This window comes from Aulonocara stuartgranti, assembly GCF_965226115.1.
Source record: "Aulonocara stuartgranti genome assembly, chromosome: 15".
NCBI lineage: Eukaryota > Metazoa > Chordata > Actinopteri > Cichliformes > Cichlidae > Aulonocara > Aulonocara stuartgranti.
In genome coordinates this window covers 40,871,040-40,989,715 of record NC_138951.1, presented here as the reverse complement: position 1 = coordinate 40,989,715, position 118,676 = coordinate 40,871,040, and the positions used below count along the sequence as shown (strand labels likewise).

At 42.2% G+C, this 118,676-nt stretch overlaps 10 protein-coding genes across 17 annotated transcripts; 4 read left to right on the top strand and 6 right to left on the bottom strand.

Annotated features, from left to right (window-relative positions):
• The first annotated feature begins 4,558 nt into the window (after window positions 1-4,558).
• On the top strand, window positions 4,559-14,182 carry LOC309689305 (zinc transporter ZIP3-like). 5 transcript variants are annotated; one of them, XM_082505606.1, is made up of 3 exons: window positions 4,559-4,650; window positions 10,671-10,977; window positions 11,272-14,182. In XM_082505606.1, exons 2-3 carry the CDS (start codon window positions 10,771-10,773, stop codon window positions 12,016-12,018), a joined length of 954 nt encoding a protein of 317 aa, XP_082361732.1. In that variant the 5' UTR covers window positions 4,559-4,650; window positions 10,671-10,770; the 3' UTR covers window positions 12,019-14,182. The 5 variants fall into 5 exon arrangements, with proteins under 5 accessions (XP_082361732.1, XP_082361729.1, XP_082361728.1 ...); XM_082505603.1 differs by having other exon boundaries at window positions 4,561-4,650; window positions 10,632-10,977; XM_082505602.1 differs by lacking the exon at window positions 4,559-4,650 and adding an exon at window positions 7,582-7,681 and having other exon boundaries at window positions 10,632-10,977.
• A 5,297-nt stretch (window positions 14,183-19,479) lies between these two features.
• On the top strand, window positions 19,480-45,645 carry slc1a8a (solute carrier family 1 member 8a). The gene is made up of 11 exons (XM_082504509.1): window positions 19,480-19,759; window positions 31,779-31,858; window positions 33,371-33,586; window positions 35,546-35,588; window positions 35,667-35,874; window positions 39,352-39,451; window positions 40,443-40,676; window positions 40,826-41,020; window positions 41,225-41,359; window positions 41,456-41,558; window positions 42,761-45,645. Exons 1-11 carry the CDS (start codon window positions 19,511-19,513, stop codon window positions 42,923-42,925), a joined length of 1,728 nt encoding a protein of 575 aa, XP_082360635.1. The 5' UTR covers window positions 19,480-19,510; the 3' UTR covers window positions 42,926-45,645.
• Window positions 45,646-51,381: 5,736 nt separating this feature from the next.
• On the bottom strand, window positions 51,382-58,272 carry LOC309689770 (tetraspanin-33). Its single transcript, XM_082506416.1, has 8 exons — window positions 58,128-58,272; window positions 56,138-56,195; window positions 54,993-55,117; window positions 54,843-54,917; window positions 54,673-54,768; window positions 54,454-54,582; window positions 52,646-52,807; window positions 51,382-52,560 (listed from the first exon to the last, which is right to left on the bottom strand). Exons 1-8 carry the CDS (start codon window positions 58,182-58,184, stop codon window positions 52,420-52,422), a joined length of 843 nt encoding a protein of 280 aa, XP_082362542.1. The 5' UTR covers window positions 58,185-58,272; the 3' UTR covers window positions 51,382-52,419.
• Window positions 58,273-60,591: 2,319 nt separating this feature from the next.
• On the top strand, window positions 60,592-64,932 carry plcxd1.2 (phospholipase C, X domain containing 1, tandem duplicate 2). 2 transcript variants are annotated; one of them, XM_082506204.1, is made up of 6 exons: window positions 60,592-61,037; window positions 62,159-62,295; window positions 63,516-63,644; window positions 63,972-64,127; window positions 64,216-64,399; window positions 64,470-64,932. In XM_082506204.1, exons 1-6 carry the CDS (start codon window positions 60,956-60,958, stop codon window positions 64,733-64,735), a joined length of 954 nt encoding a protein of 317 aa, XP_082362330.1. In that variant the 5' UTR covers window positions 60,592-60,955; the 3' UTR covers window positions 64,736-64,932. The 2 variants fall into 2 exon arrangements, with proteins under 2 accessions (XP_082362330.1, XP_082362331.1); XM_082506205.1 differs by lacking the exon at window positions 63,516-63,644.
• Window positions 64,933-65,049: 117 nt separating this feature from the next.
• gtpbp6 (GTP binding protein 6 (putative)) lies at window positions 65,050-69,712 on the bottom strand. The gene is made up of 10 exons (XM_082506202.1): window positions 68,865-69,712; window positions 68,445-68,582; window positions 68,297-68,367; window positions 68,067-68,197; window positions 67,894-67,964; window positions 67,018-67,176; window positions 66,695-66,903; window positions 65,750-65,898; window positions 65,449-65,601; window positions 65,050-65,374 (listed from the first exon to the last, which is right to left on the bottom strand). The coding sequence occupies exons 1-10, from the start codon at window positions 69,262-69,264 to the stop codon at window positions 65,248-65,250; spliced, it is 1,608 nt and encodes a 535-aa protein (XP_082362328.1). The 5' UTR covers window positions 69,265-69,712; the 3' UTR covers window positions 65,050-65,247.
• A 2,672-nt stretch (window positions 69,713-72,384) lies between these two features.
• On the bottom strand, window positions 72,385-75,520 carry LOC309688537 (uncharacterized protein). Its single transcript, XM_082504321.1, has 6 exons — window positions 75,109-75,520; window positions 74,065-74,303; window positions 73,856-73,967; window positions 73,452-73,540; window positions 73,166-73,338; window positions 72,385-73,002 (listed from the first exon to the last, which is right to left on the bottom strand). Exons 3-6 carry the CDS (start codon window positions 73,909-73,911, stop codon window positions 72,973-72,975), a joined length of 348 nt encoding a protein of 115 aa, XP_082360447.1. The 5' UTR covers window positions 73,912-73,967; window positions 74,065-74,303; window positions 75,109-75,520; the 3' UTR covers window positions 72,385-72,972.
• Window positions 75,521-76,173: 653 nt separating this feature from the next.
• Window positions 76,174-80,199, top strand: LOC309688986 (T-lymphocyte activation antigen CD80-like). 2 transcript variants are annotated; one of them, XM_082505097.1, is made up of 5 exons: window positions 76,174-76,714; window positions 76,790-77,113; window positions 77,858-78,136; window positions 78,625-78,795; window positions 79,979-80,199. In XM_082505097.1, the coding sequence occupies exons 1-5, from the start codon at window positions 76,561-76,563 to the stop codon at window positions 80,050-80,052; spliced, it is 1,002 nt and encodes a 333-aa protein (XP_082361223.1). In that variant the 5' UTR covers window positions 76,174-76,560; the 3' UTR covers window positions 80,053-80,199. The 2 variants fall into 2 exon arrangements, with proteins under 2 accessions (XP_082361223.1, XP_082361224.1); XM_082505098.1 differs by having other exon boundaries at window positions 76,176-76,448.
• Window positions 80,200-80,305: 106 nt separating this feature from the next.
• On the bottom strand, window positions 80,306-84,896 carry nit2 (nitrilase family, member 2). The gene is made up of 10 exons (XM_082505099.1): window positions 84,786-84,896; window positions 84,558-84,676; window positions 84,163-84,283; window positions 83,025-83,113; window positions 82,854-82,947; window positions 82,699-82,773; window positions 82,541-82,619; window positions 82,187-82,285; window positions 81,081-81,136; window positions 80,306-80,784 (listed from the first exon to the last, which is right to left on the bottom strand). The coding sequence occupies exons 1-10, from the start codon at window positions 84,811-84,813 to the stop codon at window positions 80,684-80,686; spliced, it is 861 nt and encodes a 286-aa protein (XP_082361225.1). The 5' UTR covers window positions 84,814-84,896; the 3' UTR covers window positions 80,306-80,683.
• A 1,188-nt stretch (window positions 84,897-86,084) lies between these two features.
• Window positions 86,085-102,108, bottom strand: tbc1d23 (TBC1 domain family, member 23). 2 transcript variants are annotated; one of them, XM_082504807.1, is made up of 19 exons: window positions 102,011-102,108; window positions 100,322-100,433; window positions 98,084-98,189; window positions 96,649-96,853; window positions 96,442-96,565; window positions 96,041-96,165; window positions 95,917-95,963; window positions 95,726-95,829; window positions 95,502-95,624; window positions 95,298-95,390; window positions 95,044-95,214; window positions 94,714-94,756; window positions 94,217-94,323; window positions 93,940-94,082; window positions 93,525-93,569; window positions 92,725-92,813; window positions 92,466-92,601; window positions 89,066-89,260; window positions 86,085-88,955 (listed from the first exon to the last, which is right to left on the bottom strand). In XM_082504807.1, the coding sequence occupies exons 1-19, from the start codon at window positions 102,046-102,048 to the stop codon at window positions 88,871-88,873; spliced, it is 2,091 nt and encodes a 696-aa protein (XP_082360933.1). In that variant the 5' UTR covers window positions 102,049-102,108; the 3' UTR covers window positions 86,085-88,870. The 2 variants fall into 2 exon arrangements, with proteins under 2 accessions (XP_082360933.1, XP_082360934.1); XM_082504808.1 differs by lacking the exon at window positions 93,525-93,569.
• A 1,685-nt stretch (window positions 102,109-103,793) lies between these two features.
• On the bottom strand, window positions 103,794-113,973 carry tomm70a (translocase of outer mitochondrial membrane 70 homolog A). Its single transcript, XM_082506904.1, has 12 exons — window positions 113,617-113,973; window positions 111,954-112,127; window positions 111,373-111,499; window positions 111,168-111,277; window positions 109,530-109,678; window positions 109,047-109,254; window positions 108,650-108,784; window positions 108,458-108,565; window positions 107,290-107,406; window positions 106,830-106,927; window positions 106,612-106,734; window positions 103,794-105,455 (listed from the first exon to the last, which is right to left on the bottom strand). Exons 1-12 carry the CDS (start codon window positions 113,848-113,850, stop codon window positions 105,302-105,304), a joined length of 1,737 nt encoding a protein of 578 aa, XP_082363030.1. The 5' UTR covers window positions 113,851-113,973; the 3' UTR covers window positions 103,794-105,301.
• Window positions 113,974-118,676: the final 4,703 nt, after the last annotated feature.

The window sequence follows — 118,676 nt, the reverse complement described above, 5'->3', positions numbered from 1 at the left end:
TGGACGGTGTAGGGCTGTCCTGGTTGACACGCCTCTGCAATGTTGCGTGGAGATCAGGGGCAGTACCTGTGGACTGGCAGACCGGGGTGGTGGTCCCCATCTTTAAGAAAGGGGACCGGAGGGTGTGTTCCAACTACAGGGGGATCACACTCCTCAGCCTCCCTGGGAAAGTCTATGCCAGGGTGCTGGAAAGGAGAGTTCGTCCGCTAGTCGAACCTCGGATACAGGGGGAACAATGTGGTTTTTGTCCTGGTCGCGGAACACTGGACCAGCTCTTTATCCTCTCCAGGATGTGTTGTTTTTGTATGTATACCGAGCTTCTTATTAACTGCACGCACACACTGATCTCTGCTCCGCTTCCACTTTATTTCTTATTCTTTTCCCTTGCCCTGAAGCTTCTTGCTCGCCAGTGAATTACACACATTGCAGCGACACAGTGCCATCTAGTGGCTGATACAAACATAGGTCAACATGCTACATCTCCCTTCTTAAAAAAAAAAAAACACAACTCAGGCTTGTAAAATTTCTAAGGCAACTGAAATTACAGGAATAACATCCTGAGCACATCCATTGATAACATAGCATTCGACTCAATACTGGCTATATCACAAACATAATAAAGAGATGCATTTAGTGACATCATTGGAACAACAAACATATAAACAGCCTTTTTTTTTTTTTTCTAGGGCAGCGATCCGCCTGCACCCTTTACAATATTACAGGTCCAAGACCTGTCTTGGTTTGGTAACACGCCCATAACGAGTCGTGTATCCAGGTGTTGTAATGTCTTTATCAAGGGGCTCCACAGGCGGGGGCTGAGATACCACAGAGCTGTTATCGCTGATGCCTGTAGGTTGAACGAACTCCTCACCTCCTACGCTGTTCCTGCTTTCGCGGGGGTGTCGGCGGTTACGCCGGTAAACTTGTCCTGTATCTGTGGTTATGTTGTAGCTTCTGGACGTGTCGGCACAACTTGTGACCACAGCTGGTTTCCAGGAACCGTCTTTTTGCCGGAACCGGACCGGTGTGCCAGGATATAGTTGAGGCAGAGGTCGGGCGGCTCTGTTGAAATAAGTCTGCTGGCGCTGCTGGCAGACCTCTCTCCTCTCACGCACTGTTTGCTGGCAAACTACTTGGGGTTCCAGCTGTTTTGGTGTTGCAGGGAGGATGGAGCGAAGTCTCCGGCTCATGAGTAGTTGTGCAGGCGACTTTAAGTTGTCCACGGGGGCGTTCCGGTATTCTAATAGGCTCAAGTAGGGATCCTTATGTTCCGCTTTGGCCTTGTCCAGAAGTTTCTTTGCTGTCTGGACTGTTTTCTCGGCTAGACCATTGCTCTGTGGGTAATGGGGACTAGTAGTGGTGTGGGTGAAACTCCATGACTTTGCGAACTGTTGAAACTTACTCGAAGCATAGCACGGACCGTTATCACTAATCACCGACTCTGGAATACCATGCCTAGCCATGGCTGACTTTAGTTTGTGGATCACTGCTTCTGCAGTGCAGCTGTGCAGTCTTTCCAACTCGAAGAATCTACTGTAGTAATCTACCATGATGATGTAGTCTTCCGAGTTCCAAGTGAACAGATCGGTGGCTATGACCTGCCACGGTCATTCTGGTATTGCATGTGACAACAGGGGTTCCTTGGGGTTAGCAGCTTGTCTCTCCTGGCATGTGCTGCAGGCTCCGACGGCTTCCTCAATCTGCTTTCCCATGCCTGGCCAAAACAGAAGGTCTCTGGCTCTGTTTTTGCTCTTTTCTATGCCCATATGGCTGGAATGAATCCGATCTATCATGTCCTTTCTGAGCCTTTTTGGGATGATCATTTTCTCTCCTTTAAACATGATCCCGTCTATCAGTGAGATCTCATCCCTGTGGTTCCAAAACTCCTGAATGTCAGGCGGACATTGAGACCTTTTATCTGGCCATCCACTGAATGTGGTCCGTCTCAGGCTGTTGAGCTGAGGATCTTGGGCTGTTTCGTTTCTTATCTCTGAGAGTCTCTGATCACTGACAGGCATGTTGCTGAGGACTGAGTGGATCTGCGCATCCATCCCGTCACATAGTGATTTGTCGTGAAACTCTATGGATTTCCGGGAGAGCGTGTCGGCTACCGGGATGTCTTTTCCTGGCTTGTGGATGATGCTGATGTCGTACTTTTGCAGCTGTATTATCATCCTCTGTAGCCGTGGTGGTGCTGATGCTAGTGGTTTTTTGAGTATGGACTCGAGTGGCTTGTGGTCCGACTCAATGGTCACATGTCGCCCGTACATGTACTCGTGGAACCGCTTGCAACCAAAGAGAACAGCATACAGCTCTTTTTCTATTTGGGCATAGTTCTGCTCAGTGCTGTTAAGTGACTTGGATGCGTAGGCGACTGGCTTGCCGTCCTGTAGCATCACAGCACCGAGGCCACTTTTGGATGCATCGACCTGGAGTCGTAGCGCTTTCTTGGGGTTGAAGAAGGAGAGAACTGGGCCTGGTTCTTTAGTGATCAGCTCCTTCATTCGTTGAAAGGCTCTGTCATGGTTCTTGTCCCATACAAACTCACTGTCCTGCTTTAACAGCTGGCGGAGCGGAGCATTTATCTCTGACAGGTGTGGGGCAAATCTTGCTAAATAATTAACCATCCCCAGCACTGTTTCCAATTCTGCCCTGTTCTGTGGGGGCGCCATGTCTTGGACTGCTTTTACTTTTTGTGGATCTGGTTTCAGCCCTTCGTGTGACAATGTGTGACCGAAGTAACTGACCTCTTTGACGCAGATGGTGCACTTGTCAGGGTTCAGTTTTACACCTCTCTCTCTGCTGCGCTGCAGCATGGCCCTCAGGTTGTCGTCATGCGTCGCTGGAACTCATCCTGGGCTGAGATTATGCCGAATGGCAGCCTGAGGAAGCGGTACCTGCCAAACACAGTATTAAATGTGGTTAACAGAGATGATTCGTGGCTTAGCTTAATGGCCCAGTAGGCTGATCTGGCGTCCAAAACACTGAAATACTTGGCCCCAGCAAGTTTTGTGGTGGGTAGAGGGTAATGGGGTCTTTGTATAGCCTTGTTGAGGGGTCTGGGGTCCAGACATACTCTGAGTCTGCCCGTCTTGGGTTTTTCCACGACAACAAGTGCATTCACCCAGTCCGTAGGATCTGTGACCTTGCATATGATTTGATTCCTTTCCATGTTGTCGAGCTCGTCTTTGAGTCGGGCTCGCAGAGCAATGGGAATCCGACGAGGTGGGCTGACTGTGGGTGCAACGTCTGGATTTACATGGAAACTGCATTCACCAGGAAATTCTCCTATCCCTTTGAATACGTCTGCATATTCGTCTAGTATTGCCTGTGAACTGTTGGTTGTCTTGCCTCTTTCCTCCGTCACTGCCATCACGATCCTTACCAGGTTAAGGTCACGGCAAGCTTTCATTGCTAATACAGGTAGGGCGCTTGTGTTAACAACATGGAATTCCAACGTGCAGGTCTTGTCTTTGTGTTTGCATTTTAACTGGCATTTTCCTTCCACGCTGAGTGAGTGTCCCCCATAATCTGTGAGCTTGTGTGTGACAGGCTTCAGTGTCACGTGTGGGAAGAGTGTCTGGAACATGTTAGCTGGAATTGTGTTTGCTTGCGCCCCAGTGTCAACTTTAAACCTCACTGTCTGTGGGGGGGGACCAAGCTGCATGTCTGCATGTGCTTGCTCATCATTTCTTCCTTCATTTTCTATGGTGATGCTATCAATGTAGAAACAGTCTTGGTCCTCATCTGTGTCCATAGTTGACATTTCTATGTTCTCTCTCACAGTGTGTACTGATTTGAGGTGGGCTTTTGTCTGCGAAGGGAGTCTTGACCTGCATGCTCTCGCAAAATGGTTCATTTTCTTGCATTTTGCACATTGCTTCCCTTTTGCTGGGCAGGTGTCTTTATTACTGTGTTGTCCGGCACAATAGCTGCACGTTTTTAGTGTTGCATTAGCGTGTTCTTTTGGTCTCACGCTTCTTGTTTGATATTCTTGTCTGTGTGATTTCCTGCCGATGGCGTGCACAGTTTCTTGGCCCCTGGAGTGACCCATAGTTTTTAGCTGCTGCTTTGCTAGCTCGTGTGATCGTGCTATATCTATAGCTTTCTCTAGCGTGAGCTCTGCGCCTTGGCTGAGTAGCTTTTCTCGGACGTGTGGCGAGTTAGTGGCAAATACAATGCGATCCCTGACCATTTCATCTGTATTTGGGTACCCACAGTCTTTAGCAAGTAGTTTCAGTTCCGTAATAAACTGTTCAAATGTCTCATTTTCACCCTGCATCTTTTCATGAAACTTATATCGGGCGTAGATTGGGTTAGCTTTCGGTATGATATAATCAGTGTACTTATCGTAGTACGTCTGAAGCTTTCGGGAGTCGTCTGCCGTGAGCGTCCACGTGTTGTAGACGTCCCGTCCTTTCTCACCGACCCATAGAAGAAGGTAGCTGCATTTGTCTGCCTCCTCCTTCCCCCGAAGAGGACCAGCGAACATTAGCTCGGCGTGCTGCTTGAAACGCCGCCATGCCTCGGGCAGGTTGCTGGAGTCCCAATCCATACGCGGTGTGGGAACGCCGTAAGCCTCCATGTCTGCGCTGTCCGACGGCGAGGGATTGCGTAGAATCCGCTACTCTGACACCATGTGTTGTTTTTGTATGTATACCGAGCTTCTTATTAACTGCACGCACACACTGATCTCTGCTCCGCTTCCACTTTATTTCTTATTCTTTTCCCTTGCCCTGAAGCTTCTTGCTCGCCAGTGAATTACACACATTGCAGCGACACAGTGCCATCTAGTGGCTGATACAAACATAGGTCAACATGCTACACAGGATACTTGAGGGTGCATGGGAGTTTGCCCAACCAGTCTACATGTGTTTTGTGGACTTGGAGAAGGCATTCGACCGTGTCCCTCGGGGTGTCCTGTGGGAGGTGTTGCGGGAATATGGGGTGTCTGGCCCATTGCTACGGGCCATTCGACCATACAACCGTTGCAAGAGCTTGGTTCGCATTGCCGGCAATAAGTCGGACTCGTTCCCGGTGGGTGATGGGCTCCGCCAGGGCTGCCCTTTGTCTCCGGTTCTGTTCATAATTTTTATGGACAGGATTTCTAGGCGCAGCCAAGTGGCGGAGGGCTTTCGCTTTGGTGGCCTCAGAATCTCATCTCTGATTTTTGCAGATGATGTGGCTCTGTTGGCTTCATCGGGTGAGGGCCTCCAGCTCGCACTGGAACGGTTCGCAGCCGAGTGTGAAGCAGCGGGAATGAGGATCAGCACCTCCAAATCTGAGGCCATGGTTCTCAGCCGGAAAAGGGTGGAGTGCCCACTCTGGGTCGGGGATGAGTTTAGGGCTGCCACGATTAGTCGACTAGTCACGATTACGTCGACTATCAAAATCGTCGACGACTGATTTAATAGTCGACGCGTCGTTTGAAGCTTTGTAAGATCCCAAAAGACGCAGGAATAATAGCAGGATTTAAGAGTGTAATAACGGACTGAAACAGAAGATGGCAGCACTGCATGTACAAGGATGCCAGCTGCCGTTAAACCCCGAAGAAGAAGAAGAAGCAGCAGCTGTGTCCCAGAATTCATAGCGCAGCCCAGCTTAGTTTCCAACAATGGCGGCAGCTAGTTAGTTTTAATATTACTCTTATTATTCTTTCTGGGTCACAAAATAAACGTTTAACATATTTTCAGGCGAGAATGTAGCTGTGCAAACCTCAAATATCTGCTCAGTTTATCAAGACACCACATATTTTCAAAAGCGCTCTGACGTTTTCGGAGACGTCTGTTACCCACTAGCTCGATAGCTAGCCGGGGGCTAGGCTAACTAGAGCCGTGAGAACACCGGACTCCCAGCAAATCGTTTTCAAACCCACCGCAGTCTTTCGCTACTCAGGTTAAACATGATATATAAGTCACTTAGATAACTTAAAAATGTTATTGTTTGGCTTTTTTCAGTATTTTATTTGTTCCTGTTTGGCTGAGATTAAAGTTATAATTTTTACACAGCTGAATAAACGTCAAGCAGACAGCTGATCATCAGAAGTGTGAGATGCTGGAGAATTTACTCCGGTGTCCTGTTATATTTTAGAAAGCAAGGAGTTTATTAAACTTCACCGAAACAATCTGCAAATTTCATTAAAATGTAATAAACTATTATCTTGTCTTTATTTTTAGTTAGCACAGACCTTAAACACTTAAAGCTGTAAGCTAATGATAGTTATATAAGAGCAGATGCTGCTGGTGCAATAAGCTGTACGTTTTACATCCAATGGATGATGATCTGATTAGTCGACTAATCGCAGAAATAATCGGTGATTAGTCGACTATCAAAATAATCGTTTGTGGCAGCCCTAGATGAGTTACTGCCCCAAGTGGAGGAGTTCAAGTATCTCGGGGTCTTGTTCGTGAGTGATGGGAGAAGGGAGCCGGAGATCGACAGACGGATTGGGGCTGCAGCTGCAGTAATGCAGACGCTACACCGGTCCGTCGTGGTGAAGAGGGAGCTGAGTGTAAAAGCGAAGCTCTCAATTTACCGGTCGATCTACGTCCCTACCCTCACCTATGGCCACGAGCTGTGGGTAGTGACCGAAAGAACGAGATCGCGGATACAAGCGGCAGAAATGAGCTTCCTCCGAAGGGTGGCTGGCCTCTCCCTTACAGATAGGGTGAGAAGTTCGGCCATCCGGGAGGGGCTCAGAGTAGAGCAGCTGCTGCTCCACATCGAAAGGAGCCAGCTGAGGTGGTTCGGGCATCTGACAAGGATGCCCCCTGGGCGCCTCCTGGGTGAGGTGTTCCAGGCATGTCCCACCGGGAGGAGGCGCCGGGGCAGACCCAGGACACGCTGGAGAGATTACATCTCTCGGCTGGCCTGGGAACGCCTTGGTATTCCCCCGGATAAGCTGGAGGAGGTGGCTGGGGAGAGGGAGGTCTGGGACTCTTTGCTTAGGCTGCTGCCCCCGCGACCCGGCCCCGGACAAAGCGGATGAAGATGGATGGATTGATGAATAAAAAAAGTCACAAGAAGACAAATCAAGAGCCAGAAAAAACAGAAAATGCTGGTTCCAAAAGTAGAAGTCTACTGAGTCCATTAAAACACTGGACTAGATGATTTAATTAATTAAGTGTCAAATGTAAGATGGGTTGACTTAAAAAAAATATTGAAAGAAATATATATTTACAGGAAAACATACACATTTATGAGGGGAGAAATTATAGTGAGAAGGAAACCCGAAGTAGGAATGGCAGAGTTTGGCCATTTCTCATGACTCAAAGGAATAAAAAGAAAAAAGAGGAAGTCCAGTTTATTCAATAACTACTCTTAACCTAATTTCACACCAATCGAAAACAATAACAACATGGTCGACACAATATTTAGCACTTTTGAAAACCTTAAAGAAATTACACGTATATCAAATTTGAATATTTTTCATATAACGGAATATGTTAAAAAAAAATGTATGGACAGGAAAAAAAAAATCATACTTAAAAATCCGTTAAAACAATTTTCCTTCGGCTGGTCCTTTCAGGGGTCGTGCGTCTCCATCCTTTGTCACGCCAGGACGCTGCACGTCACCCTGTTTGTGGACTACGTCATCACGCCCGGGGGGGTTGCGTTGCGTGATGTAAACGCGGAAGTATTATTGTGCACCTGCAGTAGATGAGAGCGGATGTTCTAACAGGTAAACACGGTGTTTGAGTGATATTTGCGGTTTATCTTGTTGTTTCGGAGCTAAAGCCGCTGTTAAGCGTGAACAGCAAAGGAAAACAACTGCTTTCCCTACCTGAGCGCCACACCGGTTTGTTAGCCTCTTTAGCCCCCCATGAACAAATGACAGAAAGCTAATGCTAGCGTCAAGTTAGCCGCTGTTAGACAGTTTTCGCACGGAAACAGTGCGGTTATTTGCCTTGTGTAAACTTTCATCTTTGTATTACACACTTGATGAAATGGGACCAAAGACGTGATTACAAGTTGTGACGCTGAATTACAATAATAAATACAAATTGATTAGACTGTCAGACGTAAAGGAGGACCCAGTTGTCTTATTATGAAATTACCCACCGGAAGTAGCATTTATTTCCGCTTGGTGGTTTGACATGTTTTTCTCCCGCATCATATTATATATTAATATAACAAATAAAAAACGGATAAAACCAGTGGGACAGAAAACCGGTGAATGGGGTAATCTCCACAATGGGAGAGCTCGCGGTGTTTGTGTTCTGACTAAAGGTAGTAACTGTGTCAAAGGCGACAACAACGCGTTTTAATGGCTGCCACAAACTAATGAAAACCCACCTTCTGATTACATATGACAATACAAATGACCTAACATTCAGATCATTTTTCCCTCAGTAACAGTTTTTCCGAAACGCTATATTTAAGTTTGTAAATTCGATATTTGATAATAGTTAATGTATTAATAGCACGAGTGGTGTCTAAACTCAGGTGTTGCTTTAGGTCATAGGTGTCAAACTCTGGCCCGCGGGCCAAATTTGGCCCACAGCCTAATTACATTTGGCCCGCGAAGCCATACCAAATTACTATCAGAGCTGGCCTACTGGTATTATACAGCTAATATATATTTTGTTTAGTATTAAGCTTTGCTTTGCTTGTTCCATATTCAGTTTTTTAGCAAAATGTGTTTGAGTCCATAAGAAAAGATTCATTCCTATATCTGGAGGAATAAATATATTTCAATAAATATTAACGTTAGCCCGCGACTTTGTTCCAGTTTTGAATTTTGGCCCACTGTGTATTTGAGTTTGACACCCCTGCTTTAGGTGACCTGCAAAGCCACTGTTTCATATTTGCTATTTGGTGTTAAGGCGACAACTCAGGTGATAATTCTCATTGAGATTGAGATTAAAAAGTAAAACATGTGGCCAAGAGTGCAGCAGGAATGGCGACAAATGTAACAAAGCAGTTCTATGGAAGGATTTTAGGAACCCAAATAGGGCTGAATTAAAATTAATGTAGAATACAAAGTAGGTACAATATTACAGTCTTTCAAAACAGGTTATTTCTTTGTTATACATATAACCCCTTTGTAAATCCTGTTGATGTCAGCCTGTTTACCAAAATAAGTAATAATACAGCATTAAACATAGAAAACGTATAGAAATGTCAGCAATACTTTTGTGACAGACAGTCACGTTTTTGGCACAGCGCCGGTGATCCAGATTAACTGGTGAGGATAAAACGGGTGTATCGTACACCTGATGTTTTAGGAGGAAATAATGACAAACCAGGAAATAAACTCCAAAGGCACCAAAAAGGCATTTAACTGTTGGCATTGTCTCACAAAAGAACAATGCAGACTCTAACAAACCAACCAGATTAAGTTGTGATACATCTGCACCTGGATTCATCCAACCAGATTTTAGCCAGAGACTTCCTGTTCCCTGTTCAGTACATAAGAGATGACCTCTGCAGCTGTTTTTTGTGTTGCTCCATTACAAAGAAACTCTCAAGTAAATTAAATTTCAGTTTTATTTTCACTGTACTATACTTCTGATTAGTTTAATGGTAGTGTAAGTTGGGGTGTACATAAAGTGTTCGAAAGTTAATATAAGATTTGATATAAGAGTTAAAATTATATTAATATGCAAAAATATCGACTTCCAGGTGGTGGTAATGCATAAACTCTATATTTTTATATGTTCCCCATATGGTATAATTACATACATTCTTCACTCATTTAGAAGTACAGATACTTGTATTTTTTTTTAAACTGGTAGAAGATGAAATACAGATTCAACTTATTTACTCAAATAAAAGTGAAAAATACGGCTGAATGTATTTAAGCTGTGAAATTAAAAAGCAGGTCTTTGAAGGACTTTTCTGTTTTTGTGCAAATCTAACTGAACCTCATGTCATAACAATATAATAGTAAAGTAGTATTAATACACGTGAACAGGAGCATTTATTTAAATTCTAATCATTCTAATGAATGTACTCCGCTAGAACACGTGGCTGACTTTGTCTGAACACCTAAACAGAAAAATTAGCATTGTTCTATAAATGATGCATAACTTATTTAAAATGATTTGAAATGGTGGATTTAATGTTGTACTAATAATGACAAGATTGGACCTGCTGACATTTTGTTTATTTCATGGTTTCTTTGTAAGGGAGCGGTACAAAGAACAACTGCAGAGCTCATCTCTGATGATTGAAACAGGAAGTCTCTGGCTAAAAGCTGGTCAGAATGAAACCAGGTGCCATGGAAAATAATGATGGAAATGAGAACATTTACTGAATTCAACACCGGTTAACCTGTAACTTCATCTTGCTCAGGGGCTCTGGCTTTGACCTCTGACCTTCCTCTATAAAATGTCAAACTTCTGTATTGCTTTTTAATTGAAAGAAAATCCAAACCTAAAGATGAGAAGTTATTTTATAATAGTTTGCTGTTAGTAACATGTTTAATTCGTCTCTGTTTAGCTGACTTAATGTTACATGAATGTCCTGATACTAAACTGACTCATTGAACTAAAGAAAGAAAGATGAACACCCCAATTAAGGTATAAGAAAGATGTGAAATATATATGGGGGATATTTGTCGGTCATAATCTTTAGATGCATTCTTCCAGCACAGACCAGTGCAACATGTGTTTATTTCTTGTGTTTAGACCAACATCTGCCTGTGTCTCCTCCACTAAAACCAGCAGAGATGTCCCAGCAGCTCCAGTAAAGCCCATCAGAAGCAGCAGACAGGAGATGACTTTGTGTTCACCGCTCCGTTCGCTCTAGTGTCTCTGAAGCATCAGGATGCAGATCCTGGTGGCCAAGCTGCTTGGCCTGCTGGGCTTGTTCGGCCTTATGCTGGCTGGTGTGCTGGTCCCAGTACGTCTCCTGCTCGTTGACTGTGATAGAGCACAGAGATACAGGAGGCCATTGTCTCTGTGCAATTCATTTGGAGGGGGCGTGTTCCTCGCAACATGCTTCAATGCTCTGCTTCCTACTGTCAGAGATAAGGTAAACACACATCCTCTCACCTTGCACATACTTTGCATTCTTAAAAGTGAAGCCAAACTTTCCAGATGAGTTCATGGGCTCAGTCTCTACTTTCAAGTCTTAGTCTGATTAAACAAAACACAAAGTTCATTTTGTAACTTATGTTCTCATCAGAGCAAAGACTTTGCTCTGATGGTTTGTGTTGTCGTTGGTATTTCATAGCAACTGCTCCCTCAGGATGTCCTGTTTCAGAATACTAAGATAACGATGAAGTTTTATCTGCTTATTGTTGTGGTTTTCGTTTTGCGCCTTCAGGTGGTCGATGTGTTCCAGCAGCTGAAGATCAGCAGCGATTATCCTCTGGCTGAAACAATGATGATGCTCGGCTTCTTCCTCACCGTCTTTATAGAGCAGGCTGTCCTCACCTTCAGGAAGGAGAAGCCATCCTTCATCGACCTCGAGACTTTCAACGCCGGCGGCTCCGAGGCCGGCAGCGACTCTGAGTATGATACCCCTTTTATCTCCTCAGCACGGGGCTCACCGAGCAACGGCGGTCACCGCTCCCACGGCCACCACCACGGACACTTCAACCCGGCCGAGCTGGCGGGGGCGGGTCCTCTGCGGCTGGTCAGCTTGGTCCTCGCTCTGTCCGCACACTCCGCATTCGAGGGCCTGGCGCTCGGCCTGCAGGAGGACGGGGCCAAGCTGGGCAGCCTCTTTCTGGGCGTGGCTGTGCATGAGACACTGGCAGCCATTGCCCTTGGGGTGAGCGTAGCTAAGGCATCTCTCGGCATGAAGGACGCCACCAAGCTGGGTGTGACAGTCAGCATGATGATTCCGCTGGGCATGGTGGTGGGAATGGGCATAGAGTCGGCCCAGACGCTGGCGGGCAGCATAGTGTCCGTGGTGCTGCAGGGACTCGCTGCCGGAACCTTCCTGTTTGTTACCTTCTTTGAGATCCTCACCCGGGAGCTGGAGGAGAAACAGGACCGGCTGCTCAAAGTGCTTTTCCTCATCATCGGCTACGCCGCACTCGCTGCTCTCGTCTTCATCAAGTGGTGACAGACACCCAGCGATGCCAAACTACACTAAGAGTTCACTTTAATGAAGCAATCAGTTGTGAGAGGCGGGAACATGTGGCGTTTCTATTTGCAGTTTTAAACAGGAAATTACTCTAAAATCAGACTTTTGCCCCTGAAGGACGGATGAGTTCATTTATGTGTTTAATAACTAATATCTGTAAGTGGCTGCAGTGAGACTGCTGCTGCTGCACATCTGGAGCTGTAATATAAGGACACTTCAAATTTCCTTACAGCTACTTTATAGTCTATAACAAACCATTTATGATATTTGTAGGCTGCTTGGAGATGCTAAACAAAGGGGCTTAAAATGTTTTTAACTTATTTTTATAAACCTTTCCGTTACAGTGATTGAATCTCGCATTAGAAACTGCAGGTTGAAGGGGGCGACTGCTACATAGGGCTAGCGCTGCATTCACATATATGTGGGGTAACCAAAAAGTTCCAGGAATGAGCCCCTAAAAATAAAAAGCCGTCACTGATTTACATGTAAGGTCATCTTCTTGGGCACTTCTAGACCGTTTTCAAGGCAGCAGCTATTTTTAGATTGCTTCATGAAAGCCCTGCTAGGTCCTGTTGTACTAAGCTTCCTCTGTCTCCTTCACTGTGTCGACATAAGCCAGAACTGTTTTTAATTTGTGGGAAGCTGAAAAGTGCAAATCTGGTGGTCTGTTAATGTGGAAAAAGGGGTCAGAACAGGGCTTCCAGCAAGACATCTAAAAATAGCTGCTCTGCTAAACACTACCTGGATGTGTCTGAGATGATGACATTGACCAAGAGATTGTTTCATATTAAATATGGTCGGGTTGTTTTTATTTTATAGACTCGTTCTCAGGCCTTTTTGGTCATACCTCATAAGGTAGTATGTAATACCTGACTTCTCAGGATTCCATCTCGCTGATATTGTTCCTAACATCTAGCATCCTCCCAGTTTTAGGTCATTTGTTTCTACATAGTTTCAGGCCTAAACGTCAGTTTTTATTTATTAGAGACAGGAGTGGTTCTTACGTTTATGAAACGCTACATCCTGGACGTTTCTTCTCCAAACTCCGAGTGAAGTCGATTCTTGCCGCTCCACCTATCTGTAAATTGCGAATACAAATGCTTGTCCTCCATTTCTTATTGTCTGTGACATCAGGAAAGTGATGTCACTGATGATGATCAGCTGATTAGCTTTTTCAACATAGTGTGAAGTGAATTTTTCACAGAAGTTTTGTGGATACACATTCACATTTTCGCTTTGTCCAATCTTACTTCTGCCAATCTGCATCTTTACACAGACTTTGCATGTAACAAACAAAGTCTATGCAGAGAGAGACTTTAAAGTTGTGATTCTCAAACGATGAATGACCATGAAAAACAACTTTATTTTAGGAAAAAAGTGTTTTCTGATGCTGCTCGCTGACCTTTTTTAATTCATCTCCTATCCTTTTTAACCCTCACCCATAAAAGGCTGGTGAGCTGTTGTTTGCAAATACAATAACTCGAGAACAAGGCTTGGTCGGCTTTTCTGAAAATCACCTGTGATTTAAAACTTTATACCATAGGAGGCTATGAGGAGGAGGCTGAGGTGGTGGCCCCCACATTATTTTTTATTGGTGATCTTTGTTGTTGTTGCGCTATGAGAAGCACTGCTGTAGAGAGATTCAGGTTTTCATACAAACTGGGAGACCAACTCAAACATTTGGATGTCAAGAAGACGACAGAGGTGCAGTATCAGCGCGCGGGGATGTTACTGATGATGCAAGCCGAACACGTCCATGTTTATAGTTTTATTTACTATTCGTCTACTCAGTAACAAGCCTTTAGCTTAGAGGACTCAGAAATGGAATCAGAGTTGTCCTGCTCTCCTAGCCTAGAGCTGTGAGCCAAAGGTGAATCCCAGATATTTTCTGTTAGTTTGTCAAAGCTCTTCAGTTTCTCTTCTGTTTTTACATTCCTGCTGTATTCTCAGAAATGCCCACACAAACACACTGGAGCCTTTTAGCTGCTTTTTCTTTCTTCGCGTGTTCATATTGAGATCTGGATCAGGTTTGTATTTATGATTGTTTTTGCCATCTTGTCTTGATGTCATTAATATGTTTTGCAAGGTGATTTTTTGTGTGTGTATTAGTTGGAAATAAACTGATTACTATCTGATACATCCATTTACGGCTTTGTGTTTGTTGTTTCACTCAGACTGTAGTCTGAACTTAGCCTAGGGCCTGTGCTATGAACCAGGTTTGGCATACCCAGGATATCACCACCATACGGTTTGCTGATAGCAGATTCGAAAACAAAGAGGTTAAATGCATAATACATGACAAAAGCAACGCAGCTGCACAGAACAAAAAAACTGGCTTAGAAATTGTAAACTTTTTGAAGGACATGAGTAGACAAAGGTTAAAGAGGAAATCAGGTGACTGGCCTGTAAAACCTTCAGTGCACCCTTACTGCTTCCATGGGAAGTAGAGAGCAAATAGCAGCACGATGCTGCTAATCAAATACATTCGATAACTGATCATCAGCGAGCATGAACGCCTCCATGAAAGCAAAAGTTTTGCCAGTTTGCTGGTCTGGAGCATTCAGGTGTGTGTTAACACATCGCCAGGAGTAGATGTAAATTCAGCCATAGCTCAGGCCGTGCAATGCTCAGAGAAACTGCAAAACATGGAAGAGCTGCATCTCAAACTCCACAGGTTTCTCTATATAGAACATGGCAGTATCGCTTAGGTTGGCAAAGTTGCATCTGAACAAACACAAGTTTTCTGGAACAATTTCCTTGTTACAGAAGACCAAAGTGATGTTTGGCTATAATGCAAAAACACCGCATTTGATGAAAACCAAACACAGCGTATGAGCACAAACACCTGCACGTTGACAGTTGGTATGAGGTGCAATATCCTCTTAAGTTTATTGTACTAAGAGGATATTGCATATCAGATAGGTGGGTGGTTTGAGCTTGTTTTGCAGTATACTGCGAAGCCATCCCTTTCACCTCCTGCGTCTTTGCTAGTGTGGACCCAGAGCGTTTTCAGACGAAACCGCCATTTTCAAATCTATCCGGGCTAGTGTGGACATAGCCTTAGCCAACCCGTCAAGCTTTCTGACAAAAGTCACACTTTTCGAAAACTTCGGCTTAACGCTTTGGTAAAAGAGTGCTGATGCTGACAGGATGGGAGCTAAACAACTGAAACAGGTCTAACCAGTGTGACTTTTTCCCTTCTCTTGTGTAACTACATTGTGAAATAAAAGATCCTCAGGATTTTCTATACAGGCGCTGTGGAGAGCATCCTCACACAGAACATGACATGGTGGTTTGGGAACAGCTGTGTGAAGGACCAAAAAGCTCTCCAGAGAGTGATCCGTACAGCAGAACGCTGCTGCAGGATTGCTCTCCCCCCGCTTCAGGACACCTACACCAGGAGATGCCGGACTAGAGCAGCGCAGATACTGAAGGACCCGTCCCATCCTGGCAACAAACTGTTCCAACTTCTGCAATCTGGTAGAAGGTTCCGCATCTTCCGGGCAAGGACAGAGAGACTCAAGAGGAGCTTCTATCCCCAAGCCATCCGTGCCCTAAACACACACACCCGCCCTCTCACATAATCTATAATTGACTGAGACAGGACTTTTTTTTTTGCCTGTCCCGTTTGGCTCTTTTGCATCAGAATTGTTGTCTAAAGGCAAAGAAAGATGCCCAACGGATTTACTTTACCAAATTTACCATCCCAGCCTTGCCGTAATGGTCTATGTGATTCACCTTTTATTGTTTATTTTATTTATTTTTTTAATTTTCACTTTTCAATTTTCACAGACTTGAATGAGGAAAAGAAAAGGGAGAAATGAAGAGGAGGAAAAAAAACAGCGGAGAAGAGGGACGGGGATAAAGGGCAAAAAACAAAAACCAACTAAATAAGCAGACAAAACATACATAAATCAATCACCTGGATCACCTGTTGAGAAAGAAAAAAGAGAAAACAAGCAGAAAAAATAGAGCAACATAATAAACAACATCACGATGATATATGGGAATATGACAGTAAATACTAAATATTAAACATTATTGTGCAGCACATAAGATCGACAGTGCACAGTGTGCTTTGAGGTAGGAGCCAAAAAGGGTGTAGTTTGTGGGTGTGATCACCCGTGTGTACACCTGTGAGCATGGACGCGCTTGTTTTTTAAAAGGTTCCTTCATGTAATGATCTGCTAGAGGGTGTGGGGGGCCACAGCCCCTTCCTCCAGGGCATGAAGCAGGGGCCCGTTCTTCGTACGTCGCTTACTACATCCAAGATCAAATCATCGCGCTAACCGTGAGCTCGCTAATCCGGTTCCCCGAACACACCTGCTGTTGACGATTACTACAGCTGGACGCAGGAATGTGACATCACTGGGTGTCGTAAAAGGGGCTACGCATCGATAGTAGAAACATTGATCGGCAACCCGCTGATTGGTCGGCGAAAATGTCCAAGGGGCGTGCTCGGTATTTTCCGGCAGCAGAGCAAGAACTCATGAGTGAGGGATTTCAGGAGTTTCAGAGTTTAATTAAAACGCAAGAGAACACTGCAAAGGCTGCAAAAGCAAGGAGAGAGGGCTGGCAGAAAGTTGCTGACAAATCAAACTCGTAGGTAATTTAATAATAATAATAATAATGGATTGGGTTTATATAGCGCTTTCCAAGGCACCCAAAGCGCTTTACGATACCACTATTCATTCACTCCCACATTCACACACTGGTGGAGGCAGCTACGGTTGTAGCCAGGCTGCCATATCGCGCCATCGGCCCCTCTGGCCAACACCAGTAGGCGGTAGGGTAGATCTATCATATGACACTATATTGTCCAATATCATATGGCATTATATTATATTATAATATGTTATATTATATCCCCTTTCACATTAGAGCCACAACAGGACCCACAAGAACATGGGAACAAGTAAAAGTGGAATACAGGAGTATTCTACAGAATGGTAATATTTATCTCTTAGATTGCTTTGCGTCTCTTGGCAAGGTAATACTGGCCTGTAATACTCTGTTAGTTTGTTCATAACAGCAACCAAGAAAAGGGCAGAGGAAAAAAAGACAGGTGGTGGTCCTGCACCCCCTCGTCAACAAGTTGGTTAAGTAAATAATACCCTCACGGGAATATCGATATCTCTCTATGAGCACACTGTCGCGCTGAGCTAAAGGATCCTGTCTGTCCCGCAATATACGCTGAATTCTGAGGACTCTCCTTATCAATCTTGCACCTTCCGCAATGGGTTGGTCGCGTAAACGGACAGGATATGACTGCGACAGGCTTCCCAAATCCACCTTCGCTTTTATAGCCGTGGTCTCTCATCTTGATTACACGAAGTAATTTACAATTACTACTCTGAAATATGAATTACATCTGTAATAATCACATACATGTAATAGAATGTTAATAGTACATTTCCCTTTTTTAGGAAATGACCTGTATGTATCTGTGTGACATCAATAAAAGGATCAAGTGCTGCATTATCTTTAGTTACATTGATAATATTTATTTATGGTGAAACAGTGGAAAAATATCGCTGTTGCTTTCGTATAAATGAAGCGGACATACCTGCGTGGCCGCGATCTAATCCTGTTTACATAAAGTAAACCTGCTCCCGAGCAGGTTTACGCTTACGGCTCTGTTGCTATGACAGCAAGTCCCGGATGAGCTTCGGGGAACCGACTGATCCAGGATCACGCGAAATCGTCAACAATCTAATCCGGCTAACCTACTTAGCGAGGTACGAAGAACGGGCCCCAGGTATGGAGGAGATCAAAACTCCAGACATCCAGAGGCCCCCAGAACACAAGAGACCAAGGAAGACCAACAGAGGGGCAGCCGCGCCACTGTCCCAGAAAGAGCTGAGGAGAGTCCCAGATGAGGGCTCACTCAGCAGCCGCGGAGCAGAAGCCAGGGGGAGTTGCAGTGACGCGCCCGTGAGCTCCGCCGGCAGCCAGCTGTGCCTGAGTGACCGAGCCCCAGGCCGAGAGGCCGGGGGCACCCCACCTCCGAAGTGGCCCGAGCGAGCCCCAGGCTCCAGGCCCCGACAAGCAGCCACCAAGGAGTGAGCCGGTGTGTACCTGGACGCCCACCCCCGGACACAAAGAACCATCAACGCACCGATGTCTGAGGGAGTCCGCCACTGGCAGGGGAAGTGGTGGTGGGGGGAGATAGGCCTCCAAACCTTGGAGGGCCTGAGATGTCCCCAGAGAGGTGGCGTCTGATACCCAACCTGACATATAGACACAGACATACAGGCACACACAGGCACAAACATCCATTCCCACCCTCATGCTCTCATATGCACTTACTCCACACTCAACCAACGTGGAGACAGACATAAAGAGACGCTGTACACACGATCACACTCCCCAAGCGTACTCTACAAACCGGGTCTAGGTACCCTTGCCCCTGGAGGGGGAACTGCACCCAGACCCAGGTGGTGTTACCCTTTTCCCTGCAGTGGGGAGAAGCAGACCGCCCCGACTCCACAGCAGCAGGGAGGCCCCACACTCCAGACCGCAGTCGGATGGCCAACTCCTCCTCCCCCCCCCCCCCCCGGTCGCAGCTAACCAAGAAGCAAGTTTAAAAGATGACTTTTTAGCTGCTTTTAAAAGCAATCAGCAAGTTTCATAGAAGCTCAGAGAGAGATCAGGGCCCACTGCTGTTCTCAGCTCAACCCTTAAACCCACAGACTGCAGGTCCTGCTACTGGAAAAACATCTCCCAGTTTACTCTCATGGGGATTCTACATAATCTAAACTCCAAGAGCTCCAAATAAAAAACTGCAAAAGCACACAAACTTTGAGAACAGTGTTTGTTTGTTTTTTCTTTCTTCACAACATGATGCTTGGCTTAAACTTCAGCACTTAAAAGCATTGGGTTGCTGCCATGTGATTGGCTGATTAGATGTTTGCTAATAAAGTGGCCTCCTGTCTTAAGACAAAATGAAGCCTCTTGATTTATAAATGTGTTCGAAAGATTTGGGCCTTAAAAAAAACGTAGGTGCATGTGAATGTTAAACGTCCGACCAAAGAAATCGAGACTGAACTCTGGAGTAAATATAGTTGTTAATGAAGATTCATTGACCAACAGGTTCATTAACATTTCCTTCCGTCACGTGCAGTCACCCTGACCCTGATTTGAGACTTCAAAGTGAAAGCTTATTGAGAGTCCAGCAGCTTTTCCTAAAGCTGAAGGTTCCTCTGACCCATGCTCACCCAGACTCTTTTGCCAAAAGGTGTAAAACCGAAACAACAACAACACGATTGAGTCTAGCAGCAGGACCAGATGCCAAAGGCCTGTGATATTTCCTCCACCTCTTTAAGCCTCTTAGTCCTGTAAGTCTGCAGGCTGTCTGCAGAGCTACCTTGTTGCTGATCAGTGATCATTTAATCCTTTAGTGGAAAGGGTTGGGTCTCACAGGTTTGTCTGCCTGCCAGCCACACATATAAACACTCAGATCTTCACAGGTATGGAGGAACTTCTGTTACCGAACGTTGAGGAGGAGGTGCGCTCTGACAGCAGCTCGTACGCGCCTGGAAATGCAGAGAAGACGATGGGGGACCAAATGAAGACTTTCCTCCTGAAGACAGTGAAGGGGGACCTGAGGACGGTGAAGAATTTCTTTAAGAGGAATGGGCTGCTCACGCTGTCAGTCATCTCTGTGATCACCGGCTGCACGCTAGGCTTTATGTTGAGAGGAAGTCAGATGTCTACACAGGTACTGTTCACCTTACAGCAAACAGCATGCCATTAAACTCTCAGCTTCACATTTACATCACGTCATTATGTCGACTGGACTTCTTTCCTTCAAATATCCTGTTAAGTCACCTTCAGTGGTGCTGCCAGGAGCTCACCTTTAAGCTCCTGTATTGATACTGTCCAACACTTTTCCTGTTAATTACTTCTCTCAGCTTTCTGCTCAGTAGCTGCCTTTAAACACTCTGTTAGGATGTAAAATTTCAGCTTCTATGTTTACATTTTCCTGTGAAGCTGAAGGTAATATTTAAAATAACCTAAAGCTTTGTGTTGATATTTTTATTGCCTCGTGCCTCGATTTATTGCGATATATCTTTTTACATTTAAATTTCAGCTTCTGTGTTGATTACTTTTTTTTGGTTTGTTTGGTTGGTTTTGTTTTGTTTTCTGTTTATTTTATATATTTTTTGTGGAATTAAGTAAAAAGTATGCAAAACACACAGTAGCAGAGAGGGATGGAAGAGTTACCAAATTAACAACATATAATAACATAAAAAAGAAGATAAATCAAAAAACTGAAAAAAAAACTGCTGAACTTTTGATATTTTAATACAAAGGTTGGAGTCTTCTCCTCCACTTCTCCTAAACTCCAGTGGAGGAGTTCAAGTATCTCGGGGTCTTGTTCACGAGTGACGGGAGCTCGACAGACGGATTGGTGCTGCAGCTGCAGTGATGCGGACGCTGTACCGGTCCATCGTGATGAAGAGAGAGCTGAGTGTAAAAGCAAAGTCCTCAAATTACCCATCAATCCATGTCCCTACCTTCACCCGTGGTCATGAGCTGTGGGTAGTGACTGAAAGAACGAGATTGCGGATACAAACTACTTTATTTTGCTACAGAAATTAAGTCTTCCATTAAATGAAATCATGTCTGTTTAATAGACTCCAGTTTGCATGTAAATGAGAAAAGCTCTGCACGCAAAAGTTAGTTAAGGAGTCCCTCAGGGTTCTGTGCTGGAACCATTATTGTTTAAATGACACACATATTATACAGGCTTCCCTTACACAATATTATTAGAAAACATACATTTTCATTGCTATGCAGATGATACTTTATCTATGAAGATACAAATGAACTAGTTGAATTGCAGGAATGTCTTAAAAACACAAAGGCCTGGATTACCTCTAATTTGCTGAATTCAGGTAAAACTGGAGTTATTATATTTATAAGGCCCCAGTAACACTTTGAAGAATCTTGGAGTTGCTTATGCCCAGGACATGTCCTTTAACACACATATTAAAGTAGCATGTGGGGCTCTCTGCTATTATATCTTCTATTATTTGTGATGTTTAGTTAGTGCATCACTCAAAGACAAACATGTTGTCTTTGAGTGATGCTGAAAACTCGCTAGTTATGCGTTTTTTATTTCTAGACTGTACTATTGTAATTCATTATTATTAAAAGCTCCTTTCAGTTGATCTAGAATACTGCTGTGAGTACTGACAGGGACTTCTCCCGTACTGGTTTCTCTTCCTTTGATCCCTATTTAAGCCAAAATTGAATTTAAAATCAGAGTGTAAAGACTACGTTGGTAACTGACTGCTGGTGTAAACTGGCACTATAACAGTGAAATGAACTGAATCAGTTTCCTTGAATTCAGTTCAGTTTTAATTAAATAGTGCCAAAAACAGTCACCTCACGACCCTTTCGCACACCTTCAATGAGATCCAGAGTTCCTTTACGAAGACTGGTGAACTTTACAGAAGACGTCATTGTTGTAGGCTTCTGTGGTGGTGATCGTTCTTTTGCAGCAGCAAATGGGAGACCCACTATTAGAGAGGGAAAGATGAATGTAGGAAAATAAATCCTGATTTTAAAAACATTTCAGCATTTACATTTCAACAAGATAACTCTTTATTTACAGCCTAAGTCTCTGAAGGGGCATGAAAAGTGATAATGTGCAGCAACTATACTTCTCCAGCACTGCCAAGTTTGCTATGTTCTACAAGAAGAACCAGATTTTTTTTTAAAAAGTGTGACAAACCTGAAGAATAATTCACAGGGAATTTGACACAGTCATTACTGTAAACAAGAAAGAAAAAGACAGGCTTCAGGAAAACTGAAAGTCCAGGCCAGGCTAGATCCAGAATGAAACCCACCACAAGTCCAGGCCTGAACCCAACAGAGCATCTCTGGGGAGAAATAAAGGACAGTGAAAATTGTTTTTATATGTGATTGATTAGCAACATAGTAATATAGGTTGTGCTTCTTAGTTTCTAGTTCATATCAAATTTTTCTTGCTTACTGGATTATATATCTCTCATTAAGGAGAGTGAAGGACACAGCTGAAGGTAAGAAAGAAAGAAAAGTTGTCAGTTCCAGCGTTTGGATAGTTTAGTCCAGTTAGGTTTAGGTTTCTTTAATCACTGTTTTATTGAAACTAAACGTAGTAAAAATGTGACACTTGAATTTATGGTTTACATTTCACTCACATTTTCTTGTACAATCCCAGTGTTGGGGCACTCTAAGAAAAAAAGTAATGTATTTTAAATTATTCCTTCTTTTTTAAAAGATCTGTATTATATATTATTACTGAATTACTCTCAAGAATTACTCATAACAACATCCCAACAACATTATTACATGCTCAAAGGGACTTCAAAGAAGTCACTGCAGCGATTCTACTGTAGCAACATGAAGAGGCAGAAAGGCTCGTCCTTGCTTCTGTTGCCTTCAGTTTGGGCTCTGTCTGCTGGCCTGGGGTCGACACACACTCAGCACTTTAGTTTTGTGTAAATATGCTGTCTGTGCAGCTTGCAAGGAGCCCGTGTGTGTTAGTAGTATAAACGCAGTTGCTTCTGTCCTGGACGCAGCTTGCTCTTCACCATCGCGCCCTTGGCCTTTTGTGCATTGAAAGTAAAAGTAGTGTCCATGGCTTCATTTCAAAAGTTTTTTTTTCTTTGCACAGAAACTGAAGTCAGCTGGTAGCTGACAAAGGCATGATTGATGTTTCTTTCTGATCAGATCTTTCTGATCTCCTGATCAGAACCTGTGTAACACAACAACAACATACTTGTAACTATAATGTGATTATTAAATTTAATACAGTAATGTGTTACATTACTGCATTACTGCATTACTGCATTTCCCAAATTACTCAGCCGTGACATCATTCTGGGGTGTTGCCTAGCTTCATGATTGCACAGTATCTCTGCAGATGCTTGCAAAACCCCAAATTTCTCTAACAGAAGAATGAAGTTTTTCTGTCCTTTTATGCTTTCTATATGCAGCATGCAGATAACTTAGGAAGCTTTATAACACAAGTGTCAATATAACTGTAACTGTAACGTAATTATGGATAACAGTAACAAGTTACTTTGTAACATGTTAACCCAGCACAGGTAATGGTTCCGGTCAGCTCTGTGAAGAACTATATGAACGTTTAAAAAATAAAATTAAACAAATGTCATTTCATAACAAGATTCGTTTTTACATTGTCCAATGAGTTCTTACTGTTAAACGATGAATATGCACACCAAAGAGAGATAAAAGGGAAAACTAACGTTTGTATCAGAAGCTAATTATCCAGATATGTGTTTACACTTAAACAGCAAATCTACTGCTGCAGAGCAAAGATGATCAAACTGTTTTGATGTCTTGGGCAAGACACTTCACCCTACCGCCTACTGGTGTTGGCCACTGCCCCAGTCTGCCCCAGGGCAGTGGTGGCTACAACTGTAGCTGCCTCCACCAGCGTGTGAATGTGAGAGTGAATGAATAGTGGCATTGTAAAGCGCTTTGAGGGTCTCAAAAAGCACTACATAAATGCAATCCATTATACTGAGGACATATATCAAATAGAATATTTCATTTTGTCTTTGCAGGAGTTTGAGCATGTCTGGTTGCAAAGCTTAATGTACTTAGCATAATAAATAGCTGTTTTTACATTTCAACCTGATACTCATAGGATTACAGATAAATCGAGCACCGTGCAGTTTCAGAGATGCAGATATGCAGGATATGCAGTGCCACTTAATTTCAGCACAACTGGTCTGTTAAGTTTCCATGTTGAGGGGAACTTTTCCAAGAAATGTAGAGGTCTCTGGCCTTTTAATTCTCTGGAGGACACACTGTAGTTGAAGAAAAACAGTGTCACAGAGCTTTAAGAGCAGCCAGTCCAAATCCACCAACGTTAATCCGTCCATGTAAGGAGTGCCTCTCATGCTCTCAGAGGGTTCCTTCTCTCTGAGCTTTTAAAAGAAACAGTTAAAACAAAGCTGTTTGTGCAGCCTCTGAGCATCTTACTGTAAATATAACCAAAACAACTCTATGATAGTATAAACATAATAATAATGGCTCACTTTGATCACCGTTGGTTATTTTCATATTCAGAATACAACATGAGTTTTTTTCATTCATCTTTTTTTCATCAGTTTTTACATTTCAACACGAAATCATAGGATAAGTTCTTAAGCGATTGTTTAACAGTTACTAATTATACTCTTCTAATATAATGTTAATAAATAAAACCAACTCGGTTAAAAATGTTCATCTAGAAAGATTAAAGTTACAGATGAGAAATAAAACTGTTTACATTAATTGTTGCAAGCATGATCAGAATGACACCTCTGTGTCTTGTTTCACAAATCAAACAAAGATTTTAAAGTTAACTGAGATTAACTTAATCTGAAAATGTTGATGTGATTTTCCATCACTGTCAATCTGTGTGTCTGCAGATTCAGAAAACCCAACGAAACTACTCGGTTATGTGAACTAAAACTGTGACCTATGAGCACATGCACTTCAGAGTCTGTGTTTGTTAAAAATAGTTCTGTTTGTGTGTGAATGGTCTTTCTGAGAAGAATTGATCCCTCTCAGCTAGACTTAAGTGCCCTGCAGACTGTTCACAAAGCTCAGGGATCTGGGACTTAACAGCCGTCTATGTGCATGGGTGTTGGACTTCCTCACTGGCAGAACTCAGGTGGTGAGGGTGGGTAGATGCGTCTCTAACAGCATCACCATCAACACAGGAGCACCTCAGGGATGTGTCCTCTCGCCACTGCTCTACTCCCTCTACACTTCAGACTGTGTGGCCACCCATGGCTCCAACACCATTGTGAAGTTTGCTGACGACACAGTGGTGTTGGGTGCCATCTCCAACAACGATGAGGCGGCCTACATGGATGAAGTGAGGAATCTGGGATCATGGTGCCAGGACAACCACCTCCAGCTGACCGTCAGCAAGACCAAGGAGCTGGTGGTGGACTTCAGAAGGGGTCAGCACAGAGACTACAAGCCCATTATCATCAATGGAGCTCCAGTGGAGAGGGTGCAGTCCTTCAAGTATCTTGGTGTCCACATCTCCTCAGACCTGACATGGGCTGCCCACATTCAGGTCCAGACCAAAAAGGCTAGGCAGTGCCTGTATCACCTACGACAACTGAGGAAGTTCAGGGTCTCTCCAAAGATCCTCAGGATTTTCTATACAGGCGCTGTGGAGAGCATCCTCACACAGAACATGACATCGTGGTTTGGGAACAGCTGTGTGAAGGACCAAAAAGCTCTCCAGAGAGTGATCCGTACAGCAGAACGCTGCTGCAGGATTGCTCTCCCCCCGCTTCAGGACACCTACACCAGGAGATGCCGGACTAGAGCAGCGCAGATACTGAAGGACCCGTCCCATCCTGGCAACAAACTGTTCCAACTTCTGCAATCTGGTAGAAGGTTCCGCATCATCCGGGCAAGGACAGAGAGACTCAAGAGGAGCTTCTATCCCCAAGCCATCCGTGCCCTAAACACACACACCCGCCCTCTCACATCATCTATAACTGACTGAGTCAGGACTCTCTTCCAGACACTCTAAACCCAGGCACAATGTACATTTCAAATTCCTTTAAATTCCACAAACATAAATGACAAATAAAATAATGTCAATCCTGCAAACTTATGAGAGAATACTGAAGGTACAAGGTACCGGACTCTGCAATACAACTGCCGGGGTTCTCTGTGCACCGCGCGGACAGGTCACAGGATCTTACTGGGAAAAGCAGAGGCGGTGGTGTGTGTTTCATGATCAACAACAGCTGGTGTGATTATGCGAACGTGCACCCGGTCAAATCCTTCTGCTCACCGGACCTGGAGTACCTGATGATTAAGTGCCGGCCATTCTGGCTACCGAGGGAATTTACAGCAGTGATTATTACGGCTGTTTACATTCCCCCACAAGCCGACACTGACCGTGCACTCAGGGAACTGTACAGCGCGATCAGCAGCGAGGAAACCGCACACCCAGAGGCAGCGTTTATCACAGCCGGAGACTTTAATGAGGGAAACCTGAAGAAAGTCTCACCCAAACTCCACCAACACATCCTTTTTAACACTCGTGGAGACCGGCTACTTGACCACTGCTACACCTCTTTCCGGGATGCGTACAAAGCCCTCCCCCGCGCCCCATTCGGCCAATCAGATCACCGCTCCATCCTGCTCCTGCCCGCCTACAGGCAGAAGCTGAAACAGGAAGCTCCAACCCGGAGGACGGTGCACTGTTGGACGGACCAATCGGAGTCTGCGCTGCGGGACTGTTTTGATCACGCGGACTGGGAAATGTTTCACGTGGCCGCCAGAGACATTGATGAATACACAGACTCAGTCTGTGGATTTATCAGGAAATGCGTGGAAGATGTCGTCCCATCCAGAACAGTCAAATCCTTCCCAAATCAAAAACCCTGGATTAACGGAGATGTTCGCGCGGCACTGGCGGCACGGAACACCGCCTTTGCCTCCGCGAACACATCGGACTACAAACACGCACATTACCAACTCCGGAAGACGATCAAAGCAGCCAAACGTGAGTACAGGGACAGGGTGGAGCAACAGTTTGACAACCCTCGGAGTATGTGGCAGGGACTAAACACGATCACAGACTTTAGAGGGAAAACCAGCACACCGCAGACCACGGCCTCTCTGTGTGAGGATCTAAACGTATTCTACGCTAGATTCGACACAGCGAACACCATGAGACCGGACAGTGTGCGCACCGCGGATGACATCAGTGCGCACACTGTGTCTGAGGAGGATGTGCGGAAGTGCTTCAGGAAGATGAACGCACGCAAAGCTACTGGTCCGGACGGGATTCCCGGCCGCGTCCTCAAGTCATGCGCGGCTCAGCTGGCTGGAGTGTTCACGCACATCTTCAACCTTTCCCTCTCTCTGTCTGTAGTCCCAGCCTGCTTCAAAATGGCCACCATCGTCCCTGTACCCAAATCCTCCACCATCTCCTCATTGAACGACTGGCGACCTGTAGCCCTGACCCCCATCGTGAGCAAATGCTTCGAGAAGCTGGTCAGGGACTTCATCTGCTCTGCACTACCCGACTCACTGGACCCTCTACAGTTTGCATACCGCCACAACAGGTCCACTGATGATGCCATAGCCCTGACACTACACACTGCCCTGTCACACCTGGAGAAGAGAGACACGTATGTGAGGATGCTGTTTGTAGATTACAGCTCAGCATTCAATACCATCGTTCCCTCGAAGCTGGACAGGAAACTGCAGGATCTAGGACTGAGCAGCTCCCTCTGCAGCTGGATCCTTAGCTTCCTGTCTGACAGACGCCAGGTGGTCAGACTGGGCAGCATCACCTCATCCCCCATCACACTGAACACTGGTGCTCCACAGGGGTGTGTACTGAGCCCTCTCCTGTACTCACTCTACACCTACGACTGCACAGCCACTAACAGCTCCAACATCATTGTGAAGTTTGCGGACGACACTACAGTGGTGGGTCTTATCACCAACGGTGATGAGACGGCTTACAGGGAGGAGGTCAGCGCCCTGACCCACTGGTGTCAAGACAACCATCTCACCCTCAACGTCGCAAAGACAAAGGAGTTGATAGTGGACTTCCGGAGGTGCAGAGAAGTACACACCCCCATCACCATCAACGGCGCTGCTGTGGAGAGAGTGAGCAGCTTCCGCTTCCTTGGTGTACATCTGGCTGAGGATCTTACGTGGTCAGTACACACAAACAAAACAGTGAAGAAGGCGCAGCAGCGCCTCTTCTTTCTCAGGAGACTGAAAAGATTCGGCATGAGCCCCCGCATCCTCAGGACCTTCTATCACTGTGCCATTGAGAGCATCCTCACTGGATGCATCACCACCTGGTATGGCAACAGCACCGCCTACAACTGCAAAGCTCTCCAGCGAGTAGTGCGGTGCTCTGAACGGATAATTGGAGGTGAGCTTCCCTCCCTCCAAGACATCTACAGGAAGCGCTGCCTGAGGAAAGCGGGGAGGATCATCAAGGACTCCAGTCACCCCAGCCATAAACTGTTCAGACTGCTTCCATCAGGAAGGAGGTTCTGCAGCATCCGGTCCCGTACCAGCAGACTGAGAGACAGCTTCTTCCATCAGGCCATCAGACTGCTGAACACGTCATAGACACCTCAGCTTCACTACTGGAACTTCAACATTATGCACTCCATACTGTATATAAATGCCACTTGTTTTGCACATATTCAACTCTGTATATTTTTATATTTTATTTTATTATTTTTTTACTATTTAATTTGTAAAAATGTGTATACACACACACACACACACACACACACACACACACACACACACACACACACGTAGGAAAACATTTAGTATACACATCCAGAAATGCATACACTATTATATATTGTACATATATTTATTAGTTTCAGGTTGGCCATTCTTGTATTTTGCTCGTTTGTGTTGTTGTGTTTGCACATCTCTGTTGCTTGTGGGGCTCGCACACAAGAATTTCACTCGCATGTGCTGTGCCAGTGTGCCTGCACATGTGATGTGACAATAAAAGTGATTTGATTTGATTTGAAGTGAAAGACTTCTTCTTCATTTTAAGTTAAATGCACTTTATATAAATTTAGTTTTAACAGCAGTTTTATAAAAAATAAAAAATAAACAACAGGAAAAAAACATTTTGAATGAGCTGCATTTTTAGAAAGCTGAGAGTAATCACAGTATTTGCATTATGTGTTATGACACAGAGATTTATTCTTGCATCCTTGTGGAATGAATGTTTTTTGGTTTTATTTACTTTTACATCTACCATTTAGTTTGGTCCTAAACTGAACAAAAAACGTGAAAGAAGAGAACGACAGGAATGATGCAACAAAAGCACGACTGGTCTGTGTCATATCAGCAAACACATCCAAACATCCTAACTAACAGTGACTATTTTTAGCTAGATAGAGATAATACACAAAGTGGCCAATCCATCATTCTGAAAGATAAATACACTAAATAGTCATGAATAAGTAATTAAGTAACCAAGTATCAATAAAAGGCAGCAGTGTGATCATAAATATTGAGGCCGATGAATTCTTTGCTGGAAGCTCCGTTTATGTGGTGCAAACTTTCACAAATCCTGACTGAATGATAAACTTCTGTCCTTTGTGTTAAATGATAGAACATGAGGCATGATGCCATATTTTAATGGCTGTAAAAAGAAAGATTATTTTATTTTAATGCATATTATTGTTGTTGTTGTTGTTGTTGTCTAAGGAAATTGCAAAGAAAAGCGTCTGCACTTCTTTAAGTTACTTGAAGATGTTTCACCTCTCATCCGAGAAGCTTCTTCAGTTCTAAGGTCAAATGGTGGAGAGTCCCAGATTTAAACCCAAGCACGACATCCCGGTGCATTTCAGACCCAGCAACACGCTCAGACAGAAACTGGTTCACCCGAAAGACAAAACGCCAAAACGCAAACTTAACAATGTGGTGTTTGCTGTACAGTGCAGCGAGGAATGCCGAGACCTCTACATCAGAGAGACCAAACAGCCACTTCACAAGCGCATGGCACAACATAGAAGAGCCACCTCCACAGGACAAGACTCAGCTGTCCATCTGCATCTTAAGGTCAAAGGTCACTCTTTCGAGGATGCCAATGTTCACATTTTGGACAGAGAGGACAGATGGTTTGAAAGAGGAGTGAAAGAAGCATCTATGTCCACTGTGAGCGACCATCTTTGAACAGAGGCGGGGCTTACGACACCAACTCTCTGCCATCTATAATCCAGTTTTGAGATCCTTCCCAGACGCCTTAATGCCCACTCACATCCTGGGCCATCTGACCTCAGGAATTCGCATGATAAGGTGGGGCCAGGTTTCACAATGAACTCACCCGAAACTCTGGCTGATTGTGACCCACACCCAGTTTCACACCTTGGCTTAGGCGATTAGAGGATCATCAGGGGGTCCTTTGTCCCTCTTTGGGGGGAAACTCCCACTAGGTTTATATCTGGGACTCTCCACCATTTGACCTTAGAACTGAAGAAGCTTCTCGGATGAAGGTGAAACATCTTCAAGCAACTTAAAGAAGTCCAGACGCTTTTCTTTGCAAGCTCCTTTGACTACGATGACCTGGATGACTGAGAACCTTCACAGACATGTTGTTGTTGTTGTTACTATTTGGTGTTTAAATTTAATTTGTCTATAACAGATGAGACCGAATTGAGGACCTGATGTGTTTGATTTCTGATAAAGACTCAGTCTCAAATTTTCATCAGAACCTGTTCATAAGAGCTTACAGTCAAGTCATCTTTATTTAAATAGCACATTTAAAGGACATCTGTCTGCCAAAATGCTCAACAGAGGGATAATATAATCAAATAAAAAGAATTAAAATCAATAAGATGAAAACATATAACATAACAGTATATAGCTCACTGGCCACTTAATTAGTTACACCTTGATAGGTGTCCTGTTAGGACCACTTTTTTTGCTTTCAGTGCTTCATTAATTCTTTGTGGCATAGATTCAACAAGGTGCTGGAAGGTCCTCACTTCCTTAGAGATTTTGGTCCAGAGAGACATTATTAGACATTATAGCATCACAAAGTTGCTCCAGATTTGTCAGCTCTACATCCATGATTGCAATCTCATGTACCACCACATCCCGATGGTGCTCCACTGGACTGAGATCTGGTGACTGTGGAGGTCAGTCAGGCTGTGACATGTCAGGCATGTCAATGATCCTCAGTTGGTACTAAAGCACCAAAAGTCTGACAAGACTCTGCTCACTATGACACCTCCACATCCGGTATAAGCTGTTTGTAGGCAGGTTAGAACCATGCTTTCAAGCTGTTAACACCAAACTCTAATTCTACCTTCCAAATGTTGCACCGGAAATGAAGACTCATCAGACCAGGCAAGATGTTTTCCAATTTTCTTTAGTGCCGTTTAGGTGAGCCTGTGTGGTTTTCAGTGTCCACTTTGCATTCTTACCTGCTGCTGTAGCTCATCTGCTTTAAGGCTTGATTCACATACTTTGGTTGTAATTAGTGGTTATTATATCTTATCATCTTCTGACCTCTGGCAGCAACGAGGCATTTTCAAACAGACAACTGCTTCTCACTGAATATTTTCTCTGTGTATCAGACAAAGTGAATGTAAGATAAATGCTTGGATTGAAAATTTGGAAACTGAAATCTCCGTGGAGGATTGGAAACCAGGTTGTGCTGTAATTCTGTGAAAACACATTTCAGACTTGCATGCTAACATTATTTAATGGAAATATATGGAACTCCTGTCAGATTCAATTATCTAAAAACGTCATATCTTTTTAAACATGGACCCAGAGTTTCTGTGTGGACAAATGGCATGTTGTAATTATCCATTATGTGCACTGAGTTTATGAAGTTTTCAGTGATTCAGCACGATGTGCGTCATGTTCAGCGTGTGACCCTCTGTGGGTCTATGACCAATCTGTGTCTCTCCATAAAATCTGTCCAAAGGTTTGTTCCAACTAAAAGTTTAAGGCCATGAAACAAAACTTTAAGCTTTGTTAATCGATTTCTTTTACATTAATCTCTTGGTTAAAACTTTCAGAGAAATTCATGTGATTCAACTTATCAAATGTAAATGAATAAAATCTGTTTAAACTGTTACAAAGAGCTGGATTTAAGACCTTAAATGAACATTTTAAGTCTAACAGATTACAAATGAAAACCTTTGTTATTTTTTTTTTTAAAGTGATTGTTTTTGTCTCTACAGGCCAAGATCTACTTTTCTTTTCCTGGTGAGCTGCTGATGAGGATGCTGAAGATGCTCATCCTTCCTCTCATCACGTCCAGGTGGGTCAAAGTACCGACACACAGTATGACAAGGAAAATCACTGTAATCAGAACCATGAGGCTTTGCAACAGTCTGCATTCTGTAGGGTGCAGTTAGATTTCCTTAAAGTGGACTGTTTTGTATTCTTGTACTAGAGTAGCTTTGTATGATTCAAATAATCCATCCAGTCATGCACATGGGCTGTGAGAAATAGTCCCAATCAAATAATTATTTTTTATGCTGGGCCTTAGTGCAGACCCTAAGTTCACCCTCTGTCTGAAACATTGGAAATAAGCTATTTTAGCTCCTCCCCCTTGAATATAACTTTCTTCTGATAAGATGCTCCTCTCAAACGTCTTCAACCCAAAGGTTGAAGAAGCCGGTTAGTGGAGCTTCTCTGTTCACAACCATAGATGCACATTTAAGGATGCGACCTTTAGAACAGTCTGAAGCCTGAGTTTGTGGCTTGCAGGGATTACTTGTACAGAGGCTGATCTCATTATTTGAAACTCTGGCCATATGAACCCGTGAGAAGAGAAAAGCCCCCTATAGAACTCTTAGATTTAGAAGGCTGTGATGTTAAAGCTCTTGTTTTAACAAAAGCACCTTAAAGGATCATCCCACTTCATTTGAGCTTGCTGTATTTCCTGTGTGTTGTTTTTCTGCAGGTCAGCTTTGCGCTCCTCAGAGAGTGTATCTATGACGTTAAACATGAACTGTGCCAGTTGTGTTAAACTATTATTGTTGTTGTTATTATTATTACAGTTATTTCAGTTAAACATGCAGTACTTTACCTGTTTGTTAGGAACAGTCCAGTTGGCCTTCTAATTGAGACTAAATCTACCAGCAGGTGTTTACAGTGGGACCACATTTTTGTCTGTGTGTTACCACATATGTTTCCTCACCCACATTACTAAAGAAAATCCATAAATTATGCGTATAAAAATATCAAACAAAGGCATATTAACAGCATATTTATTTGGAAAGTTTTGCCTCGAGATATTGATTCTCACACTTATGACACTTATAACATAAATCAAAGTCCAGTCCAATGACAGGACTCGTGGACTTTATTCATATGAGTGATTTAAAGATTCTCCTCCATAAATTTTCAACTAGAAGGGTAAATCCTCTAAAAGAAAAACATGGATAGCTCCACATATTTGACTTGACACAGACTTTCATGGCCGTCCTCAAACAACCTCAGTGTGATTTGTGTCTCCTCCCAGCATCAAATCTACGCAATAAGACCACCCACAAAAATAACTGTGTCCATGGCTTTCTATCAGTAACATTTCAGTCTTTTCTTAAGTAGTAAGTACAGAGTAGTTTTCTAACAGCAGAACAGGATTCTGCTGTTAGATATGTCCCCAAACTGGTTTTAAAACAAATAGTCTGAAGAAGCAGAGATCTGTTATAGATTTTCTTATTCAGTACCTCTCAGTCAGCACTATGGCGCAGTTGTGTATCCTCTCTGTTGATGGATCCAGACTATTTTCTAAATCCCCCTCTGTCCTTGCCTTGCTGTGCAGTTTAATGTCGGGTCTATCATCGATGGAGTCGAAGGCATGTTGCCGAATGGGTGTCCTCACCGTCACATACTACCTCTGGACCACCTTCATCGCTGTAGTGGTCGGCATCTTTCTCGTGATCATCATCAAACCAGGTGTGGGCACAGAGATGGAGAGCAACCGGCTGGGTGGCGGGCCTGTCATGACCTCGGCTGATGCCCTCCTCGACCTCATCAGGTGTGACAGGTCAAAAGTCAGCTGGAGACTCTGGAAGGGTCCCTGCCAGTTATTTGTGTGGTGATAATTGTTCTCTGTGTTTGAAAGAGCAAACTGTAAAAGAAAAAGTGAAAGTAAATGCTAAAAAAAAGGAAGGAAGGAAGGAAGAGGACCCCAATGCAGGACTTGTGACACAGGCTGAACCTAAAACACAGCTTTTATTAGCTGGCAACTGACTGGTTAATAAAACACAATGACAGAGCAGGGCAGGAGCAAACTGACTGAGAAACTAGGTCTAGTGGAGAAACATACAGACAGATGAGCACACAGCATAAGGGATAAGAGAGGAAACAGCAAAGAACAGAAGCAGACTGAGGGTTCAAATACACATGAGGAGACTAGGACAGAGTGGACACGGCTGGGGAACACAGCACAACAAAATCAAAATAACAAGCCAGAGGAAGCAAAAACTGAACGTAACACATGAACGTACAAACTTAGTAAAAAAGGGAAATCAGACTACGGTGGAGATAGGACACAGAGAGACGGGACGGACACAGGGACAAAACTGGGGAGACAGAAAAAGGATCAATAAATCAGGAATCAGGAAACTGACAGCACAAAAACCAAGGTCATCGTAAGTCCAGGAATGTGAAAATAACACTATAACCAGAAGACTATAATGCACAGAATACAGAACAAAAATACTGTTATGGCAAATGCAGATGGACGCAGGGAGCAGAGTTGTGGTGAAGACAGTTTATTTACTGTGATGAGGAGGTTTTACAAGTATGTACAATAGCGTATGAATGGGGACGCAGAGCCAGGACGTGCAGGTGACGGAAACACACACAGGTAGTGCCCTCGATTTGGTACTGTTTATAAGCCTCCAGACGGAAACAAACCAGACGAGGCGAAATCCTGGGGAGGAAACAAAACTCCTGACAGTCACCAGAAATAATCCAACGGCTCCAGCAGGCAGGGGCAGAATTACAGACTCCAAAAACGTCAATACTCCGACACTAGTCTTCCGTCGGGAACACTTCTGAAGAATGCAGCTGACGAGTAACAGGTGTGCCAGGTTCAGTGACTCAAACACCACATAACCAGAACCCAACTCCTAACAAATACAAGATTATCAAAAATACAAACGCTGTATTCAGTGTGCTGAATCTCATTCTGTTTTGCTGTGTAGTTCGTAAAAAGTTTCACACTTAACTTGGAGAATGTGCAGAAACTAAATGTGCCAGGCTTTTCCTCTAAACAACAACAAAATTTCCATGAACCTCGGTTGTGCTGGTTTGGAGGAAAACACATCAAAAGGATAATTCTGGTTTATTTCACTTTGGTACATGTCCTGTAATTGTGCTTGTTGCATCTCTGTGGCCTCTGTGAGATTCAGGGAAATGAGGATTGGTGCACAGCAGCATAGAAACGTGCACACAGCTTTACAGTTTGTTTTGGGTATTAGAGATCACCGTCCGGATGCACATCCACTCTGACATGTTCAGCTGAACTGAGGTCAACAAAACGTAGAAAACCAACACACACTCTCTCTTCTTCTCTCACACACACAAATCCAATTAGAGTGCAGGGCTGATCAGTATATTTTTAGTAATCCTGCAGGGATAAGTGATAGATTAACCAAGTCAGTGGCGGTGCATGATCTCTGCTGTGGCACGTTGGCAGACCAAGCTCTCGTGCCATGTTTGAAAGTCACTCCCATGTTGGAAGGATTCGTTGGATTGTTTACCTCCTGAGGTGATGAACCCCTCCCAGCAAAGGGTGCAGACAGTCATCCTGTAGAAGAGCCACCCAAGTCGTGCTGCTAAATAAAATTTATTCCAAAATAAAAAATTAATAAGAACAAAAGAACAACATGGAGGAATCTTAGGCTCCTCCTATGCAGAAGAGGCAGCGGGTGGGAGGAGTTTGTTTGTTTGTTTGTTTAAAGCTAACGATGTAATTTGTTTATCACAGAAACATGGTTCCTTCCAATCTAATTGAGGCCACATTTCAACAGGTAAGACAACAGAATCGTGTTGTTTCTTTAATGCTACAAGCTTGAATCCTGTAACTAAATATGATTTTCTTTCTTCAGTACAAAACAGACCTGATTCCCATCCTCAAAGTCCCAACCAAAACAATTCAGCCCAACTTTGTCTATGTGATCCCTGATGACAATGACCCCAAAGGGCGCATGGTGTACCTCGAGCTGACTCCTCCTCCAGATGTCATATACAAGACAAGTCCAGGCAGCAGCCAGCAGATGAATGTCCTTGGCATCGTTATCTTCTCTGCAACTATGGGTGAGTGGGATCGGGCTTGGTAACATCGTAAATTTTGAAACCTCATCATTAGCGTTTTAACTGCCAACATGTTGGTTTTTGTAACCAGAAATGACCTGATCAGAAATGACCTGTTCATTTCTTTTTGGACTCCACTAGAATATTGTTTGAATGATTGACAGTTAAAAATAATCTTTATTCATACTTCTATAGTTTAGCCCCTAAGTTCATCCACCTTGTGAAACAAGCTTTTCCTGCTGTGAGGCCCTTTAACTCTTTTCTGCTTGAAAGCCTACTAAGAGTAACCCTTGAATCTTTTTTTCTAAACTGAGCAGTTTCTGTCATATCTCAGGCACAGAAGCCTGAGATATGACAGAAACTGCTATTTTGTTATATAACAAACTAATGTTATAAGATATTCTCTTTATATGACATTATATGGGTCCCAGAACTGAAAAAAACTGTCTGAAACTGAATAATCAGAGCACAGTGAAGTCTATTCTTTTGGCTTGGAGAGATTACTTCTTTTATAATATGTGCATGAGCACGAGCAAGTGTGACAGACAATAAGGAAAACACAATAGTTCCACTTTCAGGTTGTGTGATGAACCAGTCAAGACCAATTTTTCTTAATTTTGATTAGATCAAATCAAATAAAATCACTTTTATCGTCACATCACATGTGCAGGTACATTGGTACAGTACATGTGAGTGAAATTCTTGTGTGCGAGCTTCACAAGCAACAGAGTTGTGCAAAATACAATAATGTAAAACAAGCAAAATATAAGAATGGCTACATCTGAAACGAATAAATATATGTACAATATATAATAGTACTGGATGTGTATACAAAATATGTTTTTCTACGTGTGTGTGTGTGTGTGTGTGTGTGTGTGTATACATATTTTACAAATTAAATAGAGTAAACAATAAAATAAAATATATAAAAAATATGCAGAGTTGGTGGCACGGTGGTTAGCACTGTTGCCGCACAGCAAGAAGGTCCTGAGTTCAATTCCACCATCAGGCCGGGGTCTTTCTGTGTGGAGTTTGCATGTTCTCCCCGTGTTTGCGTGGGTTCCCTCCGGGTACTCCGGCTTCCTCCCACCGTCCAAAGACATGCAGCTTGTGGGGATAGGTTAATTGGATAATCCAAATTGCCACTAGGTGTGAATGTGAGTGCGAATGGTTGTCTGTCTCTGTGTGTTGGCCCTGCGACAGACTGGCGACCTGTCCAGGGTGTACCCCGCCTCTCGCCCTATGACAGCTGGGATAGGCTCCAGCGCCCCCCGCGACCCTGAAAAGGATAAGCGGAAGTGAATGGATGGATATACAGAGTTGGTTGAGACGTGCAAAACAGTGGCATTACTGTACAGTATGGAGTGCATAATGTTGAAGTTCCAGTAGTGAAGCTGAGGTGTCTATGACGTGTTCAGCAGTCTGATGGCCTGGTGGAAGAAGCTGTCTCTCAGTCTGCTGGTACGGGACCGGATGCTGCAGAACCTCCTTCCTGATGGAAGCAGTCTGAACAGTTTATGGCTGGGGTGACTGGAGTCCTTGATGATCCTCCCCGCTTTCCTCAGGCAGCGCTTCCTGTAGATGTCTTGGGGGGAGGGAAGCTCACCTCCAATTATCCGTTCAGAGCACCGCACTACTCGCTGGAGAGCTTTGCAGTTGTAAGCGGTGCTGTTGCCATACCAGGTGGTGATGCATCCAGTGAGGATGCTCTCAATGGCACAGTGATAGAAGGTCCTGAGGATGCGGGGGCTCATGCCAAATCTTTTCAGTCTCCTGAGAAAGAAGAGGCGCTGCTGCGCCTTCTTCACTGTTTTGTTTGTGTGTACTGACCACGTAAGATCCTCAGCCAGATGTACTCCAAGGAAGCGGAAGCTGCTCACTCTCTCCACAGCAGCGCCGTTGATGGTGATGGGGGTGTAGATAGATTAGATAAAACTATATTAATCCCTCAAGTGGGTTCCTCCGGGAAATTCGGTTTCCAATAGCACAGCACCAACAGAAGTTACAGAGTGTGAGCAGAAATATACCATATATACACATATATAAATACAGAGACATATATATGCATATACAGAGTATACAAAAGGGATAAATAGAATAAATAGGAATAAGAATACAAGGGAATTGCACATTTCAAGTATTGAAGTCTATTGCATTGTTGGATATTAATAATAATGGATTGGATTTATAGAGCGCTTTTCAAGGCACCCAAAGCGCTTTACAATACCACTATTCATTCACTCTCGCATTCCCTCACTGGTGGAGGCAGCTACGGTTGTAGCCACAGAAGCGAGGCTGCCATATCGCGCCATCAGCCCTTCTGGCCAACACCAGTAGGCGGTAGGTGAAGTGTCTTGCCCAAGGACACAACGACCAGGACAGAGAGTACGGGGATCGAACCGGCGACCTTCTGGTTACAGATGCGCTTCCCAACCCCCTGAGCCACGGTCACCCCATTAACAAAAAGTATTTCACAGTGAAAGGCACTACAGCTTAGTTGTCCCCCCTCCTTTGTCCTCCTGTTTCCCCTCCCTCTCCCCTCCAGAGAGGAGTTAAACAGTCTGATGGCGTGTGGGACAAAGGAGTTTTTAAGTCTGTTAGTTCTTGTCTTGGGGAGAAGCAACCTGTCACTGAACAGACTCTTCTGGTTGTTAATGGCCGTGTGCAGAGGATGCCCAGCATTGTTCATAATGTCCAGCAGCTTCTTTAATGTCCTTTTCTCTGCCACTGTCACCAGAGTGTCCAGCTTCATGCCGACCACAGAGCTAGCCTTCCTGATCAGTTTCTCCAGCCTGGATGAGTCCTTCTTTGCTGTGCTGCTCCCCCAGCACACCACAGCATAGAAAAGTACTCCAGCAACCACCGACTGATAAAACATCCTCAGGAGCTTCCTGCAGATGTTAAAAGACCTCAGCCTCCTGAGGAAGTACAGTCGGCTTTGGGCTTTTTTGTACAGGTGCAAAAAACAGCCCGAGGTACTTGTACTTGTTGACCACCTCCACCTCCTCCCCCTCTGAACTGGCAGTGGCCCTGCTCTGGACCTCCCGAAGTCCACACCTAAGTCTTTGAGGTGTTGAGTTGCAGGTGGTCTGTGTGACTCCATGTGACGAAGTTCCTCACCACACTGCTGTACTCCTCTTTCCAATCATCCCAGATACACCCCATGATGGCCGTGTCATCTGCAAACTTCTGAATGTGGCATAATTCAGAGTTGGTGTGTCATAGTGCCAGGAAGGGGGGGAAGCGAGGGAGGTAGGAGAGTGGGGAGAGGGCTCTGTAGGTAAAGGTGAGGGTGGGGGGGTTGTGTGCTGGTCAAACCTGTTGAAGAAGTTGTTGAGTTCGTTTGCCTTCTCCACAGTCTGTGATGGTTTTCCCACCATTCCAGACCTCCCTCATTTATGGGCAAAGTCTGTGATAACATTTACAGAGCTGAAGCTTGCATAGAAACGCAAGCATAATCAGTGTTTATGTGTGCTGCAGGTTTGTTGCTGGGCAGGATGGGAGAGCGAGGAGTCCCACTGATCAATGTCTGTCAGTGCATCAACGAGTGTGTCATGAAGATCATCAACGCTGCTGTTTGGTGAGATGAAAACTCAGAGTACAGTCATACAGCTAGGGGTCTGTTTACCCCCACAATAACTTCAAATTGACAAACTGATGTGCAGACTCTCAGTTTGAATTTGAGGGGTTGAACAATGCCATGCAGAGCCTATGTTACAATTGCAGCTTTCTACACCTGTGTTTGAATCAAAAGTGCATGGTTGGCTTTGTAAATGAGCCATGAAAGCTTGTAGTGACTGATTCATTTGACTGTACTGGTATTCACATTACTGAAAATGAATCTCACTATCCCAACAAAGGTGAGCTTAATTAAACTAAACCACAAAAACAAATCCCACTGGGTGGAAAATAGTCACAACAACACGCATTGTGTATATTTTCTTTATTATATTCTTAACTAGCTGTGTTTTTGTGGTCATATGTGTCAACTGTCAAGACAAATACCAAATACGAGGAGATTTAAAACTGTAGCAAGGCTTTAAAACCTTAACGCTCAACACAAACAGATGCAGCTCTACAGGTTTTATTCTGTATGCATGTATACACCTAAGTCTGAATCAACCCTCAAAGAATGCTACTGTTGGTGAGAGCACCCGTAACCAGAACCATTCTCACCAACAGTACAGGACTTCTAAGGAATGATCAAAAAATGGGAGAAGAACAGTCACGAGGTTCCTGAGAAGATGATCTTAAATGGGAGAGGCTGTTTTTTTTCTACATTTTTTAAATTGAAAAATATTTTGCGAGTTATTTTAATATAGTAACTCTTTCTTGCAAAACCCGATCAAATTTTCTAAAATAATGCTCAGTGGACTTCAAGAAATCTATGTTCATAATTCTAAACAAACTAATGATATCTGAACTCCACTCAAGAACAAGGTATATATGAAAAATATGTGAAATGAACATGAAAGGAATGAATGTAAAACATTTAAGTTTTGCCTTAAGCTTCAGAGACAAACTTCACGTTTAGCTCTTATAGGATTCATAATGATGTTCTGTTCTTCCAGGTATTTTCCATTTGGGATTATCTTTTTGGTGGCGGGGAAGATCCTGGACATGCAGGATCCGAGCACACTGGGGAAGAAGTTGGGCTGGTACGGTGTTACTGTGCTCACCGGGCTCTTTGTTCATGGACTTGTCCTCCTTCCTCTCTTCTACTTCCTTCTCACCAGGAAGAACCCCTTCAGCTATATCCGTGGCCTCCTGCAGGCCTTGGTCATCGCCCTGGCAACCTCCTCCAGGTCAGCCCTACTTTAACCTGCTTCCTACGCTTCAGTTAGTTAGTCCTGGAAAGGTTCATAGCAAATATGCTAAACGCTAACTGAGGAGTGAAGATACGAAACAGAATATGGGCCTATTAATCTTTTGTTTGAATGCCACCTGTCCACAGCTCTGCCACACTGCCTATCACCATGAAGTGTTTGCTGGAAAACTGTCATGTGGACCGGCAGATCGCTCGTTTTGTTCTCCCAGTGGGTGCCACTATCAACATGGATGGGACAGCTCTCTATGAGGCAGTGGCAGCCATCTTTATTGCTCAGGTTAATGACTACGAGCTGGACTTTGGCCAATTGGTCACCATCAGGTAAAATGAGACAAACAGTTACTTTCACTTTATCTGTACAGAACCAGTCTGTGTGCATGGGAGACACAGATTATACTCTCCTGTAGCCAGTGGAGCCTTTTAAAACTTTATGAAAATACATAATAAACATTGAAGAAGCCTGCTGTCTGCTCATGTTCTTTCAGTTTTGATCTCTAACTCTCCTCATGTCTCCCCGTCTTCCAGTATCACAGCTACAGCCGCCAGTATTGGAGCAGCTGGGATTCCTCAGGCTGGTCTGGTTACCATGGTAATCGTACTCACATCAGTAGGCCTGCCACCAGATGACATCACACTAATCGTAGCCATTGATTGGATCCTGTAAGTACTGATTATGGAAAATCACAGGTTTCAAAGGATGGAATCAGTCCTTGGTGAGGTGGTCTTGTGGCATTTTGTCTTTCCTTCTCTCTGCAGTGACAGGTTTCGTACCATGATCAACGTTCTTGGTGACGCCCTTGCAGCAGGAATCATTGCGCACCTCTGTCGGAAAGACTTTCCCCTGAGCACAGCAGGAAAGGTAAAACCATGATCGATTACAGCTGGTAGTTTCTATTTGCCAGCATGAAAGGATTTGCTTGACAGCACTCTTTGAATTGACCGATGCTATGAACAATGGCAAAGTATCACTCCTCTTGGAAGAATTGGTCAGTCCAGTGAGTGCTGTCCAGCAAAAACTACAAATCATGTTTATCATGTGAGAAGTTTGTAGACCTTGGCCTTGTCAAGTCAAAAGACACTGTCGAACATTCAGCACCTCTTATTAAAGTATTTAAGTGATCATATGTACATATATCAGGCTGGGCCTGTTTCTTCTTGTACTGGCCTAATGTTAGAGATAATCCAAGGCTGAAAGATGGATGCTGTACAAGCATCCCATTCTGGAAAAAGAACAGTTCAAAAAATTAACAGAAAGCCCAAAATGACCATGAAATTTGTTCCTGTGATTAGCGGATGTAAACCTTTGACCACAACTGTATATTAGTATGATCCTGTTTCTAAAAAAGATTAATTTAAAAAGAAATGCTGTGTAATAGGGTAATACAACAGAACGTAGTGATGTGCAAACTGTTTAGAGTTTGTTTTGAATAGAAAATACTTAAAAACTCCCAACAACAAATTCACTCAAATCAGCAAATTCAAAAACATTTGTGTCTCATCGTTGTATTTATGGGACTTTTACCTTTATTAGAGGGTTTGGGACATGTTCCATTTATATGACTGTCTTTATATGACCAACTTTACTGACCACATATCTCTGTATGTACCTGATGACTATAAACCTGAGCCTGTGACCTGTTTCTTCATTCATGTCTATGGACATAATACGATTACAGCAGTAGGTGTGTTCAGATTGGACCAACAACTACAAAGGATTAAAGCTCCTACTGTCATCCTGAGCCTCAGACTAGCTCCTCCCATATCTACTGAACTCAGTGCTCCATGTTGCCAGGAAGAACAGTCTGTTAATAGCACACCAGAAGCTGTTTCTGTCAACTTACCAGTACTGATCAACATTTCTTGAGTTGTTTTGTTGCTTCAAACACCTCTTTGTGAGAAGGCAGATGTTCTTTTCTGTGTTCTGAATGAAGTTGAAGTTAGTTAATCTAGATTAGCAATGAAACTCAAAGCAGGGGCTAACTGGTCGTAGCTAGTTTGCTGATTAAGCATGCTGATCTTGCTGCAGTAAGAGGCTAACATGTTTTTGCACTTCATCTGCAGCCTGCGCCGTCCTATGGGACGCAGACTCCGCACAAAAACTCCAACACGGTCGATGTGCCAATGACGGAGATGCACACACACAAAGACTGCACGTTCGATTTGACGGGTGACTCGGTGAGCCAGATGAATGCACACACAGTCTACTACAACATCTGCCAGGTGTGAATGGAGAGAGTGGAGCAACTCACCTTGCAAAGGTCCAACTGGGTCTGTGAGACCTCATAGTGCCATCTGAACAGGATTGTTAAGAAGAGATTAATTCTATACAGGAACCTCCTTCTTGGTGTCAGCTTGATTAAGCTAACTTGAGGTGGAGGTGGCCAAAACTGGACTGCTTATTTCGGAGCTTCTCTTGCTCATTAAGGACAAGAAATGTGTGAGGTAACACATTTCAGCAGCCTCTATTGTTGTCATTTTCAGCACTCCAGCAACCCCTCAACTCATCTGTTGTCTCAAAAAAGCTCCTGTCTCTTTCAGGCCTGGGCATAAGCCCACATTCATCTGATTAGGCACTTTCTGGAAGCCTGCAGAGGGGCAGCACCCAGTGCTCATGAACAGCACAGAGCAGTCTGAAGCTGGCACTTTTTGTTCACTGGGATTACTTTTACATTTAATAACATCAGAGACTGCAGCAGTGAATGCAGGACAGAAAACAAGAAAAAGCAGATAGGGTCCCTTTAAAAGAAGCCCTCCAGCTACAGGAATTGCAGGCTTTATTGCATCGGCTTATTTTGGTCCACTGTGGCTGAAATAAATGGGTTTGTGTTGCTGTGCTGATCATAGCCACCATGTGGTTAGAATGACTGGGTGTCACATGTCACGAATTAAAGCCACCTAAATGTCAAACTATTGTTTTTATTATTATTGTTTGTAACTGCAGGTAAAATGAGTTTTCCTTTCAGGAGAAGTTCATTTTATTCCGGTTTCATATAAGAAATCCAGTTCCTGATGTTGCCAGTGGAAACATGGAGCTGTTTCCACTGGCAAGACACTGGACTGCGATCTGATTGGCTGATGCTCGGTGCACACACTGGGTGAAGGGTTAAAGTGTAATGAACAAATTCAAGTGCTCTTCCTCTTGTAGAGTCAACCTTCTTCTGATTCCTTTGTATACAGTAGCATGCTGGCATGCGTTCTCACTGACTTCATGCAAAGTCGAGGTGCATTATTTTCTTCTTTTTGTTTTTTGTTTTTTCACTTGAATATTGCAAAGGTAAACAAAGTGCTGTGTGGATTTGTGGAATTTTGTCGATGACAGTTGCAGCTAATGTGAACAGATTTTAATTTAATTCTGGGTCTACTAAACATTCAGAATTGGTTACTTTCAGTGATTTATCAGAAGCCTCTGGAGCCACAAAACCAACTTTCTGTTAAGGCCAGGAGATCTGAAAAGCACACCACAAATAAGTGCTCTCAATTTACTAATTCACTTGTAAGGATTAATGAAAGGAGCTCTGCATAATCTATAGCAAAATCAGCATTATGGGGCTCAAGTTTGTGCATAGCTGATGCTCACACTCCATCCTCAGTGACAAAACATAGTTGACAAGGCTTTTCTGAACCACTAAGATGTACTGTATGTGCTATATGTCTTCTATGTAATACAACAACTCATGTCATCTGAGTTGGCGTGATGAAGATACCAATACTGGCTACGTGCTGAGTGACGTCATGCTTATGTAGCTCAAGATGCAACCAACAGTTGCAAGGGAAAAATTTGGATGTCAGCTACAAATTGAAAGGTTGGTAGTTGGATCTCCATCTGCTCCAGTCAATATGTCAAATATCCTTGGGCAAGTTGCTCTCTGATGCATCCATCGGAGTATGAATGTGTGACAGATAGAAAGCATTTACATAGAAAAAGTGCTTGTGTGAATCGGTGTGAATGGATAAAATGGGTCACGAAGAGGGTGCTGTACCAAAAGCCTCCTTGTGATGGCTTTGGTTGCTAGCAGATTACCCATAGTTTGTTACCCAGAGTTTGTTACCCATAGTTTGCATGTAAGACATGAGATTATATGCAAACACTCAAAAGCTACTCACCAGATGGTAGTCAAACTGTAAAAACTGCAACACAAGGCAGATATGGAGAATAACTGCCTTTAATGTAAAAGTTACGTCTCAGCACAACAATCAACACGTTTCAAAACACCCAACTCTATAAAATACATATGTCTATATTAAATTAAAAGCACAACAATAAGTAACTGGTATGTAGAAATTGGTATTCTGAGAGCACAACGTTGTCAGTTGCATGTTGTGTTTGTTGTTGTGTTTATCTTCACAATAATATTTCCAGGTCCGAATGTCAGAAATTCATCAATCTAAACAATATGGATCCCTGGAAATTCTGACACAATAATAGTGTTATTAATGTTTTCTAATTATGTACTTTTCTAACCTTTCCAGTACTTCTTAGCTGTGTATATTACCTTGAGTTTGGGAGTCTGTACTGAAAATAAAAATAGAATGAAATATTGACTATTTATCTTCAGGGCTAAAAGTGAGATGGAGAAATTAAAGGAAAGATTAAAGATTTGTATGCTGCATGAGTTGATGTTCAGTGGTTGAGATACAGCTCTTTAAACTGCTTGAAGTGCCCCTGAATGTCTCTGTTTTAAAGTAGCTTTTTGTTTGTTTGTTTGTTTGTTTGTTTGTTTGTTTGTTTGTTTGTTTGTTTGTTTGTTTGTTTGTTTGTTTGAGTTAAATGTGAAAATGTGGACCTGCCTTAATCTACAGTTGTGGTAAGAAGTTACAAACAATACATCATAGGGATAAATCCAGCACCAGTAACTTAAGGAACTAAGTTAGTACATGTATATACAGTATTGATTCTATATATAAACATCGAGGCCAGGGGTGGGCATTCTCAGTCCACGAGGGCCGGTGTCTCACCTTGGGTCAACACACCTGAATCACATGATTAGTTCGTTACCAGGCCTCTGGAGAACTTCAGGACATGTTGAGGAGCTAATTTAGCCATTTAAATCAGCTGTGTTGGTTCGAGGACACATCTAAAACCTGCAGGACACCGGCCCTCGTGGACTGAGATTGCCCACCCCTGATCTAGACCCAATTATGATTTTTTTTAAGTCATTAAAGGTATAATGTTCAATTATTCCACTCTGGGAAAAGAACAGCACTAAAAACCATTAAAAGCTCAGTGTTACCATGGCAATAATGCCCATGGTGAGTGAATGTAAACTTCAGACCACAACTGTAAATACTGTTAACCTCATTGTTCTTCTGCCAACACACACCATCAGCCCAACAAACGCTAGCATTTTCAACTTTTACTGAAGTTTTACTGAAATTTTGTCTTCATCAAAATGCATCTTGTTGTATGACACTTGTGTTTTTTTACATGGTGTGTTATTTGTCATTTATGTTTGTTTGTTTTTAAAATAAATACATGTTAATATATACATAAATTCTTTTTCATGAGGATATTTCTGTACATATGTCAAAGTGAGTCAAAAATATCCTGCAATGAATGGAAAGCCAGAACTTCCAAACTTGCAGAACTTGACCTCCATCCATCTTTTTTGACTTATTCAGGATCAGGTTACAGGGACAGCGTCCTAGCAGAGCGAGTGCAGCCTCAGAGTGCATGGGGCCGTTATAGCTATGGCGCTGAAAGTCCAGTGATGTCATTTGTACGTAACACAAACAACACAGCAAATGAAAACATTGAGAAGGTGCTATACCTGCTGCTAAACGTGGTAAACGTGTGCACTGACATGTTGCTTTGTGTGAAGCCATTTCTCTCCTGTGCTTTCAAAAAGGGCAGTTTTGATTTTTGTGAAGGAGCTGCTCCTTCGTGCCACTGACTGACCTATCGGCAGTATGCAGTCTGTTGACGTCACATTTTCAGTGGCGTGCTTCACTTGGAACCCAGAGCAGTAGGTACTAAAAAGGTACCTGGTACCAGGTGCTACCAAATAATGGAAAGCCCTAAAAAAAGAATTGAGTCACGCCGGGCCCAGTAGGTACTAGTGGAAAAGGGCTATAGAAAGGCCAGCCACCCTTTGAAGAAAACTCATCTCCACCTTTTAGTATCTACAATGTCCTTCTTCCAGTCACTACCCACAACTTGTGACCGTAGGTGAGCGTAGGGACACAATTACCTTTTATTTTGTTCATAAAAATTATAAACTTGGTGACGAAGGGCAGCCGTGGCAGAGTCCTATCCTAACCCTAACCCAATACTTATTGTCCAACTTATTGTTGACAATGCGGCCCAAGCTCTTGCAATGGTTGTACTCCGACTAAATGGCTTGTGGGAACAAGTCAGACAACCCACACAGCCAAAGCACCTCACAAAGGAGGGATGCAACTGATCACCTTCTCTTCACCAAGTTCACAAAACCCATGAGAACCCAGATGCACCTTCAAATATCTTTGAAAGGAGAGAGACCTGATCCAGCATTCTGTAACCAGGATAAAAACCACAATGTTTCTCCTGAATCTGAGGTTAGACTAATGATGAAGTCAGCAGGACCCCACTCACACTATACAGGTCGTGTCCAAATTCATGGGCTGCATCCTCCTGAGGCCGCGTTTGTAGACCGATTACGTCACAGCGACGCGCCGAAGGCTGTCCAAATTTGTAGACTCCTCCGAATGCAGCTGACAAATGCGTCCTCCTTTTCCCCGAATTTGAAGGATGGGTCGGGTGTGTCCTTCGTGGCCCATCATATCCCAGAATTCATAGCGCGGCCCAGCCAAACTCCAGTTTCCAGCAATGGCGGCCGCTACTAAGTTTTAAAATTACTCTTATTCATCTTTCTGGGTCACAAAATAAACTTTTAACATATTTTCAGGTGAGAAAGTAGCTGTGTAAACATCAAATATCTGCTCGGTTTATCAAGATATCGCATATTTGCAAAAGTGCTCCGATGTTTTCGGAGACGTCTGTTACCCACCAGCTCGATAGCGATAGCCGCTGAGAATGGCACAACTCCCGGCACATCATTTTCAGATCGCTGCGGACTTTGGCTACTCGGTTTAAACGTAATATATAATTCACTTCGACAACCTAAAAATGTTATTGTTGGGCTTTTTTCAGTGTTTTATTTGTTCGTGAGTAAATCAGTTTGGCTGAGATTAAAGTGATTAGATTAGATAAAATAAAACTTTATTAATCCCCCGGGTGGTTTTCGCACAACTGAATAAAGTCAAACAGAAAACTGATTAAACAGAAGTGTGAGACGGTCGAGCGTTTACTCCAGTGTCCTGTTATATTTTAGATAGCAAGCAGAAGACAGCCGAGTTTATTAAACTCCACCGAGACAGCAGTGACGCTAATCTGAAGGCTGGACCGTCCAATTTCACGGCCGTTTACTTCCGGCCTACCCGACCTTCTGAGGCCCACGTAGACCACAAAGGCCGGGTCCTCAGGAGGATGCAGCCCATGAATTTGGACACGACTATACTGTGTGAGTAGAGGACTGCTTTCTCTTACTAAGTTGCCCGACAGTGTGCCAGAATCACTTTGTGGCAGATTGAAAAATGCAGCAATGGAAAACTTGCCAAATATTTATCTGCTAATGTCAAACAGCTTACTCAAACACAACAGCTGATTTACAGTAAATGCTGATTGAAGAATGGGATGCCATCTTTATGACCATGCTGGTGAGCAGCATGAGGAGGTGCCAGGCTGCTGTGCCTGTGTGTTCTTCCACACGCTACTGAGGCCACAGTTTATCAAATAAATGAATTGTTAAATTGCTTGTTTCTGCAGATTTCAATCATCTAATTCAATAAACCACAAAAGTCACAATCAACTCCACAGCAGAATAATCTGTTTGGCAATGGAAGTTTTTCATGGGTGCAGCCCACTCAACTCTGCTGCTCAACCCACCAGTGGATTTTTCTTACAAATGTAGCATATTTTAAGGGGAAATAAACAGGATCCAACGATCTAAGCATTGTTACAACAAATAAACAATTCACCAAATGCAATTTTTCCTTTGTTTTTGTGCTGAACTTAAGATGAATACACTGTGGTCATAAAGACATGCCATGAGTGACAACAAAACCAAGGTAGGCTGTGGCATTTAAACAATACTGCATTGCTTTGCTGCCATATGATTGCAGTATATATAACAGTATACCTAATAAAGTGGCCAGCCGGTGTACAATGAATTATGGCTTTTAGTAGAACACTGATAGTAATTGCAGTTTTTTAGTGTGCAGGTTGGACAGTAAAGGGACGTCATTGCTGCAGCTCGATACTGCAGTTATTTTTACCTGCACAAAGCACTGCAGCCATTAATCCAGTAAAGCAAGTGTGAGAGCCACGGGACTGAATCCGTCCAACGACATGCAACTGCAGGTGCCTTAGCTAATAATCCACCACAGATTAAAGGTACTATGAAGACTTAATTAGTTTGGGAAGAACAACAGGGATTAGGCAGGTTTACCAGGGGGGTCTCTTAGCTTTGTAAGTTTTACTTAGCATGCAAATCTTTCAGAGCAGATGGGCACGTTGTAAAATGACCTGATGTTCAGAGGTTTTAGCTTAGCAATAATTAAATGAAATTAAAAGATGCCAAGCCTTGTTGCAACTCTGTAACTCAGGATGAGACTTCTAGCAAGATAACGAGATTGGTCACTGGTGTGATTGCTGTCCAAGTTTTGAATTTACAATGCAGCCTGCAGGGGGCACTAGAGGAACAGAGACTGAAATGCACGAAGGACTGAATCCAGTCCAATCAGATCATTGTTTGGTTGGAAACACCAGTGTGGAATAGAGTCAGTGCAGGTTTTACAAAGTATGAAACAGGAATGAACATTTATAAAAGAGTATGTTCTAATAACAGAATCAGCTTCTTACAAAATCGTAATCATTTTTTAAAGACTTTAAAAGCACCTCAGATGGTCATTATACCCCAGCAGTTGTATAACATGTTTAATCTGTACAACTGTGGAGGGCCAGGAGTGACAAAATGAATTAATTAAATACGCAGTTTAATAATTAATTAAATGTTTCATTCATTCATTAAAATTAGAATTGATTAATTGAATAAATATTTCAATAATTAATTACATGCCCATTCATTTGATTTAAAACATTTAAAAAACACTTTTTAAAATTTATTTCAAATTGTATTTAACTATTGACACATTTAATTAATTATTTATTTATTACATTTTTAATTAATCATTGACACAGTTAATTAATTATTAAATTATGTATTTTTTTTTTCAATTCATTTTGCCACTTCTGACCCTCCATATACAACAAAGGTACAAATAATGACAGTTTTGCATGTAACCCTGTGAATAATGCACACATTTTACTTTTATTTACTTTTATTCTTATTGCTTGTACCAGTTAAAATCATTTTACATGTGGTAACTTTTTTAATGAAAGAAAATATAAAAATATTGAAAGTAGATAAATAATCAAAGTACGAGGCTCTGATGTGAGAATGTATTCACACCAGGTTTATTATGCTTATTCAGGATTTTAAAAATACACATTTTTCACTAAAAAAAAAAAAAAAGAAGAGGGGATAGTGTCCTGCTTTTTCACACAGCTTCCTTCTCTGTTTTCTTGTTTCACTGTTTTTGTCTTTGTTGCCATGACTACCTGTTTCCAGGAGTGTATTTTGTGTCCAATTCAGTTCACATCAGTTCAGCTTCATTTTATTCACAACAACAGTCACCTCGAGGTGCTTAATAATAATAATAATAATAATAATAATGGATTGGATTTATACAGCGCTTTTCAAGGCACCCAAAGCGCTTTACAATACCACTACAGTGCTTAATACTTAAAGGCAAGGATGCTTCAATCTTAGAGATAAACTGCAACAATCACACTCTCCCATCTGAGGGAAAAACGCAGAACCATCTGGAAACACCAATATACTGATACACAGCAGCGTTTGAGTACTAACCACAGCAGTATTGGAATTTCTACTCATAAATGTAATATATTGCACATAATTCATTCCGGTTTGGTAAAGTACTTCAGTAGCTTACTCTCTCTGCAACATGGCCTGATATGTATTGTTGTATAATTTCACAATATACACCTCTGGCCCTGCTGAGAGACCCAACCCTTATCCTAATGTAGACACAAACAAGAGTTCTCTGTTAATATTTAAGTTGAAACTCAAAGCAAACAGCAAAGTTCAGTTTACACTGTAAGTACTTTCCATCTAACCAATTAATAAACGACTTGCTTTACCTCCTGAGCTGCAGCCACCCCAATAGCATGTAAGCACGCCATCTCTGCAGGTATTTAGAAATAGTTGATGTCATTCAGCAGCAGCCTTTTCATACAATAATAATTTATGGTAATATGGTAAAACTTAGGTAAGGCAGTGGGATGGCAAGCTGCACAGGCCTGGTGTTTAAATCCAGTGGTTAGCTGGGGCCTTTCTGTTTGGAGTTTGTCTGCATGAGTTCCAGATACATGCATGGGGTTAGGTTAACTGGTTGTCCTAAACTGGCCATAGATGTGAATGTTTGTCTCTCTGGGTTAGTCCAGCAATAGATTGGCAACCTGACGGGAGAGGTTGGTCTGTTTGAACAGCTAATAGCAGACGTGCAGACAAACACAGCTTTTAGAGTTTTTGTTAATTTAGCTCTTTTTTTTTTTAAATCTATTTCTATCACAATATGTATTTTATTTATCACATTATAGGATATAAAGGGTTCAGAACAGTTTCATAATAAAACAGTACAAACACAATCACAGACACATGCTCTGCAGTCTCTTTACACCAAAGCTTCCCCAGGCCGGATCTATTGGCAAATTAAACCAAATAAACACAGATCAAAATAAAGACTTTAGTTAGTTTTGTAAGCACATAATATTCTTTCAATGTTCATTCATTTCTTGTTTATAGATCCCAAACAGCCAACACATTCTTTTCCCATGTCAAATGCAGGTCATTCTCATTGCTGGGCTGTAGCATGATGAATATTTATTAAAGCAGCAGGTGTGCTTCAGTTATGCACAAGGTGTCCTTTGGCGTTTGTCATTCCTCAGTGTAAAGGGTCACATTGCATCCAGAGTCACAAGCCCAAACCGAGTAGCTTTTAGTGCAGGCGGCTGAAAACAAAACAGCAAGTGGGATGAAAGGCTGCAGAAGGTCCCACAAACAGGACGCAAACTTCAGTCTCCTGGCTGATAAACATGCAACGCAGGCATCAGGAGGTCGGGGAGATTAGTCAGCCAGGAGAGTGGGGCTGAGCGACAAATGTACTTGGATAGCTTTAGAAATACATTAGGCTTTCACAGCATTAACTATGCTTACTTTAAGCTTTACAAGCCTTCACACTGGACAGAACGAGGCTGACTGACTTATTTCACTGACCAAAGAACAGCTTGCACATGATATGATAATGAAACATTTTCACATTATAAAAAACATATCTGTTCATGTCATGTTTTGACTAACTCAGATCTTTTTGGTGAATTATAAATTCTGTTTAGTAGAAAGGCAGCAAGAGAAACACTGAGCGCTACATAAAAATGACAAAACTGAGTTTCAGGGCTTTACACGAGGTAGTATTTCAACTGCCTCCTGGAGCCCAGCATCGATGCGTTCACCCACTGTACAAACCTCAAATCCACAGCTCAAACCTATAAATTCACAGTGTAAACACAGCATCCCCCACTTTCTCAACAAAGGGTTTTATTAATCATCAAACTCTGCAAAAGGAGGAAACCAGAGGCTCTCCTTCCTCTGCGATTTGCTTTGAGCTGCTTTTCTTTCCTGTCGCTGTAGGACGTTTTTTATCCAGCAGATCTGAACAGCAGCCAAAGCTATCATGCAGACCTGCTCAAGGAAACACACCAAAGATCAGAAACTGCTGTCAGTGACTTCAGAGGGTTTTTTGCAGCCAAACGTTCACTAGTGTTACCTCGAGCAGCAGCAGGCCGGCAGTCAGACCAGCCACCAGAAGCAGATTGTGTTTGGCCCACCAGACAATTTTATCTAGGCAGCCGATGGTGAATATGTCTTGACGGGCCAGTTTCTCCTCCAGCTGCTGCATCCCATAACCACACATGGTGTTCAGTACAGTCTGCAAAAGAAAGAAGCTGCTTAAGGTAACACAAAAAGGGCTTTGATGCACTGAACACCAGCATGGACAAGAAGTTAATTTGTGCATGGATTCAACGTTCACCTGTATCAATAGTTTCAGCTCATCTTGTTTCATCCTGCCCATCAAACAGGGTGTGAGCTGAACTGGAAACAGCCATCGCTGCCTCCCAGTCTCCGAGTAGACACACCTACGGTATCAATTTTACAATTTTGTCCTCGAGTAATCGTATTCACAAGATTTTCAGAAAACTTGACCTCTGACCGTCAAATTTTCTGAAAAGCTCATTTAAATTTGATACCATAGGTGTGTCTCGTGTGATCTTCTTTGACTTTTTTAAGAATGCCTCCAGTGCTAGCTCTCCACAAGGACGCTACCTAAAAGGTGTACCTTAAAGGATCTGCAGCTACTGAAAAGAGTAAGCATAAAGGGAGGAACGACTTTAGGTGGCAAATAATTTCAAATCCCACAAACACAGTGGCTGTCGTTCTCATGGCCAGTGTTGAGTCACGTCGAGTGTAGCAGAGATTCATTTGCATTTAAGCTGATGATGCTTAGATTAATTCACTGAATTCCACCGTTATACCAACTGTATATGATTTAGTGCAGCGGTCCCCAACCCCCGGGCCACGGACCGGGCCCGGGGGTCGAGGCTCGGGTGTGAAATTTATGGTTTTCAGGGTTTTTATCGTTAACTCGGTTTCCCTGGGTCTTTCTCGTGTTGCAGTTGTGTCTTATTTTGAAAGAAATATTTACGCGTTACCATAGCGACCAGAGTGCATTAAGGGGCAGAGAGGAGGATGTTACTCTCAGTGTTGTTGGTGCATTTCAGGAGGACGCTGCTAATAAAGTTACACAGTGAATTAATATTTATTATTATATTTACAAAACACCACAGTTTGTCTCGGTCGCATCATTTTATTTTGTTGTATTTATCCGCGACACCTTAAAGGCCGGTCCGTGAAAATATTTTCTGACGTTAAACCGTTTACGCTGATTTAGTGTAAAGACAAAATACAGCATACTGTTAGTGAAGGAAAGGGAAATCAGCTCATGAAACATCTGCTTACATCCTGTTAAATTCAATTATAAATCCACAAAGACCAGCAGGTCAGCTGATCACAGTCTGAACACAAAGAAAATCTGAGTTCACATTAGAAATGATTGTTAGCTGTGACTCTTTTCCCCACGTGGAGCCACTACAGCCGCTCCCAGCTGTTTAGATGAAGAGGAAAACTTACCATTTACAACGACGCCATTATTGAGGCAACTGAAGAAGTCACTCTTGTGTCCTACATAACCGAATTTAGATTTGAACATTTGTATTATCATGTATAATATTATTTTATTATTATTATATTAATACAGCGCAGGGTTCAGTTGCTTTTGCATAAACATCCATGCTAGAACTGTCCTTAGGAGCTACTTTTTACTTTCTTGCTTTGAGAACATTTCAGAGCTTTTTCACCTTTACTTGAGTAAAGAAGGAGATTCAGTACTTCAGCTTTTACTAGAGTGTTTTTTAAACACAAGTATCTGTATTTCTACTTAAGTAAAGAATGGAACAGCCTTGGTACACCTGAGGCATCCCAAACACATCCAGGACTGGCTCACTGACTGGTTCTGACCTGGTTCTGCAAGCGAATGCAGCAGGAGAAGGGAACTCCACAGGCCTCCAGACTCGGGTTGGTGTCCGAACACTCAAAGTAGGCGTTACGGGACCAGTTTTTATAGCTTTCAACTCCACAGCACTGGAACTGCAATCACAGTGAAGCAGAAGCACAGTCATCACAACAGTAAAAAAGAAAGAACAAAAAAGATTACTGACTCTTAAAACTCGTCTCCACCTTCTTCTGGATGAAGTCAATGGCGTTCTCCAGGTCTTGGTCCTCCCTGTATCGTTCAATTGCCTTCATCATGAGCCTCTCAGTTCTCTCCATCACCTGAAAAACAAGAGAACTGTCACGTTGGTTTGTTTACTGCTTCGGTTTAGTACGATTTCTCGACGTCTTGTTACCGTATCAGTGAAAAAGTATCCCACGAATGCAGCTGCGATCTGCAAGAGTAAAATGGCCACCAGGAGTCCCACAAACTGCAGGACAAATAGGAGCTGATTAGAACAGACGGCCAGAGTCAGAACAAGATAAAAACCAGCACACTGACATACCATCTTCAGCAAGCAGATGGTGTTACGCAGCGCCCCGAAACATCCGAGGAACGTGATGAGGAACATCACAGAGCCGACGACGATCAACAGTAGAGCGGGATCAACCGTCAGGGTGTCAACCACATCTATACACACACATACACACACAGTATATGTTTGCACTTCTATGTTTGTGGATATAATGGATTTCCAGGACCCTTATCCTGACTTAAAGATGATCATAACACGGACCCGAAACCCAAGTCCTTGAAAAATCTCTTTTAAGGTCTTTCCAAAAGTGAAGACATGGCTAAATGTCCTCGCTTACCTATTGTTAGCAGAACTTACCCCGACTTAAACCTGATTCCAAAATGGACCCTGGAACCCAAAAGGTCATTTTGGGAATCCTGGAAAAGTCCTTCACAAAGTCTGCCTCAGTGCTTTGACCGGGTCTAAATCCCAGTTGTTTTCCAGAGGTTCGTGAACGAGCCAACATTCACCTCAACATCAGTGATAACACAAGAGCGAGTAAACGTTGAAACATGTCTGAATAACTTTGTGGCTCATCCTCAGGAATGTGATCAACAAGCCTTGTTTTGATTACCCGACATACATACAGTCGTTATTCCAGGACCACCGACTTGGAGACTTTCACAATCCATAAAACAAATCTTTGCTTAATTAGTTTGAATCTTCACAAAGTGACTGTGTGGACAGATTTTATAACCCTGGCATCAGTAATTAATATTTTACATATCAAGAGACTGGTAGGGTCTGTACTCGTTACACTCTCACACTGTTTCCATGACAACTTGATCAACTTCCTCCCACAGTCCAAAACATGGAAGGTGATTCGAAATTGGCCACATGTATGAATCTGAGTGTGAATGGTTGTCAGACTCTGTGTTGTACCTGCAGTAGACTGGCAACCTGTCCAGGTCGTAGCCTGGTTCCACCCACCCTATGACTCATCTAGAGATAGCTACCAGATATCTATATGTGAGAATTAGACAAAACAAAGCTGAGACAAACCTTCATACAATCTTGACTGTGCACAATAAAGATAACATTCAGACAAAATGCAGAGAAATGAGGCTTAAATTCCTTTCATTTTTTAATAATGCCAGGAAAAAATCAATAATTCAAAGTGGACTAAACTAACCCACCTTTCTCTCTGGCGATCTTAGCATAGATCCCCACTGCTGTAAGTATGGCACTCACAACCTGCAAAGTGGCAGAGAAACGCAGATTTCATTAAAACAGAGGAACAGCTGTAACTAGCTCTACTGTCACTGGAATTAACATCATTTTCATTTCTGTGACTGTGGCTTAGCCTGGATGAGACGAAGCCCACTTGGACATGACGACATGAACACCTAGATTTGCATCCTGATTGGGTCTTATCAGTCCCACAGATTAGACCAGAGCAGTTCAACTGACATATTGTTTTCACATTGTTGTGGCTTCTGCTGGCGATGGATGTCACACTCGCAGTGCCTCCCGAGTATGCCACCATGTTTACTTTGAAACAGGCCCCAGTCCAAAGTTTCCCCTGCTTTACGTTCCATCTCACTATCGGTCCAAGAAGACACATTTCTGCTCTTACTTTCTGCTATTGTTCTTCCTCTGCAGTATTTTCTATTGCTTCCTGTTTACCAGCACATACATGCCGTTTTGTGTATGGTGAGAATATAAATGGAGATTATCTCTGAAACTGTTCTAAAAATACTTGACAGAACAGAGATGGTTTTATTGGAAAACATCGTCTTAAATATAAAGTGTATCAGTGTGGTTGTTATCCTGGCCCTTCACACAGCCCCTCACTTCATCCTCTCTGTGAAACAACCCGTTTTGGCCTCCTCTTTCTTTAAATGCCTCCCTAAGAGCCCACTTTCATTTTGATTGGCCAGCTTCTGGAAGCCTGCCCGGGAGCAAGCTACAGCTTCTAGGGCTGAAAAACGAAGCCATTGTGGAAGCATCAAAACCTGCAGTTCCTCTAAAGGCCACTTGGATAACTGTGAAAAAAAAATTTAATCTTATAATAAAGTTTGCACTGTTAAGATGTGGCTTCTTTAGCTGACAGCTAAATACTAACAGTGTTCAGTTGTGATAACAGACCAGGAAGTGTGTGCTCCGGTTTTGTTGAGTGAAGTTCTACTATTTGTATGTCATTTAGCACTGAGTAGCAGATATCTGCTAGCATGCTGGCAATGTCCATCTCTACGCCTGACATATGAAAAATAACTGGTTATTTTTACAGAGTACCTCCTTTGTTACTTTCTGTACACGCCATCTTTCTGGCCTTCATGGGAAAGAAGCCCTCCCCTGCTAGAGATTATTGATGATTGAAATCCGCATCATTTAAAGGCACAGCATAGATTTGTATTGCTATGCAGATGATACCCAGTTTCTATTCATGAAGCCAGATGACAAACACCAGCTAGTTAAACTACAGTAATTTCCCTGCTGGGTGAACCTCCAACTCTGAGGTCATGGTCCTCACCCAGAAAAGGGAGAAGAAATCACGGATACAAGCAGCGGAAATGAGCGTCCTCTAAAGGGTGGCTGGCCTTTCCATTACAGGAAGGATGAGGAGCTTAGCCATCTGGGAGCTGCCACTCTGGCCCTAAAACTCTTAGAATCCAGATACTTACTTTAGGTGGCATTGATTTGGCTTCCAGTAATGTTGGATTTGTTAAATATTTGCACATTAAACAGTGTAGGACTGCTTTCTTGCATTTCCAAAATATCTTTAAAGATGGAAACATCCTGTCTCAGAGTGGCGCTGAAAAAGTAGCTGATGGATTTATTACTTCTAGGTTGGACAATTGTTGTAGTTTATTATTATCAAGCTGCCCTAAAAACTCGCTGATCCAAACTGCTGCAGTAAGGGTACTAACAGAGAGAGAGAGCATGTTTCTCTGATACTGGCTTTTCTTCACTGTTAAATCCAACATATCTAAATAAAATCAGAAGGATAAATGAGTTAATATTAAATATTAAAATGCTGTTTGTAGCTCATCTTCTTCCTCTGTTATGGTGCAACTGAGGCATTTAGTCACTATTATGCAACAGGCTTGTTACTATCACGCACTAATGAAAGTATGATGCTACATTTTTTTAAACAATAAATTGCTTAAAATGGGAGAGACTCACCCAAAAGAAGTAGCAGAAGATGAATAAGGTGTACTTAACGCCTCGGTATCCTCTCATGTCCTCTCAGCAGTGCTGTTGTTCTGTCAGACTGTCGGAGGCTTGTTATCCACTGAGACTAAAGCAGGACATGTGTCGGCCTGCTGAGGCATTCCTGCTGCTGAGGGAGGAGACATCTGTCACTTTCTAATCTCATCCACTGTGTCTCACCTTTTTGGAGACAGCCCCTTCTGTTTATGATTTGATGTCTCCAAATAATCTTTAACTTTTGTGAATTCAGTGAACTTCTAGAATCACAGCTTTGCGATTTCAAAGAAAGAAACATAGCAGGAGAGCTAGCTCATATCATCCGTCTGTGTCACGCTGGTTTCCCTGTGGAAACAAATTAGTTAAAATAACTTTTCTCCACTCACTTCATTCATTGTGTGTTCTGTTACAACTGGCTCATGAGATGCAAAATAAAATCAAGAGTTCACGTTTTTTATTTTATTTTGTGTTTTGGAAACATGGGGTTTATTTGTTCACGGTTTTTATGGGCAGCTGAGGGTATGATCAGGATGCTGACTCAAAGTAGAGCTGGGACTAATCCATATCAAAAGAAGCAGCTAGAAGGCCCCCTGCACGCCTGCTAGGTGAGGTGTTTTGGGCACACAGCTGCAGACTCAGGACACAGGCTGAAGAGATTATGTAATAGTAAATGGACTTTTTCTGTGCTTTTTTGGGGGGGTTAGGATACTTTGACCAGAGCAGCCAGGGTTTGAACCACCTACAAGCCGAGATGAGAACCCACATCAGTGAGAAGGCCACGGGACACATGTGGGAAAAGATTTACCCTCAGTAGTAACTTGTCCTCATGATAACTCCCACATACAGTCATATTGAATTCAATTCAATTTTATTTATATAGCGCCAAATCACAACAATATTGCAGACACATATGTAAGAAAACATTATCTGAAGTTAATTTTAAAAAGATGTATTAATACATTTTACAAGATCTGGGTCTCATCTGTGTCACACTACACATGCGTGTCATGTGTGTCACAAATGATCATTCTTAGGAATACCATGGATTTTTATTTTAAAAGGTACCTATTGTAAATTAATGTATTTAAAATAGTTTCAAACCAAATTCACTAAAGCGATGAACAAATTTCAAACAAATCACTGCTACAGTTTCATGTTCAAAACATGAAGTTGTGGGGCTGAAATGCGCTTTGTGTAATGCCCGTTTAGACCACAAGGTGGTGCAGTGACTCAGTAACCTTGAACCAGGCAAGTCAACAAAACAAACACTTAAATGAGACCTTTTATGTTGCTATTACCTGGCATCATAAAAGGCACAGACCGCTTAGGAAAACCATGTGCTGAGGTGTGAGTGCTCTAATATTTAACATTTATGGTTCAGTACCCGCTGAGAGGTTTGTGCCATTTTTCTTGTTTGAGTTATTAATAGAATTTGATTTTTACTACAGTTATGCAGCAGCTGGAACCTGGCAGGGCCTGGTGACTGCAATAAAATAAAAACGGCACAGAAAAAACTACTTTGTGAACGCGCTGTTTCCTACAAACACCGGGGTGAACGGTGCCGTCAAGCTGTGGCCCAATAATGCAAATTTCGTGCTGTACGCGGGTTTTAATGCAAATTTGGTGGATCCTGTGAAGCCTGTTAGCGCCATTATTGATTTATTTATTCATTCATTTAATAATTATTATTTATTTCCCGGTCTCGAGTACAGTTTTGGTATTTGGGACGTCACAGCCTTCGAAAGAAACAAAATACAACATTTTCCCGTTTCACAGTAAAGTCTTTATAGAGATGTCCAGCAATGAATCTACTGAAGTCTTTCCAAAATGTTCCAGTGTATGAACAGATCCAGAGGTGCTGCACAGTCTCAGGATGGCTTCCACAAAATCCAGTTCACATTTATGTCCCTTTTGAACTTCGTCATGTAATGATTAGCAGGATAAAATTCATGCAGTATTTTAAATGAGACTTCCTTCACTTTATTCGTTACCAGATACTTGTTAGGAATTGTCCATACTCTTTTCCAGTTAATGTCACTGACAAAGAAATTCCAATAAGAGACCACATGTGGGAAAGTTAGAGATTCTGTCTGGAACAAAGCACGGATATTCTTATTACTTTTACTGTGGTTTGTTAGACAGATTCTTCCTATGTGTGAATCTAAAGGGTTGGGGAGAGAAACAGATGATATGCAAGGTTGAACACTCCAATGGACCAATCAGCATGCATTAGAAGAAGATTGACGTTTTAATGGCCCAAATCTGCTTCCGTGTAGGAAAACTAAAGAATACGAGTCTTGTGTTATTTACCTTTTCGTCGACTACTGTTATTGTATGTGTGTAAGGTGTCTTAAAGCAAGAAAACAATTATAATTTTCGCTGTTTAGCGCCATTAAGTTTACCTCCCGAGCGCCCTCTGCTGTGCCAACGGCTGAACTGCCGTAAGTAATAGCGGGGCGGCTCTTGGTCCACCATAAAAAAAAACTACAGTGGTTTAGAAACAGTGACCGACAAATATAAAAATGACGTGTCGCTCAAAACTTCCTGTTTGGGGAAGTCGTGGTGACTTCAAAGAAACCCGCTGCTACGAAAGTTTTCGGAGACTTTTCCAAATGTCCCTAAATGATCCACATATGACTGAGCTGTCAGTGGAAACCAGGAAATTAAAGCTTTTCCTGAGTCCCTCCTCCTCTGTCTCATGTAGTAGCTTGTTTGCTTAAAGATCAGCGCACAGCGGATTAAAACCGCATCGATCACTCGAAACAGATCTACCGGATCAATAACTCGGTGAGTGACTGAGCGACATGGATGCGAGCTGCCGGGACTGGATGTCAGCCTTGCCTGAAGAGCTGTGGGACGTTCCTCTCACACACCTGGCCATTCCAGGTACATTCGCACATTTAGGATTCCTCGTGAATTTATAGACGCACAGCGCAGCCAACAGTCGTGTAATTGTCGTATTTCTGTGTTTAAATATGTTGACAGTCACCTGAAGTTTTAAGGCGCTTTAAACACAAAAATATCAAAAGCATCAGTGTTACAATTTTCTACCAATGGAAAATCACTAAATACGTTTACTTAATATTGAAGTAATACCTGGTAATACTTTATGTCAGTACTATTTATTCTACTTTACATGTGTACTTCAACACTAGACTTTTCCTTCCACTAACGTATTTCACAACTACTTTATATTTTTATTATTTATATGCAGTGTAAGAAATGTGTTATCTCTGTGGTTTAAAACTCTGCATATTCACAGACAGATTTTTTTTTTGGCTGTGTGCAAACCAGACCACATTTCCCCTGTTTTGGCTACTTCACACTGGCTGCAGCGCGTCATAGGTTTCATTGTTTGTTTTTAAGTCACTGGATGGGTTAGCCCTGCCTCACCTTTCTGGTTTTTAAACTATGCACACTCCCAAAAGATCATTGCTGTCAGCTGGCTGGATGCTTCTGGCCTTTACTGAGAAACAGATTAAGGTGTAGAGGACATCTGTTGTAGCGACACTGAACAGTTGACCTCACCAACCACCACCACCGACATCTTCAAACCCTGTTTGAAAAATCATTTTCATGTGAAGCTGAGCCGTTTTGCTTGTGTTGTTTGTTATTCTTTTAGTTTTACAAAACTGAAAGAATGGACTCGATGTGTGAAGTTAGACCTGGTCACCCTGACCTTTGGGGCTCCCCTCTCACTGGGAACATTGTTTTTTGTTTTAATTACATTTCTCTGATATTATTTTGATATTTTCACTCACAAATACAACATTTACATACATATTTTACTCTGGTATTGTTACTTTCACTGAAGTAAATGATCTTCTTTTACCACTGGACAACAATTCAGACTGGGATTGTTACAGTTACACAAAACAGTCATGATCACACACAGACACAGTAAACAACAAAGTCAACATTTATCAGATAAACAAGCAAGTAAGAATTTTTTTGAAGCAACTTGCGCCACAAACCAGTTTCTTTACTTTTAAAATGTGTTCCTGTAGGAAGCCACGATGCCATGAGTTACTGCCTGGACATAAACTCCCCGTTGGTCAGGGCTGAGTCGGACTTTTTCCGGCTCCTGGATGGAGTTTTTAGCTGCTTCACAAGGCCGGCCATTTTTAGATGGGCCACCACACAGGTAGGCACTGAAAATACAACCACTGCGCTGTCACTATGTCGGCAAAGGTGTGAGGACAACTGAGAAGTCAGTGCCATGGGTGCTGAGACGAGACGGTCCCAAGTTTAAACAGGTTGTTTGGTCTTCTTAATATACTTATTTAAAAAAGTTGTTGGCTGCAGACAGAAAGACTGTAAGTTGATGATAGAAAGCAAAAATGAGAAGAAATACATTTAAACACTCCACATGTGAGTAGTCATGTGATCCAGTGTTGCTGTACAAATATTGATTGTAGTACAAAATGCTGTTTATATGCCAAAAAAGTTCTTAACTAGTCAGTGTGCTTTACAAATGTATTTACAGACCAGGGCTCAGGAGCCAAGGTCTAAAAAAGCTAATCAAGAAAACAGAAAAAGTGCAGCGATACTGTTTTTCACACTTACTGCTGCTGTAGGAAATAAAAGGCCACGTGCCTGCCAGGTGCGAGCTAATCAAATGAACTTTATCAACTGAGCATCAGCATGCGTGACTATCTCTGTAAAAGCAGAAGTTGTGACAGTTTCCTGGCCTGGAACATGCAGGTGTGTGTTGACAAGTGTTGACAGATTATTCCCACGTTAAAAACATGCAAAACAGCTGCCAACAGCTGGACATCCCTTCAAATTTCCGTCAGTGTCAAACCCTGCAATGTTCAGAGAAACGACAGAAAGCCCAAGAGCTGCATCTCACACTCAACAGGCCTCAGTTAGCATGTTAATCGTTAAAGTTCAGGATAACAAATTAGAAAAAGGCTGAAGGCTGTTTGGGAGGAGAAACCTTCTCTCTTATAAGAACATGGCAAAGCTGCATCTGAACAATCCACAAGATTTCTGGATCAGCGTCCTTAGGAGACCAAAGCGGAGATATTTGGTCATCATGCCAACTGTCAGGCACGGTGCTGGACATCTAGAGAAAAAGAACTATTGATTAAAAATATATCATTTGTATCTAAACGCAAATGATAAATCGTTTAAACTGGTTATGATGTAGAAAATGAGTGTTAAATAAAGTACTTTGCATGTGGTTGAAACGGGTAAGCTGGATGGAACCATGTAGAGTAAACCGAAATTAGTCAGTCGAAAAAATGTTTGAAATGAATGCACGCAAAAATGGGAGGTGGTGTTGATGACGAGGTCATTGAATCCAGGACTGGTTTCAGTGACGCCTCCATCAGGAAATCATGTTGACCTCTTTCCTCTCAGGATAAAACCATTGAAGAACAGCTTTCAATGGGGATTCGGTACTTTGACCTTCGTGTTGCACACAAACCAAACGACTCGTCCAGCGACTTGTACTTCACACACGTCATATACACTCATGTGACCGTACTGGTGAGTTTAGCACTTTCACCTGACAGTTAGTGTTATTAGAAAAAACAAATCACTACTGCACAATTTTTTTCAAAGTTCAAGGTTCTGCTGCACCTGAATAGATCTCATTTCTATTGGATTGTATTATTTTGAGATGCAACAGAAAGTCTTTTAAACAATATTAGCATTTACCAGCTGGTACAGATTTTATCAGTTTTTGCTGGAGTTCTTTGTATGTCAGTTTATTTAGAGGTGGAGATTTCTACAAAGAGCTTAAAGGGTTCGGTTTATTTTTAAAAGCGTAAGTCTGGCTCCTCTGGTAGTTACAGTGAGTATCCTATTTAACAGGAAACACTTGAGTCTGTTGCTGCTTGGCTCGAGGCTCACCCGAAGGAGATCGTTATCCTCGCTTGCAGCCATTTTGAAGGAATGGATGACAAATGCCACGAATCGTTCATTTGGTCCCTGAAGAAACTGTTTGGCTCTAAGCTGTGTCCCCAGAAGGTGAGCTTGTCTCTCTGCACAGGTGATTTATGGTACAAAAAATGTCTGGTGCACCGGGACTTAAGAGTGGCCCGCTGGTCCTCCACAGGAATCGGCGCTGACCTTGCGGAGTCTGTGGGCGTCGGGTTACCAGGTCATCCTCTCCTATGAATGCCAGCTTGCAGTGAGACATCAGGAGCTGTGGCCTCCCGTCCCTTACTGGTGGGCCAACCAGCGCAGAGCACATGGAGTCATGACTTACTTGGACTGGCACAAAGACCTGGGACGTCCAGGTGAGTTTGGACTGTAGAGATTAGATATGTATGCGCGTCAGTGGCTAAAAACTCCGTTTTCTCTCCTCAGAGGGCTTCTTTGTGTCCGGCCTGAACCTGACAGCTGACAGATATTACATCACCAAGAACCAGAAGGAATCCCTGCGGACGCTCACCTACAGCAACTGGGAGTATTTGAGGACATGGCTTGAGGAACAGAGTCCCGGATCAGACGCCGGGAGCCTCAACATCATCGCGGGAGACTTTGTGGGTTCACTGCCGCTCTGCTCTGCCGTGATTGCACTGAACCAAAAACTTTGCCGGAAGAACTCCAGACGGATGAAAAAGCATTATTAGCCACACCAAACCTCATTTCCTGTGTTCCTCGGTGTCTCACAGTTTACGTGAATTTTTGTCTCCACTAAGACTTGAAAGAACTGTAACTTCTGTCTGCCTCAACATCAACTCATGAGGGCATTTTATGCTTATTACAACCTTTTTATTCCTATACTCGACTAGAGTGGCTTCGTGAAACCCTCAGTTTACCATAAAAACAAGCTGTTTTAGCCCCTCCCCCTTTAGCCAACTTTCTTCGGACTTGCTGCCAGTCGCAAGCAGAAGGTTTTCACAGCAGGTGTGTGTAGAAAGAGATGAAACTCTGAAACTGAGCATTTAGAGCCATCTGAAGTTTGCCTTTTATCTCTCGTGGGTCATTTGTGCATCTGAATCTTTGTGCAATCTGAGTTTTTACAAGAAAACATTGTAACAGATTTGTATCATTATATATTTTAACATACTGTACAGTAAAAGCAGTCTTTAACTGAGGTACAGTCCATTTTTACTTCTGCTATCTCGCCCTTCCTCCCCTCTCATCTGCTTCCAAACAGCTTCTTGTAGCGCCCATGAGCAGCGGTGCTGATGATGACCTTGACAACGGCCGAACCTTCGTCTGCATCCACCTGCACGTCCTGAACGGTGGCCTCTTTGTACAGCCAGCTGTGGAAAAGCATACACATGTTACCACACGTGCTCCATTGATCCAAATGATACGCTGACACAGACAATCCCACCTTAGCTGAGGAGAGCTCAGGTTAACTTTGAGATCTAAAATTTGTTTCCCCGTAGCCTTTAAGATCTCCTCCTCCACTGCTTCCTTCAGCTGTTCCAAGCCCCTCCCCTCCAGGGCTGATATAGGCAGAGCAGCGAGCTCTGCAGACTCGTAACTGAGAGACAACCATAACAAAACAGGTCAGAAATATGATGTCAGCCATAATACCAATAATAACGTAGTACATTATAAGCAGGTCCTGATGGAAGTTACTGTATATATGTGCTGATGACAGTGGTAGGTGAGCTGGTTTTTGCCCTTACTTGGTGAGGAGATCAGTTTTATTGTGGACCTCTATCATGGAGTTCATCAGCCTGTCGGGCATTTGCAGGTTCTTCAGGACATTCAGCACGTTCACCTTCTGACTCGCTGTCTCTGGATGGCTGATGTCTCTAACATGAATCAGAAGATCCTGAAATGATGAGAAACACAACCACAGTCTCCCGTTTTAAAATGTGCAACTTTACAGCAGTTAGAAGACTGTCAGGAGTTTTCCTGTAATGCAACTCAGGTCAGAATAAATGACACTCAGACAGGTTTGCAGGTTTAACGTGCACACGGGTGAGAGCTCAAACGGAGACTCACACTCCGCAGCAGTTGCCACCCTTTATTTATACTCAAGCATGTTTGCGTCACAGTCACATGCAAGAAGAGATAACATATAACGATCACAGACCCATGAGTGGAAGAGATAACATACAAAGGTAGAGACTTTATGCTGAGCTTTGCACAGTGTAACTTCTCTAGTACAAAGAGCAAACACATCTAGAGAACCTCAAATGAAATGTACTTCTATACATAAACATAATAAAATCTTTCAACAAAGACGTTAAAAGTCGGCTTGGCCCCTACAGTTTTTATTCAGGGGTGAATTTAAATTTAATTAAAGCTTACGATGGTGTGGCTGCTTCGACTGCCACGAACAGTTAACCAAAGTCACACAAGCGCACCAAACCTGGACAACAGACAAGTGGAAACACATGGCTTGATGTCGGCCGCGACATTCAGAGGTTAGGGACAGAATTTGGTACGAACAAAATGAAAGCAGCATCCTTTCCTGTATCAACAGCCCGAACTGTTTCATTTTTTATTGTTTACGCCAAGTTTAGATTTTTATGTTGGATCGCTAAAATGTTTTTCACACCTCGTTTTAGTTCTTAGTTTTACTCCTGCAGCGAGTGTGTGATAAACCTCGGTTTGCTACGTACCGAATGCTTAATATCTTCCAGGGTGGCAGCGAATGAATCGATGAGCTGGTGGGGCAGCTGGGACAGGAAGCCGATGGTGTCCACATACAGAACGGTCATGTGACTCGGCAGCTGGCCAGCATGGACGGTAACGTCCAGTGTGGCAAAAAGCTGGTTTCTGGGCTGGAGGCCGGTGTCCCCCGTCAGAGCTTTGATCAAAGTCGTTTTTCCTGGACAGATGAAATCAGAAGAAACGTGTCACTGTTGTGGATGCTGTAACATTTAACACTTTATATGAAAACAATCTGCTTTTTTACTGGTCTTCTACGTTTCCAGCCTCTCACCACAGTTGGTATATCCCAACACTGAGACGACGGGGAACTCCCTGTGTCTGCGCTGAGATCGCAGGAGGTGCCTCTTTTTCCGAAGTCTTTCCAGCGCCAAGCGGATCTTTATCTCCCGCTCTTTCAACAGCCTCTGCTGGATCTCGTACAGCGTCTCTCCTGAAAGGACCAGAGACTTTATATCATCATTTCCCAGCAGTACGGCTTTCTGCTCATCACTGATACAAATATCTGGCCGGGAAACACAGCCACCGTAGGAGCGCCTAATGCTCACTTCCTATTTTGCAAATAGACTGTATATAAAAGATGGACTTAGCCACCATGACGTTACAAAGTGGTCGATAAGATTGATTGTAAAGCCAATTGTGTTTGAAGCTGAAGCTCAAACCAGACCTGACGCCCCCTGCTGGCTGTTAGAAAGACTGCAAATTATGGGAATAAGATGCATGCCTCAATAATGGCACGAACATATAACTGTATCAGATCCAAATTGAAGAAAACTGATCATATATTATTAAAATTGTCCTGGCATGGTTTGTGAAGCAGAAGGTAGCTCCATGGTGTAGTGGTTACCACCTTACATGTGACAGCTCCTCGGTCTGGGAGCAGATGCACAGCCAGCCTCAGGGGTATAAAATTTAGATTTAGATTAAAAAGCTATTAGAGTTTATTATACTATTAGAGATTAGAGTTATTTTAATTAACTGGAAACAATATAAAATAAGTTATTTCAATGTGGGTAATTGGTGTAAGGGCTTTATGGATTCAGAACCAGATATTATGTCCATGATTTATATACAGTATTGGTAACAACCAATCAAAAAGCGACATCTATACACACAGGTAGACTCGTTTCCACTGTGGATGCTGCATCACCTGATCCGCCAATGTATCTCGATCCTCCGCCCTGTTGATCCAAGTTTGCCATTTCATTTTTCAGCCGTGATCTGCCATTAACGTACCAAATGTGACTTAACACTGATAGGAAGGCATCATCATAACAGACTGAAACATTTTACAAGCCACCCACAGGTAGCAGTGTAAGGTACCTTAACAGAGGGATCTCTGCCAGTGAGATCTGAAGCTTGGCTTCTTTGGTTCTGGCGTTGCAGCGGAAAATGTGGAGGACTACTGAGTATCTGTCAAACACTTTGACCCCCCAGACTTCCTCAAAGTCCCTCTAAACAGAAATGAGTAAGAAAAATAAAGAAGAAGAAAAAGAATCATCAACAAAAGAAACCTTTCATCCAACACAGCCAGAGTTTTCAGACATGCTCACCTCAGACAAAGGAGTCAGACGCTCAACATTGACGAACACAGCAGTGATTCCTGCTGTTTGCCTGATCCTCTCTGCAGGGAAACAGCAGGTAATTCACATGTAAGCAGCACTTGGTCTAGACCTTCTGATTCACCGGAGTGGATCATACCTGTGAGAGTCTGGAAGTTCCCTTTCCCAAATATCCTCTTCTTCTCTGGAGTCTTGGTGGAGAGGATCATCTTGTCCACCACAGTCCAGTTCTCCAAGGTGTTCACAAGCCCCTCAGCCTCGGCCATCATCAGCTCAGCTGCAAATGTAACGGTGCAAACTTGTGATAATCTCCACTGGTGTATCTTTGTTCTTGGAGAGCAATCATAGCTCAGGATAATTGCCTTAAAACTGCTCTCACTGCAGCCTGCCAGACTTTCTTCTTCTTGGCTGCCTCTCACAAACAGAAGCTTTAAACAGCACATGGGTGGAGCTCTAGCAGTGTTTAATATGACACCTACATTAGTCAGAAAATAAGGAAAAACATACATTTAAATCTACTTTTTCCATCTGGCTCATCTGAGCATGTGTGTGCTGTTACCTGTAGTCAGATGCTGTTTCCTGCTTCCCCACTTCACATCTGGGTGGACGATGAACACCCTGTGCTGTTCCTCTCCGATGCCTGCAGGAATCTGCTGCTGGAACAGCTCCTCCACCTCGCTGTCCTCCAAGAAATCTTCATCCTCGCCCTCCTCATGAAACCCGTTGCTGCTGCCGAGGTCATCTGTGCTCTTCGGCCTGAACGCGGAGAGCCCAAATGCCCTGGTCTGCAGGCTAGTTGCCCCTCTCTGCCGCTGACAGGTGTTGACTGCATGTGCGTGATCAGGTGTATGCAGCAGTCTGCAGGTGGCTCGTGCCCCTACCTGACAGCTCCTCGTGCAGGATCGCTGCAGGACGGGCATCCACGAGCTAATCCTCCTCAGGGCTGTCAGGAAGCTCATCAAACCCTGAAGTTCACACAACGTGGATCACCGCAGGTCACACACGCGCGCTGCTGACGTCGTTCTTCTACAGGCTCACCTGTAGAGATCACACTTCCTGTTTGGTTTAGAAAACATAATTTATCTCAATAAATATACAAAAAGTTGGACTATGACTGATTATGAGCGAAAGCACACCAGGATCAGCCCGTGAGTAGCTGTGTTTTGAGTTTCGTGGGGCTTTTGGGTTTTTTGGTCCCCGCGTTTTGCCTTCCAGTTAGCATTTCCTCCATGAGTTCGCACTAAACGACAAATTTACCGTCAGTAAAGGATTTTAAGCTAAACAGAGACACCTGAATGGGATAAAACCTCATTTACATTTAAGATTATTCGCTTGAAAAATAGCGCAATAAGATTTTTTTTGATCCAGTCTGGAAGAAAACGTTTCCTGGAAGACTAAACCCGGGGATGTGAGTATGACTTACCAGTATTTCCTGTTTGCGTCATTTCCTCTGTAGTTATGTTTCCACAATTTTCTAAAACACAGCTGATTGTCAAAATAAGAGTTTAAGGTTATTTAAAAACACAGTTTTAATATTTATATTCAGTGTTTTTAGGTATGCTGATTTCACTCACAATATTGTGATTTATTCTGCCCCCTAAAACGTTACTGCGCAACATCGATTTAACTTTCACTTAGTTTGAGTTCATATATATATATGTGAGACCTGGGAGCTTGAGGGTCCTGAGCAGTATGTTCGCTGTTCCTAGGACTGCGCTCTTCTGGACAGAGATCTCCGATGTTGTTCCCAGGATCTGCTGGAGCGAATGGAGTTCCCATTCGCCTGCGGGATCCCCAAGTACTTGTAACTGTCCTCTATGTCTGCAATGTTGCCTTCTGGTAGTTCAATCCCCTCAGTTCTGACTACCTTCCCTCTCTTTGTTACCATCCGACTACACTTCTCCAGTCCGAACGACATTCCAATGTCATTGCTGTATAGCCTGGTAGTGTGGATCAGTGAATCGATGTCTCGTTCACTCTTGGCATACAGCTTGATGTCATCCATGTACAGGAGGTGGCTGACAACTGCTCCGTTCCGTAGTCGGTATCCGTAGCCAGTCTTGTTAATGATCTCACTGAGGGGGTTCAGGCCTATGCAGAACAGCAGTGGGGACAGAGCATCTCCTTGGTAGATCCCGCACTTGATGGTGACTTGTGCTATGGGCTTGGAGTTGGCCTCCAGTGTTGCCACATCCCCATTGAGTTCCTGATGAAGGCTCTTAGGGTCCTGTTGATCTTATATAGTTCTAGGCATTCCAGTATCCAGCTGTGGAGCATTGAGTCATGGGCCTTCTTGTAATCAATCCAGGCAGTGCACAGGTTGGTCAGTCTGGTCTTGCAGTCTCGGCTGACTGCTTGGTCTGCCAGTAGCTGGTGTTTTGCGCCTCGGGTATTTTTGCCCATCCCTTTCTGTGTCCCGCTCATGTATTGACCCATGTGCCTGTTCATCTTAGCCGATATGATGCCTGACAGGAGCTTCCATGTAGTACTGAGGCAGGTTATTGGTCGGTAGTTGGAGGGGACCGGTCCCTTCTTGGGGTCCTTGGGGATCAGGACCGTCCGGCCTTCAGTTAGCCATTCCGGGTGTCTCTCGTTAACTAGCAGCTGATTCATTTATGCTGCCAGGCGCTCGTGGAGTGCAGTCAGCTTCTTTAGCCAGTAGGCGTGAACCATGTCGGGCCCTGGTGCTGTCCAACTCTTCATACTGGAGACCCTTTCTTGGATATCTGCCACTGTGATGGTTACTGGACCCTGTTTGGGGAGGTCATTATGGTCTGCCCTCAGATCCACTAGCCACTGAGCATTGCCGTTATGGGTTGCGTCCTTCTCCCATATGCTCTTCCAGTATTGTTCTGCCTCCAGCCTTGGTGGTGCTGTTCTCATATTGTTCCCTTGCCACTGAGAGTACACCTTTGCTGGTTCTGTGGAGAACAGCTGGTTTATTCTCCTGCCTTCTATCTCTCTGGTGTACCTCCTCAAGCGGCTGGCCAAGGCTGTGAGTCATTGCTTGGCAGTTTCCAAGGAATCAGGTATGGACAGCTTCCTGTATTTCTTAGGCACCTTCCTCATCGCGCCTTTCTGCAACTCCGATAGTTGGCTAACCTCCCTCCGTGCTACATTGATCTCAGCCTTGGAGGGTACTGCTCCTTGTGGCTGTTCAACTTGTAGCCAAGCATCTCACTGATCCCTGCTGCCGTATTGTAGTTACCTTCATGAGATATATCTAATATATATATATATCTCTATATATATATATATATATATCTCTATATATATATATATATATATATCTCTATCTATCTATCTATCTCATGAAGGTAGCTTCATTTTCATTTTATTTCAGATTTCATCCTATACTGCTGTATATATTTGTATATGTTTATAGTATGCACAGTATAAATGATTCTTGCACAATAACAACTGAAGAAAACTGTATTAATAAAATAATAAACTGAAAGATCAAATTGGGTATATGAAAGTGAGATAATAACAATAATGCTTCACTCAGAATGTACATTTCATTTGTTGATGTTTTTAAAGTTTTGTTTCTCTAATTGCATTTAATTTGAAATACTTTCACTGCACTATGAGATTTTTAAAATAAAATATGAAATCATGTATTTTCCCAATAAAATCACAAAGCTTCTAAAAACACAGCAGCAGTTATATACTGTCGTTTACAGATTAAAGTGACAGACGGTATGTTAGAACAAACAGCAGGCTTTACACTTTCATTTAGGCAAAATGGTGTTACCAGGATTTTTTGTTTTGCAATGGAGTTGAAGTGAAGTGTAAAAATAAATAAAGTGTAGAAAATTGGTTCAGAAAAATTGCCGGGCTCATTTAAAACCCATTTGCCTTAATTATGGATATTTTACATGAAAAATTATGTTGCACAAATATTTTATACTGATTATCTGTTTTAAGTGATAAAACAAGTATTTACCCAGATAGCAAGGAAACATTGAAACAATGTTGAGTCAATATCAGGCTGTGTCATTGAACCAACGTTGAAGTGTGACGTTGACCTAACGTCACTCTTGCACCCTTTTTTAATGTTGAAACGTCAGGTTTTGATGTTGAATCAATGTTGAAACCTGACGTTGATTCAACGTTATATTTTCTAATACTGCTGACATTGAAACAATGTCAGATTCTGATATTGAAACACTGTTGAGCTATGGTGTTGATTTTCCGCCTCTTTCGCACAGTTGCTTTTTATTAAAACAGTTAAATCATGACTGGAAATCTACCTTTCTTTATAGGTATTTTAACCAATACTAAACTACTGCATGTTTCCATCAATACTTCAACCACCTAAACACATAATTGTACTTATTCCTTAAATTGGACACCCTTTATAAAAAAAAACCCAAATGTCTCACAATGTATCATGTCAATATTAATATCCTAAAATAAGAAAGCATTGCATGTGATGTAACAGAGAAAAAAAATAAACAAAAAAAGGTCAATAGGCATGTTTCGTTTGCTAAATACTTTATTAAAAGACAGTTTCCTATTTACGTTTATATGATTCACAGAAGTTTGTAATTTTTTGCATGATGTGCGTCCTGCACCACCCAAACGATCTGGGGCGTATCGGAGCCATTTCTGCACTGCTTGTGCAAAGACTAACTCGGACATAGAGTTTGCCCCTAACTGCTGCGTCAGGCTCCAATCAAGGCAAAGCGTCTCACCTATAGACACATTTTAAGAGATGGAATTAGCGTGTCTCATGTCTTAAATGTGTATGCAAGTGCTTGTGTGTTTAATCAACAGGCCGTTGTTATGTATTTAAATCACATCTGACAGCTATTACACTTTATAGTTACAAAGTGTACATAACCTTTATATACTTACCTTTGCCTTATTTGCCTCTTGTGATTGAAGAGCTGGCTCTGCATTGTTTAGCTCCTCAATGTTGTGCAAGGGCAAATCCAGAGCCAGTACCCCAGCATCTACCGATTCATTGCAGCCGGTATTGCGGATGGCTCTGACCTCCTCACGGAGTTCGTTAACAGCTCTCGTCAGGTCTGACAGAAAAAGATGATTTTTTTTAAAGTATTTAAGAATACAGACAACTTGTCAAACGTTTCCTTGTGTCACACACAGACATGTACAAAGACACTAGACAGTATTTTATTACCTGGTATTTTCACTCGAGGGGCCTGGGGAAACCATTTCTTTGTGGGCTGCTCATCCTCTGAGTCACTATATGTGTACAGGGGATTTGGTCTAAAGAAAAAAAGTTGAAAACGGTCATAAGTAATTACAAATGTGCTTTTGGAATATTTTTTCCTAAAGTTACAGTTTGATTTATAACAACACACACAGGAAACGGAGATGTGCAAGAAGGTACAGTATACAAGGAATTTTTGAAGTGCACAAGTGTACACGGCTTTGCATTTATAAAAAGTTTACAAGCTTCCACTTTTTAGACTATATTATGTGGTGATATAGCAGTATGCAAGCACCACAGATATGTATAAAAGACAAGATCATAAATTCTTAGCAATCAAAGATATGTTTGTGAAATAAAAACAGTTTTACTTGTGCTTTCTTTTATGACTGGTCTGAGTTTCAGCTTCGGACTGAAGGTCAGACATATCACAGTGTTCACTTAGATATTTCTGAAGACTGCGTTCTGCTTCGTGAAATGTGTCTGGAAGTACAAACACAATGTATGGCCAGACATAAATTAGGACACGAAAAACTTGTTATTGTTACATTTATACAACACCAATCCAGATGATACCCACCATGGCTTATTAGAAGTCGGACTGGTGCATAGGTGAGCCATGTTGCACCAGGATGAACTCTCCTCTTTACTGCGTCGTGGATCCTGAATGTATCTCACGGAGGATATGGAGGCCATGACAATTTCTCCCCATTTATCCATGATCTAGGGACTATTTCTGTACCACCAGTGCTAAACTGCACAATGCACCAGTCTTTCATTTTTATCTTTTTTTTAATTTGGAGTCCTTTTTTGCCCTGTCTAGGATAAACAGGAAACAGATAATTACAATATATTTCATAGTCACTACAAAACTTGATCTATTGATTGAACTAAATAATAAATAATAGCTTAAAATGTATATAGGCAACAATTACAAGCAAACCCGTATATGTAAGCATTTAAACACTGAAGATAATAAAATTAACAGTATTTTGTCTAAGTCTGCCATTGTAGGAATTCATGGCACCGAGACAAAAACTTGGCGCACAGTGTGGCGTCAAAATAGGCGCACACCTTTGACGCTGCGTTTTCTCCGTCTTCCTCGTCCGCACGTAAATGCTAAACGCAGTTTACGTGCGGACAAAAGGTGCAAACGCAAGTTAGGTGAGCGTGCAGCGTAAAGTTTGAATTGAGTGCGAATCGAAGCGGGTGCTCTCCAATCATTAAAAGTAACAAAGTCATTGAACACATTTATACAGTTACCTTTACGTTTATCAATCATATATCACAGATTTACAATTTTTTGTAGTACTATGCTAAAAAGCAACTACAGAGCGAAAGTCTGGGTCAAGCGCCGAGGCGACGGCAAGAACAAAGGAACCCTTGAAGCGTTAAAGCTAGCTTTGTATAACGGAAAAGTATGAAACGAAAATGTTTTCTTTGTTGATAGACTTTGTTCGCAGTGCAATTTATTTGTTGCCGGATTGTAAGATGAAAGTAGACACAATTTCAGGCTCCCACATTTTATCTGAAACTTTACATTAACAAGTTTTTTGTTTTTTTTTACTGTTATTCAAATGCAACCGTGGAAATAACGAATAGAACAAAAGTCATTCATTCTTACCTTATACTAATCGTGGTGCAGGCCAGTGCAGTGCATGAACTGATGCCTTCTCCGGTCAATTCCGCTGAGAGTAAATCTAATGTCCCGCTCTACTGTACAAGACAATGGTTACCTGGAGGGACGTACCAATGTGAGAGGGGTGCTGCGGAATAGTCCAAGTGGTAGCAGCTTTAATTTCCCGCTCAACCATAAATCGATGGTTTTTCAACGTGATTGTTGTCACCTTGTCAACTATAAATAGATCAACAATCAACGATGACAGAACAACAGTGAATCAATGTTATTTCAATGTCAGTGTAAGGTTTCATCAGTATTTCAATGTTGTTTCAACATTGGTTTTGTGTTGACATTTCAATCCTGACGATTCTGATGGTTCAGATGGAAAATCAACATCTGTTCAATGTCTCCTTGCTATCTGGGTAGACTCTTTACTGAAGTAAAAGTCGTAAATAATGGCACAAGTAAAGTAAAAGTCATTATGTAAACTCATAAAAATGACTAATTTTTGTATTTATCACGTTTTTTGGGTTTTTTTAACTGCTTGGATACTGCTGATACTTTCTTTGATAATTAAACAAAAAAAACTTTTATTTTGAAATTTCCTAAACAATAAACAAAGATTTTAAATAAAAGGTACGAAGTACAAAGTGCAATATTTCCATCCAAAGTAGTAGAAGTACAGAGGAGAACAGAAATAAAACAAAGATAGATCTGTTTAAATAAATGAAAAGTAAATTAAAACTTCATAAGTAAACTTAGTATATTAAGTAAGTACTTTCATCCAGTGGGGTTGAATAACACTCAAAGTAATCTACTGGCACAAGTATTAAAATGAGACAAGTTTCAGAATAATGTTTTTGATTAGCTAATAACTGTGTGTAGATTAACGTGTCCATCACGTTCAGTTAGCAGAAAATGAAAGTAAACTACAAGTACCTTAGAACCGAGTACAATACTTAAGTAATGACTACTTTTACTTTTATGATACTCTCCGTTTCACAGTCGCGATCAGGTGAAAGAATGAAACACAAACTCGTTGTGTTTCCTCTGGATGAAACGAACGTAACCGCAATAACAGGAAGTTTGATTGTAGCTTCTTCTCCAGATGCTGTGAATGAGTCACAGAGTCAGATGTCATCACGTTTCGTGTCGTATGTTTGGGTGTGTGTTACCTGACATGAAACTGCTGACAGAAACTAACCGTCCTCGAGATTTATGCTTGATTTTTTATTTTTCTACTTTATGTTTTATTTTTAAATCCTTCAGCGGTATTTTTGCACGTTTTTAACTCAGAAAAGACGCGAGAAAGAGAGAGAGAGACAGAGAGGCAGCGAGAGCAGGTATGGCACAACAGGCCGCCGCATGACTGACATTAATGAGGTCGGAGGTGTACGCGGGGTTGGAACGAGCAGAGGACGAGGAAGTGAAGTTTGACTTTTGAATTACGCAGAAATGAGCGAGTTTTGTTTTTCCAAGCTGAAGAGAAAAACGTCTGTTGATAGATTTTCTAGTTTTTGTGCGCAGATGCGCCCAAATCCGGAGACGCCGGTGGCACTTTTACGCGCAGGACTTCTGTTGAGTTTATTTAGTTTGCGCGCCTGTTTGGGTAAGATGCCTGACTGTCTGCAGATCACACGGTGACATAATGACAGTAAATAGCGTGTCTCCTTTTTGTGTGCAGATGACAGTTGTGTTCTGGGGATCGTGGGACGGCCAATGTCTCTGCCTTGCGTTCTCCCTGAGTTAGTCAACTCCGAGAATGTCACCATTGAGTGGATGAGAGACAGTGAGTTGGTACTCAGGTCGGTATGGAAGCCCGATGGAAGTGTGGAGACATGGAGCAATAACAGAGTCGCAGTCCCAGCTGACGCTCCTCTGACTGGAAACGTGTCTTTAAACCTGCCAGCGGTTCGTCCCGTTGAAGACCAAATGTCTTACAGCCTTTTCATGGTGTTAGGGAAGAATCAGAGCGCCAGGCTGTGCACCACATGCCTCAGGACAGCAGGTAAGTCCCGCGGGATTCAGGGGGAAGCAGAAGAAGGATATTTAGAAGTCCAGTCTCTGGTGGTTGGTGGCAGCCATGGCTGTAAATTTTGTCGGAATGAGGACACATTAAAAGCCGTAAATTTTAAGCACGAGACACTTATTTTTTGTATTTTAGGGATTTTTTAATTAACAAAATTGAACGTTTTCTAGATGTGTTTGTGACCAAAGTCTCTGTATTCATGCACAGACACAACATTCGGGTTCCAGTTCAATATACGTTGCAATATAATGCAGTGAGTGTTTTCTTTTAACTTTGCACCAACACAGTTACAGACATTATTTATTCTTCTTCCCTCTTTGCCTGAGTCCAGATGGGAGTCAGAGTTTAAAGAGTTCTGAATATAATATAAGGTCACGTTTGTTGCTTGTTTGCACCTGTTTACATCACTGGTAGATGATCTTATCATATAAACACCTGAATTGTAACAGTTCAGATGTGTTTCAGCAAAACTCCTGCACATTTATAACATGCCACACGTGTCTGTAATGATTTGTAGGTACCATATGTAGTTAGAAGACTATAAAAAACAATAAACTGCTGCATGAAAACATTCACAATCATATTGTGGGAGTGTTGGAGGCATTGTTTCCATGATGAGTAATGTCTTAATGCTTTCTCTAATCCCTCAGCTTCTTTCATGTAATTACTGGAGGAAAAGAGATTCTAAATATTACTAAATATAGAATCAACACATGTTTGCAGCCAGTTTCAGCACCCCAAAGCTGGAGAAGGAAGAGGCAGTGCAGGGCGATGAGAAGGTCTTCCTGTGTCACTCCACTGGAGGTTATCCCACACCTGCAGTGTACTGGCTCATCAACGACAGCGAGGAGCCCCCCGCAGGGTCGGTGAGGACTCAGATGACATCACTCCCAGACAATCTCTACAACATCACCAGCCACTTGACCCTCAACATTTCCCACGACTCCATTGTGTCGTGCATCATTGATAACCAATCTATGAACCAAACCGTGATGTCAACCTGTAAGTGCAGTCATTAGTGTTCAGACACAGCAGCACGATTCTCCTTATCTGTGAAACTCATAGTTAAGCAAATTCTGCTATCAGCTGGTTCCCTGTACTGGGTAATGTCACGTGTCTGACTGGTTTGATATTAATTAACATTAGCAAACCAGTCCAGTTTTTATCATCTTTGAATTTTTGAAAGCTCTAGTTTAACATGTAAAGACAGACAGTTTTGTGTTTTGTTTTTTAAATCTTATCACTTTTGGATCAATCAGTTAATCAATCAGTCAAAAATTTTAAAAGTCACCTTGACGATGTACATCTTTTAAATACAGTTTATGGATTTGGACTCTTTGGATTTTAAATCTTCTTCTTTAGTGTTTTTTTTATTGCAGGTTTTTTTTGGAGTCAGGTGTTATTTATTTATTTACACTTTATTTATTGGCCTTGGCTCTATGGCACACTGAAAACATTTTTACTATTGTTTTTTCCTGATGATTGCTCAGATGGAGTGGAGGCCAGGCCTGTGACGAATCGAGCATCGTCGGCCATGTGGATGTTCAGCACAGGTCTGTGTGTGGTGGTTGGGATCATGGTGATAGCTGGAGTGGCGTATCAGATCCACCTGGACAAAATAAACAAGAGGAAGAAGGAAGAGCACAAACAACAATGGAGAGGTAAGCAGATCAATGTGTTTGTTTATCAGTGAATTTAATAGAAAATAGTGCAAATAGTTAAATCAAATATTTGCAGCCTTTGCCTTTAGACTGGAACCTGTGGAGTTTTTTTTTTGGTGGACTTTATGGAGAAATTATGGAAATTATGTTTTTGCTACTGGGAAAAATGCCCTGATAAGAGGCTCTTAGCTTCTATTTTTATATGAGTCTGGATGAATGTTTGAGCATGCTGTCATGCTGCAAAGCAAATCTGTGCCTCCTTTAATAGAGCTGTAAGACGTGTGCCTGAGATCACAGCATTAGGAACGTCTTCTGTAAGACGTCACACAGAGCTGGATGTAGAAAATCACACCTGACATCAAGTGTTTAGAGCAGTTTATTTATTTATACATAAACTCAATGTGCTTAATGATAAACACATAAAAACCTGTGAAGGTTTAAAATACCTTAAGGCAGTGAAAACTTCAAAATAAAACTTTACAGAAAAACTACAGTGTTGAGCGCGGCACAGTGATGCGGTGATTAGCACCTCATAGCAAGGTCGTGGGTTAAAATCCCACCTGGGGCCTTTCTTTGTGGAGTTCATGTGTGGGTTCTCTCAGAGTACTCTGGCTTCCCCCCACAGTCCAAAGACATGCAGTTAATGGGATCAGGTTAACTGGTGATTCTAAACTGACCGTGACGTCTGTGTGTTCCCTGCCTTTCACCCTATGTCAGCTGGGATTGGCTCCAGCCCTCCGTGACCCTGAATTGGATAACAGAAAGAAAATGGATGAGTGATGAGCTGCTGAATGGCAGCCTGTGTGAACACAAAAGCTTTTGAGTTTTGATCTAAGGGCATCTTGCTGTACTGGGGCCCAAACCATTGAGTTTTATGAACTATTAAAAGGAATTTTAAAGGGAAGTTTATACTGTGGTGGGAGCCAATGAAGTGTCTGTACTGTACTGGAGTAAAATGCAATTTGAAAGAGCTCATTGTTAAGCTGATGATTTGGAGACCCTGGAGCTGAGCTTTTCCCTCAGCAATCACTTGTATGCAAGCTGACCTCACTGTATAAAACCTGTTTAATATGAGCATCCACCACTTTTAAAAGTATTTATATGGCACATAACAAGAGAAAGTATAACAGAGCTGTCAGGTTGTTTGTTGTGCTTTTGTAACTTGTTTATTTGTCACCATCAGGATACAAAAGACGGTATCAATTCAGGTTGGAAGACGAGTTGATGAACCAGGAACAAAGGGAGACGGATGTTTGAGCCTGACGGTCACTTAAAAAACTGAAGCCACAGAGCACTGATGTGTAAATATGTTTGTTGTAATTACCATTTAAATATAGTTTTTAAAATACTGTACAAGAACAATTCTTGGTGGTTGTTTTGTTTAGTTTTTTTTTTTTAACCTATTTGAAGATTTAATAAAGACTTCCAAAATGACACCAAGCCCTCTTTTACTTCATAGATCTATAGGTGAACTCATATTTCTTTTACAGTAGAAGAAAGCTGCATTGGATTTCAGGTTTGTTTTTTATTCTTGAGCACTGATTCAGAAACAAAGAAAGCTCTGAAAACAAACAAGCGGCCAGTCTTCCCATTCATCTGTAACCAGAAATGATAAATGAGTCACTGCTCATCAAAAAGCTTTTAACTAAATCTGCACTGGATACAAAAGTCACAGCTTTTAATGCAAAGTTTCTTCATTCAAGTTATCTTAAAACAGCCAATCAGCGACTGTCCAGCTGATTCTCATGTTTCCCTCTGCTGGACAGTGAGACAGCAAGCTGCTGCAGGCCTGCTTCTCTCTTCAATCCACTTTAACAAGAATCACATGGATGAGACTTTACAGGATCCTTTTGGCTCGATTTGAAGAGCTGGACCCGAGGTTCAGAGTTCAGCTCGAGCCTTCCTGCACTGACGTCACCGCGTAGAGGTCGTCCCGACGCTGAGATGTGATCGGGATCTGCTGCCGGATGTCGGCCAAATACTGCAGGTCTGAAAACACGCGACACATTTAGAGAGAAGACACAATCACAGCAACGGCAGAGTAAACACGAGCACTGTGCAGTAACTGCTGCTGTGCCAGACTGAAATGCTTTCTCTGTTTTACATTGTCAGGTCTTCATTTTTTAGTATTATTCTGTAGAGGAAATCATTAAAGCAGTGAACTAAAACTTCTTCTCAGAGCAGAAATTCATTTTTCCACTTTCCTCACCAGCTGATCAAAGATTACATAACTGTAAATGACTTTCACATTCCACAGAGACAAGCAGACTTCTGCTTTTCCTCACCGATGTCGGCATAAATAACAGCTTCCTCTGGTCCAGCCTTGGAAATGACTTCCCCCCTGTAACAACAGAATTATTCACAAATCAGCACAAGAAACGCTCCTTTAAACTTCCTCACAGTTGATATTGTCTTATTTCATTTTTACAAAAAAGTATTGAATAATTTATTCTATGTTATAAGAGCTAGTTGTTGTTTTTTATTTTACATTCATATAGATTCCCTGCAGGAAACACATTAAAACTTTAAATGCTAATGCAGTGTTAAGCTTTAAGTTTCATCTGTTTTGTACGGTCATGACGTAAGCCGTCGATTCTTCACAGGCAGGCAGGGACGTGTCGCTGGACACTTTTCAGCTGACGACACTTTCAGAGTTGATGAGTAACTCTTCAGACCTCTTGGTGACACTCACTCGACGTCAGCAGCTGATGCCCGTAGAACAGGTTAAGATAACAAACTGCTCCCAGCACACAACCTCCGCTTAAAGAAACACGTCTGTTCCTCAGACAGACAAACAAAACCCACACATGACAGCAGAGGAGCTGCAGGAAGGTTCAGGTAACACGACGGGGTGGAGTCATCAGAAAGAAACTAAACACCTGGAAAAGCCAAAATTCCCAGATGAACTTTAAAGCTCTTTGGTCGCGCCTGCCAACGTGAAATATTCCCTCAAGCCGTTTGTGTAGCAGCCAAGATCCAAATCAAAAAACCACCGTGGGCTATTTAACCTGCCTCCTGTTACCCGAGTTACACTTTACATGGTGTGCATGGCATCCGAACAATAAACGGCTCAGCGTAGGAAGGCTTCACTGGATTTAAACCTTGTGACAAAGTTTTTAAAGCTCATGAAATACAAAGTTACAATGAATTTGCGTCTGAAAAAAGCTGCTTTTCAAGTTTGTCTACTGTTCCTACTGGAGTTCCTCAGCTTACCCAGAGACGGCAGTGAGATAAACTCTGACAACAGCTTGCTGATTCTACATCTGTACTCCACCCCAACTGCTCTACATTGTTAAAACCCTGAATTCTTCTACTTTTACGGCCTCAAGTTGTCCCTCTGAAAACTTTAACCGCCTTATCACGCCCTGCATTTTTGATCTTATTTTCTTACCACGGGTTCACGACGGTGCTGTGACCCCAGGCCACGTAGGAGGCAGCTTCATCTCTGGCAGGTGATGCTGTGGCCACATACACCTGATTATCAAGCGCCCTGCATAAAGAGACATTAAAATGATTCGTTGCAGATTTAAACAGCAGCAGATCTCAGTTTGTAGTCACTGAGCTCTCGTCATGCTGCGTTTATTATTCAGCTTGTGTTCATTCAGGCGTTCTTGTGCCTTATAAGTAACATGTCTGGTTAACGAAAGCTCAACCCTCAGATCAGATATGTGGCTGAAAGATGACTCTAACATGTCTGCAGTAAATTATTCTTTTGGGAGTGGGTGACTATGACCCTCAGTCTGACCTCCCCCTCTGCAGGAGCTCCCAGTGGGCGGGGCCTGTGGTCATGTTGAAGGCTCCGGGGTAAACCAGCAGCTGACAGCCTGAGGACAAAAGCGCAGTCCAATCAGCTCTGGGACATCACAGGAAAACAAAATCTAAACACTCCTTTCAGACGCTTACCCTTCCTGCTGTAGAGCTGGGCGAGCTCCGCGAACCTCATGTCATAGCAGATCCCAACACCCACTTTGCAGAACGCTGCAGGAGGAACACATCAGATCAATGTATGCTCATCCAGACTGCGAGGCAGAAAGCCAGAGTCTGCGGCTGTCGCTCACGTGTGTCAAACAGCGATAAACTGCTCCCCGGGCTCAGCGTCTCAGATTCCTGGAAGCGGATTTTTCCGGGAACGTCGATGTCAAACAAGTGAATCTTAGAGGAGGAAAGAAAAAAGATGAAGAGGATTCATCTCTGCAACTGACCACACACTGTATATGACCCACACATACCTTCCTGTGTTTAAGAATCATCTCTCCATCAGGGCCAAACACTGTACAGGTGTTGTACAACTTCCCACCATCCTCCTCGGGAATAGATCCTGTGGATGATGACGAGTCGTAAGAGCTTAAAAACTCCAGAGGTTTCAAATGAAAAGGCTCTTGGACGAGAGAGACGGATGTCATCACAAACATAAAGAAGGTTCAGTTAAGACCCCAATGACCTGGACAACTGGAAACCTACATCGACATAATGAAAAGTAGTTTGAACTGAACTTGGATTTAAAGTTATCCCAATCTTCTTAAACGATGACCACGCTTGGGTGGCAAGTGGCCCTGTTACGATCATTACCATCTCCATGTGTTTATCCTCTGACAGAGACACATGAAAGAGACACGACAACCAAAGAAATAAATCTTTGGGAGAATTCTGTAAAACCTCGTCACCTGCTGTACTTTGCACCCAGCATGACGACGGAGAAAACTTTCAACTCAATGCTTAAAAAAAAAACAGGACTTCAACAGGTCAGATCGCCATGTCTATTTTTATACTGTCCGTGGTGAAGCCTGTCCATCCTCTGCCTGAGACCAGCGCCTCCCCTCTCCTTTCTTCTGATTGGCCACCTCTTGGAAACAGAAGGTTTGAACAGCAGAGATCAGTCTTTGTGACATCGTACTCATCCAAGAGTTAAAAAAAAGTCTTAAACCTGAGGTTTTATCTCATAGGATTACTTGCACATACACCGACCTCGTGAAACGAAACCTTGAGCTTGTTAGTGCGATGGATCTGTTAAAAAGGTTTCTGATGGAACACTTAGAGGATAAAACATGGTAGAGTGCAAGCAGCAGAGCAGCTGTTTTCCAGGAGTTAAACATGCAAAGTTCTCACTATTTTTCCTACAGTTTACCCAGAAACAGATTACATTTTCCACATCGTCTTGACAACCCACAGCAGGAAACACAGTGGAGTTATATATCAACTCTACTACTGGTGAGCTTTTAACTCTGAGGATCTAACACCACAGCGTGATACACACAACTCTTACTGTAGCTGAACTACATGAAGCATCATCAGCTCCTTTACAGTAACATTAGAAGGAACTTTAATGTACTCTATGTAATAGCTTTAAATCCACGGGTGCTTTCACACCTCCCACCAGATACACCTCGTTCTCCTTTGCTGCCTCCGACAGCACCTGGGTGGATTCTCCTGGGATGTTCTCGGCATATCTGGAGAAGAAGCTGGTCCCATATGGAGAATTGAAGCATTCCTGTGTTAACGACAGGGAGATCATAAGCTCATAGGGTAAATCTGAGCAGTCCAAAAAGGCAGGTCATCTGAGGGTCCTGTGCTGGGAACTTTTTAGAAATATTTCATTCCGCGTTAATGGTAAAGCGCCGTCCTCTCAGAGGACACGTCTTTTAAATAAAATCTACAGCTGTATTTGTCCCCGGACACTGGCTTGTTTAGTTGGTTGTATTTTAAAATAAGCACTTCAGACTGCTGACAAGCAGCCGTGAGGCGCCCTTCCTCCTCCTCCTCACCGGTAGCAGCACCACTTTGCTGCCCTGTCCTGCAGCCTCCCTCACCAGCCTCCGGGCTCTGCTCAGGTTGTCTGCTTTGACGCTGCTCACCTGCAGCTGAACCACCGCCAGACGGAACTCTGAGGAAACAAACACGGAACTTCAGCGAGTGACGGAGAGCCGCAGGCTTCAAAACCGCGCTCAGCGATTTAACATTAAACTGCGAAACACGGAGACCTCTGTACTTACTGGACATGACTTTGGCTAAAGTAGACATGTACACACAGGACTATCTGCTCACTACACCGCGCCACAGTCCGGTCATGTGATTCCGGGTGGCGGATTGGTTTTCAAAATAAGAGACCTTCTTGATTTAACATAAAAAAAATAAATAAAGAGTACTAAAAAATATTGACTGTTTTTGAAATCGAAAGTGTTATTTTTAGGTGAGTTGACAATATAAATTTAAGCTTATGAAAAACTGAGGTCGTTAAACGTGAAGATTTAAGGCGGTGTAACGTCACAGGGGGTGGGTCGATTCAGCACAAGATCGTCATTATTATTCACTTTTCTGGTTAATAAACAATAAAAATGATGTAAGGATCTCAGTGGCTCTGCTCAGTAATAACGTTCCTAAATATAACATGTATTTCCAAGTAAAAAAAATAAAAAATAAGATGAACTAGCATTAATGAACCTCAGCGATTAAAAAATAGGGGGATTACTCAGGGTACACAAATAGTGTCAAACCTTCCACTGCAGAGAGAATAGCTAAGCTATATATAGGAAAGGAAAAACAAAAATATTCAAAAGGAGGACTGTGACCCTGTTTGAAGTATATAAAGGATTAAGATTTTTAAATGTTTTTTCTCTGGACATAAAACAAATAAGTTGCTTTTTGCTTGCTTCTTGTTTTTTGCTTATTTGACTAATATGATAAACTAAGAAAAATATATTTTGCAGAATAATACTAAAGTAAATGAAGAAAAAAAATTAGTGTGGGCCATGATTAAAACCACAATTTTGTTCAGGTTTTGAATAATTTTTAGTCAAAGATTTAAACAGCAAAAAAAATTAGGATGAGAAATTTTCCTCCAGGTTGTTAGAACAGGGGCGTGTCCAGAGGGGTGGCATGGGGTCATACCACCCACCCCTGCTGTCTTACTGACTTACCAACGTCTTACAAAGTCAGCACAGGCAGGACTCACGGAGAAAGGTAATTTAGTATACATGCTTACAAACTTTTAATGTTTCATTGTACTTGTACTTTAAGTAATTTCACATTACATTACCTTCTACTTCTATTGGACAATATTTTCAATGCAAATAACGTACTTTCTACTTGATACTGTTCATCTTAAGGCTGTAGTTTAATATTTTATTTTGCAATACTTTTGTTAAAGCCTTGAATTAAGGCTGAGAGTTTCACTTCAATCACATCTTGTTTACAATCCACTTTGCTGTACAGAAAAAATTAAAGTTAATGTCCAAAAACCTTTGGTCACAACTGCATGTCAAATGCTGTTTCACAATGAGTGTGTCCAAACGTGCAGTCAAATAATCTCCATTTATTAAAAACAGAAATGCTTAGAAAATAACAGCAGTACAGTAAGGTGCAAATTACATTTGAGACATGTTGCATTCTGGACTAGTGGTTGACAGCCTGATCCAGTGATGTTACAGAGAATGTAAAGACTCCCAGTCGAGGATGTTCCAGTCAATGGGAAAATATCAGAAAAGCACAACAACGCATGGATTACACAGGAATGCTTCAGACTGGAGGGAGGGTCGGGAACAGATTTTGTCTTGAATTCTACTTTGCTCATAGTTTAAATGTGCTTTTCAGTCTGAGAAAGGGGCCAATGCCCTCTGGGCTGAAGTTTAAACTGCAACTGTCACACTGGAGGTCTCTGTGGGAGGCTGAACACACAACTAGACTTCAAAGCAAATAAATAAGCAGGAAGAAAGCAAGAATGAGTCCAAGCAGATTTCATGACTAAAGAATAAGATACGGCGATCGAGGGGGGCGTGGCAATTCTGAAACAGACCAATCGCACATTAGTGTGACACCCATGTGGAGCTGTTAAAGCATGCAAAATAAAACCGTTCAGCCGAACCTTAAACACCACCGCTCTACGAACAGAACCGCGATTTTAGAGGATCTTCACGCCACTGCTGGTGCCCATATCGCACGTCACAGGCATGAGGCCGAAGGCAACAGTGGCAAGCAAACTGAAACTGCTCAGTATGGACTGCAGACTGCTTAACACAGTATATGGTTTTAGCTAATACATGAGACAGACAGAGATATATATTTATATATAAATATGGATGCACCGATTATGAAATTGGATACTGATGTTACAAAAAAATTTGGCTGATAGATGACGTTTTTCTTTTTCCTCTTATGTTGCCTTTTTCCCAGGGAAACAAATCTTCACCCTGTAAAAATAATTTTTATTTTTTTAAAGCTTTTCATCACTTTGGAAATTAAGTCAGCACGAAAAATCCTGTGACAGCACAGATGAACACTGGGGCCTGTAAGTGGGAAACATCCATCAGAAGTCAACAGCGGCCCATTTATCAGTGTAGTCGTGATAACTTCACATCAGCGGTTCGCAAACTTTTTGTAGCACGCCTGCCACTCAAAAACATGAGACGATCAATAGCAATAAAAAAAAATCTAATCTGAATTTCAGTGAAATAAATGTCACCACAACCACACCAAACTCTTGTCTACTTTTGTACTTTCAAAAAAAATCATACTCATCCACGGTGGATTAACCCCATGTTTCCCCCCTGGTCATAATCACCTGTGGATCTGTGCACCACAGTTTGAGAACCACCTGTGCTGCTCTTCTATTCTGTGTGGACAGAAAAGTTGTTCATGTGGGTCAGAAATGAGATCAGCTTTTTGTGCACCGTGAAAACCGTCTTTAAAGTGGACTTCATATGCTTTTACTTATTTCCTGTCATACACGAATACTAAACATATGAAACATGGCCACACTTTCAAATAATCACATCAGCTATGTCCGCGTAATCCCCATAAGCCCAAGCTCAGACTTCCGACTGCTCTCAGGGCTCGGGGTTACACACTTTGACTTGTATGATGTCAAAGAGATCACATCAGTGCTGTTCGGGGGCCAATCAGAATACAAGTTGCCTTAAAAGAGGAGGAACTTTAGACAACAGATGAACTGAAGCTGGAGGACAACATAAATAAGGATTATTCTGCACTGCCAGTCATGCAAAGCTACTCTAGTTGAATCCAAAAATAAAAATAGAGCTGCAAATGAGCATATCAGGTCCATTCCTTTCAAACCTCTGCAGCTCGTTAGTGTGATGTTTTCATTCTCCCTAATGTTTCAGCCTTCTGGATATAATTTACTCATCGGGGGAGCGGGGGATGTCATTCACATGGTGAATCTGACTGGGACGAGAAAATACTGAGGTGCTCATAATGTAGTCCAGAAAGGCTTTCTGGGAGCTACATCAGACTGCTATGAGATGAGGTTAATCAATTTTCATAAAATCAGAAAATCAGAAAGAAGGGGAACTTCAAACCTGGCAAAGTTTACAAGTTTCACTGCATATTCTCTCAGGATATGCTTTCAAAATGACATTGCAAAGGTCTGTATACAGAGCAGTTTACACAATATATATATACACATTACATATTTATAAACTAACCGCCAAATAGTTTATATTTAAGGCTGCCTGCTGGAAAAGTAAAGTTATCAAAAACAGTTACTGCAGTAGGAAATCTGCTTCATGTGCCAGTACTGCTTTTCTGGGGTGGGGGTGTGCATCGTTATGTCCGAGCTGGCTGACTCATGCTGACCAGATGATTGTTAAATCTACGCAACATGTTACGAGAAACTCAATACTGCTCACATCAAAAGAATGGGTCATCATCAAAATGCTCAGGTGGAAAAGAAAAGGTCAGTCACGTGTGGATGAAAGAAGTTCGCCACTGGTCGGTCAGTACGCTACGTTAAGGCCAGCGGGAACTCATCAGAGTGGAGCTCCTCTGTAATGAGATCCCCTTTTATACTAACAGTAGAGAAGAACATACACTACAACCAATATTTCTTTTTAAATAAGTATAATATAATGGTTGGATGACAGCGGAGCACCTAAATATTTCAACACTCGCAGCCTGGCTCACAGGTCTGCAGTCAGCAGTGTGCCCACATGTCCCAAAGACAGACACACGGGGCTTCACAGTCAACACTGCACTGGGATCTGTCCAGGAGGGAGAGTAGATTTCACCGGCGGAGCCTCTTCCTACAGTTTGTATTAATCTCCCAAAACGAGCTCACCACCACCATTTATGAGCTCTCCAGGGCATCCAGGACTTTCATGATCTGCTGCTTGATGACCTTCGTGGCATCGCCCGCATTGGGAATCAAATATCTGAGACAGAGAAAAAGACATTAGCTGAAAGGGAAAATGTTAATAAATCGTAAAGCCACTACTTTAAAATTCATGTCTGATTAGTTTTTCATCTGCGTGCAGACAAGCACCTCTCAACCACTGAAATCTCCACTCCAGCTGAATTGTTGGTTCCAAACTTGAACGTGATCAGCTCTGGGTGCTTCTTTTTGGATGTGATCTTCACCACTGAGTTCAGCGCTTGTCTGGACTGGATGTAAGCAAAGCCCTTCCTTGTGGCGATCTCCCTCAGGCAGTACATGTGAGTGGCTGTGATCAACAAATGACTGGAAACACAAAAGAAGAATCAGTGTTAGGAGTTAATGTTTAATAAGTGGCCGCAGCGCTTGCTTGTTTATTCGTTTCTCATTGCACATCGAAGCCAAACTCGTCCACCCTTGGACCAAGGCCAGGAAGATGGTGAAGGACCTCAGCCATCCCAACAACAGACTGTTCTCTCTGCTGAGGTCAGGAAAGCGATTCCGCTCCCTGAAGACCAACACAGAGAGACTGAGGAGGAGCTTCTTCCCGCAGGCGATACGGTCTCTCAATCACACCACCACACAGTGTATATATATATATATATATATATATATTAATTTATTTTTTTTTTTCATTCATATTCATATTTGCCAGTACCTGGGGATCCCGCAGGCGAATGGGAACCATGAAGAGGCCGCTACAAAAGCTGTGATCAGGTACCCTGCTGGGGTAATAGGCTGGCCAAAGGAGGAGATAGAAGCCACTGACATAAAGACAAGAAAGCTCCTGACCATGCATGGAGGGTTTCACCCCAAGTCCAGCACCCTGAGGCTGTACGCTAAGCGGAAGGAAGGGGGCCGGGGACTGGTGAGTGTCAGCACCACAGTCCAGGATGAGACAACGAACATCCACGAATACATCACAAAGATGGCCCCAACTGACCGAGTGCTCAGTGAATACCTCAGGCAGCAGAAACCCAAGAAAGAGGAGGGAGACGAGGAACCATCATGGAAGGACAGGCCCCTGCACGGTATGTACCACCGGCAGATAGAGGAGGTGGCTGATATCCAGAAATCCTACCAGTGGCTGGACAAAGCTGGACTGAAAGACAGCACAGAGGCACTAATCATGGCAGCACAAGAACAAGCTCTGAGTACAAGATCCATAGAGGCTGGGGTCTATCACACCAGGCAAGACCCCAGGTGCAGGCTGTGTAAAGATGCCCCAGAGACAATCCAGCACATAACAGCAGGGTGCAAGATGCTAGCAGGCAGGGCATACATGGAACGCCATAACCAAGTGGCCGGCATAGTGTACAGGAACATCTGTGCCGAGTATAACCTGGAAGTCCCGAGGTCAAAATGGGAGATGCCCCCAAGGGTGGTGGAGAATGACCGAGCTAAGATCCTGTGGGACTTCCAGATACAGACGGACAAAATGGTGGTGGCTAACCAACCGGACATAGTGGTGGTAGACAAACAGAAGAAGACGGCCGTAGTGATCGATGTAGCGGTTCCGAATGACAGCAATATCAGGAAGAAGGAACACGAGAAGCTGGAGAAATACCAAGGGCTCAGAGAAGAGCTCGAGAGGATGTGGAGGGTGAAGGTAACGGTGGTCCCCGTGGTAATCGGAGCACTAGGTGCGGTGACTCCCAAGCTAGGCGAGTGGCTCCAGCAGATCCCGGGAACAACATCGGAGATCTCTGTCCAGAAGAGCGCAGTCCTGGGAACAGCTAAGATACTGCGCAGGACCCTCAAGCTCCCAGGCCTCTGGTAGAGGACCCGAGCTTGAAGGATAAACCGCCCGCAGGGGCGTGCTGGGTGTTTTTTTGTTTTTTTTATATTTCTTCATACATTCTTATATATTTCTATACTGTGTATTTTGTTGTACAGTTATTTTATTTTCAACTTTAATTTATATATTTTATCTTATTTTATTCCTTCCTAGTTAAATTTACCCTTTTTAATTTTCATATTTATTTCCTATCTTATTCATAGCCTTTTCATTTTTCTTTAGGTCACGAGCAGTTGTGTAAGCATTTCACTGCATATCGTACTGTGTATGACTGTACGTGACAAATAAAATTTGAATTTTGACACCCAGGGAAGGATGTCAAAAACTGTGCTCAAGAAGCCAAAAACATACTTTCACCTCAATGGGAAGCATCACGATTTCAGTGAAGAAAATTTAATTATCAAGAAATGTTAGTCATTCACATTTTCTCCTCTTCTTGCAAAGACATACACTTTACTTTGAAAATCCTGAGAGTTCCCAGGACACTTGCAATGAGTTTCTTAATATTCAGTCGATTAATAGGGCTGTGCAATACGACCAAAATCTCATCTCCCGATATCAGACATCTATCGTCCGATAACGATGTAAATCACAAAAATGTAACATTTTCTGTAAAGTCTGTGAATCTCGGGCAGCTCGACTTGTGTGAAGTGTTTCCAGCTGTGCGTCATGTAGCTGGAGTCGAGTGTTTTAACCGATGCATGAAACGATACATTTTTAGACATAAGTTGTAACGGCCGCCGTTTTCTTTGTGAGTATTTATTACACGGCGTGCTGCGGGGAAAAGCCTGTTCTAACGTTTGAGTCTAAGGTTTATTTTTTAGCACCTGGCGGCTCTTTTTTTACTTCTCATCCATAAATAATCTGCTCTTTCATGTGATTCAGTTTATTTTGAAAAGTCTCAACGGGATCTTGAGCTTTATTGTGAAAGGTTTACGTGGAACATAAACAAGCGGACACGCGAAGGTGTTACCGTCGTTGTTGCTAAGGACAACACATAAAAACAGGCGCTTGTCTGTCAGCAGTGTGGTTATATTAAATATAAGAGAAAGAGAGAACTTTAAGAAATGAATATAGCCACTACAGTGACCATCAGAACCATGACAAATATTGCTGTAAACAGTTTATTTTGCGACACCACGAAACAAACGATAGCGTAAAATGAAACGATAGATGTTTCTATATCGTCGTCCGATATATATCGTTATATCGAACAGCCCTATCGATTAATGCTGTCAAATTTAGTCAAATGCAGCAAGACATGTGGGATGGTATTTTATAGCGCAGATGGATAATGATCCAAAGCTTCCTGCAAAGCCAACCCAAGAGTTTCTGAAGGAAAAGAAATGGCCAAGTCAGTCACGTGATCTCTTTTCAGTTACTGAAGATAAAACTGAAAGCAGAAAGTCCCATAAACAAGCAGCAAGTGAAGGCAGACGCGGTAGGCGTGGCAGAGGAAACACAGGATTTATTGATGTTCATGGGTTCCAGACTTTATCCAACTATTAAAAACAATCCTTGTATTTAAACGTATGTTAGCTTGTTCAATTAATTTGGAGCCTCTGAAAATCAGGAACTATGTTCAGGAAGCAGTGAAGCACCTTACCTTAGTATTTAAAGACTTCAACCTGCCCTTATTATGGCTGCCATGCAATATGCTTCAAGGTCACTGTACTCATTTAAAACGTTTCCTAAACAAAACTGACAGCTTACCTGGGGAACATGTGACCCGTTTCTTTCACCTCGTTACATGGAATATGATGTTTTACATCAGGTTTGTTTATCCAGGTCTGAATGTTGACAATCTCCTTCCGGTCATCATCAGATATGGAGGAACTGTCTATCTCATCTGGCAGGAAGATCAGATGGAAGTAATCATTTTGTTCTTCAAAATAAAAGCCCTCACAATGCTTAAATAATTCACAAAATAATACCCTCTTCTAATTGTAATCTGTGTTAGCTGTAATTTTACCTGTATCGTACTCTTCTTCATCAGCAATACTGAACACAGGCTTCACTCCCCGGTAAGGTTTGCCGACGCGGTCGCTGCTGCTCACATGCCTGATTACAGAGGGCAACAAGGCAGGTCAGAGCATTATAGTCACACTAGATAATTATACATTAAGTGCATTAAACAGTTTGCACACAAACATCAATGGCATGAAGACCTCCAGCCTGCAGTAAAAAAAAATATTAGCCCACTACTGCCACAGGTTGTGCTGTTAAATACAAAAAGGAAGAGGTTAAACGAGACATTTCTAGCTCGACATCTGGGTTACAGATTAGTGGTTGTATGATATTCAGGGCTATTTAAAGCAAATTATAGTTTATTTTATGGTTTTGCATAGCCCTGACTATCATCTGAAAGAACTATAATGAAATGGAAAGACAGACTTTTCAGTGCATCTCCAAGCAAACAAAGGTGAAGTCAAAGGCCTCGGTGAGTTAGACTAGAAAACGACGACCTTGTGGATGTAAAGATGACTCAATGCTTCCTAAAAGGCTGGAGCAGCTCCGACAGTGCAGACAAAACAGCAGTTTTATGTTGTTAGTGAAAGCATGAAGAGAAATTCTAAGAAACGGTATCTCATAGACAGCCTGCTGCCCGTACTGTATGGGAACGTGTGGTGTTGTTACATGAGTGTAGGCAGGTGTAGGCGGAGATGCTGATACTAAGCATGCGTTAAAAGTCTCCAAAATCCTGGGAGTGGTGCGGGTCTACAGCCAGTGGGCATGCCAGTGATAAACATCTGGATGTTTGGGAGCTCTTACCGATCTGGAATCACCTTCTCTGGCCAGGGTAGATTGAAAGATATTCTATTATGGGATAAGGCACAAGGAACTTAATTTCATGACAGGAAATATGGAAAAGCAAATATGGTGTTTTCAGTCAGGTGTAAATATGCACTAAACCCAAACTAGCAGGATGTCAAAAAACGGTAAATTTGAACTGTTCTGGTAGAATTTCATCTGAAGAGGGATCAGTTGGCTCTCAGAAGGCGCTCTGGTACTTTGGTTTTTAGTATTTGATATGTGAGAAGAATCACAAACTTGATTTTTTTTCAGTGTTATAATATTAATTTGCATTCTGTTATTGTAGCGAACTGTATGATTTACACAGAAAATTGAGAGTGTGTGTTGCAGTGTGAGCTTCAGTGGTGAATGTTTTGAGGAACTAGTTTCTCACCTGTCGACGGGGGCAGAGGTATTCTCAATGAAGCTGATCATCTTCTCCTTAACATTGACCGACTTGGACTTGAGAGCAAATGTCATTTTGTTGACCAGGGACTTCACACCTTTGCTGTCTCCAGGGCCGCTCAGAGACTCTCCCTGTATTCATGGAAAAATGTAACAATCCGTGCCATCAGACAGAAGATCTCTCTTAACACCTCCAGTGTGGAGCATATTGTGATGTTTATGTCCTTTATGATAAAGGGGGTTGGCTGGCTCCCCTAACTTCTTACATCAGCTGAGCTGAGGCTGCTGTGAGATCCAGATGTGCTGACGATCCAGTGGACGTACGAGGAGTCAAGCCCCTCGACGTTCATGTCTACCAGGTGCTGCTGAAGAGCTGGAAGTACACGTGTCTCTGTGAATTTTAGCTTTCACAATTTTCTGTACTGCAGTTGTGACCAAAAGACAGATATATAAAAATGTGGATGTGTACAAGTTTCTCAGAAACATATCTCTCTCTATCTATCTACCCTATATACATACATATATGTACAAGAAATGAATATAGTATTTTAACTTTATTTCATGCTAAAAAATGATGATGGATTTGTCCAAACAAGATCCTGACAAATCACTGACAGCCACTGCTGCATCACCTCACCGATGTAACCATTACAAAAACTATAACTTACACATACACGCAAAAATAGGCCTCTCCATGTTCATATTACTTCTCTGTGTGTATGCAGACTAATGTGCTTGTCAGTATTGTCATTTTCCTACTCACCCATAAAACCTCCTTTTGCGATGCTGACATACTCTTTGTTTTTCTGTAACAGAAAGCTTGAAATTAGCCGATCTGCTAGAATATCATCCATAATATTGCAACACAAAGATCACAAAATCATTTGTTTTGCCAAACAAGGTCACACAATTCTCATTTTTCCAGTTAAAACTTCCAGTGATTACTACTTTTTTTAAAGCATGAATTATAATGACTTTCCTGCTTCTGCTTCGTTTATTTTATTTTATAAGCAAACAGAGATTTTGACAGTTTGAAAAAATCTAAAGGAAATGTTTGTAATCGTTATATATGGATCCCACTTTCCCAGCTCACCTGCAGGAAATGTGCCAACACCATGTTCATGTACATGTCTTCCTCTTCTCTCCCGCTGCCCATGAAGCACAGGTGCTCTCCGCTGGCGATGGACCCCGACTCTAAAGACTGCTTCTGTGTCTCCAGGAGGGACTTCACAGAGAGTGCAAACTCAGATGGGTTCTGGAGCATCTGTAAGAAGACATAAAGCTTGTTTTATATTCGTTTACTGCAAATATATTTTTCAACAAATCCCTAAAGCCCCTGTCCCTCACCAGGTCTGAGTCCAGGTGGAAGGCTGTGGACAGATGGCCAGCATTGTACTGCTCTGCAGGCCGGCAATCCACCACGAAGAAACGTACCCCATCCTAAAAAAAAAAAAAAGAAAAAGTCCAGTTTCCTCACATCCTCTTTCTTCCTTAAACTCACAGGGCAAACTTGAGAACAGTTAATAATTTCCCACTCAAAGTGTCACTGACCTGCTGCAGCTGGTTTGCCTGCAGGATTTCAGGGACAGACACAGGGAGGCACAATGCCTGACTGAGGTCAGTGTCCTCCTCTTTGAGAGCCACCAAACTGCTACCAAACAGATTCTGATTCATCTACAGAAACAGACAAAGGGAAACAAACAATGAGGTTTTTTTAGATGCTGCCGTTGTCTCTTTGTTTATATTCAGCACTGCTCAGTTTTTATTTGCTTCACCTTTCTGAGCGACAGAGGGGTTTTGCTCTGGTAATACTGGGCCAGTGAAAACAAGTCTTCAATGTCCTCAGACTCCAGGAGAGAAGGAGACGCTTCCAGCATTTCTGGGATGACATTTTTTTCCCCCACATTTAATTACATTAAAAAGACGTTCAAAAACTGTACAAATGAGAAGAGAGGAACAAACTCACTGATAATGTCCTCTTTGCTTTCTCCCTCTTGTGTAAGTATGGTCTCTCTGAGGATACAAACAAAAACAAACTTTCAGAGCTGGCACAAACAGCCACGAGCTGGATTATCTTTCTGGCTGCATACTTGGCATTGACGAGGATGATAAGCATGAGAAAGAAGATGAGAAAAGGGTCCGCCTGCTGGAGGTACGAGTCCCACAATGTCTGGGTAACTTCAGGAAGGCAGTGGCTTGAAAACAGACTACCCAGCTGTGGAACAGAGACAAACACAGACGCATCGTTTGCCATGGCCACATGAAGAGCAGTGTTACTTGAGCTCTAGAGCTGCACAGGTGGAGAACAGCTGATGAAAAAATATGGAGTAAATGCATGTGAACGAATATCACTTCTGCAGGGGTAAAAATGCTGGTACCAACTTTTATTTCACCAAAATTGAAGCTGTATGCCGTTAATTGTTTTTGACTGAATCTTTTTCTGAAATGGGGCAAAAATGTTGTAAAACTTATTTAACATGAGGCAACATACCCAGTTGATGGCATAGGAGTCTGGTGTGATCTTTTTGGTGTCCAAGAACGAGCACAGCTCTGGCTCGTGATACTGCAGCAGTAGTCTGTACAGGTGGAAGGGTCGGCCTTTGGGCACACAGTCCCTGAAACGGGAAAGCTTTTACAGTCAAAGCCTGCGGGTCTGTGTGAGTGGGGTGAAGGGGACAAGGAGGCTGAGATGACTCACCGAGGGATGTATTTGTTCATGATAGCATAGAAGCAGTTGTAGAGGTCGCTCCGGGGTAGATGAAGCCCCAGCAGCGGTTTGAGCAGGTGCGGCCAGCTGAGCTCAGGGGTGAAAGTGATGTTACGCGACTTGCAGTAGAAAGTGATGACTGACTCAACGTCGGACACCATTTCACTCCTCTCTTCCTCTGACACTGCCAGCTGGTCTAAACATGGGACACACGGAGGGGGTCGGCAGTTTTTTTTTTTTTCCTATTGATGCATTAAATGATGTCATTATTATCAGATTTCTATTCAATTGAATCTCTCCCCATAGTTTCACGTCAGCATATAATCTAAACTTGTGACAGCCGTTCATGCTCACAGCTCCGTACTCCTTTAAATAAATGACGGGACTTTTGGTTTGAATTTCAAATTAGAGGAGGGTGTGACAAAGACTGGAGGGGAGGGGAGCTATTCTACTGAACAAGAAGGGAAAAAAGTACAAAGTTAGAGCAGGCTAGATGATTCACGAGGCTACCCCGATGGTATAACTCCCCGTTTTTTCTATCTAATGTAGGAAGTGGTAAATAAACTCCTCTGCATCTCTTCAGCAGCAAGAGTGCTGCTCCACTGAGGCGTTTTTGCATTATGGAGGGCGGACAATGCTACCACAACAATGAAGCGTTAGTATCCTCCCACACCAGCATCGGAAACTCACAGGAACATGATAGGAAACTGAGATTAGGGAGAAGATTTAAACCTTTAAAGAAAGTATTTTTAAACCAAACATAACATTTCTGGAGGATCATCAGGGCTTCAGAAGTCTTAGCAGTAGATCACCAACATCACACAGGCACAAACTCTCATATTCAGCCCATTAGCAGCGCATCATATCAGACAAGAGTTGCAATAAGATAAACTGCAAACAGCAGATCGATGTTATTACTAAATACTTTGTGTTTTGTAGACGGTCGTCTCAGAGCCAGCTGCACACAGAGACCAGTGCTATTAGTCCAGAGCAACTCTATTTAATGAAAATGAGCTTTTAGTTTCTTTTCTGACTTAAAGATAAGGCCTAACATGCTTTATGAGTTAATAATCCAAAGAGTTCAAATATGTGAATTTTATCCCTAATTTTAAAAATAAATCTCATCTAAGCCGAGCTTGTTTTTCCCCCACAAATATCCAACTTTAAACTCAAACAGCCTATAATTTTTTTTTCTTGAATTTTAGCCCCTTAACCTCACCAGCCAAACCCAGTGGATCTTAAATGTTGAGATATGGAGCCAAAAAACAAAATAGAGCAAAATTCCTGACACAAATAATGCACTGACTTTTACTGAACTAAAAATTTATTCTCAAGTTGGATGTGCCAGAAAACACTTGAGAAACTCACTGCAAATCCAAAAGTCAGGACTGTGTCAACGTATTCAGAGGCACCGACATTTACTCACCGATCAGCTGCTGACTCCGGTTATGAATGAGCTTCTGTTCTGGTAAATCGAGGACACCGTCCCAGGAAGCCAGGCTGTCGCCTTTTCCGGAGACATTGAGAGCAATCTGCAAAAACAAAACAAGGATTCAGTGCTGAGCACGGGGAGAAAAGGAGACCTGACATTCAGGAAATAAAGACTGATCTGCTATAAGTGGCCAAAATCTCACTGCACTGATGGACAACAAATTCATACACATGAAGAAAATACTGTAGAAGCTGCTGATATTATTTTTGGAACATTTTGAGAGAAAAAAAACGAAATTAATTTTAAAAAAAAATCTCTGCACCCTCTAGTTCAGCGGTCCCCAACCCCCGGGCCTTGGACCGGTACCGGTCCGTGAGTCGTTTGGTACCGGGCCGCGAGAGTTGAGGCTCAGGTGTGAAATGTCTGGTTTTCAGGGTTTTTATCGGTTTTCAGCGTTATTTTGTTATCGTTTTTATCGTTAACTCGGTTTTCCTGGGCCTTTTCACGTGTGTTATGAATAAATCTTCTTTTTTTCGGTACCGGTACTGGTTTTATTTTGTTGTATTTATCCGCGACACCTTAAAGGCCGGTCTGTGAAAATATTGTCGGGCATAAACCGGTCCGTGGCACAAAAAAGGTTGGAGACCGCTGCTCCAGTTTACCCCAGTACAGCTGCAGAGCGATGAACAGGTAAAACAGGCTCCAGATCTCAATGAACGTGGCACGCAGCTAAAGCAAATAATTGTTTTTGTTTTGAAAAGTAACAAAGTGGTAAAGATACGTTTCTTCATGTCTCCCTTAGGGAGGCCATATTTACTCACCGACAACTTTGAAAGTTCATTTGATATCTTTAGATTTTTTATGAGCAGTCATTTTCATACCTCCAGGCTGTAACATGGAAACCACACGATTACAGACTTTTCATTCTTTTCTTTTTTTTCCAAACACACAACCACAGAGTTATCAAGTTGAAGCTGCAGGAATGAGAAGACCATAGTGAACGCTCCAGATTGCAGCATCTGCTTTGATGCGAAGGTTGTACCAGTGTGTTGTGTTAAAGAGAAACCTGACCATGAAGGGAATGCAGTTGATTAACTGGTCAATCTGCGTTCCCACTCTCACTTATGATCAGAATGAGACTGCAGATACAAATGGTAGAAATGAGCTTTCTTCTTTTTTCCTGCTCTAGGGGAGCTTTTTGAGGTAATCTGGGCATCTGACCAGGATACCTCCTGGACATGTCATATGTTTTAGGCATGTCCAACTAGGACATGACCCTCAGGCAGACCCAGGACTCCCGGAGGAGCTAAAGAAAGTGACTGGTGAGGAGGAGGTCTAGGAATTATGGCTTAGACGTGCTATCACAAAACAGACGCCCACTCCACAGAGTTGTTATATTCAGGCTTGTGAAACAGGTTGTTTAAAATCAGAATCCATTACTTTGTTTTGGTAAATGGAGTGCTTAGCTTTAAAAATAAATAACTATTATATAACATATCAATCAAATGTAAATGTCTGGCCCATGATATTTTTTGTCATTTCACGTGTGGCCCAAGTGAATTTCAGTTTATAGTCTATGACTTATACGATGATTAATGGAGCAAAGTGCAAATTTTTACTTTTAGGTCCGAATGTTTTCAGAATTTGACACAAACAAAACTACACCTACTTTATTCTCATTTTTAAGGTTTTCCTAAAGTGAAAAAAGAAATCTTGCATCTGCTCTCCTGCACTGATAAACACTTTGTGTTTGATTTGACTTTAAGCATTATTTGAACTTTTTTATAATAAACCAAATTATTCAATTTTATGAGGTGTAAAATTAAAGGCTCTCTGAACTTTACACAGTGACTAAAAGGTCTCCTAATGATATTATCAAACAGCCTATTATCAGACACAATAAACATCCCATTCAAAGCTGCTTTACAACTGGGTGCAGCCGATGACGTGTCTTTTCACAGGCTGGTATTTTGCATGCGAAGCCAAGACGAGTCAGTCACCTATAAGTAGCATCATTATTGTCATCCACATGCTTGACATACAATACTGACTCTTGTTATGTGATGTAAGACATAACTGAAGTCTTTTCTTTGGGTGTGCCAATAAGGGATGATCCAGTCTACTCACACCTTAACGTAAGAATGCTTGCCTTCTGTCCACAGACGTACAAAGTATGTTGTACATGTCCAATAACTGTTTGAAACCACAATCTAACTGCTGCAACGTTCTCACCTTCCACATCTTGGCCCTGTGTTCAGCTGACTGCTCCTGGACCTGGATGGTGCCCCTCTCCATCTCCATGTCTGAGCCACCAGAGTCAAGAGCGTCAATGAGATCCTGGTCCCTGAAGAGTAACGAACGGCACAGTTACAATCCCACAAAATATAAAGATAAAAGTTCATAGGCTGAAAACAAAACATAAGATTTGAAGAGTTCATTTTAAGGTAAATTATTACACCAAGGTTCAGAGTAAACCCATGCAAAGGCTCACTGATGCAGAAACAATATTATTACTAATAATACCACTATAAACGACAAAACTGCCAATCTTCAAAATTGTGCTGTACTGTCCAGCACTACGTTTTATTAAGTTCATACATCCATCTTCCCGAGGGGGCTGCAGTGTATGTTACAGAGCAAGAGACAGGTTGCTAGTTTGTCGCAAGGCTAACAAAGACATACAGACAATGTTTACACCTATGGGCAATTTAGAAACAGCAGTTAACTGGTGAAGCGAGAGTAGTAATCACACAGAGAACATGCAAACTCAAAGAAAGACAGGGTCAGATGGTGGATTCAAATCCATGACTTTCTCGCTGTGAGGCAACAGGGTTAACAACATGCATTATTATTAACTTCATATTTAACTCAATCATTATTCACATCTGTGTAATTGTGTAAATTATGTCAGCTTTTACTAAATGCCCTGTGTTGTTTATTGCTCTTAATTTACATCTTAATCGTTTTTTTAAAATACATGTTAATTTAACTCCGCATACAGACAGGTGACAAACTCAAGAGGAAAACAATACAGCAACATCATAAAAGGGGGCATTCACAGCTTCCCTGTGAATCTGTGTGTTGGTTCTCCAAATCTCCAAAGAGATGAACACCATTTTTAGATATTTCCTCATCTGACGTTTTGATGAAGCCGGAGAAGAACAATGTCTAACGCATTTGTTCAAAATCTCCGATGATTGTATGTACACATTTATACATATGTATAAAATCCAGGTCACTTTTATACTCATGGAACTCCTCAGTGACCCGTGCACTGTGACAAATGGCAGTGTCACAGAAGAGGTCTTTCTTAACAAAGTAGAAACATTTCACGATAGATCTGAATGGACACGCACCATTCACACCAACAGAGCTACCAGAGCCCTCTCTGCTGGTCTATCGTTCAGGTTTTTCCTTTAATCTGACACATGAAGACCTCTTTCACGATGCCAACCATCTTAATGGCAGCTGCTTTAAAAGTTTTTAGATATAACCAGCACTTTTCTATAAACTCTTTTCTATATTTCAGAGTAAAATAAAACTGGAACAACAGAGTGAGGCTGGGGTAGATTAAAGGGAAGCGGCTGTCCGCCTAAATATTAGCTGTCCGGCTAACATTGCTACTAAACTTCCCACTGAGGCAGAGAAACCGATAAAAATGTAGACTTCGTCACTGAACAGACTTAAGAGCTGTTATTTTATCCGTCTGAGATTTATCGACCGTTAATTTATCAGAACCGGGTTAGCTAATTGTCATGTAGCTGGCTAGCTGGTAACGTCACCAAACTCCAACACTATTTTAAACACAAAAACTCATCTTTAGTTACTTTACACGGAAATCTGCGACAGAAATCCGACGCGACTGTCTGACAATCGAGACAAAGGCTCCGAAAATATTGACTGAACAACAAATTGTCTCACCAGCTGCCCCGAAGAGCTTCCTCCACGGCATCCGCCATTGTTGTGTTGACGGAGACACGTCAGATGTCGTCAACACGCGCGTTATGCGCGGTGACGTCACCGAACAACGAGGGGTCGAGATTGACAAGTGAAATCAAAGTGCGATAAGAAACTGATGAGAAAACTACTTGTTTGCTTTGATTTTGGGCGCTAAAAGTTAATAATTGATCAACAAACAGAGAAAAACAGAAAACATCATCAACATGTGCTGACCTCAGAGTTTAATCCCAACAACCTTCCTGTGTGATGAAGAAACAATTTACACACAGTGACACGATCCTAAACGTGGGTCAAAGTTTGTGTTTGTGTGAGAAAGTGTGGGACACATCACTAAAGTCAGGAGTCAGAAATTCTTTATATCTCACTTAAAACATAAACATATGCAATCGATGCAAATAGGTTATACATTTGGCTCTGATCGTGTGAATGACAGTTATTTTTATTTGAATGTAAATTTTCCTAACTTCAGATAATCATAAATGGAAACTTAAGTTTGTTTTTTAGATTTTGTGTGGTAGTCTTTGCATATGCATTATAGTTGTAAGTATTGTTATAAATGTAAACATGTTTTTTAAATAGTTTTCCTTGTGTGCACCACAACAGCTGATTTTAAATTGAACAATCAAGACTTGTTTGAAATGTTTGTAAATTAAAGCCATTGCCAGAGGATTAGCAGTAATTGTACAGTCGACTTAGGTTCTGTTTCATGGAAAAGTGAGGCCTGTTCTCTTGTTATTCTATAACAAATAACAAAGCAAATAAAACCTATTTTCAAGACAAAATTACAAAAATTGTGTCATGCCCAAATACATATAGACCAGACGACATGAATATTTCTTTTTTCTAATGAACTAATAGTTAAATATTATTTATTCTGCTGCCCATCTTTTCATTTTAGTAGCAATGCATTCACAGATATATATTTTTTCTTGCCAGCATCTGCAACACCTGGAGCCAGATCCTTGGCAAACTGTCAAAGTTGCTGTCACAGCTTTACACAATAAAGAAATATAGAAAATTTAATACAGAGTTTGTAACATAAGTCAGTATTAAACTACTTCACTGTTATATCCTTACCTCCCAAACAGCTGTTCCTAAAACATTTCTGCACAGAGAGCAAACACCATCACACATTTTGACTCGAATAATAACAGAAAGTTGCTCTTAATGAAATGTTAAATTGTATTTCTTGTCTGGGGAAATATCACAGTGATGTTTTTTATCAATCCAATGTAATATCAGTAGGATGTCCTGATATCCAGGAGCTGCTGTCAGTGGTCAGACATCCAAATATTTTAGGGGTTTCAACTTCGTCATGGAGCAGCAGTCCCAAGAGTCCACATTCATATTTATGGTGCCAGAGCTTTACCCTAAAGCATCTGAAAGGTCACGCTTAAGTGTTTTAATAGATTAGCAATTTTAAAATGGCCCCTCAGAAAAAGATCTAAAAACAGCTCTGTCTTCATAAAATCCCTCACAGGAAAGTTTGCACAATTCCTATTAAACAAATCTGGGAAGGTCAGCTGTGAGGCCTTTTAGGAAATACTATGAAATGACTCTATAGTCTGTTCAATAGACATATCTTTAATACTTACGTGTGCTACTTAGCAAGAAAATCAGAAAAACTGTAAAATTCTATCAAAGTTTCAGATAATCAGAACGAAATTTAGTTTCTAACTACAGGGGTTTAAAAACAATGTGCTGCACAATCCGGGTGAACAGAAATGATCAGATGTAAAACTCATTCCAAGAATTATAACTTTATTAGGACTCATTCTTTCACTTTGGTCACCACACGTATGGTAGATGCAGAATGTCAGTGATATCAAACAGCCAAAATCTAGTTCACATCCATGTTCTGAAGGTTAAGTAAATATGGTTTTAGTTGGAGTCCGTCTCACCAGCTGCAGCTCAAAATGCATGATTTGGTTCCTTGGCATCACCACACATGCAATGATAGTGTACTGGGGGTGAGACTAATGAATGTCACAGAGAACGGGAGCTTTTTGTTGCATTTTTTTTTAAAATGCTCCAGACGTACAATCATCAGTGGTGCACAGATGCTACTTGAGAACCAAACCACACACCGTACCAAGAGATTCTCAGAGCTGCATAGGCTGGAGACAATAAGGCTCGGGTTGTTTGAAAAGGAGAGATGAAAAAAGCAAATTAGAATTAAACCAACGTGTTAAGTATTCAGTCAAAAGTAAAAGGAAATGTAGCATGAAGAAGAAAAAAAAATCACAGAAACTATAAAAAGAATCAGGTTTCCCAATTTACATGAGCTGGGGAAAAACCACTAAATACCCTTCTGACACAAGAGGCAACTTCTTTTAAAAAAAGAAGAAAAAAAAACTAAAAACAAAGTTGGCTAAGTTTGTCTAATCAGTGTTCTGCAAAAAAACAAAAGCCTCAAAAAGGGTTTTCCTAGTGTTCAAGACAGCACGAGCATTGCATTTACATTAATTTATAAAGTGAACATGCTGCACGAAGTATATAAAAAAGCAAACAGGCAATCCCACCATTTAAAACGAAAGAAAAAAAAACTTTGCCTAAACTCTGTAGGCTTGTATCCTGGGATCAACTCCAGCATTTCAATACAGACATTGTACATTTGACTATAATTTTAATCTTGCATTCAGAACTGATACTGTATGTTACAATATGGGAGTAGGTGGACACAAACACTTTAGATCAGCATCAAGTAACAAGTGAACAGTCCATTGGAACTATAAAGCTCTCACAGTATTGTCTGTCGATTTAAAAGTGTCTCCAAACCCTTGTGGGTTCAACAGACTGAACATTTCAATTCTCTCTACATCTTCTGACACGTATACGTCTCACTCATCTACACTTTCCCTCCATAAATGACAACCTTTATTTTCATTCTGAGCCATAAAAAAAAAAGACAATGACGCCATTGTGGAATTAAGTGTCAGCATAAAGGGCGGTGTTGGTTAAAATCCACCCCCCACCCCAGCCACCCCACATCCTGATAAACCACTGAGTCTACCAGAGACCAGGCTCATAGCCTCGGTTTGACTTTGAGTACAAATCTGGTTTCCATGAAAATAATCCCCTTCAGTGTGACGTAAACAGTATATATTCAGGGTTTGTCCTTTTTTTCAAATTCCCCCCCATATCATCCAGTATTTATTTTTTAACAAATCAAAGTGAAGTCAGACAGTTGCACTTTTAACACAGTTAGATTCAACAATGAAGACTGAGATTGGCGATCCATTGGCAAAACGGTTACAGAGTCGGAGGTTTCAGCCCGTACTTCCTCGCCACTTCTGTCTGGGCGTAGGCGGCGTCACATAACGAGTACAAGTGGGCCATCTCCATCTCTGACTTCGCTAGGTTAATTGCTTTGTTGAACATCTCGATCGCCTTGTCAAGATTGCCCCTGTAAAAAGAAAACACTCCAGTTATACCAAGCACTTGAAAAATGTGTAGATTTGATCATTTTTACCACCACAGGAATTTTTTCCCAGGGACTGTGTTTCCATAGCAGTCATCAGAGTTTTAAGTTCTTGGAGGCATCATCTTACTCCCAAAAGAGTCCCATAATGTAAGATCACTAAGCCGAGTGTGGAGCTGCAGCTTCACACTTGGCTGTGAACTGCTGCAGTGCGAGGTGGAGGCCACCACCTGCTAAAGCCAACAGAACCACATCATCTAAGAAAAGCAGAGATGAGATTCTGAGACCGCCCAAGCAGAAGCCTTCCTTCACTTGGCTACACCTAGAAATTCTGTCCATAAGATCATGAACAGAATCAGTGACAAAGTGCAGTCGTGGTAGAGTAACACCCACCAAGAATGAGTTCGACTTATTGTCGGCTAAGCATACCAAGCTCTTGCAACGGCTGTATACAGATCGAATGGCTCCTAGCAACGGGCCAGACAGCCCACGACAGGCGCCAAACACCTTGTGACCACAGCTCAGTACAGCAGCTTCAGCATTGAGGCGCTCCCGATACGCTGAACTGTTGTTTAGGCGAGTGCAGAGGACAGTCAGCACCCGTTCCCTGACCCAAAGGTGCAGGGGGAAAAAAAACAAAAAAAACCTCTTGTCAATCGTGAAAAGCCCCAATTTACAGGGAGCAAGTTGAGGGAATACTAAGATGCCCACCCCAGCCCACAGCCTCCCACCACGGGCAAGTCTAGATTGAGACAGACTGGTTACAGGATTACAATATTTCCTATTCCTCCTTTTCCTAACATTAACAAGGGCTCATCCAGACCCAGGAACCTGTCACACCTGAAGTAAGAATCAGATCCTTAAACCGCAAACATGATGTTTGTAACACTTCAACCAGTCTGTTCAAAATGGTACAAATATATTCCTTTAGGGGCAACACAAAAGCACAAAGCGCAGCAGCTGACTGCTTTCTCTCATTTAGTGTTTTATAAAGAAGAAAAATGCACACTATGGGACTCCTAAAAACATCCTGACAGAAATACCAGCATGCTACCATTTTTATCTTTGTACAAGTGAAAACATTACAAAGCAGCAGAGAAATCATCCCTGGGAACAAACACTCACATACTGTGTGACTCACCTTTGAACTTCAATGGTTCCCATGGTTTCATAGGCAAAATCACATTTGTTGTCGATCTCAATTGCCTTACTGATGAGGTCGAGACCCAAGTCGAGATCCTGTTTCCACTGAAGCTGCAACAAACTGCAGACAGAGCAAACAACATGTCACATTTACACAAACAAATCAGAGACATTATATGGATCAATATAGCCACATAACAGGGGAGAAACCCTTACCCCTTGTGGACATATGTTGTAGCATTGTCTGGTTCCAGTTCAATACACTTGTCGTACATTTCATCGGCTTTTCCAAATTGCTGCTGATCAGTCAAAGCCTGAGAAGTACACAGGAGGACTGGTAAAAACGTGCCCACCAGGCATGAAAGCGACACTTTCCCATCCCAACAGGATTATAATGCTTTCACAAAATTACTAAAAATAAATCAGTGCACATATTAACCACATTTCCAAGCAAATGTGGGAAATGTTAAGGATTTATGGCTATTTTGAATACATATCATGAGGAGTTGGCCAAATCAAGATAAGCAGTTTTGTTACAATAAGCTATCACAGAGAAAGAGAAGACTGCAAACAAGTATTAAAACAGAACAGAAACACACGGTATTTCTATTTCATGTGTTAATGTAACACTACAGCCTGTCACATTTTGTTTATATCCATCTCCAGCCGAGCATACCTGAGCGTAGAGAGCGTAGCCCTCTGCACATTTTGGAAACCTCCGGATAACATCTTCAAAGCCATCCATGGCTGTCTGTATTTGTGAAATATTACTTCCAGTATATGCTTGTCTGTACTGAAGGACAGAAGAGTCAAATGAAAATGATAAATGGCACAGACAAAAATCACCATATGATCATATAATGAATAGAAATAATTAAACATTTAAGGCAAAATCAGGCAGTTACAGACAGCAGGAACTGGGATGCTCAGACCATTAAGAGGAAACTGAAAGTGATCAGTGAAAAGTGGGATATGCTTGAGGACCAGAGAGCAGGTTTTTCAGGCTTTATCTCAAACATGACTTGCATCCAAACTTTCAAAGACTTCTGGCATATCTTCCAGGTCTCCTCATACCGTTAGCCATTCCTGCTATTTTGGAAAAGTTACCCTAAAATTCTCTCTTCTATTGTGACTTTATATCAGCGCTCCCCAACCTTTTGTGCCACGGACGGTTTAATGCCAGACCTTTAAGCTGTTGCGGATAAATACAACAAAATAAGATGATACGATAATAATACTACAATAATAATAAACGTGACTTCACTGTGTAATTGTGTAACTTTATTAGCAGCGTCCTCCTAAAACGCACCAACAACACTGAGAGTAACATCCTCCTCTCTGCCCCTTAATGTACTCTGGTCGCTATGGTGATATGTAAATATTTCTTTCAAAATAAGACGCACAACTACAACACGAGATTAGACCCAGGGAAACCGGGTTAACGATAAAAGCCCTGAAAACCATAACTTTCACACCCGAGCCTCAACTCTCACGGTCCGGTACCAAACGACCAGGCCACGGACCGGTGGTTGGGGGCCGCTGCTTTATAATATTATATATGTAGATTACTCAGACACACCGTCTAAAGGCTTAAGGAACCCTGCACTGTCTTGTTGTCCCTTTTATTTTGTCACCATCACTTTGGGACTGCAGGGTGACCTGTGGAGTTCTGCCTACACCCTGCTGGTGTGTGCCGGTTCTGAATCAGTGCTGATGTGGACTGATCTCTCCAACAATCTTACCTTCTGTGATTTTTGAATAGTTTCAGATAGTAGTTGAACCTGTGCATTGTTACATATGAAGAGCTGCACTGCTTTTAACTTTGCCTTTATCTGGTTACTTACAAGGGCAAAGCACTTCTGTGCCTGCGCCAGAGCAGAGTCAGGCCTGAGCAGGATGCACTGATCAAAGTCTACCACTGCCTCATCCACCTGGTCGAGCAGGATCTTCAGCTGAGAGAGAATACATGCATAACTGGATGTTAACAGTTATTACACCAAATCAACAGCAGGTTACTAGTTTACCCTCACTCGTACCTGCCCCCTGTGATGATACACATCAGGGTTCCGCGTGTCGATCTCTGCGGCCATGTTGAAATCCTGTGTAGAGAGCATTGGCTGCTGCTGCTGCATGTACATGCTTCCACGCTTGATCAGCGCATTGGCCCTCAGCTGTAAAGTTCAGATAAGAGTACAGAAGGCTTTTTAAGACTCCTGTAAAGAAATGGTTTTTGGAGCTTACAAATTATGTGATCTAAAAAACAGGCATGCTCCCAAAGTCACAACTTGGTAAGCCTATTCATCTTCTGGCTAAAACCTAGCTTGTCAGGCAAAATTCTGCAAGAAGTACAATAAAATTACCCGAGACCGTTATTTGACTTTTTAGTCTTTCCACACAAACAACCAAAATACCCCAATAATAAATCGTCTGTACCTTCACGTTGGCGTCCTGCATGTTGATGACCCGATCCAAGTCGGGCTGAGCAGCAGTAGAGTTTCCAATCAGAAGGTAGAAGGTGGCGCGCAGCAGCAGCGCCTCAGCGGTGTATCTTCCTCCTGACTCGATCTCCTTGGTGCATTCGCTGATGATTTTGTCATAATTTTCCTCCTCCATGTACTGTTTTGCCTTCAGGTACCCAGAGCTAAGCATATAGGGAAAACTATTACCTACAGAAATGTCTCCTAATGAGCACACACCACCAGTTTTTAAATTAGCATACCATGACAACTTTAGTCTAATTAAGCCTGCCTGCTTTCGTTAGTCTAAATACGTGCGACAACATGCAGGTTAGATTTGAATTATTCTTCTCAAGAATGGTGCCATAAATAAACACAGTGCTACAGATTCTTTACATTGTTCTGTAACAACAGAAACCGTAGGTTATGAAAAAAGTTTGGATTAAGAAGATATGCCAACCTCTCTGAGACCTCTGCTGCCTCGCCCTCCTTATCCTTGTCTTCGTCTTTCTTCTCCCCCTTCTGCAGAGGCTGGGAGATTATGTCATCAGTGAAGGAGCTAAAGTACGACTTGATGAACTGAGGCGAAGGCATCATTGGCTCACGGTTCTGCAACAAAATGTTTTTGGGAAAAAGAAAAAAAAAGTTCAATGTGAAGATAAAGGCAAAGAAAACTAAAAGTGTCTGAAAGTAGAGCTGGGCGATAGAACGATAACGATATGTATCGCGATATAACTTTTACTCGATAGAGAAATTAAGCTATCGCGATAGACCTCGCCGCTCTTGTCCTCAAAAAAAAAAAAAAAAAAAAAAAAAAAGGTCAGCCAATCCAAATTAAGTAGCGCAGAGCCGAACCAATCACAGCCGCAGCGTCACGTCGCGTGACTTGTTACATACAGCACAAGTGCCAAGCCGCACGTGTGTTTGTTTGGGAAGCAGCCAGCGGGTAATGGAGGAAATGAGTGTGCCGACTAGAAAAATCAACCGAGCGTGACCGAAGAGAAAACAGATGATGGTTCCAATGCCGGAGAGATTGTCGAACGGAAGAGCCATAGAAGTTCCGTAGTGTGAAGGTATTTCGGCTATTTCAAGTCTGACTAAAAACAGAGTAGCGTGCACTGTAAATTGTGCCGAAAGCAAGTCTGGAAATACAATAAACTGGTGCATGCGTCACACTGTGCGCCACGTTATTGTTTCGGTGAAATGAATTTCTACAATACTGTTACTGTTAATTCTACTCTCTGCAGTGTTTAAATGCTTACATATACACACAGTTACTGTCCCTCCACACATACGACTCGGTTCTGCTTCTATGCCCCAGCTTTGTTTACTTTTTCCCACCGAGGCTTCTAGACTTCTGATTGGCCAACATTTCTGCACGGTTAGGAATCTAGCGCCACCTGCTGCTTTGGCATGTTCATAGCAGCGTTTGCCTTCATTTCTGCCTTTATGTGTGGACGGGATTATTTTTTAAAACGAAAACGGAAAATCTCAGTTTTCAAAAATACCCGTGTACGTGTGGACGTAGCCTCAGTCTCTGACTGGAAGCGCTAATTCGTCATTCGGCTTTTGTCAGACTAAAGTAACTGTTAAAACTGTTTGAAAAGCTCAGCTATACAACAAGGAGAGATTGAGAATTTCCTTTTAGTTCTCAGTTTATTTGATATTGACAAAAGTTAGTCAGTTTTGTCTGTTCTTCTGTAAAACAAACTAAGATTTATTTTTAGAATTAATATTTTGTTTCTAAGTGGAATTGACAATTTAGTCTGTTTCGTTTGTTCTATTTTGAAACTTAAACGCTTTAGCGGCTGCCTTTTGTGTAGTTTGCAATATTTGCCTTTATTTATCTGAAAAAGTCTCATGTTCCTTAAGTACATCTACCCTGTTGAACTTATTATGGGAAATAAATATTTAAATAAAAACAAGCTGCTGATTATTTCACATTTTACTTGTGAGCAACGGCACATTTAAATCTTACAAATATAGTTATTTGGCTTATATCGTGATAGATATCGTTATCACCTGAAATGAAAAAAACATATCGTGATATGAAAAAAAATCTCATATCGCCCAGCTCTATCTGAAAGTGAACAAACACCTTGTACTTGTCTTTGGCCTTCTCTTTCCCAAGCTGCTTTAGCACCTTGTCTGCTAGCAGCATGCTCTGTTGGTTCTGGAAGGCCTCGAGAATACACACCGCTGTGACATCTGGAGATCACAGGAGAAAAACGCAGCAGACTGTCAATGAGAGTTGCACGTCAAAAGTTAAACTTGGAACAAACATTTTTATAAAAACATCTCACCCTCTAGACACTCCTTCCTGTTTTCTAGTCTCTCCAGAGCTTTAGCCCTCCTGAACAGAGCCTTCACATAGCGTGGATTCAGCTCAACAGCCTTACTGCAATCCTGTACCACCTCTGTCCACTTCATCTGAAATCAAAGGTTCAGTTAAGTTTTAATTTGAAACATCCCTGCTGTGTCTCAATGAGAGATCACTTTAACCTCTCGCTGAGACAAAATGAGATACTTTGTGCGGTAAATCCTCAAATATAAAAGAGGAAAGTTAAGACTCAAACACAATCTTGTCCAAAGAACACGAACCGTTTGCTTCTGCAGGAGCCGACAGAAACCACAGTTTGTTTCATTTAGCATGCCATCAGGGTGTGAGAACAGCAGGACTTTTTAACTAAAGCCATTTTAGGTCCAACCCAACCAGCTTAACCTAGTGAACATCTCTGGGGACAATATCTAACTGAGAACAGTAATAACACTTAAACTGGGGTAGCTGGAGCTCAGTGTACACATTATGCTTCTGAAAATGTGCCTTTAATTATTTTTAAACTCTACAACAACTTCTGCATAGTTTACAGGAGGTTGTGCCAACCTGCTGTTCGTAGGCTGCAGCTCTGTTCTGGTAAAACGTTGACAAATCCGACTTCTGCTCTGTGGGGCACAGAGCAATGGCCTCTGTGTAGCACTGTATGGCGTTTTCATACTTTCCAGCTTTGAAGTACTTGTTGCCTTTGTTCTTAGATGCTTGGGCCCGATCCAAAGGACTCTAAATGAAAAAACAAAGAGAGAGAAGGACAATTATTGATTTGTCCAATAAACTGGAAACGTGACCAAGGAAACAAAAAAAATTTATGACAACTACGCAACAACTGACCGACAGTCTGAGGTTTGCCGAACAAATTGGTGAGCTGCTGCAGTAATTATTGACACCAAGGGCACACTGAATGCCTGATTATGCACTGCATGCACAAATGCTTTTCCCCCACTCTACATAACACCAGCATACAACCAAAAACTTTAAGTACACGCAATTAATTTCACCCAAAACCTCAGTAGCATGCAGAGTCTTGGTAATTTCACCCTGGATGCTTCCTTTCGCTAGAATAAATACAGAACTCTTATCTACACTTTTACACTGTGTCGAGAGCAATTAGTGTGATCATTTTAGAGGCCTTTGGAAAGGCACAGTAGGTCCTGTGCCATGTCTTGAGCCACTCATAATTTCTTAATATTATACTGGGAAATATGTGGCAGCAAAGTATGTAAGGCAAAAACAGAGTTTGTACGAAAGTTAATATTTAGTATGACCACAAAAAAGACATCAGGGTTGATTATACACATAACCAGGAATGGCTTACAGGCATACTTAACAGAAATATGTGCATTTTTTGGTTATTTACGTCTATTTCATAAACAAAAATGAATTTCTCGCTCAAGTAAATAAAATCCTACTTTACAAAAACAAAAGAGTTTAACATGTGTTTTATTAAGGTCCTGATGATTTTCCTGAACTAAGAACAGAAACTTCTGTATCTACCTAATAAAACGTTGGTCTTTCATCCATTTCAGTTAGAATTGTCCTACCCATGTGTGTCACACCGTTTTAAGATCATGTAAAAACTTTAGTAAGATGTACATGTAACAGAAAGTAAACCGAAAATGTTTAACATCTATTTAAAACGCACTGGCTTCATTACACTGTTTAGCAAATACAGCCCATCACTGAGGACATTATGCATGACAGTGGAGAGTAAATGAGGTGACAGTCACCTTTGGCTGCTACACTGTCTCTACCTAAAACAGACTCGAACCATCCCCGCCCAACGTCACTTTCTGGGAAAGCAGCCTTAGCCAGCTAAACATTAGTTACAAAACTCAAACCTCATTTCGGGTAATTATTATTATCATGTGGTTGATATCTATTTTACCGCTCAGCATCGGGAATTTTGGCGTCAGATACGGACGTTTTTCAAGTCTTTTGACGCAAACATTTGCAGCCAGGCATGCTGACCTAGCTACTGTTAGCTTGAGTGCTAGCTCTCTAGCGATTAGCATAAGCTAATCTGGCTCCAGTGGACCGGCTGCTGCCGGCCTTGCACTGCGGAGGTAGAGCAGCTGCTTAGAGGCGGTAACGTCCGATGTCCTTGACTGTATTTTTATGGCAATGACACGGTTAGTCAGAAGAGTGTACCCACTGCACGGACACCCATCATGCTAATGTGATAAGAGTGAAATGAGGGCGGCAGAAGCGTCACCATGCTCTCCTGCTCTCGGCCGGATCGAGATTCGCCGTCCTGGCCCTGCACGGGGCTGGCGCTGCCTTCAGGTGTTTTCCGCTCCCCGGTCCCCTTCTTTTCCTTCGTCCTGCTGCGGTTCCATAGGTAGACCGCCCCGACTCCGAGTACTATGGGAGCCCCCACTAACAGGGCCAGCTGCCACCGGGGTAGTCCAGTCCCAGACTGCGGCTCGACTGGCTTCGAAGCAGCCATGATGTACAAGTGAGCAATAGTTAACCAGCCAGCAGCACCACCTCCTGCATACAGCGTGACCGAGCTCGGCTTCTTCTTCCCGTGCTCCGCGAGGTCACAGACACCAAGGAATCATGGGATACTAAGAGAAGGGGAACCCACGGGGCTGAGTGTAGTTGCAGTCTTATATCGACGATTTGTAGTCCAAACATCTCCAGACCACCAGCTACCGCCTTTCCAGTGCAGTTTGTAGGCTAGAACAGAGAGGTTTGTTATGAACCACTGACCACGTGGACCAAGCACTTTGTTGACTGATATTACAGCGACGCCTGCTATATTATTAAGACTTCATAAACAATCAACAGTGATGGCTACGCTACACTTTAGCTATCAGCGAGGGAGCTAATGTAAATAGCAGCAGTGTTACTTGCCAGTGATTACAGTCTGGGAGCATTTAAAAAAAAAAGCGTGTCACGTCTGGAAGAGAAAACACGCACGTCTCTCAGTTCCGGGGCCTGTCTGATACCCTGTCTGGGCCTTTTGGACCCCTCACTGATGAGGTATTTTTCCTCATTGAGAAGACATGTAGAGTTGTGGGCTGTGGATTAATGTGTTGTCTAGAGATCCGGCCTCCCGTTGTTATTATCTCATTGCTGAGATGTCCAGAAGCAGTCAGCTTGGATGTTTTGTGAGAGGAAGCCAGTGTTAGAGGATGTATCACAGCAGGCAGCAGTACCCTGCTGACTGTTTTAAATGTTTTGAAATCTGATTGATATTTAATAGGGGTTTTGTGCCCTTCTGTTGTGTACTGTGGGTGAAGTGTGCACAGCAGATCAGCAGTTCAACAACAGCAGTAGGAGCGACCCAGTTAACTCTTATTGTTCTGTGTATGGACTTACGCTACAAGTAACACACACACACACACACACACACACACACACACACACACACACACACACACAGTTTGACATGTGTGTCAGAGTACTGTGCATCTCTGAAGTTCCTTCAATCCCTTTAAATTTGTTCCCAGTATACAATTCCTGAAATCCAGACGGGTGTTTGGAACATGTTTCCCCTGCACCAGTCTAGTTTGATTTCTTTTTTAAATAAGCACATCAGTACACGCATTTGTACTGATAGGGATTGTTATTACAGATTCAAAGCTTTTTCAAGGAAGTCATTCTGTTATTGTTTAAATCTGAAAACTTTTTTTTAAGATTTTAATTTTCTTGTACTTGCTGTTGAATATATGGAGGTGCATTATAATGCACTGCCCCACTGGGGCTTTCAATTGCCTTTGCAGCATGACTGATTTATACACCAGCACCACTGTAGTGGAGCAAAAAACCTGCATTTATTACCTTTTAGCATCATCAAAGATTCATTTTGAGAGAAACTTTATTATTTAAAATTTGAATTAGCATTTGTTTCTGTGCATTTAGTTGTAAAGAACATGGACTATTCAAACAAAGTCATTATCTATGTGAGAGTATCATTTAAAACTTTTTGGTCCTCTATTATCAAGAGTTTCTTGAGTTTTGTAGAGAAGCCTTCTTTAAGCCCTTTTATGATACTTGAGACTCTGTTTTTTGCCACGTCAGTGTAAATGGCTGAGCTCTTTTAAGCTTTACCGTGTATTTGTCGACAGTCTCTTTAATCCCGCTCACAGGTCACAGAGATCAGAATTAAGGAGCTCATGACGAGTGGATCAGACAACTTTTACCATGAATGGCAGAGACTAATCCGGTATAATATTGCTGTAAGTTTGCAAAATATATTTTTGGAAGCTTAAATAAGGTGGTACGGTGTGGATGAGCACGGCCACCCTTCCATTGTTTAAGTAAATCTGCCAGAAAGTAACTGCTCAGCCATCTGTGGTGTGTGTGTGTGTGTTTACATGTACACTTCAATGGCTAGTGTGATATAATGCCATGATGCATTTTTTGTAATCAGTGTTTTAATGTCTCATTTTGTTTTTAAAATCAAGCCCTCAGTTCTTGTTTTTATCTTTTCTGAGCTGCAGGCAAAGCTAATTGTGTCCAAAACAATCTTGTTTACGTACAAACTAACAAATCCGACCTCCTCAGAAAGAAACACTATTTGTAAGCAGAGCGTTTGAGCTCTAGAGGGCACCACTGTAGAGCCGGTGTTTGGGCTTGGTAATGGCAGATGGAAGATAATCAGCTGTTAAACTACGACTGTGTTATATCTCCAAGTAGTCTTCAGGAACAGTTCTTGAAGGACATCCAAAGCTCTTCTTTGGATGTTGCTGCCTTTTATTCTGCTCTCTGCCAAGATCCCACACTGCTTCAGTAACGTTGAGGTCCAGACTCTGTAGAGATGAATCCATGACTGATAGTGTTGCTTTGTGTGTTTGAAATAATTGTCACGCTAAAAAAAGAAGACGCCACTGTGTTTTCCAGTTACTGTTGTACCGCTCTCCTGATCTCTTCCTTACATATTAACGATCATTCAAACCGAGTAGTTAACATCTTTTGTTGATTTTTAGTCAAGTTTATGTGCAGTTTGACATACCGTGGCCTTTTCTCCGTTTCCCTTCCACTCAGATCATTTCTGATGAGACTACAGCAAACAGTGGCTCAACTGCAAGATGCATCTCTCAGGTCCTGTCTGGATCTGGACCTCAGATCTGGCTTGTTTTCTATTGCTTAAAGACATGACTTTCAGCTACTGTTCATCTGCTATAAATGCATTTTTATATACTGCCACTTCTCTTGATAGTTCCTTCACATCTGCCCTCATATCGGTAATTTTCATCGATTCAACTAAAGAAATGGGGTCAAATTATGTTTTGTTTTATTGTTTTGTGACAGGCTGCTAAGAAGAAAAGTGCCTAAAGATACTATGTATAGTTCTTTTTAGCAAGTTGTCTTATGTGTAGACATAACACCAGTTCATCCCTTGAGTTAGGTGCCTTATGTTTGAATGGTTCTTAGTTTTGTGTGAAGGGGCTTAACAATTAAAAGACATGGTCAGAGACAAGGACCGCACTGAAAATGAGTTAAAAACGTATTTCCAAAGACCTGCAGAAAGCCTGAGGCAAAATATCACAATAAGGAGGTGGGGGTCGTGGGGGTCTGGCAGACATAATATGGTCATTGCAGTGGTGCATTGGTACAACTTTTAAACCTGATCAATTTTAAACTCGTGACACATCTTTTCACTTATACAGGCTGTTTTAATCAATTTAATCACTTTGATGTTTTACTTTAAGTCAACAAAAATGAATTATTAGTCTGACAATCAAGCCTTTGATACTTCCCCAGCACTTACTAAAAATAATTACACGCATGTATGGAATGCAGTTCTTTTGCATACAACCTTGTATGCAGTGTACAGTGTGGTGTTCATACTTTTACATTACAAAACAAAAATCTAAGTAGTTTTGAAAGCATGCGCAAAATGCAGTTGCTAAAAGTGAACGTTTCATTTTCACTCTGAGAAGTAAAACATGCAGTAAATGTAAACATACATGTCAGTTACTTTGCCTGTTTCAACCAGTCTTATGAAGCCATGCATGTATAAAGTATCAGCCCTGTTCAGCACACACCAACCAGCCAATTCTAACATTTAGTGACTTACTTTTAATTCATTGCTAATTCTTTTGTACTGTTCATAAAGTAAATTGGAATGTAGGATTCTTACATGTAACTTTTAGATAAAAGTCCCCTGTCACAGAGGTCCCACATGGTGCAATTTGATAAGACAAGAAATACAAGGGGTTGCTTTGGGCTGCTGAGGTTAAAGTAAGAGGTACACAGCAGGAAAATGTGAAAAAATAGGGTTTAAAATAACCATCGTTCTCAGATTAATAATTAATTCTATGATAATAAAAGACCCCACAAAAAACAATTGATTGTGGCACAGTCTCCGACTCACACTATGTGGGAGGAAGTAGTTTCTACAATCCAGACTGAATGTTGAACGTGAGACTGGATGGCACCGCTTTGTCTTCTCAGCTCAACTTTCACCTCTGACTTGCAGTGACACATTTCTTTCTTTGTTGGCAGTGTTGTGATAACTAAGGTTGAAAAGCTGTGCAGTCTACATAAAACTGGATAAAAACAGAGGGATGCTCAGGGGAGGAATCACAGTTAAGGAATGGCAGTTAGGCTGCGTTCACACTGCAGGCGAAAGTGCATCAAATCCGATTTTTTTGACCCTCTGCGACCCATATCCGATCATGGTGTGACAGTGTGAACGGCACAAATCCGATCTGGGTCACTTTCGTATGTGGTGCTGAATCCGATACATATCTGATGTTTCAGAAAGCGACTGCTGTTTGATGGTCAAGTCGCATTAAATCCATCTTTTACGTCACCGACACAAGACAGACGCCAACTATCAGCGCCAGTGAAGTGCCCGAGAAGACATCGCGAACGCTTCCTGACCATCCGGTGAAACTGCTGGGAAGACAACGTTGGAGAAACGTGAACATTTTATTTGTACTGTATAATCTGCAGATTCTGACAGAAATCTGCAGCTATCCTTTGAAGCACTGCTCCTCTCTAAAACAGCAATAAGGATCATTATTAGGTTAGTTACATTATTATGTAATTAACAAAATAACTTAAAGCAAAAATTGGGAAACGTAAAGTCCGAAGTCTTTATATTAAGGGCCATCAGTCAAACAATACAGGGAGTGCAGAATTATTAGGCAAGTTGTATTTTTGAGGAATAATGTTATTATTGAACAACAACCATGTTCTCAATGAACCCAAAAAACTCATTAATATCAAAGCTGAATGTTTTTGGAAGTAGTTTTTAGTTTGTTTTTAGTTTTAGCTATTTTAGGGGGATATCTGTGTGTGCAGGTGACTATTACT

What these genes read in the sequence shown, in the direction of transcription:
- LOC309688537 (XM_082504321.1), bottom strand. Translation starts at nt 73,911, where the DNA reads ATGTCTGACCTTCAGTCCGAAGCTGAAACTCAGACCAGTCATAAAAGA. An exon ending in AGTCATAAAAGAAAGCACAA is followed by an intron (nt 73,541 to 73,855) that starts GTAAAACTGTTT and finishes TTTTTTCTTTAG; the next exon opens with ACCAAATCCCCTGTACACAT. An exon ending in AAGAGGCAAATAAGGCAAAG is followed by an intron (nt 73,003 to 73,165) that starts GTAAGTATATAA and finishes ATGTGTCTATAG; the next exon opens with GTGAGACGCTTTGCCTTGAT.
- nit2 (XM_082505099.1), bottom strand. Translation starts at nt 84,813, where the DNA reads ATGTCTACTTTAGCCAAAGTCATGTCCA. An exon ending in TGATTCTTAAACACAGGAAG is followed by an intron (nt 82,948 to 83,024) that starts GTATGTGTGGGT and finishes TCCTCCTCTAAG; the next exon opens with ATTCACTTGTTTGACATCGA. An exon ending in GAGCTCCTGCAGAGGGGGAG is followed by an intron (nt 82,286 to 82,540) that starts GTCAGACTGAGG and finishes CTCTTTATGCAG; the next exon opens with GGCGCTTGATAATCAGGTGT.
- LOC309689770 (XM_082506416.1), bottom strand. Translation starts at nt 58,184, where the DNA reads ATGAGAGGATACCGAGGCGTTAAGTACACCTTATTCATCTTCTGCTAC. An exon ending in TAAGATCGCCAGAGAGAAAG is followed by an intron (nt 55,118 to 56,137) that starts GTGGGTTAGTTT and finishes GTGTGTGTATAG; the next exon opens with ATGTGGTTGACACCCTGACG. An exon ending in GCATTCGCTTGCAGAACCAG is followed by an intron (nt 52,808 to 54,453) that starts GTCAGAACCAGT and finishes TTTCTTTTGCAG; the next exon opens with ACTGTACTGAACACCATGTG.
- plcxd1.2 (XM_082506204.1), top strand. Translation starts at nt 60,956, where the DNA reads ATGGATGCGAGCTGCCGGGACTGGATGTCAGCCTTGCCTGAAGAGCTG. An exon ending in CACACACCTGGCCATTCCAG is followed by an intron (nt 61,038 to 62,158) that starts GTACATTCGCAC and finishes GTGTTCCTGTAG; the next exon opens with GAAGCCACGATGCCATGAGT. An exon ending in ACACTCATGTGACCGTACTG is followed by an intron (nt 63,645 to 63,971) that starts GTGAGTTTAGCA and finishes CCTATTTAACAG; the next exon opens with GAAACACTTGAGTCTGTTGC.
- tbc1d23 (XM_082504807.1), bottom strand. Translation starts at nt 102,048, where the DNA reads ATGGCGGATGCCGTGGAGGAAGCTCTTCGGGGCAGCTG. An exon ending in CCCCTCTGTCGCTCAGAAAG is followed by an intron (nt 95,625 to 95,725) that starts GTGAAGCAAATA and finishes CTGTTTCTGTAG; the next exon opens with ATGAATCAGAATCTGTTTGG. An exon ending in GCAGCCTCAGCTCAGCTGAT is followed by an intron (nt 94,083 to 94,216) that starts GTAAGAAGTTAG and finishes CCATGAATACAG; the next exon opens with GGAGAGTCTCTGAGCGGCCC.
- tomm70a (XM_082506904.1), bottom strand. Translation starts at nt 113,850, where the DNA reads ATGGCTGCTTCGAAGCCAGTCGAGCCGCAGTCTGGGACTGGACTACCC. An exon ending in AGGCCAAAGACAAGTACAAG is followed by an intron (nt 109,679 to 111,167) that starts GTGTTTGTTCAC and finishes ATTTTGTTGCAG; the next exon opens with AACCGTGAGCCAATGATGCC. An exon ending in CACAGAAGTGCTTTGCCCTT is followed by an intron (nt 107,407 to 108,457) that starts GTAAGTAACCAG and finishes TCTGTCCTTCAG; the next exon opens with TACAGACAAGCATATACTGG.
- gtpbp6 (XM_082506202.1), bottom strand. Translation starts at nt 69,264, where the DNA reads ATGAGCTTCCTGACAGCCCTGAGGAGGATTAGCTCGTGGATGCCCGTC. An exon ending in GAAACAGCATCTGACTACAG is followed by an intron (nt 68,583 to 68,864) that starts GTAACAGCACAC and finishes TTACATTTGCAG; the next exon opens with CTGAGCTGATGATGGCCGAG. An exon ending in GCAGAGATCCCTCTGTTAAG is followed by an intron (nt 67,965 to 68,066) that starts GTACCTTACACT and finishes CGTTAATGGCAG; the next exon opens with ATCACGGCTGAAAAATGAAA.
- slc1a8a (XM_082504509.1), top strand. Translation starts at nt 19,511, where the DNA reads ATGGAGGAACTTCTGTTACCGAACGTTGAGGAGGAGGTGCGCTCTGAC. An exon ending in GGCCAATTGGTCACCATCAG is followed by an intron (nt 41,021 to 41,224) that starts GTAAAATGAGAC and finishes CCCGTCTTCCAG; the next exon opens with TATCACAGCTACAGCCGCCA. An exon ending in CCCTGAGCACAGCAGGAAAG is followed by an intron (nt 41,559 to 42,760) that starts GTAAAACCATGA and finishes CTTCATCTGCAG; the next exon opens with CCTGCGCCGTCCTATGGGAC.
- LOC309688986 (XM_082505097.1), top strand. Translation starts at nt 76,561, where the DNA reads ATGAGCGAGTTTTGTTTTTCCAAGCTGAAGAGAAAAACGTCTGTTGAT. An exon ending in CCAAACCGTGATGTCAACCT is followed by an intron (nt 78,137 to 78,624) that starts GTAAGTGCAGTC and finishes ATGATTGCTCAG; the next exon opens with ATGGAGTGGAGGCCAGGCCT. An exon ending in GCACAAACAACAATGGAGAG is followed by an intron (nt 78,796 to 79,978) that starts GTAAGCAGATCA and finishes TGTCACCATCAG; the next exon opens with GATACAAAAGACGGTATCAA.
- LOC309689305 (XM_082505606.1), top strand. Translation starts at nt 10,771, where the DNA reads ATGCAGATCCTGGTGGCCAAGCTGCTTGGCCTGCTGGGCTTGTTCGGC. An exon ending in TTCCTACTGTCAGAGATAAG is followed by an intron (nt 10,978 to 11,271) that starts GTAAACACACAT and finishes TTGCGCCTTCAG; the next exon opens with GTGGTCGATGTGTTCCAGCA.